We start from the raw sequence: 144179 nt of genomic DNA on the forward strand, positions 1-144179 counted from the left end.
CAAAGTTATTGACATTTTAATCTAACCAGCATATGTTGTAGGATAAAATCATCCCTCAATGAAGCATGAAATACCAGTACACTGGAGAGAATCCCATATTTGAGCCATACACTGCTTAAATTTTATAAGGAGTCACATATATAACAATTTAATTATGTTCTCCTGTTCCAACCACAAAATGGGAAGTAACTTGCAGATGTGTGCTATTAAGTATATATTTAAGAATACATTTTGACCAGAAAAATAATCGGGAAACTTGAGAGGAATTTTGTAAAGCTACTGAGGTTAAGAAGAGTTGTTAAAACTGGTTGTTCTGTACCATTCATCTTAATAAAAAAAATGAGTGATTAATAAAACTTGAGTCAGGACAAACAAGCATTAACCACAGTCTAGTGAGCAAAAATAGAGTGCTTTAGGGTACATTTTACACAGCAGTTCTTCCTGTGATCTGACAAGTCTTGACAGGTTTTATATGCACTGTGTTTTTGGACAAGATTACACCCATTATCAGTTTCTCTTCAGGTTAAATCCTCATGTTAAGTAATTATAACTCTCTTGAAGCAACAACGTCCTGTATAACTTTTTAACATGATATTTATTTAATGCAAAACAACCAAGCAGAATGAAATTATTTCAATATTTTTCTCTTTGAAGTTATCAAGTGATGAATCGCCAGTGTATTAAAATAATTGAGGCAGTTTACAAATGCAAGCTGCCTCTGTGTCAAAGCTGCAACTAGATTTGTATTAAAGGCATTGACCCGAATTGCCACAAAACACAATCCCCAGAGCCAAAAGAGCTGGAACCCTCAAGTTCACCTTGGCAACCAATCACAATGCACAGGATTTTAATCCACATTTGTGATTGGCTCACATACATAGAGCATTTGTTCAGTTGGCAGCAGCAACTGTGTTTCGGATTAAATACAATGAGAGTCATTCAGCAGGGCGAACACAGGTAGGGTTTGCTAACTTCACTCCCAGAATTGTCCTGGACTACTCGTGTGTTAAACGTTAACTCCCCATCACAGTTGTGAGAAAAAAACCCATGGGGGCATTGTGAAAAATTCTGCTCATCATTTTCTTTGAATATACCTTGTTTATTAGTCATAAAAGTTGTTGATATGGGTGAAGTTTCATTGGGTAGCTGGACGAATTGAAAAGAAAAATAGGTGATTTAATTGAAATATATGTGTTTCTGAGGAAGCCTGACAGGGTGGGTGCTGAGAAGATGTTTTCCCTTCCTCGGCTGACTTCTAGAATTTTCAGAATGCTCCATCTCCCATTTAAGATGGAGATGAAGCGCAATTCCATCTCTGAGAGGGTCATTAATGATTGGAATTATCCACCCAGTAGATTTGTGGGATCTAAGTCATGGAATATGTTCTAATTTGAGATAGACATATTCTTGAATTACTACAGTGTCAGAGGTTCTAGACAAAAGGCAAGAGAGAAGATTTGAGTTGACGATCAGATCGCTAGTAATCTTACAAAAGGCATAGCAGGCTTAGGGGGCTGAAGGGCTCCTATTTTACGTTCTTACACAAATTATAACAGCAACTCCACTTAAAACTTTGAACCCACATGCAACTTAAAAGGAGTTAATCCTAGAAGTATCTTTAAATATATATAGCATAATGCATGTTCACGTATTCATATCTGTAATGAGCTGCAGAATCAGCAAGTGGGCATCCCATTATGTATTCCTGATGCTTCCAGCATTTCAATACTGCTTCTCTACTTGGTGTTAAAAGATAACATAGAACAGAGAGCGCAGGAGGATCTTGTAACCTGAAGACTGTGTTTGAAGTGCTGCACTGGAATTAATTGTCTCAAAGTGCATATAAGTTGGGAAAGGTGAAACTGAGGGATTTATATAAGGTCAGAGTAAATACCTCTGCCACATTTCCTTTTATTCTTTGCTCATTCACTCATTGCCTCCCCATCTATAAACATTAAGAACTACACCATATTATATTTATTGCCATGTAAATAATATTTAAAAGATGTGTTACCCATCCAGTAAAAGCTGACACCCTGTCTGTGGACTGGGGCCACCTGGTTGTCGCCCACACTCAGCATGGTGTGAGACAAGCCATATCACCCTCCCTATCAATACCCCCACCCACCTTGTGGGAACATGCAAGTACCTTCCACAGTCACCCCTATCTTCCTTTGCTGGTGTCTGAGTGGCCCTCCATGTACTTCCCCACTTAACTTTCCCTTGGACATTCATTACTGTCTTTTGTCACAGAGCTCTCGCAGTTTCAGCAATAGTTGAAGTGGCGCTACTCCCAGCAACATTGCTGAGTCTGAGGAGCTTCTGGCCTCTAATGGGTCAGCAGCTCTTGGAGTTAGGATTCTTATCCTGAACGTTTCAAGGAACCCCAATAGCAAGTAGCCAAGGTGAATGATTGCAATTTAATTCCATGACGGTTCCTAGAAAAGTAAAGTTACTCATTGCCACGGGACAAGACCATTGCTACAGTTATTCGATTCAATCCATTACATGAATTGCCATTTCATATTGTATAGGTTAGAAAGACTGCTTCAGGGCAGGAGATATGATTTTCAAATACTTTTCACACCAGTCATCCTCAAAGTTACTCTTAGATTTGTCTGCAAAGATAAAGGGTCTCGCTAGTTTGGGACAGTTGTACATATTGCTGATATTGCTTTTGGAAAGTGAGATAGATAAGATTTACTACTATTCCACATAGAGTCATAGAGATATACAGCATGGAAACAGACCCTTCAGTCCTACTCGTCCATGCCGACCAGATGTCCTAACCTAATCTAGTTCCATTTGCCAGCACTTGGCCCATATCTCTTTAAACTCTTCCTATTCATATACCCATCTAGATGCCTTTTAAATGCTGTAATTGTACTAGCCTCCACCATTTCCTCTGGCAGCTCATTCCATACACGCACTATTCTCTGAGTGAAAACGTTGCCCCTCAGGTCCCTTCTTTATCTTTTCCCTTTCACCTTAAACCTATTCCCTCTAGTTTTGGACTAGACCAGGGAAAAGACCTTATCTGTTTATCCTATCCATGTTCCTCATGATTTTAAAAACCTCTATAAAGTCACCCCTCAGCCTCCGACACTCCAGGGAAAACAGCTCCAACCTGTTCAGCCTCTCCCTATAGCTCAATATGTCAAGGAATGTTATAATGAGGAGATCTGGTCCTCTAATTCTGCAATCATAATTTTTTTTGTGGAGTTCAGCACGTACTGCAAATGTTTTCTCTGGATGTATTTTATTTTCCCAAATCAGTTTTCTATTTTAAATGCATTCAGACTAATGTCATCACTGATGTGCAACAGCTTAAACCCTATGCATTTCACATCTTGTACAGTTCCCCTGTGCATGACATTTTCTAACTTAAAGGTGCTATATAGAGCAAAGAGTATTAATATTGCACTTTTGACATGGCAAAAATATCTTTAAGCACCACACAGAAGTGTTATAAAACACAATGTGACACTTGAGCCTCATGAGACCACAATAGGGCAGATGGTCAAACCCATGGTCAAAGAGATAGGTTTTAATGATTGTCTTGCAGGAGAAGAAAGCAATGGAGGGGTAGAGAGTTTTAGAAAGGAAATTTAAGAATTTAAGGTCCTAAATAGCTGGAGACATGGCCGCTAAGGGGATAGAGATTAAAATTGAAAATTCTCAAGAAGAATTAGAGGAGCCTAGATATCTTGTGTGGACTGAAAGGGGCAAGAATGGAAGAAAATAGTGTGAATTATAGAACTCCTTAGATTTTGGCTCCATAACTGGATTTCCAGAAACTTGGGGATATTGTATTATGGATCAGCAGGTCTGATTGGAGATAGGAGGACTTGCCAAAAAATGAAAGTGTGCTGAGAAGCCATTCTAATCTGAAAGATTGCAGCTTTTATTCAGATAGAGCCAGGAGATAGCAGTCAATCCATTCCCAGGAGGTAGGGTGACACTTCAAATAGGTAAATGGTTTTGAAGCCTTGGATTCTTGCTTTGTAGATTGAACTGTGGCTCCCAGCAATGGAAATAAGGCAAGGACAGCACCGGAAATTTCCTCCTGAACCTAAATCTCACCACTGCCATAAATCCCTCCTCATAATAAACCATCTTCGAAGATCCAACAGACTTTCACGTCTAAGAACAGACTGTGCCTCACCCTACGGTCACATGCCCTGCTTGTGGACAGAAAACAGACCACCTTGCTCTAGCTTGTGAGATCAGATTTCAGGGGTTAGGAGTTGACACTCTTCTCTGGAATTCAGGAAATAAGGACTTGGGATAGATTGGGAAGGGGAAGGGGAAGCCAGGGGAGCTGAGGTTAAAGATTGATTCTTTAGCGGGTTGGGCTCTCTTTCCCCCAGGACTGTGTCCCCATTTTGTACTGTAATCCCTGCTTGCCTCCTCTTGCCATGTCAGCCATTGGGGATATTTGCTCCTTCTCCCTTTTTTACAATGGACCCCACCAACCTGGAAACTTCTCAATTATAGAGACTCATAGAGTCATACAACATGGAATCAGAGTCTTCGGTCCAATTCATCAATGCCGACCAGTTATCCAAAACTGAACTACTCCCATTTGCCTGCATTTGGCCCATATTCCTCTCAATCTTTCCTATTCATGTACCTATCCAAATGTCTTTTAAATGTAGTAATTGTACCCACTTCTACCACTTCCTCTGGTATCTCATTCCACACACACACCACCCTTGGGGTGAAAATGTTGCCCCTCAGATCCCTTGTAAATCTTTCTCCTCTCACGTTAAATCTATGCCCTCCAGTGTTGGAATTGCGTACCCTTGGAAGACCTTGGTGATTCACCCTATCCATGCTGCTCATAATTTTATAAACCTCCATAAGGTCACCCCTCAGTCTCCAACATTCCAGGTTAAAAAGTCGCAGCCTGTCCAGCCTCTCCCTATAAACCAAACCCTCCAGTCCCAGCAACATCTTTGTAAATCTGTACCCTTTCTAGTTTATCAACGTTTCCTATAGCAGGGTGACCAGAAATGTATGCAGTATTCCAAAAGTGGCCTCACCAATGTCTTGTATAGCTGCAACATGATGTTTCAATTCCTACACTCAATGCTCTGACCAATGAATACAAGCATGCCAGATGCCTTCTTCACTGCCCACTCCACCACCAATATTAGCGTATCTGCAAACTTATAACCATCCCTCCTTTTTCATCCAAATTGTTGATATAAATGAGAATCAACAGTGGACCCAGAACTGATCCTTAGTACTGTGTATAAGTTCCTGGAATGTGTCCAAAATGTTCTTTTTACATCAGTATATTGAAGAACCAACCTAGAAACAGGGTGTCTTACATTTGGGTTTGTGAAATCAGAAGGGTCTTTTCCCAACCCGTGCCAGGGAAATTTCAGGTCTATCCCTCTATTAAGATCAGTGGAGAAATCCTCCCAAATTTGGAACATTTTCCCAACCAGGGAAGTAATCTCCCATCTAAGGCTGACATTGATGCGGAGATCCAATACTGCTTCCGATCTGCAAGCGCTGCCTTTGGACTTAGGATGAGAGTCGCCGATGACCGCAACATCTGTACTGACACAAAGATCACTGTATATAAGGCAGTCATTGTTCTGATTCTTCTAAATGGCTCCTATACTTGGACTATGTATACATGCTTCCTCAAGGGTCTTGAGAAGTATCATCAACGCTGTCTGAGATGGTTGTTCTACATCAGCTGGGAGGGCAAACATACTAATATCAGCATCCTTGAAGGAGCCAGTAATACCAGCATTGGGGCGATGATCATCCAAAACCAACTGCACTGGGCCAGCCATGTGCTTAGGATGCCTGAGCCTGGATTACCGAAGCGCTACCATGGAAACCAGCTGCCATCTCACGGGTAGTAATGTGAGATACAGGCAGACTTTGAGTGGGGGATCCTGTAAGTGATGTCTGGCACACGTTGTGAGGTTAAAGCTTCACAGCACATAGAGAAAGCCAAGTTTTCTGATTTCTGGGTTTCTCATTACTGAGCCTCAATCGGTCAAAACGTTAAATTCTCCCGATTCAAGTTTAACCGGTATAATGTCCAAGATATGAAATGTGTGGGGACTGAGAATCTCTCAATAATTTTTAAACATTTGTTCATTTGCAGTATATATGTGTCACAGGCTAGTCCAGCATTTATTGCTTATTCTTAATTGGCCTTGAGAAGGTAATAGAGAGGTATCTTCTTGAACTTCTGCATTCTGTATGGTGTATGTGCACCCACAGTGCTATTGGAAAGAAAGTTTCTGGATTTTTACTCAGCAGCAGTGCGAAAATCTTATAATTTGATCAAAAGATTCACATCAAAGGACAATGTTTGGAATTGCTTACTTACTGCCTAGCATTTAGCTATTATGTGCAAACTACCAATTTCACCTATAAAATGAAACATTAAAATAAACTTGGTAAAAACAATGACTGCAGATGCTGGAAACCAGATTCTGGATTAGTGGTGCTGGAAGAGCACAGCAGTTCAGGCAGCATCCAAGGAGCTTCGAAATCGACGTTTTGGGCAAAAGCCCTAAACTTGCTGGGATTTACTAAGTAACACTGGAACTTTGATAATTTTCTTCAGTTTAGCACTAAAAAAGTAAAAGCAATCATGTTTGGTTCCTTAAGCGCAGATTTCATTCCTTCTTGAATTTGAATGATTTATTGTCACTTGCATTTTACAGTGAATAATGCAACAAAATACAATGAAAGCCTTCCACTGTTGTTGCAATCTAGCACCAGTTTGAACAGTAAAAATACATAACTGAAAGAGAGTCTATTATCGTTTCGCTGCCTCCAGGTGAGTCCTGAGCTGGCTCACCAATCACACTTGCGCCAGCACCCTTCCTCCACTGCCTCACTGCCACCTGGGATGGACTCATATTGTATGAGTTGCCAATCTTTAGGTGCCATCTCTTCACTGCTGGCCCACCTTGCCAACAAAGTTGATTCCCATGCTGAACCCTGGCTCACTCTGCAACCAGAAGGCCCTGGCTCCCCTGACAGGCCTGGTTTCCCTCATACCAAGCATCCCACCCTTCTTTGCTGGCATTATCATCTTGAGAGTCCATTGCCTTCAATTGAAGGAGGAGCTGCTGCTGGGAGGCTCTGATCGCTGGGAGGACGTCCTTGCTGCAGCTGCCTCCATTCGCTGGAAGGTGCCATGCCCGCCAACTGCTTCCAACCACCAGGAAACTGTTGCCACTCCGTGTACAGCCTGCTCTCGCTGCCACACAGATGCCGCCAACTAGCCCACCAAAGACAAAGAAACGAAAGAGAAAAAAAATGAAAGACAAAGAGCAGAAGAGAGAAAAAAAGAAAGCAGATGGGAGCAGATGAGCTCTGGGCAAGAGCCCAAATGCAGCTCCAATACCCCACTGCCATCCTGGACAGCCCTTTTCTGATCTGTCTGATTGCTTCACCAGCTGGATTTGTTGGTACACCTTGAAATACTGTTCCACCATAATAAGATCTTTAAACCCGACACCTGGTCTCTCAACAAGGCTCCAGAAGGTCATTTGCAAAATATCATCTGTCTTCATCCTGCTTGTATATTCACCTCCACCGAAGTGTTCATCCATGTCTTCATCAGTTCAAGACTTGGTCTGCCCTCATTAATCTTCTACTCATCCACAACATCAATGATCATTTTGTCTTCACTAAATTCAGCACATCAATCTTTGGAATTACTTCTTCCAAATGATATTATAATCTTGAATTGCAAACTCTACAACCATCTTTCTCCAAACTCCATTTCTGTGCCCCTTCACCCCATTTTCTATTATCTTCTGATTCTTCTCTATGGTATATCCTCCTCTCCCTCCATTATCAATACCAATGTCTCCAGGCACCACCCCACTGCACACTTCTAAACACCCCCACTTTAAAGGCTGCTCAAAATCTATCTTGGCAACCATAAGCTTTATCACTTCCACCATGTCCTCTCCCATTTCCTGCATTGTTTCCCTGATTTCCTGTAAAAATGTCTTGGAACGTTTGTCAGTTGAAGGGTACTACATCATTATAAGTTACTGTTCCTCCTCTAGCATTACAAGTGCATTGGGAATAAACAATTCATGAAGTTGTGATAACATCTTTCCATTTCTAGTACATGTGAGTCCAGCCCAGGTTGTTGAGATAAACTGGTAGCAGGATCAAAGGGGAATATACTTGATCACTCTCAATGTTATTTCTAGTGGATCCTACCTTAGAATATAAACTGATGACAATTCAAGACAAATTGATGTTGAAATGCCATCTCACCCTGAGAAAAATGTGATTATTCCACAAAATCCAGAAGTTTGCCTTAATAAAGGTGATGATTGTCTATGATTGGATCAAATCATTACTGGGGCAAAGTAAACTTTATTCTGTAATCATTTGCATTAGGATGTAACTGGACTTGTTGAATGTTGACACTGAAAACAAAAAAATGTCGTAATGAAAGTTTTGGTAAGGAAAGAAAATGGGTGATTTTGTCATGCAGGGAGTCACTGAGTGACAATGAACAATTGTAGGGTGGTATGCATTTCCAGTCTAAATGTAGCTGGAGCTGTACTGCAGAGTGATTGTGGAAATGAAATGTTGCTTTGCTGCAAATCAAACTGTTATCAGACTGTGTAAAGACAGCCATGAGATGTGCAAGACCTTTTTTAAAAACTAAAATTTCAATTAATCTGTTGCACTTTTTCCGGTATCTATTCCATTCCAAAAATAAATGAATATGAAATCAAACATGAATAATGAGCTGCAGTTTTCAAATACACTACTAAAATACAACAGGAAATGCATCAAAAACTAAAATAATTAAAATCACAAGGAACATATTATTCCCCTTATATTTTCTAAATTTTATTCTTTTATAGAATTGTGTATTTTAAACTGATATAAAAAATGTTGAAAACAGACAAGATAGATTTTCATTTATAGGTTTTGAAAACAATACTGTCTTATCACAACATTCCCAGTAATGTTAATCAACAGCAGTTTGTGAGTACTCAGTGAATTTTTTGTTTCAATTACATTGAATCAATTGACAAAGCTGGCAAGGAATTAATTGCTTCCCAAGGTGCACTCAATTGAATGTTACAGGGGACATTAGATTACCCAGTCACCACCACCCCCAACCCCGTGCACAAATCTGGTTTTTGAACTTGATCCAGTATCTTGACTTAGAAATTCAACCACTGCAAGAAGAAAAGGACAGATGTGCAATACAGTAATTTGGTATGAATCAGAGAATAAATAGCATTTGGGCATGAAGCCAGATTATGTTAGCTTGGACACTTTGGGTTCATAGGCTAACGCCTACGAGCAACTTTGCTAGTACAATGAAATCAACCTTATAGGAGGGGAAAGGGAGCTAGGGTCTCAGGGTTTATTTCTGCAGGTGTTGTGGCACGCACTCAAATCGAGAAGACAGACAAATGGGAGCTGATAATGTGATGTACTACACAGGAGATTAGAAACTAAATTCTTAGCACAGGGGGTGGTTAAAATGTGGAGTTGTCTGGCAGAAACTATCAGAGAAGCAATATTCCTAAATTAAGCTGCTTGAGAAAGAAAATAATATGAAATGAAGCGGGAATGAGCAAATCAGAATTAGACCAGATGACTCCTGTGGAGTAAAATTTGACGGATGGGATGGTACTATTATACTCTTATGATTCTACCATTTCATAATATTACAATATAGTTTAAAATCATATTTCACAAATCTGCATACAGCTAAAAAAGTAAAATCTCACAAAAATACAGAACATGAATTAACATGCAAAGACATTAAGGACAAACAGAAAATTAATATCTTTAAGAATCATTGCAATTTAGAATCTCCAATATTCACTCGCGAGTGAACAGCTAAACAAATCGTTGTGATCATTTGAATGTTGCACAACGCCATTTCATTTTAAAAAGCTATGTGAACAAACAATAATTAAATTATTGTAATGGCGTATATGCAGATGCCATAGTAATTGTATCTACGTAAACTGAATCTGTTTAGAAAGCAAGATAGTGTTGATAAGAATATTTTATAAATTTGTTTTATTGTAAAAATATAAGTAAAAATGCTGGTCGACGAAAGAGTATGGTGTATAATTAAACAGAGAGCCTGTGGCTGTCCCTGACATCGTTATTGTCTATTTATAATCTGAGAGACAAGAAAGATTTAGCGTGTGTGATAACGTGCCACTTCTGCATGCTCACGATATACATCATACATTGCTATTCATTGGCTAGGCAAATATTAAACTTTCATTTCTATCATTTTAAAGGGTGAAACCTCTTGAAAGGATTTTGTTGTAGCAAGCAAGATACATAAATGAATCAGAGCAAACAGGAATGATCCATTGATAGAAACCAGCAATGGCTCTTGTTAAAACATATTTTGGATTGTGGCTTTCCAGACGCCAGTGAGGTTATTGTGCGAGCTTTGCTGCTGCCCATCCCCCACTCAGTCTCCTTTGTAGAAACACTCAGTGGAAGAATGAGGAAATAATCGCTGCTTAATGCATTGCCACGGGCTCAAAATAAAACACGCTCAACATGTCCAAACAGAAACATTGTTATCAACCACACACACACAACAAAAAGAAGCTATTACGAAACACCGACTACGACCTCTGCAGAATGTGTTTATGGCAAAAATGTGAGTGAAGCATGAAGGTTGCTCTTCAGCTAAACACGGGCTGACTTTCGGTTGCAGAGACTTAGGGTGATCGCTGCCAAATGCGACATAATATTTTAACACCCTGCCCCCAAAGAGGCAACATTGATTGTTGGGCATTCGCATTGAAAAGCTTCTTGTTGCATGTTCTGTACTCGGGCAAACGTTTGCTCTGCAAATATTATTTGCCAAGTGTTATCGGTTGGGGGGAGGGGGCTCTAAGGGCAAGGACAAATAGCAATGTGGAATAAACACACAAGCCGTCGTCAGAGAAACACCATTCGCCATACGGTTCACTTGCCACACATGCAGTAAGCACACACCATACCACAGATTATATGCTGCAGACACTACACAACACAGACTGCACAGACCAGGCGCCTATCCATTGATCAAATCTGGGAGTTGCCCAGCCGCATCAAACCAGGATAACTTCAGATCTGACTCTGGTTTGTAAATTTCAGACAGATTAGTCTTTGCGCCAGAGAAGCCTTCCATTTAGATCGAAAGCGAATGGGCACACGTGAACATGCACATTGGTAGAAATACAGAGAAAAAATAAAAACGGAAAGATTCGCATTGATAGACACAATTGACACGTTTTATAATCATGCACGTTTTATAATCGAACTTCAAACGCATCTAAGTGACGTTACAGAGGTCTGCATAAAAATCATGCAAGGCATCCACCAGAGTAAGACACCATGTACTACACTCAAGTCATATGCTACAGAGAGACACACGCCAAGATGCTTAAGTATCCAAATGTAAAATATAACGCATATACACAAGTAGATACAGCTATAACAACCGACATAATGTGCACACAAACAAACAAACACCATCCACAGGTCGTATAAATAATTCCCAGACATAACATACAATAATTCTCTGGACATATACACAAACACAGACACGCACAGGAACATCCACAGATGTAAACAAAATCGCCATATATGGGCACACTATAAAATCTGGCGCGCAAGAAAAAAAGACACGGAAAGCTTTACTTTAAGGAGTGCTGCAAATCGCCTCTTACATCAATGCCACCCTCGGGCGACCGTCTATGTGGAGTTTGCACATTCTCCCCGTGTCGGCTTGGGTTTCCTCCCATAGTCCAAAAATATGCAGGTTAGGTGGATTAGCCATGAGAAATGTACGATTCCAGGGATGGGGTGGATGGGATGCTCTTCGGAAGGGAGATGGGCCGAATGGCCTGCTTCCACACTGTCGGCATTTTATAATCTTTTCACTGCAAAATATCCATTTGCTTGGCCTGAGGTAATAGAACAAGAGTCCGGGTATCTTTAACTTTTTAAAAATGCAATGCCACTGTTCTTCATGGGTTGCCTAAAATAACAGATCAAAGATACCGCTGTTCCATTGTAATTGCTGAACAATTAAAATATATTGGCAGAGCAAAAATTCTTACATGTTTAATTTAGGGACAACACATACGCCACAGAGGGAAACCATTCTATAAAGATTAGAGTGAATGCTTCCAGCTGTCGTGCTTTTAAAATATTCCGGATAAAGGAGATGTTTTGAAAAACGTGCCGCGTACAAGGAAAAGTGATGTCCTTTCTGATTTTAAAATTCAATGTTTGAAAGTGTAATGTTCAGTAAAATGGTGGGCTATCGTTTTGGTTGGGATGCTGCAAAGACTATTAGTCTAAATATTGTCTTCAATCTGTATTTTCTGGATGAACAAGAAAGTAATTTCTGGTTAAGGACAGATCGCTATAACTGTAAATAGGCATGATATAAATTATCTGGATGGTGGTTACATTTTACTGCATATCTAAATCCCATGACCTAAGCGTTCTGGATGAGGGCTGAAGAAAATCTAAATGTGTGCCTTCCGTCGTATAATGTTCTGGATGAAGCAGAAAGTCAATGTAACTATTTGTTTTATGCTCAGTGGGCCCAACGTTCTTGGATCTGGTTCAGCTGGGTGCTTGATTAAGGTACTGCTACCTGATCAGGGCTTTAACGAGACAAGGGTGAAAGTGTCTGATTTTTGCAGGCACTGCTAGCTAAACGCTCAACTGCTGGGAGTTGAATGCTCTAGTGCTGACTCTGTTGGAAGCTCCTTTGACACACAGGGACTGACTTGACTCTTGCGCTGGAAGCTCAGCTCCTCTCTCTCTCACACACACACATACACAGAAATGGGAAAACGCGCAGCCAATGATTGAGCTCAGTTTCATAAAAGCTGCGCTCTGAGTGGCTGCAGGGCGAATGTCTGTGAAACAAAGGAGAGAGCCGGGTCTGGTGCACAGACACTAATGTTCAGCCAGCAAAACACACAGACACTGCGAGGACAAGCCAATCCACCCAGAAAAGCACAGGCAATGTGAGGACAAACCAATCCACACAGACACTGCAAGGACAAGCTAATCCACAAAAAAAAACACAGACACTGCGAGGACAAGCCAATCCACCCAGCGAACACATATCGCCATACAGCCACAGTGGTATAGAACAGGCAGTCACATTAGCACACCACTTGATGTAAAACAAACAAATGCATTTTCATATCACACGAAGACCAGGGCAAAACCGAACCAATACCGATCGTAAGTACATTGTGCAATAACCTGAGTGTGAAGTTTTACCAATCCCACCAGACAACCGTTTCATTTGGCAAGACAAGTAAGCGCTTTTCAAAGTTCTTTTTTTAAAATAAAACTTTACTCCCTGTCCCCAATTTTGAACAAACTCGAGGAGATTACTGAATACGATAAGAGTTTTGATTCATCTTGTTGATTTGAAAATTGTGTCCGGGTGCTGTTTCCTTTTTTTGGTTTTACTTCCACGGTTTTTAAAAGAGGAAACAAATTTGGCTGTTAGTCCCTCGTGACACCTACCGTGCTAACTTGAGCTTGTAAATAGCTGCAAGTTTTTTTTGCTGAAGTTGACTTTAATAAGCATTTACAACTGTCGATCACGAACGCTTCCCCTCCCCTTTTTTATTGCTGATATGAAAAGAACGTGCAGCGTGTTCTGAAGATTTGTGTTTAATCTCACCCAGGCGATAAGAGCTCCCTAAGAGATTTGACCCCCCTCCTTCCCTCGATCAAAATTACAGATTTGAAGTTTTCCCCGATTTTGTTTCTCTCTAAGGCGAGATCAGTTTTCTGATACGCTTGTCACCGATTTTTGTTCTCACGTCAAGCTACAGGGAATCTTGGATTCACGTGATTGAAGCTCGAACAGTAACAAAATAGCTGCTTTTAGATGGTTGGTTGTTGAAACCTCCCCCTTCAAATCCATCAACAATTCATTACAGCTTTTAGCTCTAAACGCCAGCTAATTAAACTGTGTAGCTCCTAATCCGAGTACAAGATGACAAAAAAAATGGTAAGCAGACAATCGTCAACGTTTGCAACAAACCGGTGCTGGTGATATAAGATTTTTTTTCACTCCTTCCTCCTCTCCCCAGCACCCCTCCCACCCCCTTTTCCTTCTCCCCCTGTCCTCGTCTTGTTGTATTTGAAGCTGTCGATTATGAAATTGCCACATGATTGACTGGCGTCGTTTCCTCGCTTAATTTGTATGTTTGACACTGTTTTGAGAGACGATGGTGCCACGTCCGGACAAAATGTGTAATCCAGTCCAGGTTTCTGCTGTTATTTTTTTTTACCCTTCCCTAATTTATCCCAGGGTGAGCACATTCTGTCTTCTTTCAACCGGACGCTTGTAGTTTTCCTTTCTTTTCTCTGTGTGCTATAATCATTTACTGATCACGATGTTTCCAAAAGTGTGCGGTTAAGGCGGAATGTGAAGTTTGGAAACTTTATTTTTTTAAAATTTTTGGACCTGTATATCAAATCTTTTTCTTGAAAAAAAAGAAATCAATGTATATCCCCATGCATGTGGCTATTGTTGCTCGGGACGCGAGTGTGGACTTTAATTTTTTTTCGTGCTGGGAAAAGGCACGGAATCCGGACTGTGTGCCAGGAGAAAGGAGGAGGAGGGGATCGAAGTGAAACATTGACTTGGCGATGAGGTTTATAATGTTTCTTCCATTCTGATATTAACACAAGTTGTGCAGCATGGTGATGTATGGGGAAATGTTGCAATTTTGTTTTGTGTGGGGAGGGGGTTTAATGCGGGGAAGAGATGTTTGAATGATTTGAAGGTAAGAGTTGCAGCTACCCATGATGCATGCTTTTCAGACTTTGAATGGTTACACTGATCTTTGTCAAACAACCTCATTTGCGGTCACTGAGGCCACCTTGGTGCAGAGCTCATGGAGCGCGAACGGGCGGTGATCCATTTCCAGCAATGTTTTTAAACGCGTCTCTTTTGCACCATGATAACTTTCTCAGATGTTCGTGTTTGGCAAAAGAAAAAAATCAAGTGTGTCTTTTTTTTGCCCCCCCCACCGTATGTTCTTTTATGTGTTTTATTTTGGTTATCCTCTCTCATTTGGGTTGGTGTGAAATTACTAAGGTCAACAATGAAACAGGGCGACTGTAAGGACCTATGTACATATTCTTTTAAAGCCATGTAATCGGATTGTCTTTTAATATTGGGAAATTCAAATCAGACTCACTCGCTGAAAAAAAAGTGAGGAAAGAAAGCAAAATGTTGGTCTCACCCAACAACCGATTCATTAGTTTTATCTTTTTGCAGGAAGTAATTTATTCGTGCGTGTGGATCGTGTGAGTCGAAAATAAGGGAAATATCTATCTCTCTGTCTCTTTCTGTATAAAATAAACACATGAGAGGGTTGAAACACGTGGCGGAGAAGCGAATGTCCTCCCACATCCAAAGCAGCGAAGTTCATCCAGTTTTTATCCAAGCGATCCCATCTTCAGGATGTCAGTGAACAGTTCCATTGCTACGAGTAAAGGTGTTGATTCAAACGCGGTTGATACTTACGACAGTGGCGATGACTGGGAGATCGGAGTTGGGAATCTGATCATCGATCTAGACGCGGATCTGGAGAAAGACAGGCAGAAATTGGAGATGAATAACTCGAGTTCGAGCAGCGGCGGCATTGCAGCCCCGGGCAGTGGCAGCAGCAGCAGCAGCAGCAAGGACTGCGGCGGGGCCAGTGTCACAGCAGCTTCAGCCCTTTCTGAGAGCCTCAAATTCACCTCCTCTTCGGTCCAGCCTCCCCCTGGCAATCCCCACAAGGAGACTGGCAAATCCAAAGTGAAAAGAAGCAAAACTTCCAAGGATGCTAATAAATCTCTCTCCTCCGCCGCACTGTATGGGATTCCTGAAATTAGCAGTGCTGGCAAGAGGCAGGAAGTTCAAGGGCGCCCTGGAGAGGTTTCTGGCATGAATTCAGCCCTGGGTCAAACAGTGAGCAGCAGCAGCAGCAGCAACAGCGGCAGCGGTAGCGCTGGTTGCAACAATAATAACAATAACATTAATAATAACACTGCCCTTGGCAATTGCACTAAAAACAAAGAGGAGAAAGCGGGCAAGGGCACGGGCAGGGGAGGCTCGAAGCGGGATAAGGAGGCTGCCAGGTCTCGCAAGGATGGCAATAAGCAGGAGGTGGGGGTGCACCCTGGACAGCACCCGATGTCGGCGCCCGTGACACCCGCTGCCCATCTCTTTAATTTCGGTGCCAAAAGCGGCAGCAGCTCCTTACAGTGCTGCGGGGAGCCCCCAGCCCGTATCCAGGACATTAAAACCACTCTGGAGTCAGGAATACTGAGCAACCCTGTCGTTCTGAAAAAGGATGATGAAGAGCATGACGAGGAGAGTGTCCGACCCATCAAAAAGTTGAAAACTGATAAGGTAATTTGCACTTTTTAAAAAAAAAGTTATTGATGATTTCTTTGTTTTTCTTTAAATGATTGCTTTATTCCATGTGATATGATTTTGCTGCACTAAATGAGAATCTCCCAGGGATAAATATCAGGACAATATTTTTGATGTTTCAATTCGAGCATCTGCCAATTTTAGTGTGGTTGGAGGTATAAAATAATTTGCGGTGGCATTCCTTAACAACTGTCCCAAACACATCAAATTATAATGCATTTTTGCAATAATAATTATGGTGCAGCTTTTTTTGGAAAGCATGATTAAGTGAGAACGTCAACGTTTTCGCTTTTTTTAAGTAACAGGCTGGTGTTATGGTTATACATATACACAAACAACGGAATCACCGCCGCAGCTGGAGAGAAATGAGGTTATTGTAATCACTACTATTTGCCTGAAGGATGGGGGAGGTGCTTTGTAATCAAATACAACAGCAAACGTCTTCATAAAAGCTGGGCTAGCCTTGCCTTCTTGGGATGCAGATCAGATGGTCGATATGATGCCTGACATTTTGCTAACATTTTGTAGATGTAGTGTGAAAAGGAAGTTTGGCCTTCGCTTCCATTGTTAGTATGCAACCTGGCTTTTGATATGTTGGTGATTATCCAAATACTATGGAGTTTCTCAGTATGCTCTGATCCATTGTTTGCTGGATAATTATTGGGGTTGGGAGGGTGTGGTGGTGGTGGGAAGTGTCACTGGAATTGTGCTATTTTAAGATATAAGACACTTAGTGAAGGTAATAGTTTTACAAACTATGCCCTCACTATTTCTGAATAAGTTCTGCAAGTTTCTTATTTTTAATAGGCATGTTTAGATCAAGGCTTTAAAACTGCTTTGCATTGTTATGAACAATGAAGCTTTTGTGATACATGAGTTTAAGTGAAGAAAACATGAAAAGATGAGTGCTTTCAGAATAATTACTTCCTTTTAATATAATTTGTCGGATACCTTGTAGTCCACTTTTCAGCCTTTCCCTTGCCATTAGACTCAATAAATAGATTCCCTGTAATGGGAATTGGTCAGTTGTGTCAGAGAGAATTTTGTTCCTGTGTATAATAAAGTGAATTCCTAGCTTGTAGAGGTGGTGACCTTTGCAATTCTGCTGATACTACTGTTGGAAACTTTAGACAGAAGCAAGATTGGTTGGCTTGAAAAACGGTATTTTATTTGATTAATTTTATTACTGGTGGAACAGTTTCAAGGAGACATTTGAGATGTTAATAAAGATTTAAACAGTAAGGTGCAGAGGCTAATGTTCCATAGTCTATTAGTCATGAGAAGGGTATCTAAACAGATTCAGAATGAAGGAGAGATTGGCAAACTGTTTGACATGCATGACAACTCCCCAATCAAATCGTTTTATTTTGGTCTCCAGCAGACTGCAAATTGGGAGCCGTTTTAATCTGTTTTAAATATCAAGATAACTTGCTCTAATCTGTTCTTCACAATGGCTGTGGTTAAAGTTTCAAGACCATTTGATTGAATTCGCTGGCTGTGTAGAATGCAGAAAGCATTGCTCCCTGCACCCCCAAGCGTTTTTAATCTTTCAGCCAAATGTTCAGATTCAACAGTTTTGTTTAGCAGGCAATCTGTACATTTTCAAATCCTAGAGGCAGGTGTCATGGCAACAGAGATTAGAGCGGTGTGGTTTCACTCCTCTTATTTCTCCCTTATTTATACCTCAAATAGTCTCCTGGGGAAAATGTTTTAGTGTGTCTATTCCTCAAAACAATCAAATCAGTGTTCAAAACCAGTGCCTGCTGATATTCAGTCAGTGGGTCATACACAAAAATGTCCAGTATCGTACTGCCACTTGCTTGTCTTGATTCTTCCCAGATATAATTGACAAGCACATTCTATTCATTCTAGCACAGCCTGTTTTCCTTTTGACTGCTCCAGAGATCATTCAAATTTAAATCTGCAGCATACACAATATATGACTCGAAGGAAATGAAATGGTACTGATACATAACCTGTGCTTTTAAAGTATACATTTGTGTCTTGTACTTGTTATTTATTTGAAAGGTGAAGGCACGTTTTGTTAAACCATGTTGTAACAAGCTGTGAAATATTTGTACGTTTATACGTTCATCTGGTTTAAATGAGGTTGAAGAGAAATGTGTCCAACTAAACTTGTGTGAGTAGCAGGTTGCTAAATGTATAAGCTAAATTCTTATGAGTTATAGTCATTGGTTAATCTCTGCAATGTGTTTGCAGGTTTATTCTTGGTCTGTTTATTCTATTCGTTTTCTGCAGTTAGTCATGTAAAACATGATAAATTGGAACCTATTAAAACTAATTATTTTTGTGACTCTGTTTCTGCATGCCTTTTATGCATAAAACCACAAGTATGTTGTAAAACCTGCCACTCCCTCCAAGTATTGCTCAAGTAAAAAGCAGCCTATAATTTGAGTTGTTTGAGCTATTTCTATGTAGCCCATTTTTGTGGTTTAGCTGTTGCTAACATGTCTGATTTAAGTAGACTTGGCAGGACCAGTAACCACTCCTAGTAGTTGGCAAAATCCTTCTAATATAGGATTAGCTAATAAAGGTTTGCCAATACCCAGTCCTTCACCAGAAGTAAATAAAAGTTTGCACTTTCATTTATCTAATCAATGAAATAGAATTATGTATTTGATTTGCTTGAGGTAGGGCACTAAAGATGTGAACAATCACTCGCTAAATTAATTAATTGTTAAAGTATGTTCCTGGAATATAGAGCACAACTGAAAAACCAAACCAGTTTTAAACACCACATTGTAGTTTTCTAACTGGGACTGACAGTTGACTGTAAAAAACATGCTGCGAGTGCAGGCTTGAGAGTTCTCATAAGGCTTGTTAATATCTCAGGGTGGAATTTGTCACCCTTTGAAAGTGATGCAATGATACATTTCACAGCTGAGAATTGCATTCACAAATGACATGACATACATTAATGCTAGCAACTATTTTTTAGCTGCATTCGACCAATAAATGGAAAGGAATAGTATTGAGAGCAAGTTACAGCCAGAAGCATATTTTCTACTGTGCCTTTTGTGCTAGACTTTGTTCCTGCTGATTAATTGATTGAAACATACATTTACCTTCCTGTTCTTTGTATACTGCTGTTACTTGTCTGTTACAGTCTGTAGCAAAGGACTGTAAATGGTAAGCAGTCGTTAATGAAGAAAACAAAGGACAGATTTGTTGAATGTGAGCGGTTTAAAAGTTGACTCGAAACTCTGCAAGAAGAGATTTGGCTGGTGAATGGTACCATAACTAGCACGAGTCCCTGTAGAACAAAAAAACTCTTCAGTCTACTTAATGCTTTGTAACTTTGAATAGTGTGACCAGAGCTTTTCGGAAGGGGTGAATGAGCTGGTGGCCTTTGACTGCTGAGAACCTTCTAGACGAACTTGTGACCTCCCAAGATCTGTGAGACCAAAGTAGCTATAGATTTTTTTTTGGCTAATAAGCTGTTTTTAGAATTTCATTTGCAAGGTGGTATGCTTTTAAAAATCATACCATTACACATAATTTTGAAAGGAGACCATCAAAATATATTGTAAAGTACAATTTTATGAATTTAATATTTATGCCGTAATAGTTATTTTGATATGTTACGGCAGGGAGTATCGTACATAGGTGGGCTGTGAAATGCCTAAAGATCTCCTGAGATCATAAGAGGCCCTATACAAATGCACACCTTTTCATTAACCAAAATTGAAGCTCCCAAGTATTAGTTACAGGTTTCTGAGGACTGTTAGGGGAAAGTAAGTCACCCAGGTCTTCTGGGAGAAGAAATATTTGTGTATTCTTTAAATGCTATGGACTTTTTGTGGTATAAGGACACAGCTATTCATGTGCGATTGGTGGTACCTGAGCAATGTGGGCTATGGTGAGATGATCGCAGAATCGGGCGAGGTGTTCAGCAAGATCCATCTGGACATTGAGGTCATCTTAGCTCATCTTATATGCTTTTCTCAAGTGGTGTGGTGAGACCTTGTTAGGCTGGGTTGAGTTCTCAATTGATGTTCGTTATTGCTTGTTCAACCCTTTGCTATCAGTCCAACCTGCCATGGGTTGTGATCGTAGCTAATCATACAGGGGAAGGAAGTGGCCTAATGGTATTGTTACTGGGCAATTAATCCATTGACCTAGCTAGTGTTCTCTGGACCCAGGTTCAAATCCTGCCATGGCAGATGCTGGAATTTTCAATGAAAGTTGAAGTCAATAATATCTGGAGTCTCATATTGATCGTGAATCCATTGCCAAAATAACTGCAGATGCTATAAATCAGAAACAAAAACAGAAGTTGCTGGGAAAGCTCAGCAGTTTGAGCAGCATCTGTGAAGAGAAATCAGGGTTAATGCTTTGCTTCTGAGAAATCCCAAAGGTTAACTCTGATTTCTCTTTGCAGATGATGCCAGACCTGCTGCGCTTTTCCAGCAATTTCTGCTTTAATTCATGAATCCACTGCTGATTGTTGGGAAAAGCCCACCTGGTTCACTAATGTCTTTTAGGGAAGGAAATTGCTGCTCTTGCAGCAGGGTGCCACAGAGGGCGGCACGGTGGCACAGTGGTTAGCACTGCTGCCTCACAGCGCCGGAGACCCGGGTTCAATTCCCGCCTCAGGTGACTGACTGTGTGGAGTTTGCACATTCTCCCCGTGTCTGCGTGGGTTTTCTCCGGGTGCTCCGGTTTCCTCCCACAGTCCAAAAATGTGCAGGTCAGGTGAATTGGCTATGCTAAATTGCCCATATTGTTAGTTAAGGGGTAGATGTAGATGTAGGGGTATGGGTGGGTTACGCTTTGGCGGGGCGGTGTGGACTTGTTGGGCCGAAGGGCCTGTTTCCACACTGTAAGTAATCTACTCTTGCCTGGTTCTGGTTGACATGTGGCTCCAGACTCACAGGTGTGTGACTGACTTTTAACTGCCCTCCAAGAAAATTAGGGTTGGGCAGCAAATTCTGGCCTGGCCAGTGACCACCACGTCCTGTGAATGAATGAAAAAAAAACCTCACCGCCATTGAGTCGGAAAATCTTGATGTGGAAACCAGGACAGGTTCTTAGTGGGTTCAGCTTGCCGCTTGTTCCAAAGGCCATCCTTGTTGAACCTGATGCCAACATCTCAGTCATTACCCAGGGGCACCATCCACACATACACAGTGGCGTCCTACATGAGCACCAGCCTCTTTAAACCCTCGTGGCACATCTCTAATCTACCTATAGGACACTTCTCTACTTGAGTGCAACCATCACTGTGATGCTGCAGTAGGGTTACTTTGTGCTCAGGGCCACATGCTAGCTCATGGACTGGGGCTGACTACATCTCTGTCTTTTTGCTTGCTGTTATAGTGCTCTCTTACTCTTGAGTCCATCTGGATGTCCACAATATCCCTGCCATGCATTGTATTGCCTTGCTTTCCTGTGCATTGCCATCTCAGCTACAGATGCCATGCTCATATTGTCACCATTGTGCTGTGTTGCTTAGCGTCAGCATGAAGACAGGAAACGAGCCAAAGTGTCAGTAGGCATCAGGTCCAGGCAAAGGTATAGACTTCGCACATGAGTTCCCTGCGTAGTAAGTTGAGGGCAGGCTCCCAAACTAGTCTAGGCTCTGCTCAGGGAGTCAGAGTCAGAGTCCTTTCCTGATAAGGGGTAATGAGCCAAATGAATAGTGGCATACCACTGGTCTAGAGCTTAAAAACGTGTTGCTGGAAAAGCGCAGCAGGTCAGGCAGCATCAAAGGAACAGGAGAATCGACATTTCGGGCATAAGCCCTTCTTTAGGAAGAAGGGCTTATGCCCAAAACGTCGATTCTCCTGTTCCTTTCATGCTGCCTGACCTGCTGCGCTTTTCCAGCAACACACTTTTAAGCTCTGATCTCCAGCATCTGCAGTCCTCACTTTCTCCTACCACTGGTCTGGACCCTATTGAGGACTGTTTTGGTTCTGAAACAAGAGAGAGGCAGGTACCATGGAAGATGAAAGTGGGTGTATGGTTGTCTAATGGCTGTCACAGCTATTACTGTTGGTGTTTTCCTGAGTGAGTGAGTGTGCAGCACAAAGAGTGAGTGATATTGCACAATGAGGTGAGTGAGGGTGAGTGGCGAAATAATTCAATCCATTAGTGAGTGTTGGGGCATGGGCCTCAGTTGGAGGTGAATCCAAAGCAGAGATAGTGAGGATGAGATATTGGAGCAGTTATGGTGGCAGAGTGAAGAAGGACAGGGAACTTGTTCCTATAGTGCTGGACATTTCTTCAGGCATTTAACCTGGGTGGTAATCTTGGAGCACGCTGGAATGATCTGGTAGGAGAAAGTGAGGACTGTAGATGCTGGAGATCAGAGTTGAGAGTGTTGCTGGAAAAGCACAGCCGGTTAGGCAGTTTCCAAAGAGCAGGAGAATCAATATTTAGGGCATAAGTCCTTCAACATGAAATGATCTGGTGTCATCGTCTCCACTGGTGGTCCTGGGGCAAGAAGAGGCCCCATCTGTGCAGCGCACATCCACTAAGAGTTTCAGGACCATGCCTGCAAAGGGGATGGTGTCCTAATTACCCCTGTGTGTCATGTCAGGGACAAATGTCAGGAACTCCCAGTTGGCAGGGTTTATCCCATGCGCAATGACCTTATAAATATTGTGTGTCGGTACCAGGGATGCCACTGAATGGAGGGTTGTGGGAACAGCGTACGTTGGATATGATGGAAATCGGACATGATACTCACATAAATGGCAAGAAAACTCACTCACCCTCACAGCAAGAATCAATCCACCAAACCCAACACGACTAGTGGTTTGCCAAAAAAATTGTAAGCTTTAGCCCTATGACTATGGAGTCTGAAATGTGAATCGACCTTTTGTCCCCTTCAGCCATTCATTTACATCAAGTCACATACATCATCTTTATTCATTTCACAAACCTTCATTGATCTTTGCCATGGAAATTTGGTTTAATCAAACATTACCGATGCTAAACTCGAAATAGAGCGTAATATCACAGAGCAAATAATGCTGCAAAGGTTGCCATCTGTGGAGAGAACAGCCAAATTAATATTTCAGGTGGGGACTCTTCATCAGAATGCTGACTTTTTTTCCACCAGTGCTGCCTGACTGACTGGACTGTTTCCGACATCTTCTATTCCTGTTTAAAATTAAATTCTGTTGATTGTTAAAATGTTCAAGCCTGGTGTTTTATGTGGTTATCGAAATCATCTACAATAATCAACATTCATTAGGAGAAATCTGCTGCTGGTTGGTGTGTGAGTACTTCATTGCAATGTCTCCACGCCCCCATCCCCCAAAGAAATTAGTTTTTTGGCTGCAGACTCTGAGCAATGGATAGCAATCACTGTTCTTTGTTCGAGGTCTTTTTATTGAGGCTAATGACTGGTCTTGTGCCGCTCCAAGATAAATGACACTATCTCTGAGTGGGCTGACAGGAAACAGACATGTTAATAGTGAAGCTGCAGGGAGGATCTTCCCCGTTCCTTGCAAAAGAAAAGGCAGGACCTCTAGTTGTGATCATTAGCGCATAATGCATTCCTGCTTTTCCCATGTGGGTCAAGGTAATTAGAAGCATAATGGTGTGTTTTCATATGGATGTCAAATCACAGCAATGACATTCTTAATTTCAATTTATCCTGAATCATTTTAGGAAAGATTTTTTTTCTCTGTGGTGGTCTACATCTCTTTGAAAAAGAAAAGATTTCAGGTCATTTTGTTCTGTACAGCTTGATGTGTTTTTCAAAAAGCAAAAATAATATTGTTAAGATGACACCCACTTTGGCGCAATGACTACTATTTGTATCACGCATATATATGAGCTGGGAAGATTTGGACTTTGCAGTTTTTAAAAATAAACATATTCTGATTTTTTTTCAGGGTATCTGATATGTGTAGATCTCATTGTATAAACAATGAGAAATTAGAGTTTTGTGTTTTTCTCATATGTTTTCACTCTCAGTGGAATCTGTTACTTGTCAGTAGCAGAAGATGACCCTGATTGTAGAGTTTTAGTTGAACACAGGATCTAAAATGAAGTAGCATGGAAGTGAGATAGGAAATCCATCTGTGTAATCAAATCTTGCAGCCAGCTAAGCATAAAGCTCGTCCTTGAGCTTAGATAAACCCTGACAAACACAAACTCTCCAATCCTTATTGAAAGCCATAGGCTGAAAGTATCTGTATGTACAGAGATTGACTCCACAAGTAAAATAAAATTGTCAAGTTTTCAAGTACAACAGTGGTAATCTATTAAAATGTCAAATCCAACTTTCACTATCATTTTAAGTTAACATAATACATGATTTACGGAATAGCAGTTTGTCAAATGGACAATTTCTGTGTTTCCCAAAAACGTGATGGAATTGTTTGAGGTTGTTCAAAATGTATACTGTGATAGGTTGTACATTTTCTTTCTCTTCCTTTCTTCCGTACTGCAGCTCCGTCTGGAGAATGAAACCGCAGAATGAAACACTGTGCATGTGTTCTTTTGACCAGCTGAAAGTCATATATCCTACTTTTTGAAAGGAAACTCAATTTACGCATTGTGAAAAATGTGCCCGAAAAGCGTATTCAGCAGGTTAAATAGCTGCTTGAACCAGGATTTTAATTCAGCAGCTTGGAACATTAACTGGGGCGAGATCTTCAAATTGGATAACCTTTGTTAGTGAAGAACAGAAGATCAGGCCAAGTGATAATTTGCCATTAAAGGGTATTAAAGTAGAAGGACAGCAGTAATAACCAAAGGCTGCTTTGTGTCCATGATGGTTTTTAGTGCAGTGTGTCTGTTGCTTTTTTCCCTTTAATCCAAACTAAATGGTCTTGGCAAGTTGAACAAAGCTTTTGCATTTGAATGAAAGGTTGTAAAACTATTCAGACATTAATGCATGGATTAAATGTGGATTGGCTGACAATAGGGCTGTTTGTATCATTTTTTGGGAGCTAAAAGCAGATTCGTGAGGGGAGGGGGTGATGCATTTCTCTGGGGTCACATGTCAGCATTGCTGTTCCATTAGTAGGTTTAGCAGGGGATGTGAATTGTATCTGTTCAAGGTTTTAACTAAATTGTTCAATTTTTCTAACATTGGGCAATGTTTAAATGCTAATTTAGAAAGGAACCTTTATTTTACCACACAAAAGGTATAATAGAAATAATAAAACGTATAAAAATCTGTAGTTTAGGTTACTGGAAAACAGATTGTAGAATACACTCTAGATAGATATTTTGCCATTGTTATACTGTTTCATATGAAGTTAAAGAGCTCTGCTGCTGTTTAACTTTTTAAAAGTTGCTTTGTTAAAGACCAAAATGGTTAGTGGTCCCTTGATAAATGGAGAGATTGAGACTATTATCCTCTGTCTTTTTCTTCTGTGTTTCGAAGTTGAGCTTCACTGCAGATAGAAATACAGTCAAGAACTTAGCATTTGCGTTTAATTTAGAGAGGATGTTTCATGTAAAAAAAAATGGATCTAGGTGTTTCCTCTTCAATTTCTCACATTTCCAGTTCATATTTTACACTTTATAAAATAAACGAGAGACAATTAAGCCATTTGATGTGAAACCTCTTTACAACTGTTTAAACGTATGTTGAACAAGAAGTATGCTTTCAATGAGTAAGAGGCTAAAAAATCCCATTCTTGACTGTACAAGGACATGCTTCCTCAAAGACAGTGGGTAAGCATCTTCATAAATTTGTTTTTTTTTTGCCCTCTCAAATTTGACCCTAATAGAACCAGATGGCTTTGTACTGGTTTAGTTTTATCAAAGGATGTATTTAATTTTCTTCAACTTTCTCCTGAAGTTTTCGCAAGCGGTGCATTTAGCATTGAATATTGTCTCAATGGATTTGCATTGACAGGTGAAGCATTTCATCAAATTTTTATGCAGGCCTCTACTATACCCTCAATAGAAAAGCAGAGGCTAGGGAGAAATAATATGCAGTATTTAAGTCTCCTGTATATTTCTTTGTCATTATTAATTGTTACTGTCCAGACATGACACCCAAACCCGATGGGATATTTTATCTAAATCTACAGCTTTCTAGTAATGTTTCCCAGTACTCAGAAGTCAAGCTTGACTGGAATCTGTTTTCTCATTATTTCAATCTGAGTTTCTAAAAAGTTGACCCATTCTCTCCTTGCCCATTCTGCATCCTGCTGTTTGGCTAGTTGTCTGAATTTACATTTGCTGTCGAAATTCTAAACCAACCTTTCCCATGATGCTGTAGCAGATGCCAGACAGCGGAATATAAAGCAAGCAGCTGTTTCCATTACACCATCGCTATATTATCCTATACAATCTGTTTCCTCTGTAAGAACTCTCCTTGCTGACATTAGCATTCTCTGCAAGCTCTTTCAGTCTTTGTATCTTGGAGAATGCCTGTGTACTTTTAATTCTGGCAGCAACCCTTATTAGATTAATTTTCTTCATACATTCATTGTGAATAAATAAATCTGGTCGCCTTTCCTTACTTGCAACGTTGATTCTTTCTTTGTCTTGTGCGCGTTGATTTTGGACAATCTTGCCTTTGTAAGGCAATGTCAAAAGGGCTTCAAAAGACCCATCCCTCTCTTCCATTTTCATCTTCAGCCTTGATCTTTCACTGCCCAATCTCCTGTTGTAAAATAATATATTACTAATCCACAAAGGGAGCTGTTCAACTTCCTGGTGAATAAAGTTACGGCATACCATTGTTGCAAACGATTAGTTGCAAAGACCACGAATGTCAGGAGACAATTTCAATGTTAGCACGGAAGTCCTTTACTAAAGAAATGAATTGTTCTGGATAATATTTTGCTGTATTCAGAGGGCCTATATCCAGCTTTGATTTAGGAAACAACACAGTTGTACAAACCAAATAAGATAAATGAAGAATCGGAAATAATTGTAGACAAACTAGTGTGAAACAATAGTACAGAGACACCTGATAGACTAGAAAAGGTGGAATGGCTATTACTGCGGTTGTACAAACATTTGTGAAATTAGTGGTTTTGTTTTGAAAATTGAAAATCAGCCGATGAGTGTGCAAGCAGCAATTTCTTTGTGGAATTAAGTATTTCTCACTTCTCTCTGTAACAATTCTGTTTCCATCTTAATTCTTGGAAATTAAGCTTTAAAGATCAGGATTCTTAACATTAAATAGAATCTTGTCAAAAGGTAAAAGGGAACTTGGTACGTAGCAAAAATAGAAGGCATAAATGCAGATGAACATTGTAATTAGGCAGTTTCACTTGTAAAATGTTGGTTGCATTTAAAAGCCAAGGGAGACCTGTTTTGATAAATTTAAAGCTAACAATGTTCCAAAGATGAGATCGTATTCTTAAAATTAGAGGTTAGCTTGTGAAAGATTACTTTGTTTTATCAGGAGTTAAATGGATGGCATATTTCATTTTACGAAAATACCGAAAGCAAAATAAACTGAGTTATTATTATTCTGTAATGGGAGAAGTCATGTGTGATTAGTGTAACATTTTTAATTCCAGTCCCTGGGCACTTAAATTGCCTCTGGCTTTTTAAAGCTGTCAGTTTTTTGCTTCCCACTGCCATCTTCTTTACTGTCATTGGCTTTGCTGTTTACAGCTTCTGCCGAAGACATTCATAAATTATGAGCAGTGCAAACATTCAAGGGTCCAGGGCAGCACAACGTATAATGAACCTCAGGGGTGTTCCCTTGGATCAAAAAATGTGGTGTACAAGATTATCACAACACTGAAGTTTATTTTAATTTTTGTTCTTAGTACAATGCTTGCAGCACTGATACAATGACCATATCAATGAATTGGGATGTGTATTAGTTAGGGAGAAAGGTCCTGAGCATGGATTCAAAGCATGGCCCCCAATACTAGGGCAAATGGAGGTGATGGGGACATATGTGGAGAACGTAAATGAACAGAGAATTTAGAGGAAGTTTTGCTGAAGAAGGATATAGAGCTGGCTGGGTTGGGGTGGACGCAATGGTGTGGTTGAAATGCAAAGTTGCTCATCTTTAATTTGATGCCTTAGATTGATTATAGAACTGCAAGATTAGGGGTTTTCGCATGAATTGGGCTTAGTTATGAGCAGCAACAGTTTGGATTAGTAAAGCGTATGGAGGATCAGAGATCAATCAGAATAAGACTCTGATGAAGAATCATTTACACTCGAAATGTTAGCTATCTCTCTCTCTCCATTTATGCTGCTTGACCTGCTGTGGGTTTTTTTTGTTTCCAGTACCAATCAGAATAATACTGGAATGGTCATGTCTGAAGGTTGCAGAGATACAGAGCTGAACATTAAACAGCCTTACTGGGCGTCATTTCAAGGAGGGTGGGTTTGCATGTAAAATAGGGCGGGTGCACCAAGCCACTACATTCCTGCCCATCCCTCAAAATGGAAGATGGTCAGGTGTGGAATGAGCAGCTCACCCACCATATGTAAGTGAGTAATGAAGGGGAAATCGAACTTGTTAAAAGACAGGAGTAGGCAGCCCATTTTTAAACACCACAAAGGCAGAAAGGAAGTGGGTCATCACACTCCGGGAGGAGACAGGAAAACTGTGTGCACCAGGGTCACTATCAAGATACCACCCTGCTCTTCATTCCAGTCTGCCAGCCTGACAGAACCTGGCACCTACTTGCCATGACCTGTCCTTCCCTGGAGTCTAGAAATGCCTACCACTGTAAACCGTGGTAGACATGCTCCTCTTCCTACAATCCTGGCAGTGTCTGTTATTGAGCTCTGGTACTACCAGGAGTGATGGAGTGATAGGGTGCCAGCTGCCAAGAGTGAGACTCCTCCCACCATCTCCCACTCCCAAGCGAGAGGTGCATGTCCTTCAGTTAGCCAGTTCAGCCTGGCCACCACAGGTTATGGCTGCGAAGGAAACCAATGTTTGTTCCAGGGACCAAGCATTCCCCCCCCCCCCCAACACACACACACCCAATGAATTTGTGTCTGTTGTTGTCAGTTTCAGTGGTAAATGGGCTGAGATGGGGCAGAGTTGAGTCATGACTTGGGGGTTAAATGAGGCATTCTTGATGATGGTGAGATTGGGTGTTCGGTGCAAGTTCAGATAGAATGCCAAGCTGATCCCACATCTGCAGAGATGTCATCAAAGTAGGGAGAGGGTGCCGATTTCAGAGATAGATTTTTGATGCAAATCTGGACGTGGACAGGCCAAATAAACTCATCATTTCGAAGTGCAAAATAATTAAAGGCAGGATCCTTATGTAAATTCTTTTACTGTAGGTATAATTCTTACGTTGTACGCATATACCTAAAGCTTAAATTTATGTTTTAAATATGCAGCAACATCGAGATTTCACTTTGCTAATAAATAATCTAGGAGCAAAACCTGCTGTTGATAATGGATGGTAACCCGCATATTAGTTAACTAACAGGCTAGAACGTTTGTACTGATAAACAATAGATATTTAATAAGATAGGTGCCTCAGAATTTTATTGTCAGGGAAATGATCGTCTTTGTCAAAAAAGAGTTTGGAAGGCAAAGGGTTAAGTAATCAAGACAATCACAGTCATTACTCTGTCAGCTTGATGATGCTGTCCTTATCATATACAGTCATATGAAGCTAAAATTTGCTTTATTGCCTTTTTAACCACACTAAATTATAACAGAGCCAATGAGCTTGCAGTTGGATGAGGGCCAACTGAAGAGAAGTGTATGAATGGCTTAATTGTAGAGCAAGATCACTTGTTTATAGAGAGAAGGTCCAATTTGTTAGCCAAATGTTGTTTGAAATGAGGCTGAGGAGGAGATAGAATTGGATGCAGTTGGGCTGGAAATGCAATAGCATTCCTAATTTCTGTTCAGGTGTCTCTAGTCTGTGCCTCTTCACCCCGTACTCTAGTCAAAACAGAAGACAAAATACATTCTTAATGGGTAAAGGCAATTCTTCATTGCACAGTAAGTGCTTTCAGGAGAACAAAGAGTGGGGGATGGGCAATGACAGAGTACCTTCAGAAGCTGACGAAAACTTGTCAAGCCAAGCTGCTTCTAGCTGTTGGGCACCAGTTATTGGCAAAGTGAGTTTACAAGCACAGTGGAGAGAGTAGGGCAGGTGGAGGCGGATGGAAAAAATTGTTCCATTAAATTAAAGTAAATCCTCGAGTTTTAATTTGAACTTTTTTTTGGAGAAAACGTTATGTGCTGTAAATCTGCCATTGTTCCAGCACCCTAATTAATTAGTGACCTGTATTAATGGGTAGCTAGGATCTGAAGCGATTAATTTGCTGTGCTTGACATTTTGTGAATAGCTGTTGGACCAAGGCTATGCTTATGTGGTGTGATCATTCTTTTTTTGTCATATGGACAGTTGCTGAGGTTGGCAATGATGTATAAAAATTTGAAATGGACTGTAAATTTTGAAACCAAACGATTGTGTATCAAACGCTTAAATTTACAGTCACATTGAATACTTGAGCCTTATGTAATTCTTTTTCCGTTACTGAAGAAGGTATGGAATTCAAAGGCTTTTCAATAACTGAAATGCAGTAATGCATTTCTTGCTAGTGATAACTAACATAATTCCTTGCTGTAAGTTTTCTCCTGAATTAGTAGCGCCTCTGCAGCTTTGCATTTTGTAATTGGTTGCACTTACCATGCACCACCATAAATCAGTGGCCTAATTACCATATGCGAGCATTAATTTGTATTGTGAATCACTGCTGAGCTTTTTGCACTGCTGCACTGCTCTCTCTTTGATGCTTTTACGGTTAATTGGAATGAAATGTTTCTTTCCAGAGGTAAAACTCATCACTATTACACTGCACTGTTATTGGTGTTGCAAATGAATGTGGTGTCTATCTAAGCTGCATTGAACAATTTGAATGCTACATGTGTAAACAATACTTCTTTTGACATGCCCTTCAATATTGTGTGAGGTTTTTTTTAGCAGTTCTGTTTTATGTTTGCACCAAGACTGTTGTCAATTCGGCAGAATGATGCCAAATTAAACTGTGCAGATGACACTTCATTGTGAGTCCTGTTTCTAACGTTAGATAGAACGGAGGAGGTGAATATGCAATGAGGTTCAGTGTTTTGTGTTCAGAAATACAAGCTCCCCCATTGTTTTGTTGACTACTCGTCGAAAGATCAGGACCAGGATTATTGGGATGGTTTCCTGGCCCAATACCTGAACAGCTGGTTGAGGATGTATTACTGCCAATACTGGACAACACTTGGGAGTGTTATTACATGGAGATGGATGTTTTGCCCTTCACTACTGAGGAAGTCCCACCTCATCTGCTGCGAGCACTCAATGTTGATGGAGGCCGCCGATGGAGCAACCCTACCCCAATTCCTACCTCGCCTGGACCTGAGTAAGGTCACTTTTCAAGCTTCCCGTCTACCCCGATCTCTTCCTGCAAATTGAGGCTAGGTTGCAAATGGCCCACGTGGTCATGAATTGCCCACTCAAGAGCCTTAGTTGGGACAAGAGTGAGAAGGCCAGGCGAAACCTTCCCCATCCCTCTGAAAAATTGCGGAGAGGCCTGAGCGAGTGCAGGAAACTTGATTCTCACACGGGAAAGAGCCAGAATTTTTGGGTGGAACCAGACCATAATCAGGTTCTGACCCATTTGCCATGGCCTGTTGGATTATAGTGATGAGAATTATAGTGATGAGATTTTGGGTTGTACACACAGAAGTTCTAAATCTACCTCTGGAATAATGCTGTTTACTTGCAACAGCTGAGAACTAGCATTTGTCCTGATGAGATATTCAAATTGATCCCAATACTTTGCTCAAATAAGGTGATTCATCCTGAAGATGATCAATTATCCTATTCTGAAAGGGCAGACTCTCTATTGAGAGCAAAGATGTTTCCTTTTTGGTGATTTATTTGGCACAGAAGGATCTGGGAGCTATCTGGTGGTGCATCTATGACGAGCTTCACTTTTAGGAGATGTATTGGGGCCAAAAAGACCATTCCAGTTAAAGTTGACGCTATACTAGGGAGATGGATGGAGCCTTCAATTTGGATTTGGGAGAATAGGGGTTTTCTAATGCCAGATTTGCATCAATGACATGGATCCTCAAGAATTGAGACCTTGTCCCACCTCTGCAAAATATACCTGTCCACCCTAAATTTTACACAAACTTTGTTTTCTGTGTCTGTGCAGGTGGTATAGAAAAGTTGACACCATTCCCATTTACTCAAACAGCTAAGATGACTCCACGTTTCGAGAATAACTTTCTTGAAAGTTTCATTGGTTATAGCAAAGACTGATTTAGGTCTTAAAAGAATGAATTTATCTTGATAAATCCTGTCATTTCTATCCAGAAACCTTCATTTTGAATATTTTAGTCCGCACAGTAATTAGATTAGATTAGATTAGATTACTTACAGTGTGGAAACAGGCCCTTTGGCCCAACAAGTCCACATCAGAATCTGTGGCAGATTGAGTGAAATCGCTTTCATTATAACATCTATTACACACACTAACTGAATGTACCGTTTTGTAAACAAAAGTATGGCTCTTTAACTTATTTTTATCAACTTGCACACACCTCCTACAACCCCACCACAAATGCCCATTGGGTGGAACTGCATAGAATGGGAGCAATTATGTGTAAAGTTACTTTTTGTATTTTTATTGGACCTTCACTGTTCACTACAAACAGACCTAGAATATTATTAAATCATCAGGAAGAGTGGGCTTGATAATTTCCTCAACTTTTGAAGCTGAAACAGAATGGCAGCATTTTCTTTAACTAAAATTCCATTGGAAGAGTATGATTCAATTCTGAGCAATACTAATCCTCCAACTCCCCATCCCCCATCACACCAAATAATGTACTGACTCAGCAACGATTAAGAGCATTATTAAGAGCTATTAGTCACAAAATGGACCATGTGATTGTTGTAAGACCTGTCCTGGCAGGCTGCCACATCAAAAATGGTTAATTGAACATTACACTGCACTTAAAGTTTCCTCAAGCTACAGACAATTGATGTTGAGGAATATTTAGCCAAAATTGGGAACAGACACAAAGGTGCAACTTATCATAAATTTCAATATTTTGTTGTTCAAAGGTAGTGGTGCTATGAGAGGCCTTGTTATTGCAATACAAAGAGTAGGGGCTTGTCTGTTACTATTATGTTAAAAAGATTTGCCTGCTTAGGTGCAAGAATGCTTGTGGAATCAGGAAGTTTGCAGATCTGAAGAGGAACTCTCTTTGGCCTTAGTGGATTAATAGAAGCCTTGTTTTACTGAGTTGTGCAGATTAGGAAAATTTCAGATTTTGTTGCACTTCTGTGCTAAATTACCTGATCTCAGTGGGATAATATTTCAGGGAGAATGCTTGTTGTCACAGTTTCCCTCCGTGCTCTGGTTCTGATTATAATACAATCTACCGGTGAGGGTGCACTTGTGGTCAATAGGTGAGAAGCAGGTTTAGCAGTGATGCCTTTCTTTTGAAATAGCCTGCTGTTGCTAAGAATCTGCAGTTGCAAATGAAGAATGAGTACTTGAGAAGCATCGAACAGAAGGTTCCATGGAGGGGAGAGAAACTTAGTGTGGGGTGTGGGATTTTCCATTTTCCGTGAACCATCTTTCAGAAGAACCACTTTGTTTTCTTTATCCAGAATAAGTTATATTTACAATGGGTGGTTTTTAAACATGTACTTTTATCCTTTCCTCCAGTGTTGGGTGACATTTATATTAGTTCTTTTTGTGGGCATGAGTGAATCATTTGCTTTGCTGCATCTCCATAGCTTAAAGGAAACATAAAACTGGTTGGACTAATTGTGCTGAGTACAGTTGCTATGAAAGGCATTATTGTTCTGAATTAATTCCTTTCTCTGACAGAGAATATTGCTTAAAGATTTTGTGCAGAACCCGTGTCAGTTAGGAGACGGAGGAGGGAGAAAAAAATGGTTTGCACTTACTGGCTGTGCATGCATAATGGGAAGAATTGAGCTTATTGTGTGGTGCTTGTGGCTGTAAATCCTTGTGATGAGCAGCATTTGCTTTCTCAGCTTACCCACAACGTCTGTGACTAATTGAGTGAATGTGAAGATTGCATCCATATGTTAATTACAGATACCAGAACAATCTACTAAGCAAGGACTAAACAGCACTGCCGATCACATTTTTACCACTGTTTGAATATTTGTTTGTTAGAAGACGAATTTAACGCCTATTCATGATGAGCATACTGAATCTATACATCATTTCTCTCTATGAAGGGAACAGGGAGCCATTAAAGCTAACCTTTTAATGAAAATTGTTTATGTTTTTCCATAATTAATTACCTGATAGTGAAACTTGGTACTGCACTATTTTGAGATGTGTATTTTTTCGAGATTGTCACCGTTAATTAGGGAGGAAAATTGTATTGTTTTCCTTTTGAAAAGGGAATTAAAAATCACACCTTAATATGTAAAATGTGAGGGCCTGTTTTTGGAAACAATTATGTAACTGCATGCTATGAAGAATAATGCATTCAATTTTTTTCGTTCTTTTCTTCAATCCTCCCCCTTTGGTTACAGTTGATGCTTTTCTGTGCTCAACATTCCAAGTCTCTCAAAATCTCTACATGTTTAATGCTGACTGACGCTATTGACCTTGTAAATCTGTTGCAATGAATTCAAATCAGGAGGTAACTGTGCGGAGCAAGTGTTGCAGTCCAGGTCATTAGAGCTGTATTAGCGATAGGGTTTAAGGGAGGGTGAAATACTCACAATTATTTGTCCTGCTGGGAGTTACCAATGGTATACTAGCTGAAAGTAATAGATTTACACAAATTTTGGTGATACTGCATTTGGTAGTTTATATTGGACGCTGAGAGTGGGCTGAAAGAACACTGAAGATTATAAATTTTAAAAATCCATCTGTGTTCAAAACTATTATTCACAGCCTAAAGATGGGGCAAACATGTAATTTAAGTCAACTTATTGTCTGCTTAAGACTTACAACATTCAATTTATTCGATATTATGGATACACAACTGAGATAAAATTATCCCTCATGTATTAAATAATAAAACTCTGGAACTGTCTGAATTTCAGGACACTCATTACAGATTCTACCTTATCAGTGCATGACATCAGTACATGAAGAATTTGCACCTTGATATGACTACAGTTGTTTTGTCATGTTTTGAGTCAGCATCCTTAACTGCTATTATCTGAATGCATACTTCTGGTTTCTTTATGTTTTCAGAAAACTGGGCGCTGTCATGAAAAAGGAATGATAATGGGATGAAACAAAACAAATGCTTTTAAAAGTACCCAGCCTGTAAATGCTTGTTAGAATATAAGGACAAAAGTAACTCCGGAGTCTTACGATTTTAAATGTTACAGTGATCGCAACAGTGCTTTTGAAAAGGTGGAAGCTATAGACTTTGTAGTCAGTGCCAGTTTCTTTCATGGGATAGTTTCGTGGAAAAGGCTGGAGGAAATGCTTTACATCCATGACTGAATCAGCCTGACAAGCACTCACACCGCCCCCTCCTCTTATTAATATTCCTTTTGATGTGCGCTTGTAAAACAGAGGATTGCCTGTTAATCTGCTGGATCTCCGGAGCTTTTGGCACTTACCATAATTGATGTGTTCACATGACTACTGTCGGAGTACTAATGATTAGATTGGTGGTGGGACTGTAATATCTTATCGTTAAATTAATGTCACCTTTTTAAGAAAATATTGTGTAGAAGCTTTGCTATTAGATTGAGGTAATTACAAAATGCCCAAACACTTTTCTGATGCTTGGAACAAAGAAAATAATGTAAGTTACTCAAATCAAGAATGATATTGGAGAATGATGTCCATTTCTTAACAGTATCACTAAAGCATGCATAAAAGATTTAGTTGTAAATAGTTAGTATAATTATTTTTGGACTGTTTCTTCAGCATTGCATCACTTAAAACTGTATAGTTTTAAACAGGTTGGTGGTCATCAAAATATTTTGTAGCACAATGCAGCATAAATTGAAAAGAAAATGCAGTTTGTATTATGAGTATTAATATATGATGAGTAAGGCTTGCACTCTAAGTAGTAGTAGTGTGTGTGTGTGTGTGTGTGTGTGTACGCGCTGGAGAGAGAGATCACCTAACATGTTGTCCCTCTCTCTTCATCTCTCCACTGTGGCTTTTGTGATGAATTGCCAGAATTTTGGTCGTTATAACAATAACACCTGGGAATAATCACATTAGAGTAACACAGTGGAAAGCAGTGTCTGATTCTAACATTCTTTCCCTGTTTTAACAGACTGTCGCATTCAGTGGTTTGAGATTTGTACACCTAATGTTTTATATTTGGCTGATTCCCACCCCACTTTCAGTTCCCCCTGCAACCACCATGAAGAAAATGGCAGTGTGCATTTAATTGCCTTCACAGTAGGATTGGATATGAAAACAGCATATGGGAGTAGGGAGAGGGAGCACTGTAAAATCAACTTTTCAAAAGTAGATGCATTTAAAAATAAAATTAGGCTATTTTTGCTTATTTTTGGTGTGCTATATTAATTAATGTGGGAATTTAAAAGAACTTAATTTGCTCTGTGGAACAGATGGTATCAGAGTGCTGCCTCATGGAAATTGCCTCATCAGTGGCACGTTGTTGGTGTTTTTACACTGAATGACGTTTGTCTCTTGTTTTTTATTCTCATTCAGTTTGAATTTTGCCGACGCGCATGGAAAAAATATGTCTTATAATATGCTCCGCAGGGCTACATTTGATTACAGTCTTTTCCTTGCAGTAAGATTTGAAATGGGTTTTCAATAAACAGCAAGGAAGGTTTCATCAAAGAATGTGTCTTTCAGTATTAACATGATGACTGTCTTTCCCTGGAGCTTTATGTGTTCCAGCAAATCTTGCTTTGTTGGGGAAGGAGAGATTCGATCCTGATATCAGAGCCTTTTAAAAGTATTAAGTTACAAAGTACTGGGTTGGTATATTGAGAATGTAATACCATTGCCAATCGACAGTTTTATTACTGTGATCCGCGTGAATTGGATTGTAAGTATATGCCTGCGCTTACATTGAGCTGTTACCAACTGCAGTCCTGACTCTTAGAAGCCTCCTAATCTGAGTGGACAAGTTGCAGACATAATGGCTGATACATTAAATAGGATGTCACATGCTCTTCATTATGTGGTATTTCATGACATGTCAAACCCATAATAATCGTATGGGCTTCATTTTTCTCCCTTGATGTAAAATACAATGAATGTGACAGATCAGTGCAAGTAGAACAGAAGGGCTACAGTGTGATTTTTCCAGCAAATGTAATAATCTTTGTCCAGGTGCAGACATTCCTTGTGCCTAATGGTAGGGTTAAAATTATGCTGGAGAGTAGTTATTAATGCACTCTGAGGCTGCCATAGGGTCGTAGAGTCATAGAGATATACAGCACAGAAACGGACCCTTTGGTCCAACTCATCCATGCTGACCAGATTTAAATAAATCTAGTCCTATTTGCCAGTATTTGACCCTTCCTATTTATGTACCCATCCAGATGCCTTATAAATATTGTAATTGGATCAGCCTCCACCACCTCCTCTGGCAGCTCATTCTATTCGTGCACCACCCTTTGCCCTTTCTTGCAAGTCATTTTAAGTCATCAGAATGGATTGGAGGTGCTTAATAATTTATGCCTTTTTTGTAGCTGATGCCATCACTTGACCAGGGCTTGACAGAGTGAACCTGAGAGGATAGTATCTCCCACAAGGAGATAGCAGAACTAAATGTCAGAGTTGCAAAAAGCTTGGGTCTCCTGTTTATAAGGCTGAGATAAGGAGGATTTTGTTTCTCTCAGAGGGTCATGAGTCTTAGGGACTGATGGTTTCTTGACTAACGAGGGAGTCATTGGTTTTCTGGGGAAGTTTGAATGTGAAGTTGAGGCCTCAATCAGCGTAGGCCTGATATAAAGAAGCTGAAGGCCCTACTCCTATTACTTATTTATATGCGTGTAATAACAGTAAATTGGTGACCATGTATGCAAGAAGTTTCCAACTGCAGCTAAATTTCAAAGTAAATTCACTGTCGTGCATCTGTGCTGCTGGGTAACGCGTTCGGGGGTGGGGGGGGGGTGGTGGGGGGGGGGGGGGGGGGGCGTCTTCACGTGATGACTGAACAGACAGAGTAGAGGAAATGCCCGTAGCTACCCCACTCTCTCATGGATACATTCATGGAAACTGTTGAGGAAGATGACTGTGCAGGGGAGAACACTGGGAGCAACCTTCATGGTACCATGAGAGGATCTGCTGCACAAAAGGAACAGTAGGGCTGTAGAGTTGGAGACTCAATTGTAAGGGGAACAGATAAGTGTTTCTGTGGCCACAAAGGAAACTCCAGGATGGCATGTTGCCCCCCTCTTGCCAGGGTCAGGGTGTTTCAGAGTAGCTGGATGGGGAGATGTGGGCAAACAAACGGTGATGGTAGTACATGTTGGTACAATGATGTAGGTAGGAAAAGGGATGAGGTCTTGCAAGCAGAATTTGGGAAGCTTAGTAGTACAAGGTTGAGGTGTGTAAAATTGTGAGGGCCACAGACAGGAAGTAATATTTCCCTTTGGTGGAGGGATCAATGACCAGGAGACATAGGTTTAAGGTAAGGGGCAGGAGGTTTGTAGGGGATGTGAGGAAGAATTACTTATCACCCAGAGGGTGTGGGAATCTGGAGTTCACTGCTTGAAAGGGTAACAGAGACAGACACCCTCATGACATTTAAGAAGTATTTAGAAACACATATGCAATGCCAAGACATAGAAGACTATGGACCAAGTGCTAAAATATGAGATTAGAATAGTGAGGAGGTTGTTTTTGACCAGCGCAGAAGGGTTTTTTTTCTGTGACTTAAACCTCTATGACTCTGTAGTCGCCATGCACTCATCCCAATAGCTGTTGGACGTGTATATAGAGAAATAAATTGACAATCTCACTGACTTTCCTTTCAAATGATCAAAGGTCAGAACTATCCCATACTTTCGGGATCATTGTCAAAATTTGAAGAAATTTTAGTACAGATCTCCAGAAGGAGGAGGCTTGCAATCCCTCCAAAAAGGAAGTTGCAGCTAGGTAGTGCAGAATAATTTTGTTTATAATTGTTCAGTGACTTTGTTCCCTTTGCATGCAATGGCATGAGCAAGGATTGAACTCACTGAAGACCCATCACTTCAATTCATTGGGTTTTCCCTAAAAGAGGTGCTGCAGGGCTCTCATTCGTAGGCAAGACTCCAGACATCTCATTAAAATCCACACAGTATGAACTTTCACAAATGCAACTTCCTGTGGGCTCATTGATATTTTGCACATTCTAATTGTGACTTTTTATACAGTACGATTTTCTTTGCTGAGGGATAAGAGGATAAGATTGATTATTTCTGATGGTTCTTATCATTCCTTAATGTTGCAGACTTCAACATGCTTTCCAGAGGCAACTAACTATATTTATGATGACATGATTAACATTTTTAAAACAACAGAATGTGTGAATAAGTATATTAATTGGCAATGAATGTTGAGTGACACTTTCCATTGCGTATGAGTATGAAAAAATGTTTGTTTATGGCAAAGTTGTTGGGATGTGCTAAAGTTTACTTGAAGCAAGAAAAAAAACTGATGAACTAAGTCCTAAGTTCTGTATATTAAGTTGTTATTCTGTCGATGCACATGGGTAACGTTTTTCTAATTTTTTCCAGGTTGATCCCTTGTTCACTGTGCCTGCACCTCCACCACCAATCTCTGTGAGCATGCCACCTCAGATTCTGCCTTCTTACTTTCCTTCTTCATCTAGCATAGCTGCACCAGTTGAGCAGCTTTTAGTAAGGACTCGTTCAATGGGTATAAATACGTGCGAGGTTGGAGTAGTGACTGAGCCGGAATGCCTTGGACCTTGTGAGCCGGGAACTAGTGTAAACCTGGAAGGGATTGTGTGGCATGAAACTGAGGAAGGTAAGAGGTTTTAAATCATTTATGTATTTTGTGATAACATCTGAGGCAGCATGTTTAAGTAACCAGGTGAAGTTTGTGTCAGCTTATAAGGTTTGGATTGAAGGGAAAGTTAAGCACACATAGGGCTGGAAACTTGCACAGATAGAATTGGACAAGAGCTTGTCCACCATTCAGTACTGCATGAGCAAACATCTTTACCCCTAAGCACTGGGAAAAATTAAGACATTATCTTGAGTTCCCCCTTACAAATTCTATTCTGTAACTACTGAGTCTACCACTGTCTAGCAACTGTCTGAAGTTGAATTGAACTGTCCAGCACCTCGGTGATTTATTTTGACTGTGAAATGAGCTTCTGACCACAGGTCAGTGTCATTGCTAAGACCACCTATGTGTTTCACCTCTGTGAAACTATCTGAATCATCTAACCTCAGATGTTAGATGTGTTCCATCTAAACCCCATTATCCCAGCGTGTCTCCAGCCTCCTTATACTAAAATGCTGCTATCATATCCCAGCTTGTACTGTTCACCTACCATCCTGTATTCTGAGACCCACTTCAGACTCCCATTTTAGTGACCTCTTCATTTTAACATTCTTATCTTTTTTAAATGCTTCCTTAAGATTACTCCTCCCCAACCTTCTCAATTCCTACAGCCCTCTGAGATATTTGTGACCCTCCATTCTGCACTCTCTGGAGTCTTTGATTTTTGTCACTGCACCAATCCTGGCTTTGGCCTTAGCGAAGAAGGACATTCGCTCTGGAAATCCCCCACGAAACCCACCCAACTCTCTTCTACCTCTCTTTTCATGATACATTCTTTAAAACCTCCGTTGACAAAACTTAAAGTCATTTGCCCTAAAATTTCCTTGTTTGCTTTGGTGTCAAAGTTTTGTTTGGTATCTCTTCTGCCAAGTATCTTGAGATATTTTACCATGTTATTGGTGCTCTGTAAATGTCAGTTGATGCTGAAGGGAGTTGGGAGGACAGTGAATCAACATGAATCAAATGGACAGAGTTGGTTGTTTCTGTGCTGTTTCGGTTATAGTTCAAGGAATTGCTTTGAGGTAAGTTACAGGCAACCAGGAATAGATTTTGTTCTTCCAGTTTTTTGTCCCCCTTATTTCCTGACAATTTTTAATGACACTAATTTTTACAGGAATACAATTTCCCAGTTGCAAGTCATCTTTTCAAAACAGGGAATTCCTTTAAGTGTGACTCTCAGCAGTGTGTTTTGGAAAGCTGTTTGAACTTAGAGGGCATCATATCTAAGCTCAATCCTCCCTTACCTAATATCAACCAGTGTACTTTCTGACTGATGACTACTGCGGGTCAGGAACCTGAACTTTATTATTTCTCCCCACTCACCTAATGTTCATTTGCAGCAACGACAGCCCTAACTGAAATCATTTAACTCAGTCCTAGCTGTGAGCTGATGGACCTTGGTATTCGCATGATTTCAGATTCAATATTTGAGTCCAGTTTTCAAGATGTTTTTGTGAGATCATGTGAGTGGTAGAGACACCGCGAATGTATTACAGAAAGTTGCCCTTTGTGAATTCCAACAAGTTTACAATTTGCTAGCTGTGCTACTAGCTCAGGACTCTGTGCCATGTAGAAGCAGATTTAACACTCAAAGCTTGCATCAGTTGAAGTCCCTTACCCCCGCTTAAAGGCAGTACTGAGATACCGGCTGTTAACTGTATGTTTGGCAGTTTCGAGTTGTGAATTTCAGCACCTGGGGCTGGGGGTGGGTGGGGGGAGGGGTCATGCAGAAAGTTTAAAAAAATCAGTTTGTCTGGAGAAACTTGTACTTCCCCTTCTGCACTTGTGGTTGTGGATTTGTAACCTTTCGGTGCTTTTCTGCGGCGTTGTACCTGACTGTGCAGCATTGTTCAGTAGGCTTTCTTTTTTGGTTTACTGTGAAATATTGTAATATTTTTCATTATGTTTCCTGAAATTGGAGAACTGAATAATCCAGGTTTTCCTCAGTATATTCAGGGATGATACAGTGCTGGGGGCAAAGGAGCCATCATTACAAAAGATGTGTCATGTGTTCTGTTCTCATCATGCAGAAGAAAATTGGAATTTAGCGCCTGAACAGTTAATATTTAGAAAGTTAGAGTTAAAGTTAGAACATGTTTGTGGTTAGCAGCTCTGGTTTAGTGTCTGCACTTTATACAACACTTATTCTTTGTGTTAAGTAATAGAAAGAAGCTTTTTTTCACATGGTCAGTGACTAATGTTAAAAATAGCTGGGGGCTTTTCTAAATTCAATGCAAAATGTGACGCTAGTGTGTTCAAAATAACTTGGCTCCTGGAAACGATTTCCTCCTGCACCAGAATGTGTGGCTGTTTGTGGCGCAATAAGAAAGCCTGTGGTGACCTTAATGGAGTTATTCATGGTGAATCAAATACCCTTGTGACCCACTGAATATTTTATGCTTGATTAGAATTAATAGTTGAGGAGAAAGCGATCCCTGCACCCCAGTGTCGATGTAATTTTCTCTTACATTTTTTTCTTAAGTCTGAAGGTTTTTTTCCCCTGTGTAGTTGAAGTAGTAATCCTCTATCTAAATCTGTTCGATAACAGTGAAATTACACACAAAAGCTTTTCCCTCCCTCACTGACCAAACAGTAACAAACAAGATATAATTGAATCATGTAAATTAGTAGCCTCAGTGGATGAACAGTAATAATCAAGAATATGCTCCCCATGTTTATCAAAGGATTAAATTACATACTGAGCTAATTAAATGTTGCAAGAGTGAGGTCTTTTCTGCTGTCCTTCAAATAGAAATAATGGCAGAAATGTATAAAAAGATGTGCTTTGGATTCAGATGCAAAACTAGGTTTGCTTTTGTTGTGAAAAATGGTTCGGGGATTAATGACAAATATTTCATTTATAAAACTATTCTTAAATTGGTGCAATGCTCTTGTAAGGCTGTTTTTCTCTTTACATCTTTTTAAAATAGGTTGGGATTGCTCAGTATGGTTGTCTGGGATGTTGCAAACCATCTTGAATGCTTGCCTGTGGCCATTCTGACTCCTTTGTGTTACTGGGTCTAGGGTACTTTGCTAATAAATATGAAAGTGTAGCGTAGGCAGAAGAGAAAGGTGCCAAGGTTTAGCCTGTTGGCAGTAGAAAACAAATGAGTCCTGCATTCTTAGTGAAAAGACGATCAGTTCTTTACTAATGCCAGCGAAGCAGAGGATATTATTATGCAAAAGTTCCAATCATCAGGAGTGATAATTTGAAGGTTGGAGAGGGCTATTGCCTAAGGCTTGAATTGCTAAGCGAACCAGTACAATGGACTTGTAGAAACAGCTCAGATGTCAAACCGAATGAAAGGCAATTCTTTCTCCAGCTCTGTCTGTTAAACCATTTGCACACAGCAAAAAGGAAACAAATGGGCTACTAAGCTCCAGAAGATGGCTAATACCTGGCATGACAAATTGCCTCAGGAGACCATTACATAAACTGTCAGACCTTCTTCTGGCTCCGATTATCTAGTGTGAATGGAGAGGAAAGGCAAGATTTTTCAAAAGCATTTTTCTTAAACAAAAAAGGTCAGGCTTTAATAGTGTTTGCGTATTGTAGCAATGATGTGAATATTTGTGAAGATCTCTGCAGCATAGGGATATGTAACCACAGAAAAGAGTCTTTCATACTGAGCTAAATTTTGCGATACATTAATGGATTTAATTGCATGAGCAGTGAGCTTCAATGTATTCATGAAACTAGAAGCTAATATATGTTTTACTATATGTAATGCAATTTTAAGCGAATACGATGATAGTGCTTTTCCATGTCATTTTGTTCATTATATTTAAGCTGTTTGCTAAAGTCAAATGTATAACATTAGAAAAAGATTTGAATTGTTAATTCAGGGAAAGACAAGTTGAATTTTTCCTACGTGCCTTTTGCATTGAATTAACATATTTAATTTTCCTCACTCTAATTGCAAAAGAGTAGATCTGCTTTAGTGTTTATTGGTACCTAGGATTATCTCCAATATTTAAACGTAGCTCAGAAACAAGCATCCCCACAGCTTGGTGTGATGCCCAGTTGTGACTGGATGGATTGTGAACAACATCTTGTGGATTTGTATGAAATATGTAGCTGGCCCACATTAGCTGCCACCTGCCAGACACAGAAGCTCAATGCTAGGTCCCTTGTGCCTCTTGTACATACACAACAAAAATATTTCATCACTCAGAAAATGCTAAAGGAATAAAGGGGGAGAGAAGCAGAGAGTCTGCCAGACAAGACAGTCTGACCGTCTCAATCTGCAAACCCGTAGGTGTGCTGTAGCTTGAAAAGGATAATGAGGCCCAGTTGTTATGGGGGAGGGGATTTGCTTGGAGACTTGAGTATGTTAGTCTGGTAAAGGGACTGATTCAGAATCATAAATAAAAAAAATTAGTGAGTTTGAAGGTGTTAAGTGATGACAGATGAAACTGCTAGCCTATTGTGAAGAATGGTGAGTGGTAGAGAATAGGTTAGTAAATAGAGAGGAAATTGTGTTACTGAAATTACAGAGAACATTACAGCACAGGATTTCTCACTGCTAGTTGAACAAACAGATCTGCCATTGAATAATTTATGACTGATGTCTGAATTGCTTTATTGTGATACTGTTGTAGTCTCCAACTCAGGTAGTGTCAGATGGCTGATGGCACAGGAAGTGAAAATATAAAAAGATAGGGGTCAAGAATGGAAAATCCAGTGACTTTATGGGCATTATTTTTACCTCCCTAGAGAAGGCAAGAAGGGGGAATAATGGAAGGAGTTGACTTTAGAGAGAAACATATCTCTTTACGCCACCACACCTGGATAGGAGGTTTAAAGACAACCCTCTCCACCAATAACTAATTCAGGCCCTTAGGTAGTCAAGAATGGCCACTTTATGGCCTCAACCAGCCAACTTGCCGATCACGTGCCTTTGTGGTGGGCGAGAAAGATAGTTAGTTGCCTGAGTTGGAAGCCGGGTGACCTGTCTGCTGGGCTTGAAGGGGAGGGGGTGGCCCCAATTACCTCAGTCCAGGGCATTTATGGCAGGCAAGAGGGTTGCCTTTGAAAACCATCATTTTGCCATTGCCTTTGACCTCCCCCGCACAGTCCCAACAACATACCCTCCCCATCTCCCCTTTTGACAAGAAGATAAAGACAACTCACCTTCTCACCATGGAATCCCCCAAGAAACAAGCTTCAACTAGCAGCCTGTAGGACCCAGAAGTTGTCTGTATGTGAGGATGGCAATCTGAGACATCAGTGCTGGGGTTGTGAGATTCAGCTGGAAACTTGCCCAATCTCCCCCGTCAGCTCTTCAAGGAGCAGGCGGTATTGGCAAGTTTTCATGGTGATGGGGGTGATGTGTTGGTCATCACTGAATACTGTCACCCTCACACTTTAAAACAAAAGTAGAAAAAAAACATCTTGCAGCCTGTCTCTCTTTACAGGCACACGAAACTCTCCTGGGAAGGAAATCCAGCCAAATTTGCTTTGAAGTATAGATAAAATAACAGGCCGTTAATGGCCTCTGCCTGGGGAAGGCCAGTTAGGAAGTGACAACACGAGGTCACTGAGAAAATCCCAGTGCCGTTTGCCAGTTTTCCTTTTGAAGGAGAATTCTGATTGCCTGTTCTTGCTGTTGGGTGGGTTGGTGTTTCAGTTCTAGATAAGGATCAGAACTGTTCATTGTCACCATCTTGTATTTTTAATTGTTGCTGTCTAATTTTATTTTAAAAAATTTGAAATATGGATGACAGCCAATTTTCAGTTCAATAAGTTTGAATACTGAAATTGTGCTATTAATCATTGGTAATCCTTTGTTTAAAAAAACGCAGACAAGGCACATCCAGGATTGTTAATGGCTCAGGAAATGTGCATATCTCAAATTACTTCGTTCCTTACTTTTTGGTAAATGGTTTGGTTAATCATAAAATGCATGGTGAGTGACTATGCAAGTGGTCCACAAAACAATGTTTATTTTAATATTTCTTTGCATCCTATAAAAATACTTAGTTAGCTTTTGGCTGACCACTTCTTCTATTTATTCTCAACTTGTGACTTGCTAGCAAAGCCAGCATTTATTTCCTTCCCTCAATTGTCCACCACCTTCTTAAACTGCTGAAAATTCTGACACATATTTTGTTCTGAAGGAAGTTCCAGGACTTTGATCCAGTGGCAATGATAATATCTCCAATAAAGATTTTGTGATTTAGAGAGAACTTGCCAACTTGGAGATGTTGATGTTTCTATGTGTCATCTGTCCTTGTCTTTGCAGGAGGTAGAACACAACAAGTTTGAAAAGTACAGTTGATGGAGCCTGAGCTAGTTTTGCACTGTGTCTGCATCAATACTGGAGGGAATGAATGTTTAAGCTGCCAGTCAAGTGGCCTGTTGCATCCTAGGTAATGTTGAGGTTATTGGAGCTGCTCTCATCCAGGCAAGTGGAGTGTATTCCATCGCATTGGGCCTTGCATATGATAGACAGGCTTTGGGGAATTAGAAGCTGAGTTGTTCTCTGCAGCTTCTGACCTGCTATTGTAGGTTTCTGGTCAATAGTGACCCTTATTGATGGTTGAGGGATGGTAGTGTCATTGAGAAATGGTTAGATTCTCTCTTGTTGGAATTGGTCATTGCTTGCTATTTGTGTGGTACATATCTTACTCCCAATTTAGCAGCTTAAGCTTGTATGTTATTTCAGTTTTGTTGCACATGGACACAAGCTGCTTTGTTATCTGAAGAGTTGTAAATAGAAATGAACATCAGTCGTCAGTGAGCATCACCACTTGAATGGAAGAGGTTATTGATAACATTGTTGAAGATCCTTGGACAAAAGGGCAGTAGGAACTGAGGACCTCGAGTGGCGATGTCCATGGACTAAGATCTTTGGCTTCCAACAACTATACCAGTAACTTTCTTTGGATAGCAAATCCTCTAGTCAGTGGACAATTTCCTCCCTGGTTCCAATTGACTTCAGTTTAGAAATTTCTAGGACTTATTGCTGCCACAGTATGTCAAATGGTACTTCAGTGAGAATGGCAGCTACATGCAGATCACCTCTGGAATTCAGCTCTTTTTGCTGTGTGGAGTTGAATCCAGACTTGAGCATCAATGAGTAAGTACTGATTCGTCACACTGTTGACTACGCCTTCTATCATTGGGGGATTGGTGATGGGGAATCGTCTGATTGAGTATGTTCACCATATCTGGTCATTTTTCTGTTTAGTTGGACAGTTGCAGCTGCTGTAGCTGCACCAGGCTGACTGAGGAGTATTTTGTTCTGCAGCTGGATGCTTTTAGGCCCATTGCCTTTAAAACACACAATGCACTCAGTTGTTTCATCACAAAAGGGCTGATTTGACTGAAGATTAGTTTCCATGATGATGAGGATCAGATGTGGTTGAGATGATCCTGACTGAAGATGGTTGTAAAGGCTTCAACCTTGTCTTTTATACTGATGTGCTGGATGCCCCTGTTATAGAAGATGGGAAGGCTACTCCTCCAGTCAGTTGTTTAATTGTTCAGCACCTTCCCAACTAGAGAGCTTTGAACTGTTTTGTTGGATGTGAGATAACTATGGCATATTGCTTCTGTGCATTCGCAAGTTCAGCATTGTAGCATCACTAGGTTGGTACCTCATTTTCACATACCTGGCATTGTTCTTGGCATGCTCTCCGAAACTCCTCAATGAACTACAGTTGGTTTTCTAGCCTGATGGTTATGGTAAACTGAGGGGTTTTCTGGGCCATGTTATGATTGGGGATAATATTGCTGCTGAAGATGGTCCACATTGCCTCATGCATGCCTGTTTTCAGTTGCTGGATTTGCCAGATCTGTCCGTGCATAGTGGTAGACCTTCTCAGCATAGTACAGTGTGTCTTCATCTCAACAACTTCATCTGCATATTAACTGTGCAGTGATCACTCCCACCAAGTAAAGGTAAAATCCGAGTCTCTGAGTACTGCTTAGTCATAGACAGAGATGACTGGCATTGAGTTTAACCTGAGGGTCACCAAATTTGAGGCGAGGGGTGAGGTTGAGATGGCTGGACATTCATGATGACTGCAGCCAGTACTGGACCTGAACCCACAGTGGCATCACTCTTTATCATAAACCGGCCCCAGCCATCATGCAGTAGATAGATGCTTCTACAACAAGTAGATTGGTGAAGACAAGTTTGAGTAGGTTTTCCTCTCCTGTTCATTCTATCAAATTTGTCAAAAGGGCCCTTAGTCCTTCAGGACACAATCTGTTGTGGTGCTACTAAACTAGCCATGGTAATGGGTGTCTAAGTCTTCTCTTAGAATACATTCTGTACCCTTGCAATTTAAAGCAGTAATTCCTGCACAACAGGATTCCTATTGAGTGGTCTCGTGACCTCTGTGTTCCTGAGTTCAGTATGCTACTTAACTTCTTTTAGATGTGGTTTAGTGAGATGTTTGAGCTGGTGGTACTCAATGTGGCAGTCTTGCAATCATGTGTATCTGATAGCTCCAAAGTAAATGTACTGATTTGTAACATAAGTCAGCGGAAAGATCCAATTAGCAAAAAAGACTGGTTTCCTGGCAGCTGGCCATTGCAAATTCATTGGAATTCAGGGCTGATTTTATGTTTCTGTTGAAATTACTTAAGTTTCAAATGCACACAGTACTTTTGAAGATGGTGCTTCAGGAATGTAGTTGGTGCGCTGTCCAAATTAGACATCGTAGCTGTTATCTTTGACAGTGGGCTTGTGTTAAGAGTGGAAGTAAGTGAGTCTTACAGAAATTATGAGGCATCATTTATTTTGGCTTGTGGCTTATACAAATCAGTTTAGACAGGAAAAGCACTGAGCAATGCTGATTGAATTAGCTTGTAATGTTACTAAACTTCTCAGAGGAGAAAGCAGTTTTTCACAACTTCTTCAGTTGATCTACGGCTGTTAATAAACCATTTATTAAAATTTATGTTCAATAATTATTCAAACTAATAGCTTTTGTATGATTGGTCCTGTTATATAGTGAAAGCCAGTTCTATGAAAAATAAAATACAAAACAAGTTGTTTTTGTTAATCACTAACTTATAACATAGTCCCGGATTTTAAGAGGACACTGGATGTTGAAGTATAACTGAGCTGAGTAAAATATCATAAAGTAAATCTTACAGCATTTAATCACATAATATTTCTGACAAATGTTTCTTTTGTGCTGTATTTGTTTTCATGCTAAGACTTTTTATTCATCAGTTTTGGCGTTCCAATCTAACTTACTTTACTACCTTAAAATGTGGAGGACGGAATTTTCTCTCACAAAAAATCCTCTTTTTTATGGCTAGGCTAATTATAAAATTACATTTCCTGTCAACTGCCTCATTATGTTTATGCACAACTCACTGGAAGCTTGCATGTAAAACAAATTACGAGAAGGGGATGCTTTGTGAACTGTTGTGATTTTCAAGAACAGTCGTTTAAAAATAGAAATGGAAAAATTTGGAAATCCCCAACAGATCAGCGAGCATCTCTGGAGAGAGAAATAGTGCTCAAATGTTTCAGGAGGATAAGCTGAAGGTGATGCCGGCAAATTATCAATCTTCAGCTTTAATTCAAGCTATCCAGCCCCTACTATCCAAACTGATAACAACTTCAGGATGTACAGCATGTGTACTCCAGCACAGAAATCCTGAAGTTACAATCTTTCCGTCAAATTACTAACACTGACTTTGCTGTGAACCATCTCCAGTGCTGGTAATCACTTAAGTCACTGAGGACAGGACGTTGAACCTTGTCAATCAGATGTAACTGGACTTTTAGCAGCAATGATTTGAATGATATCTGGTGAGCAGTAGAACTGGCCCTGATTTTATATAGTATTCATAAAGTGATGTTAAATGAAGTTCTTAGGGAAGTCAATTTTCATTATTGCTGACATTGTACCTATTGTTAAAGTTCACTTGAGAATGTAACTTTTAAAAAAAGTTTTGGGATTTACATATGAAAGAACTTAAACCAATGTGGTCATTCTAAAAGTTGAGAGGTTTAACAAATAATCCAGATCTTTTTCAATATATAATTTCTGTTACATCATACTGTAAACTTTTGCTATAAATTTTGTATCTTACAATCTTATTTGCCACAATCACCTGATGAAGGAGCAGCGCTCCGAAAGCTAGTGCTTCCAATTAAATCTGTTGGCTATAACCTGGTGATGTCTGATTTTTAACTTTGCATTATTGCTTTGTTTCTTGTTTGCATTTTTTTTAAGATTCCTTGAAATTTGCTACTTAAATGACATCATTCAAACTCCATGCTTTGAAGGCCCAGTAAAGAATTGCTCCAGATGTTACTGCACAATGAGGGAAGTGAAATGCATGTCAAAAAAATGGTAAAATGTATCAGACCGAGAGTAATGTTATTTGCTGTTACACTTGTAAGACCAGTCAACAAAGATAGAGCAACCTTTTCTGGCGTGGATTTCACCTTTTGTGATGTTAGCATGAATCTGGTGCAGGTGTGCAGTGATGTCATCAAGCAAGGTGAGCTGCCAGACACATTGATATAGCTGGAAAGACAACTAATTAAAAAGTGGAAAAGTACTGAATCCTTTTAAATTTAACTTGAAATTTCAGCTGGTGAAATAACTAAATATGATGGAATAAAACTAGAGTTTAAAACAATGTTTTGTTATAGTGGAACAAATTGATGTCTCACAAGTGTAAAATAAAGCTTTTCAGGGTCAGTGAGGGTGTTCATAAGTAATTATGAAGTTAGGATGTTGTTACACGTTAGTTACATCTCATTCAACAAGGTGTAAAGCTTTTCATTAGTTTTTTCAGTGAGTTTAACAGGATGCAAGTCACTGCAAGTTCATGCCAGTTCAAAAATTCCCCAGTGATTGCATTCTGTGAGGTCTACTATTGTACAAACTCTGGAGAAGTATGGCATTACGAATTGCAACTTTTGGATTTCCAAGTTACTCTACGTATGTGCAGAGTTCTGTTTGCTGTTAATTTCAATGTTTCTCTCTCCACGGGTGTTTCCTGACCTACTTTTACAGCTCAGTCTTTTTATTTTTGATTTTCAGCATCTGTGGTATTTTCCAATTGTATAACTTTCTTCATGTTCAGTTACAGATAAAAATGACCAGATGTATATTTTTGTGAAGTCGTTGAAGTAACTTCTTAGGAAACAAGTGATTTTCAGATCTAAGCTCATTGTGTTGTGTGGCCTCTCTTTTCCTGTGGGCCTTCTGGCCCTGTTGCTTTTGTCAAAGATTCTTATAGAAACCAGAGACCCATTTTTTGCTAAGTTAAGTACATTTCCCACAATCTTGCCATCGAACTTTTAATATAATTAGTGTAAAATTTATGCAGTGTTCTTAACAGTAGTCTGAAATGTAAAGAAGATTACCAACGATAACCAATTTCATTGTTAACTAACAGTGGAGCTAACTAAAGGAATATGGTCCCTGGATCCTGTAACACAGTGATGCATGTCATCTCTCTCCCGACGGTTCTGCACCGTTACTCACCTGGGCTGAGTTCTTTTCTCATATTTCTAATTGTAGCCAGAGATTTGTCATCACTGTCTTCTCTTCCCATTATCACCTAGTTACTTCTGGTGTCCTCCAATCCTTCTCCTTCACCTACTTGTTATTTACTTGCTGTGCTGAGAAATTTTTAGGAATTGTTTAAGAGGTCAGGGCCTTTCTTGATTTTATCATTTTCACCTAGGATTCAGGTGTGGAACCAACATTCTCACTGGTGAGTGGTGAGAGGCCTATCGACAGGGATTATTGCGCATTATTACACTCAGTCATAGCTAATTTCACTTCATTAATATGCAGATTCCCATTGTACCAAAGTTGCCATAGTCCTAGAGGACCACGTGGCTGCTGTCTAATTGTAATGAGGTGATGGTTGTGGACTGCTCAGGCAAGGAGAGAGTTTGAGAAAGATGAGACCTTCACAGTAACCTCAACAGGTGCTGGAATTGAACCTGCGCTGTTGGTATCACTCCGCGTTGCAAACCAGCTGTCCAGCCAACAGAGCTAACCAATCCCCTGGATCGAAGCAACACCAAGCATTCCTGATGTGGAAGTCTCTAGCTCTCACTGCCTCTTCACATAGCCAACAGCAGAGAGAAACCTTCCATGAAACTCAACAAAAAAAATGACACTTTTGGCAGTATATGGTCATATGCATCTCAGTGTCATTTTTCACATTAAGCCTGATGACATCCAGCTTCCTCTAACCACTAAAGTCCTTGAACCCTTCACTGACTCTGCATTGAACTTGTCTGACTTCCAGTACTGGCTAAGCAGAAAATTCTACTAATTAAATATGAAGGAGATTGAAACCATTACCTTTGGTTTCCATCACAAATTCTAATCTCTTGCCATCCATGCCGTCCCTCTCCCTGGCAACTCTCTGAGACTGAACCTGACATTTTCAAACCGTGGTGTCAGATTCGATGTCAAGGTGGACTTTCAGTCACATCTATGCTGGCAGTAAGATTATCTGTTTCAACACTGTGCCATCATCCAGCTTCACTCCTGTATAAGCTCTGTCGCTGCTGAAATGCAAAATTGATGCAGCGCATTCCTCATTCATTTCCCACATGCTACCAGCAGTAAACTTAGTCATTCAAAACTCTGCTGTTCATTACCTATTATGCACAAAATCCTGTTCACTGATCATGTCTGTTCTCATTATCTACATTGGTCCTGCTTTAAGAAAAACCTTGAGCTTTAAAATTTTCACCTTTATTTTCAAATCCCTCCATAGTTATGACCCTCATTCTCTAAGTGAACTTCTCCAATCCCACAATTCTTACAATATTGGATTCAAAAATATCTGCACTGCTCTTATTCAAGCTTTTGAAGTATCTTGAATTTTAATCTCCCCCCAGTCACTTTCATAGGCTTTGCAAAGTTTGCAATCCTCCTTTCAAACCCTCCTTAAAATTTGTCTCTGCAACCAGGATTTTGAGCATCTGCCCTGAAATCGCCATATGTCGCTTGCCACATTTTATAGTGTCTGTGTGATATTTCGTTATCCTAAAGGTGTGGAAAATACTTGTTCTATCTTCATTGTTTTGTAACTTTGAGACGTTTCTCTATTCTCAGAGACAGTTCCAGGATTTTGACTTCGCAATACTGCAGAAATGGTAATATATTTCCGAATCAGGGTTGTGAATGGAGGGGAACTTGCAGGTGGTGATGTTCCCATGTATCTGGTGCCCTTGTCCTGCCAGTTGGAAGGGGTATTGGTTTCAGAAGGTGCTGTCTTAGGAGCCTTCATGTGTTTCAGGGTGAGCAAAAATCTTGTATCGGCCATTGTACATCAATGGTGATGGGAACGAATGCTGAAGTGGATAGGGTGCCAACCAATGTGACTATTTTGTCCTGGACGGTGTCAAGCTTTTTCAGTATTGCTGGAGCTGCACTCATCCATACAAGTGGAGAATATTTTATCACACTCCTGACATCTGCCTTGTAAATGGTGAACATGCTCTTGGGAGGCATGAGTTATAGAGGAATCAAGGTTATGGGAATAGGAAAGGAAATGGAGGTAAGGAGTATCAGATCAGCCATGATCCTATTGAAGAGCTGAATGGCTTACTCCTGTTCCTATTTCTTATGGGCTTATGAGTTAGCCACTGTAGAACTCCTAGCATCTACTGTTCTTAAAACCACAATATTTGCATGGCTGTCCAGTTCAGTTAAGTACTTACTCTAGGAATGTTCACAGTGGGGGGGATCTAGCGATGGTATTACCATTGATTGTCAATTAGATTCTGCATGGCTATTGCCTGGCACTTGTATGACATGAATATCACTTGCAGGGTTATCAGCCTAAACTTGGATATTGTCCAGGTCTTGCTGCATTTGAACATGGACTGCTTCAATATCTGAGGATTTGCACAAGCCGCTGAACATTTTGCAATCACCAGCGAACACATCCAATTCTGACCTTCTGATGAATGGAAGGTTGTAATTGGATGTGTTCATTGATGGAAATTAAAATAGTTATAATTGTTAAGAAAAGGATACTGAGAAAACGATCAGTGCGAAAGGCTGAGCCTGATTGTGACTTCCTTCTGCAATCTTGAAAGAATTGCTGCCAAGATAGTGGATACATCAGTTATAATTTTTCTAAAATTTCCTACAGTCTGGAAAGGTAATCTCAGATTGGAAAATAACAGTAGTAACTTGCTACTCAAAAAGGGAGCAAGTCACAAAGTAGAAAACCACAGATCAGTTAGCCTGACAGCCATCATAGGGCAAATATGAGCCCAAGAATTAGGTACTCGAGTAAGCAATTCAGTTCATTGAGTGTGCTCCACCATTCATTGAGAATAAGGCTGATTTAATAATTCTCAACTCCAGTTTCCTGCCTTTTCCCATAACTCTTAAGTCTCATACTGATTAAAAATCTGTCCAGACTCAACATCCCTCTGCAGTAAAGATTCACAACCCTCTGAAAGAAAAAATTACTCTTCATCTCTATCTTAAAAATGCAACCCCTCATTCTGAAATTTTACCCTCTGGTCCTCGACTCTTCTTAAAGGGAAAGCAACCCTTCTGTATCTATGCTGTCAAGTTCCTCCTACAGTCTCAATGTAGTCAATTCTTCTCATAAGACAACTCCTAAACCTAAATCCTACCCAGTATATCTTTCCTTAGACAGAATCCCTGCAGTGTGGAAGCAGGCCATTTTGCCCATCAAGTCTGCACTAACCTTCTGAAGAGCATCCCATCCAGATGCAAACCACCCCACCCTATCTTTGCAACCCTGCGTTTCCCATAGCTAACCCATCTGGCCTACACATGGCTGGATATGGGCAGTTTAGCATGAACACTTCACCTAACCTGCACATGGACTGTGAAAGGAAGCTGGAGCACCTGGAGGAAACCCACACAGACACAGGGAGAATGTGCAAACTCCCACACAGACAGTCGCTCAAGGCTAGAATCGAACTTTGGTCCCTGGTGCTATGAGGCAGCAGTGCTAACCACTGAGCCACCGTATCACCCTAAGACAAGAGCTTTAAAATTCTTCACAGCTTTGGCCCGACTGGTGCCTTGTATAACTTTAGCAAAACCTCCTTACTTTTATACTCCACTTCCTTTGACATAAAGCTCAGCATTCTATCTGTTTTCCTTATTTCTCATAGAACTTGGACACTAACCTTTTGTGATTCATTGTCACATTATATTCCATCTTCCAAGTTTTTGCCCATGTTTAACCTGTCCATATCCCTCTACATCCTCACCTCTAGCCTTTTCACCCATTTTTTTATGTTACCCAGTCATGGCTGATCTGATTGTAACCTCAAATCTACAATCCCACCTACTTCTGGTAACCTTTCTTTTACAAGAATCTGCTTCCAACTTTAAAAATATTCAAGGGCTGTGCTTCTCCCATCTTCCCAGTAAGTGAATTCTGAAGACTCTCAACACTCAGAGAGAAAAAGTATTACTTCATGTCAGTCTTAAATGGTGACCCCTGATTTTTAAACAGTGATCCCGGCTCTAGATTCTCTCATAAGAGGCAACAGCATCCCAACATCTACTCTGTCAAGACCCTTCAGTATCTCATCCATTTCAATCAAATCACCTCTCCTAAAATGCAAGGGGTATGAGCCTAGCCTGCCTAACGTTTCCTCATAATGCAACTGCTGCATTCTAAGGATTAGTCCAGTAAGCCTTTCTTAAAATGCTTCCAACAGATTTACATCCTTCCTTAAATAAGGTGACCAATATTGCGCATAACACGCCAGATATAGCCTCACATTGTACTATAGAACTGAAGCATAACTTGACTAACCTTGTATTTAATTCTCCTAATGACAAACAACAACATTTTATCAGCTTTCCTCCTTAGTTGCTATATCTCAGTGCTAACCTTTTGCGATTCATGCATGAGAATGCCCAGATTCCTCTATATTTCAAAGCTCTGCAATTTCTCACCATTTAGAAAATATCTTTTTTATTGTCTCTACTAAAATGGATAATTTTATGTTTCCACACATTATACTTCATTTGGTGGATCTATGCTCGTTTATTTAACCTGTTTATATCTTTCTGTTGCCTCCTCATGTCCTCTTCACGACGTAATTTCCTGTGTATCCTTGGGCCGTGTTATAGATCTATCACTAAGGAAGTTATGGCAAAGTGCTTAGGAAGTCTGAATGCAATCATGCAGAGTCAACATAGTTTTCTGAAAAGGAAATTGTATGTGGCAAATTTTTATGTTCTTTGAGAAAATAAGAAGGAAGATGGATAAAGGGGAATCTGTCGACGTGGTCTCCATGATTTACAAAAGGCACAAGATCGAATATCAAATGTTACTACATAAGGTAAGCGTAAATTGTGTTATGGGTAACATATAATATGGAGAGAGAATTAACTAATTAACACAAAGCAATGAGGAAGGTAATATAGGTCAGTTTTGGATTGGGGTACAACAGTGATTGCATACTATATCAGTAACTTGGATGAAGGGACAGTTGTAAAGTTGCTGATGATCTAAAGATGTGAAGAGAACACTTTAATTCATTCATAGGTTGTGGGTATTGCTGGATTGGCAAGTATTTATTGGCAATCCCTAATTGCCCTTGAGAAGGTGGACGTGAGCTACCTTCTTGAACCACTGCAGTCTGTGTGCTGTAGGTAGACCCAGAAAGCCATTGGACAGGGAGCTCTAGGATTTTGAGCCAGTGACACTGAAGGAACAGGGATATATTTCCCAGTCAGCATGCAGAGTTGCTTGGAGGGGAATTTACAGGTGGTGGTGTTCCCGTGTAGCTGCTTTCCTTGTTCTTCTATATGGGAGTGGCTCTGGGATTGGAAGGTGCTGTCTTTGTTTAATTTCTGCAGTACATCTTGTAAGAATTACGCGCTACTGCTACTGAGCAATGATGGTGGTAAGAGTGGATGTTTGTGGATGTAGTGCTAATCGAGCAGACTGCTATTTCCTGGATGGTATCAAGCTTCTTGAGTGTTGTTTGAGTTCATTCAAGTAACTGGTTTGATTTGAGCCTGATTTTGAGCCATCTAAATGGTGGATGGGCTTTCAGAGTCAGGAGGTGAGCTACACCCCACCTGATTTCTAGCCTCAGACCTACCCTTGCAGCCACATTATTTACTTGGCTAGTACAGTTCAGTTTCTGGTCAGTGGCAACCCCCAGGCTGTTGCTAATTGGAGACTCAGCAATGATAATGCCATTAAAAGTCATGGGGCAAAAAGACTCTACAAAAGGATAGTTTAAGTGAGTGAGGACAAATTTGACAGATGAAGTATTATGCGGCATAGTGTGAAATTGTACGCTTTGGAGGAAGAATGGTTTAAATAGGGAGAGGCAGTGGATTTATACATGAGCATGGGTGTTATCTGCGCTAACAGTGTGTTGGTAAGTGAACCCTAAAAGGTTAGAATACAGGATTAGGAATGCAAATGAAGTTTGCATTAAATGAGGTTTTGTTAAAGTTGTAAAGAAATATGCTGAGATGACATCTGGAGTACAGTTTTTTTTTCCTTAATAAAACATATAATTGCACAAGAAACAGTTCAGAAACAATTCAGTTGAGTGATTCCTGGGATTAAGTGGTCATTTTATGAGGCAAGGTTGGACATGTTGGGCCTGTAATCATGTTTTGAAGAATGATGTATAACTCTGACTGTATGACTCTATAATAGGCAATTGTAATGAAATGTATCAGATCCTGCACATTAATATTTAGTGCCTTAAACATTTCAATATTCAATGGGTATTCTGGTAGCCAGAGCCACTGTCAAAGCTTGTTAAGTGGTGAGGTGCAAAAGGCTTCTGAATGCACTAGGAGGGGTGTATCCTGCAGGATGCTGAGAAGATAGTTCATGATCCTTTACATTTTGGTTCATCTAAGTTTGCTAGGTGCAAATGTGTCCACTAAAGAAAAATGTTGCCTGTATGATTTAGCTTATTGGGCTTTGTCCTGTATTAAAACATCTCAGTGGCACAGGAGAATATATTGTTACTATGGGGGAGGATAACAATGAGGCTTTGAGGCCTCTTTACCAGTCTAGACAAGAAAGTGACAGGAAATGAGCTACAGAAAATGTTTTGGTGTCCCTGAGGCAGATTCTTTGAGAACTGCTGTCTTCTTGCAGTGTAAGGGAAGTCTTTTGTGAAAGCAGGCTCCATCTGCACAGACAGTTTGAAGCTAGCAAAGCTCATAATTTGTTTTCAGTTTTATGGGGGATGTTTAAAAGGCTTTGCATGATTGGGCTTGGTTATCTTGGTGACCATTTTAGAACCCCTTGACCTTGATTCTGTGTGAAATATTTCCAACTGCACGTGAGCTAAGTGTGAGGATTTATTTATGCCCCTTTTCGGCAGCTGATTATCATCTGAATGAGGGTAAATAGGAATTGTTTTCCGTTGTAGGGACATCTCCCTTGTTGGAAAGTGGAATCCCTGATTGACAGAAGTGTGCCTTCTCTTGATCAAATGGAGCATTGTATCACTGAAACCTCTGTGGAAACTATGGAGTAGATTTTGCACTTCCATGTTAGTGCGATGATAGTTCCAATGGGTGGCTTTCCTATCATCCACCACAACCTGTCTGAAATTATGCAGGTGAGTGATGGAGATGCATTGGGTGTCCTTCCTGCCTTTGGGCCTATTGAATCTCTGGGTATGGGTTACATCCCACCACTGCGAGTCTTTTATACAGGCTTGGAGGGACACAGTCAATGTAAGGAGTCTGGCAGTTTTGCCTGTGTGGGCTGGTATTAGACAATGGACTAGGGGACCTCATTCAAAGGTCCCTTAGGTCCATCAGAGGCACCCTAACCAGCTGTCTTTGCACCCAGCCCCTTGAAGCTCACTTTCCTTTCCTGCTACATGTAGTCCGTCACCTTCGCTCCCCATCGCTTCAATCGCAAACCCCAGATGTACCTGGGCTTCTCAGCATAGTGTATCTGCCAGCAATGGGGGAAACAGGAGATTAGTGAAAGGTCAGTTATTCAATAGACTACAAGTTAGATATTTGGTCTCACAAAAGAGGCAGATGCCTCTCAATACAGCAACAAATCATGTGACCAAGGTTGAACTGTCGTGCTGCAGCTGTTAGGATCGAGGACCTCCCCACCTTGGCAGGGGAGGGCAGGCTCAGAGACCATGGTGCACCATAACATACACTCCCTCATCTTCTGATACCTTATGCCAGTTGAAAAAGGGATGTGGGAAGGTGAGAGTCCTTTAGATAAATATGCTGAAATGTGAGAAGAATCATTAAATACAAAACCAAAAGCTGTGTTCACAGCAGGGCTGTTGTGAAGAATAATTCTCTGAAGATTGCGATTGGTTTCTTTCTTCCAGGGATAAAAAGGGCAATTATTTCACTATTAATGAAATGAACGCCTACAAAGGAAGGGCAGGCCTTTTGGAACAACTTGGAATTCTTGCTGTTGTGGCTGGTTTCCCTGAGTGACAGTGACCTATCCTAGATTGTGCCTTTGTGATTTTACTGCATTCTGAGGCCGTAGACATGTATGAATAATCTGTTCTAAGGAATTGCATGCTGGCTATCACTGATCATCTTGATCTTTAGTGCAGTGCAAGGGCGTTTCGTCCCTGGTTTGCTTTTTACAGTCACCGCATTGGCGAAACCTTGTTCACAGAAATAATCGAAATGCTATCAATGCGCTTTTGTAGGCTCTGTGTTAGAATAAAAGATGAGCTTTATTCTCTTACAGTTTCACTTAAGAAACCGCAACAGTAGCTTTTTGACAACATGGGCAGATTAGGCTGGCAATGCATATTCAAATTTGTACATGGAGCAATAATGCATTTCGAGTCATAGAGATGTACAGCACAGAAGCAGACCCTTCAGTCCAACTTGTCCATGCCGACCATATATCCTAAACTAATCCCAACTCATTTGCCAGCATTTAACCCATATCCCTCTAAATCCTTCCTAGTCATGTACCCATAAAGGTGCCTTTTAGATGTTGTAATTGAGTCCGTTTATTGAATAACTTACTGGAGACACTGAAAACACAAGTTTCCTTTCTGTTACCAGTTACAATTCAGGAAGAATTCACTGGTCATTCCTGACTTTAGGAGCTGGTACGTTTGGATGCTATTTAATTTCTGTCATATGACAGAAAACCTTACTATGAATGGAGTAGTATTGGATAATAGTTAATCTTCTAAAAAATGTGGACAGTCTCTTTGCTGTTTATATGAGAGTTGATCTGAGTCTTGTGTGAGCCAAGTCTTATGAGACATGTACAGTGCACTTAGCCTCAGAATTGTCCTCAGGAGTGGCATGCAGTGAATGGTGCTTCAATAATCTTGATTTTAGTAGACATTGTATGAGGTTGAGGACACCAAGATCATTTTTTGGCTTGTGTACTCATCAGATGGATGATTGCTTGCTCCTTGGCTCCAGTAGAGATCCAAGCTATATTAATGAATGTTCTTTACTGTAATGTTTCCGACAAGCTGCCATTGTTCAATGAGAGGTGTCTGACTGCTTGCTGATGGGGGAAGAGAACTGGGTGGGGACAGTGTTGGACAGATCAGGCAGTTCTGCCTCAGAACCAAGCTAGAAATGGGCACTTAAAGGATGAGGAAGGAGGATAAGTGACTGAGGAGATTTACGTGAAGTCAGAATTGGAGGACAATTTAGAGCAGTCTAAAAGAGCATTTTTTAATGATTCACCATTTCACCTGCTAGAAGAACAAAATTACACTGAGATCTTACAATCAGATTAGATTAGATCACCTACAGTGTGGAAAAAGGCCATTTGGCCCAACAAATACACACACTGACCCTTCAAAGAATAACCCACCCAGACCTATTCCCCTACCCTATATTTACCCCTGACTAATGTACCTAACACTACAGGCAGTTGAGCATGACCAATTCACCTGACCTGCACATTGGATTGTGGGAGGAAACCGGAACACCCGGAGGCAGATGCAGGGAGAATGTGCAAACTCCACACAGGCAGTCGCCTGAGGCAGGAATCGTACCCAGGTCCCTGGCGCTGTGAGGCAGCAGTGCTAACCACTCAGCCACTATGCTGCCCAGTGCCACTCAATGTTGGATTCTGATTAAAATATTACAAATAGCCAACATTCCTTTCAAACAGCAGCTGTTGCTTGAAAATCAAGTCAACCAGACTTTGAACAGCCACTGAGTGCTAGCTTCTTTAAAGAAAAATCGCCAACCTCTTGCTTTTTTTTTGCAATGTAAGCAGACAAAAATCCCTCTCACAAAGTATCTGACATAATATTGCCCATGGGATCAGTTTATTCTAAACCTTTATCAGCTGTAAAATGTGATGCAGCATCTTACTTATCAATCAAGTTGTGAGTTAAACTCTTTTGATAAATGATACAACTTTCAATAGGCAGCTGTGATTGGCGGAAATGTTATTTCTAATCATGTTTCCTGCATGTTTGCTTCTTAAGAAACAAAACAGGATATAATGCTGTATTTCAATAAACAACAGTAAATGCACAATAACCTGATGAGAGATTTTTAAAAAATATTCTGAATAATAAAGTATACAGCTTCAGGCAATTACATGAGGACGTGGGCTTTTTGTACTGGTTGCTAGCAAATCTGCCACTGTCTTACCCTTGTGAGTCAGTGGAATCACTATCTATGACAATCTGGATAACATAAGAGTCACTCAGCAAATGAACACATTTCATTCCTTTCTTATTGTTGCTATGGGATCAAATTCCATAACTTGTGAATGACCTTTAGTTTCAATATATTTGTTTCTGTGTGTATTTCATTATCATTAATGTATCATTTTAAAGCTGAGAATATTCAAGTTTGGAGTTAGAAAACAATATTTAACAATACTGGGTTGGATAAGTGGGCTTTGCTAAAGCAGATGTCGTCTTCATTTTGCCAACGGGGTGTTACAGTTTTGAGAAGGATCTGGGGGCAGAGAAAAGAGTGATTTCTGTACAAGGGGAACATGACATTGGACAGACGATGGTTGGAAGTGAATGCTAGTGTGTGGAATTCTGAGAATTGCTTCCTGTGATAATTCTACAAGGAGAATGGGGGATCCCTGGAGACCTGATGATGTCTTTAGAGTTCAATGACAGATTGGTAGAAGCCCCAAAGAATTTTGAGACCCACTGTACCTTGTTAGCAATGAGGCGAGGAATAGCCATAAATCTGACAGTACTCCTCACCCATACCTTTTTCAGGGGCAATTAGGGATGGGCAACAGGCTTTGCTGCTAATGCTCAGTGATATTTGAACATAAAGAATGAGGATGAAGATGTCTTAAGATTGTTTGTGTCAGTTTATGATCTTTTATTTATGATTATTATATTTGATATTTTGTGGAAGTGTATGTATCCAAGTTTGTTCTGCTCTCTCTCTTTCTTGCATTCCTCAGTAAATAGAGCATTTATATTTTCTAACAACCAAAAAATGCCCCGATAATAATCTGGCAGCATTCAAGGCTTTAGTTATTGTTCAGTTCTTGGTTTTGGACGTAAGGTTGGCACATAGTACCCCACAACATTTTGGAAGTGGTGGAGGGTTATCTTTTTGAACAGCTGTATCTCTGCGGTGGGGAATTTTTTAGCTATTCACTACTTCAACCCATATATTGCCTACAGATGTTAGCAGGAATAGTATTGTGAAAAATTGTGCTGCCAAACATTGTACAAATATTGAAAAACAGGTAGCTCAATATATTGTAAACTTGTCTTTTTATAAAGACCTTTTGAGAAACTTTTTTTTATTGTACGTGCATAATTAAAAGTAAGTGCACTGGAAGCCTACACATGAATTTGGTTTGATCATGACCATTCAATTTAATGGATTTTTCTGAATATCCTGTTTCTTGTCAATATTCAGTTATTTTGCTGCTACTTACCTCCTTTCCAATAGAACAACAGGACTTACATTGAACAGACTTGAGGAATCCATCAGACTCAAGATTGTTTGAGTGGTGAAAGGTGAACTTTTATTTCTTGGTAAAGCCAGTCCACTCTTAACATGTGTCAGCATGCTCAGGCACTAGATTTTACACTTCACTGTATTCACCCACCTCTGACCTGTGAAATTTTAATGGGAAGCAGGAGAGCTGCCAGTGTCTCCTATCCTTGGGCCTACTGAGGGATAGGAGCACCAGTATTTTACCCACAACAGGTGGAGGCCTGTGTTGTATTGGTGGAAGTTGGTGTTGGACAAGGGGGTAGAGGAATCTCCTTCGCTGGTCCGCTATGCCCATTGAAAGCCCCCACCCTTCAAACTCCCATCCTGACCTTGATGAAATTCATTACATTGGTGTCTTGACTGCAGGGCCAGGGACCCAGGTTTGATTCTAGCCTTGGGTAACTCCTGTGTGCAGTTTGCGCGTTCTCCCTGTCTCTGTGTGGGTTTCCTCCAGGTGCTCCGGTTTTCTCCTACAATCCAAAACTGTGCAGGTCAGGTGGATTTGCTGTGCTTAATTTCCCCGGTGTTTGCAGGCTAGGTGGGTTAACAAAAGTAAATGTGGGCTTACGAGGATAGGGTGATATGCTCTTTGGTGCATCAGTGTAGTCTTGATGGGTTGAATGGCCTCTATCTGCACTGTTGGGATTCTGAACTTGTATGAATCCTCATGGGGACTGCCCAAAGGGTCAGCAGTGACCACTCTGCTCATCTGAAATTGCTGGGAGCACAGAGCTGCTGACCATCCATTTGGCTGGCAATTTTCTGAAGCAAGATCTGCAACTGAGACAGAGGCAGAATTCATGCCTCAAGCAAATTAATGGCCAGTTGATCATGAAATGATAGGAGGGTTGGGAGCTTCTGTGGGCTGGATCCTCATCAGCCCTTTTGGCGAGGGGAGATTGGGAGATGGGTCATTGGCATAGAATTCCATCTTGGGTTCCCTGGCAAACTGTTAGAATAGTGACAATTGTGTAAAATGGAAATCTTTTTGGAAGGGTTTTCTTGCAGACTGCCTCACTATACATTTCACAAATTCTTTTTTTTTCATGTGTCCAGCTTCTAGTATACCTGGCACAGAGCTCATCCAAGCACAGCTCATACAAAATGTTCTTTTGGACTCAGAATCTATGGCACAGCAGTGCTGCACCTGGCTCGCCATGAGTTTTCTTTTACTGTTTACATTGCCTTTTGGAATCCCGAAGTTGCTCTTCCTGTATAGACAGAGTATTCAAAGTATTTGACATGATTATTGCCAACAGACTTGCCTTAGTAACTGTTTTTTGTGTTGTATGAGGTATGTGGTGCTGCGTTGATGGCATTTTTGCTGGAATTTGAGTTGCCTTTTAAAGTCACTCGTACAAATGAGATCTTCCCTAGCTGTGTAAGTGGTAGGAGGATCCATAAAACATACATTTTGTTGTGTTTACTCAAAGAAAACTAAACAAGAGTAAACACCAGTGGAGTGGGTGGTCTTGTGGTTTAGAGGATCTCTTAATGGGAATGCTCAAGCTGGGAAAATGACAGATAAAGAATGCGGGAAGACCCTGATTAGATTAACTGAAGCGTGAGATATCCTGATGTCTCAGCAAATTTATTTGGCCCCTAGCAGTCCATGAAGAATAGGAAGATGTCTGGTTTGAATAGACAGTAGAGACACTCTACAGAATACCTCATGATTCTGCTTTTAACAGCCTGCTACATTTCTTGCTCCTGATGACAATGCAACAACAATTGCTGACAGTCAAAATGCATGAATATTAGCAAGCATAAGCTCAACAGTACAATTTCATCCTTGCCTGAGCGATTATCTCACTGGATCGCTGCTCGGTTTTCTTTATTCTCATTTCAATGGAGTGAAGGTCAGATGGGATTCCACAATGAGTTGGAAACCTGCTGTGCTGCGGTCTAGCTCGTGAAGACAGAAATTTACCCGAAAATTGAAATGCTTGTCAAATTCTCTATTAGGACTTAAGTATGAGCCATGACTACCTGGAGAAAGTGTGAAGAATTTAAAAGATATTCTTGTCACTGTAAGTCTTCACTGGAAGAATTGTGCATTAATTGGTTGATCTGTTTTTGATTTTGAGCATGCTGTGTTTTGATGTAGATTTCTATGAATAGCACTGAAATAAGAGCATGAGCAGGGAGTGGTTGATATTTATAAGATCGGCTGCAGCAGACAATAACTTCAGGTGCAAGCCTGGTGGACTATGTACAGGAACGTGTTGAATAACAAAGTGACTTCACTTTAGCTCCTTGTATAACACTAATGTTCTGTTCTATTGATGTTTGGGTCCATTACAGTTGCTGATTCCAGTATTGCAATTGCTGGTGTTGTGTTGTCATGGTAGCGTAATGAACATTGATTTGTCAAATTGTGGTACTGCACTTAGTTGCATATTCAAATACCGCTTTTCATTGATAGCATTGAATACCTTAGCCTGGGGAGATGACAACATTAGCCTGTGCAGATATATGAAGTCACTATTCTGATCATTGTAAGCCATCATAATCATTGCTTTCCTGTTAAATCAGCAGGAGGCAGTTAAAGATATTTTCTGACTGGAATTGTTATTAGATCATTAGTTAAAGTTAAAAGTTTGGAACAAGGATCACTTTTAGCAATGTGAATCTCTCAAGCTCTTCTCTGAGTGACCCACTAAGAGGCGGGGAGAGATTTAGGTATTGCTCCTTTGAGAATACTTCCTATAACAATTGTTTTAAAAACGAGGTACTGGATACTGTGTAAAGAGAAGAGTACTGCAGATGTTGGAAATTGAAACATAAACGGAAAATGTTGGAAACAAATACAGCATGTCAGCAGCTGTGGGAGAACAGACATTAGCATCTTTAGAACTGAAAAATGAGCGGTGAATAGGCATTTGGCCCAATCAGAAAACATGGGGAATCGAATAAATGACAACATGGTGAAAAGGGCAGTATACTGAACACACCAAATATAGTATTCAGTAACAGAAAAAAGGCCTTTTTTTCATTTATAAAACAGCATTGCAGTATTCAAAACGAATTTGCATTGTGTAAGTGGAAAATTGATGAAAATTTTGAATGTAATTAGTCCCAATTTTGTAGAAATGATGAAGTAAGTTAGACTCCATCCAACGTGCAGATGCAGACGCCAATGCTAGTGAGTCCTCTCGACAAAAAAAACTGCAGTTCATACCATGCACATTTATGCAAACGCTGACAGAAAGAAACAAGCACTTTCACATCAACATAAGAACATGCACTTTTTTTTTAACAAATTGAAAACTTGCAAAGCTTGGACATCTAGAATTTTTTCTGCTTCAGACTGGAACACAATGTGTAATTTGGCAGCATGTCGCTCTCATAGACAGGTGAAGATTAGCTGCTGTGGTTGATATGTGTCAACATACTTCTCTCCCCCCAACATTGTATAAAAGCTGTCAGCTAATCAGGTCAGTAACGTTTCTTTAAAAACTGCATCCTGCCACCCAATCGGCCTCAATAATAAATTATCAATGCAAATTATGTATTTCAGGTTCAGTTGAACTGATTTTAATTAGTATGGTATAAAGTCCATGACATCCACTTGCCTCTAAACAGCTTGTGCAGAAGCAGACTATATCCACACACCACTTGCTGATGGCGTCCAATAAATGCTTAGCACTTCATTAATCTGCAGAGATTTAAACATGTGGACAAAGTCAGGCTATTTATATAATATTGTATTAACTATACATTTGCCTCAAGAATTTCCAAAGGAGGATTTTTATTTCAAGTTCTACATTTTTCATACTGCTGTATGAAAAAGGAACTGAGAGACCACAGTAGCCAGTGCAGATGGCAGAGTCAAGCTGTATTGTGTTAAAGCTGGGTGCTTGAGAACAATTTTATTGTTCAGTACGTACTGTTATTTGTGACCTTTTATTGTAACAAATGATGTTGTTACATCTTCTTGCCTCCAGTACAAAGGCACATGCACTTAATTCTGGACAATTTATCAGAATGTCAAATTGTTTCATATTTAACAAAAACACACACACAGGAGTGGTATTTACTGGAGGGTGACAGGCTGCCAGCTGGAAGAGCTAGCAAGAATCTCCCCCACCATTTCTCCATCATATTTTATTGCGCCCTGCATTGTGTGCCACTGAAACACTTAAGTAGGCAGAAGTGGGCCATTCCTGGGATCAAGGATCTGCAGACAGAAATCCCTCCACTTCAGAGCTTCGATTGGGACCAAAGCCAGCAGCTCTTTGTTGGTCAACTGTGCCACTGGGGAGGTGGTACTAAGGCTTGGGCTCACCATTGACCTGAGTATAGGGAACTCATGGTGGGAGAAGGTCTGAGAGTCAGTGTCATGGGAGATCATCATAGAATCTCTACAGTGCAGATAGAGACTATTCGTCCAGTTGACTCTGCACCAACCCTCTGAAGAGCATCCCATCCAAACCCATCACCCCACTATGACTTCATGCAGGGAGAGACCTCATCTCCCACTATAGGTGAATGCCAGTGCTGGCAGAATGTTAGCCTTAAGTGGCATTTATAGTCCACGTAAACACCATAATTATCTTTGGAAAGGCTGTCCTGATTTAATTGGGTCAGTGGCAGTAAGGCAGTTTCCACCCACCAGCCCCCCACCCAATTAAATTCTCCCTGCCACCAAACTCAACACAGGGGAGGGAGGGCATTAAATTCCTCCCATAATGGACTCTATTTTGATGTCCTGTATTTTAACTCCTTAATCAGGTACCTTTGTGTCCAAGTGTGCATAAGTAATCCAATTACATCATTCACGGTAGTTTCCACGGTCAACATTTACCAGTCCATTAACAACAATACCAATTACTTAATCGTTTCATTTCATTGCTATTTATGAGATCTTGCTCTGTGTAAAATTGATTGTGATATTTGTCTAAGTAACCATGATGACACTTAGGTCAATAAGTTACTTGTTGGGATGTTTTGAAGACACCCAGGCTTTCCAGTTCCATTCCTGTTGCAATAAAAATACTCAGCAGCACTGTTTAATATTATATACACCCCATCAGGTGAACACTGAGCTGTGTCCCACCTGTTTGTAACATAGCCTTGCATGACTCTTGATTTTATCCCATATTTAATCATGGTTGTTTCCACTGTAAAAGTTGCACCTTAAAAGCTAATTTGATGTCTTGGCTGACTTAGTTAGATATTAGCTTGAAGAGTCAAATCAAATGGTACAGTATGAGCAAATCGTGAAGACAATCTGAGATCCACATCCCGTCAATTATGTCTGATTTGGATGGGAAGGTCGGAACAATAATTTTTTTTCCCTCGCTTATAGCATCATGGAGGAATGCAGAATAGAAACAGGCCCAGCAGCTCAAATTGCCCACGCTGCCCAGTTCTCACAATTTAAACTAGTCCCATTTGCCTGTGTTTGTTTCATACCCCTCCATACCTATTACATCCATGTGTCGATCTAAATATTCCTTAAATGATGAAATTGTACTTACTTCCAACACTACCACTGGCAGCCCATTCCGGACACTCACCACCCTCTGTGTGAAAACATTGCCCCTCTAGACCCTTTTAAATCTTTCCCCTCTCTAGTTTTGCTCTCTTTGCTCTCTAGTTTTAGACATACGTACCATAGGGAAAGCTGGCAGCTATCTACCTTATCTATGTCTCTCATGATTTTATAGACCTGTATAAGGTCACCCCTCAGTCTCCTACACACCAGGGAAAAAGGTCCCATCCTATCTAGCCTCTCCTTATAACTCAAACCCTCCAGTCCAAGTACAGTCATAGAGGCATAGAGATGTATAGCACGGAAACAGACCCTTCAGTCCAACTCGTCCATGCCGACCAGATATCCTAACCTAATCTAGTCCCGTTGTTCAGCAATTGGCCCATATCTCTCTAAACCCTCTAAACCTATTCATATATCCATCTAGATGCCTTTTAAATCTGTAATTGTACCAGCCTCCACCATTTCCTCTGGCAGCTCATTCCATACATACACTATCATAGTAAATCTTTTCTGCACTGTTTCTAGTTTAATAATAATCCTTTCTATATAGGGTGAGCAAAACTGCATGCAGCCCTCCTAAGTGTGGCTTCACCACTGTCTTTTACAGCTGCGACAAGATGTCCCAACTCCTATACTCAATAATGAAGGAGTATTTGATTTGGTACGAGCTTTATCAACACAGATACAAAGCTCTGGGCCTCAAATGCTTTGTTTTCTGAAAAACTACTGCTTCCAGCAAAAGTAGTGTTGAACGTGTATGTATGGAAGAAGCATTATTCTGGCAAAATCTTAATTTATTGAGGAGTGTTGGAAGCAGATAGTGAAAGCTGGTGTATTTGCATGGGGGTGGGAAGGAGCTCCCCCTTATTCAACGACACTTGGTGATCGAGTGACCGTGCATGGGGGCTGCTGAGAGCCACCTGCGTCCTTGATCCCAATACCCCTCCCCCTCTGTTTAGATGGCAGGAGGCAGTATCTCTGCCCCAGGGTGAGGGTCGGGGTGGGGGATGGCCTGCCTGTTGAATGCCTGAATGGCACAAGATGGGACGGTGCTTCTCGAGGTGGAGCAGATACTGCGCTCTCACTGGCTCTGCAGCTGGTAGCTAAGATCGCTGTCGCCATCACAAGATTCCAGCCATAGGTTTGTGTGCATAATATGTTGTCTGGAATATGTGAGCACAGGATTCAGGAATAAATTAAACAGACATTAATCAATGCCTGATTTGTTGTCCAAATAAAGAAAGTTCAGGATTCAAAGGATTTTAACAAGTCACTCTTGTTCGTAATTGGAGGAGTGTTGTGTGGCATTGAAATGAAATGCATTCAGTTTTATAATGTTGGCATTAAAGATACAGTATGAAAATGTGCAATCACTTTTGAGCGAAATTGCCTCAGGGCTGCCACAGTTTTACACCCATTATGGTATAATAGCTTTCTGCTCTGTTGGCTTTGTTTTAAGAAGCTCCTTTTTATAGCTGTTTCTGTAGAACATCTGCAGATTTATTTAAGAAAAAGTGACAACTCTGTACCAAAGCTCAGCATCTGAATAGAACTCACGCGCTACTGATGTCAGCCTGCTCTTACAAACAGCGTTGAACCTAGCTGTTCATTAAATTCACAGCATACGCAGACAGAATGAACTGTCTGAAACTTGCTGATGTGACAGAAAATCATAAGTTTCATTCAGTGTGGATCAATCTTGTTTTGTTTTTGGCTTACTGATTGTTGCAGCATTTACCTCAGCCTCATCGGCACCCAACGCAATTGGAGCACACTTGGCGACAGGTCTTCTTCCATCCCATTACCCCCACCTTCTCTTTGAACTATTGGTTCAAATGTGAGTGACAGTTCAAAAGACAGGCTGCTCTCTATCTGGGGGATTTAACAGATGGAAGCTCTTGTTCTCTAGGCCAGCTGAATTCCACTAATCTGTTTAAATACCCCATCAGACTTGTCCATTCTTCAGGAAGGATATTATAGAGTACTGGCAGAAAACAGAAATTATTTCTTTTTTTAACAGCGCATGCACACTTCAGTAAGTGCTTGAAAAATGAATCAACAAATAAAAATTGTGGATCACTGAAAGTCTTCTGATAATACAATGGAGAAATTCCATTTCAGTTTATTTTAAAGTAATTGCAACTAAGGTACTAGATCTTTGAGACTTTGTCCACTCGCTTTCTAGCAAAAAAAATTCATGTGTGACATTGCTGGAGAGGCCAGTATTTATCGCCCACCCGTAATTGCCCTCACGTGAGTGTTGATGAGCCATCTTTTTGAACCACTGCAGTTCTTGTGGTTGTTGGTACACCCCACCATGCTAATAGGCAAATAGGGAGGGATTTCCATGGTTTTGGATCAGTAACATGATACAGTGCCAAGTTGTCATGTCGAATGGCTTGAACTTGCAAATGCTAAATGTTGTTCCTGTGCATCTGGGCCATCGTTCTTCTAGATAGTAGAACTTCTGGTGTTTGTGAAGTCTTTGAAACGTTGCTGTAAATGAAGCCAACTATTTTATAGCACTGTGAATATAATGGTGGTTTCTACTTCTGTCTTGATATTTGAGACATTCTACTTATTCAGTCGCTTTGTTCACAGGGCACAGCGTTTTAGATTTGTGTGCCAAGATAAACAAAAGTTTGTTTCAGTTGAGCAGGAATTGGTACGCCATGTTTAGTGGATGGCCATGGGTGTAGTCAGTTAATGTTGAACAGAGTGAATGCTGGATCAAGTTGGCATGCAGAGTCCCTCCTTTGCCTTCCAGTGATTGCATAGATTCAGTGGCTGACAGGTTTGCTGAAATGAGCTGTCATGTCTTATCGGAGGACTCGGTCACAACAAATGAAGCAGGTGTGACAGGCACTGAAACAAGGCAGGATATATATTATCAGCTGCCTTCACTTTATTGTAGGCAGCATCTGTGTCCTATTCAAATCCTGATTGCTGCTTCAAACCTGGACAGTTAAATATTAAGCTTGCCTTTGCTTTAGTATATAGCTCCATGAATGGACTTTTTCCTGTATTAAGTTGGAGTGGAATGAATTAAATAAATATTTGATCTATTTATTATGTGATTGAATTAAAAGTGTTCATTGACACGCATGCTACCCCACCCCACTTTATTGAAGGTGCTGACTCCTTCTCAGGTTCATAGTTTCACAGGTGTCCCTTGGACTCTGGTCAAGACAACCACTATTCATGTATGTACCTTGACAGTGAATGTTGGCAGGCTGTCTGACAGCTGAGCATGATCCTATCTTCATTTGCTCACTGGATGGTATTGCAATCAGGAGCAGGAACAGTGGTTGATGTTCCCTTCAATTGTGGAAGTGCTGTGACCAATTTTACTGCCTCAAGTCAACTAAAGATCAACTAATTCAACACAGGCTTGAGATTGAACAAAAAAACATTCCTAATATTTTCCTCTGATCTATTGTGACAGCCACATTCAGGAGTACTTTTATCCTGTTCCTCTGCAAGCAAATATGTTTTACTGTCAGAACCTGATCTGCTCAGTTGACCTCTCCTGGTTGCTGCACTTCATTCCAGCCTCATTTGGTACAATTTTGTGTCTACAAGGGTACAAACTGGATTGGATTTCCTATTTTGATTACAATTTATTGAAAATTTTTAAGGTTTCCCTGTTAATCAGTACTGTTGGGGATTGATGCTTGATTGTGACATTGCAGTATTGTTCAAATGTTTGTTTCACTCTCAGACTTCAAACCTTTGGGCTTAATGTTAAACCAGACATATTGCATTGCAAGTGTTTTTTTTCAAATTACTTGTCCTTTGTTTATGCAAAAGGAGCTGGAGAGGGAAAAAAAGGCATTTCACAGTGATTTTTACTATTTCATGACAACATTAAATTTTAAAATAGTATTTAATTTTGCAGCTTGCAAGTTTGCTATTATCATTTTGAATTTAATCTTTATACTAATGCTCATAACAAAAAAAAGATTTATTCTATTTTCAATGATGTTGTATCTCTGCAAATGTAAGGTAAATCTTTGAGGAAAAGAAAGAGACAAGCGAACAAAAGAATCTTGCAGGCCAAATTGGGCTGCGTAAAGAGGCTGTAAAAGCTGTCACAAGCCTGATTGATTGGCTCTCACACTGCTGTCCCTCGTGCAAGGCAATAATGTTCTTGCCTGTTCTGTAAGGGCTTGATGTGCCATCAGGGTTTAGCTTATCAGCTGCAGGGCCAGTGTTTGAGATGAGGGCAAAGTGTAATCAATAATTTATACAGAAATCTTGCTTTGGTCTTGGATGTTCTTCACTTGGTTTGAGTTATGTGTACAAATTAGTGTTGCCAATAGGAATGCAATCTGCCTACCAGCTAAGTGTTCATTTAAACAAAACTATGAATTCTGTGAAACCCCAGTGAGATGATTTTGCTTTCTGGTTACCAGTATTGGGGAACATCAGGCAAATAGGGACATTCAAGCGACTGCTAGGCAAGCACACAGACGGCAGTAAATTGAGGGGTGTGTAGGTTAGATTAAGATAAACGCTTGGCACAACATCGTGGGCCGAAGGGCCTGTACTGTGCTGTACTGTTCTGTGTTTTAAGTAGAAAATATATTAACTCCTGTGGTCAATGCATAGTGCAGGGAGTGATTTTTGTAGCAGTTTGTTCTGTTACCATTGTCCAGGCCAAAGAGGAGGCAGTGAAACTACTGAATACAAAGCAATCGACTGTGGGAGTTGGTATCTTCTTGTCTGACCCTATTCAGCTCTTCCATATCATCATGGTGAGTATCCACTGTGTGCGCCCATTTCCAGCCTTCAAAAGGGCTCTTAAAAGAAAGCTTTTTGAAAGGTGCAAGCACACAATGGGAATCTTTTTAAAAATTTTACAAATTAAGCAAAGCATTTTCCTTAGTAAATGATATCTTACATCAATGAATATTATGGCTGCTTGACTTGAAATATTTGCTGAAAATACTTTTTGTGACGGGCCCATGTTCAGGTTTGCCAATACGACTTCACCAGTTTACCACTCTAAAATATACCAGCTGTGTAAAAAAAATTTTAAAATTTGTTCCTGAAAGACATTATACTCGGTGAAATGCAGATAAGCTTAAATATTGAATTAAGCACAAGGAATCACTTTTGGAAACCAATGCAACTCTGGTGTGTTATTTGCACCGAGATTGCAAGTTGCATCCAAAATGAAAATTCTTGCCCAGTGTTTCTGGCTTAGTTGTTTAATAACCTTCTAATGACCACTGGCAATATGGTCATAATTCGCTCTTAGGATTTTAATGAACTGCCCATATGATTTTTATTGGATCTATAACAGAAGTAGGATTTTAGAGTTTGGAAGTTTTAGACTTATAGAGTCATACAGCACGGAAATAGACCATTCGGTCTAACTCGTCCATGCTGACCAAGTTTCCCAAAATTAACTAGTCTCACTTGCCTGCATTTGGACAAGATCCTTCTAAACCTTTCCTATTCATGTACCTGTCTAAATGTCGTTTAGATATTGTAACTGTACCTGCATATATCACTTCCTCTGGTAATATATTCCACATACAAACCACCCCAGTGTGAAAAGGTTGCCCCTCAGGTCCCTTTTAAATCTTTCTCCTCTCACCTTAAAAATATGTCTCCTACAGAGAGTGGTAAGGGTGTGGAATGCCCTGCCTGCCAACGTAGTTAACTCAGCCACATTAGGGAGATTTAAACAATCCTTGGATAAGCACACGGATGCTGGTAGGAGGATGGGCTTAGATTCGTTCACAGGTTGGCGCAACATCGAGGGCCAAAGGACCTGTTCTGCGCTGTATTTTTCTATGTTCTACGTACCCAAGGGGACAGACCTTTGCTATTCATCTTATCTATGCCCCTCATGATTTTATAAATGTCTATCACGTCACCTCTCACCCTCCTATGCTGCAATGAACCAGTCTATCCAGCCTGTCCTTATAACTCAAGCCCTCTAGTCCTAAGGTAGAAAATGAACCCAAGCCTCCTGGCTCAGAGATAGGTACATTATAACTACTCCAAAAGAGACCTGCTACAAATATTTTAATTTTTTGATGTGGATTTGGCAGATAAAGAGTCAAAACATTCAACAGAGGTCATGAAACCCATAACTGTCTGCCCAGGTTAGTCTTTGTTGGTCATAGTGTATGTCGACAGTGAGGATCCACAAGGTCCAACTACTTTCATTTTAATAGCAGTACTCTTGAACAGGCAGAAAATGTTACTTGCCGTAGAAATTAGCATTGCTGGACTTTGGAACTAATCTGGACTGCAGGTAAGAAGACTAAATAAGTCTCACTGAAACTAGAGGGCAGAGGTTTGAGGTGAAAGGGAAAGATTTAAAAGGGACCTAAGGGGCAACTTTTTCACGCAGAGGATGGTGCGTGTGTGGAATGAGCTGCCAGAGGAAGTGGTGGAGGCTGGTACAATTATAACATTTAAAAGGCATCTGGATGGGTATATGAACAGGAAGGATTTAGATGGACATGGGCCAAGTGCTGGCAAATGTGATTAGATGAATTTAGGATATCTGTTCGGCATGGAAGAGTTGGATCAAAGGGTCTGTTTCTATACTATGCATCTCTAAGATACTGTGACAAATACAGAGACTACGCAGTGTAAGGGAATATGGATATTTAATTACACATTTTATAGAAATCCAGCTTGTTTCATGAATACATCAAAAATAGCACAGGATCCTTGGCCCACAATATGCAAGACCAGAGACCTTCCAACATCTATGCTGATGGTAAATTCAAATTGAAAACCAAGAAAAATATGACTTAGAGATCTGAATCTGCTGGAAGATTTAGCCAGAATTCAGCATTTTCTGAACAATTAGCTGAGGGTTGGATATCAATTAACATGGAAAGCTTAGCTCAAGATATTGCTGCAGTGGGCACCTTCCAAGCAATGTATAGAGCTCTTTGATAAGACTTATCCAGCTGGGCAGGAAGCATTTGGCACACAACAAATAATATAAAAGATCTTGGAGCAGCCAAATATAGTAAGAAATAGCAGGCTATTGGGTGTAATGGTAGTGTCCTTACCACCCAGCCAGGAAAGTGTAGAATAATATCTGTGAACAAGTTGATTAGTAAATATCTACCCTGAGAAACATGATACTGATCAAGCTTGCTCATCCCACCATTTCCAAACCTTATTTGATTCCCTGCATTGTTACTGCTAGGATCGGGTTTAAGTGACTGGTTGTTCTACAAAACAAAATGTGCCCGATTGCATTGTATGAGATAAATGGTCAATTAACACTATAGTATTAAATTGTACTGCCTATGAACTTGGGGGAGACTGTGGTAAATAGAGCTGAGTTTTTGAATTGTACATGTGTTCTATGACGAAGATAAGGTCTTGATTGTATAATGCTGACATATATTCAGGCTCTGATCTCCAGCATCTGCAGTCTTCACTTTCTCCTCAAATATATTCAGGCAAGTCAATCTGTAACCAACAAACTGAAGGCTTTTCTGGGAATAGTGCTTTTTCTACTATCCAAGCAAAAGGCGACTTTGCATCAGTGACTGCTGACAAAGACTCTGTTAACTAACCACGCTCCTGGAGAAGTCTATTAGTTGCACTCCATTAGTCTTGTTTACAGAAAAGCTCTGGTCTCTAAGCACATGATTGAAGCACTTGTAGTTCAATTTTATGCTGAGGATGAAGAACTTTGGAATGCAAGGCATAAGGGACTGTGGCATGGTAAAGCACTGTCCATTGCATACCTAATATTGACTTTTATTTAAACAAATGCATACAGGAAAAGACACAGCATTTGAATGAATTTTTCTTGGCATTGATGTGCAATCCAGACCATTGTTGAAAGCAAAATAAAGCATGCACAGTAGCTGTTTTCACTTTAAACTCTTGTTGAAATGGTAAATACAGCTGTTTGGCGACTTTCATCTGAGAGTGTAATTATGACTTAAAACTGTGGATTTAGGGGAGATTAGTGAACAAAATGTACTTGATAATCTTTCCTTACCATTTCAGTAATGTCCATAACCTTGCAATATGAGCCCATTCAAATCTACTGATTTATCTGTCATTACCCTCTCTTCTCCTGGGCAAAATCTTGATAATTAGCAGCATCATAAGTCACTTTTATGTTTTCTGAACATTTTTCACGAGTAATGGGAGAGATTAGACTGTTCAAAAGAGGGAAAAGCAGAAGTTGTTTGTAGAAATACTCGAATGATTGGAAGAAAGAGGTTGAATTTTTATGCTACCTCTCACAGTTTGATGTGATCCCAAAGCGTTACACAACCAATTAACTACTTTGGAAGTGAAAATGTAACTTAGGCAACTGCAGCAGATAAGTTGTACAGCAGGTCCCACAAAATTTAGGAGATAAATAACCAGTTAATCTGCATCCTGTTGAACTTTTAATTTGTTTTTCTACCAATGGTTTTGTACCTAGGTACCTTTATACATAAGATGGTGCTGGGAGTGGCGACTTTTTACACTTTTGTATCCCTGTACCTGAGTACACATGACAATAAAATCTAATGCTAATTCTTCTGGTGGTTGAGGGATAAACGTTGGCGAGGGTCAGAGGGAAATTCCGCTGCTAGGATCTGTTGCATCTACCTGAACAACCAGGCAGGACCTTTCTTTAAAAGTTGCAACATGGTGAGGTTTGCAGTTTAATAGCACGTAAGAAAGTTTTCTGAAATATAAAAGGACTAGATTGGGTTGGGATATCTGGTCTGCATGGATGAGTTGGACTGAAAGGTCTGTTTCCATGCTGTACATCTTTATGACTCTATGACTCTATAAAAGGCTTTTTTTTTGTATTTGGTTTTGTAGTATTAAAGATAAATATGATTTGAAGTCTGTGGTCAGCAAGGCATTGCATTTTAAAGAAGTTATTTCTATGGCAATGTTAATAAAGAGCTGGTTAAGAGAGTGCTGATTTAGGAAGACAGCAGCTGGGTGCCAAGAGGAATTATGAATGCTTTTTGTTTCATTTGGAACTGATTGAAAAAGAGCCTGGGGCTGGCACAAATTGTACAGCATTTTAAAAAAGACATTAATGGGCTTTCAGGCATGTTGGAATCTATGAACCCTTGTAGCTCTGGAACTATAAACAGTGTCATGTTCCAGAATTTATTTTCGTAAAACAAGGCTTTCAAAAGAAGTTTTATTTAAAAAAAAACAAGTGTCAAAATATTAAGATTGTTGAAACAATTTGTCCAACTTATTGATTTTTGTATGTTTCCTGTGAAGATGCACAAGGGGAAGGCATTTAGATAGCTTGTTGTATTCTGATAAATGACTTAACATCACTGCAAAAAGTCACATTCACCAGATAGTGACATGCAGGATGTAAGAGTCTTTAAGTCTTAAGGGTCAGATTGACAAGTTAAGAAATAGTTAAGGAGCACAGTTAGAAAACATGACTTGTTTTTGTCTATTTGGAACAATAACACTTCAATCACGGGGTAGACATTTTACTTTAAAAACTTAAAATACTTAAATCTCCTTCCCCGCATTGTAAACGATCTGTTAAGGCTTGATATGTATTTAGGTATATGTCTGTTTGGAAGACATTTGTAACAGCAGTACTGAATTTGGTTGTGAGGGAGAGAAAAGATTCAGCTCCTGGAAGCATTGGTTTGACGGATAATGGCACAAAATCTCTTACAATAAACAGTTGCAGTGATCCTATAATTAATGAAGCTGCAGGAAGCAACCATGACAGAGGCGATGAAAGCCCTGCATGTGAGTGTTCATGATAATTGATGTGCAGCCTTGTAGAAGTAAGGAAAGGCTGTAAGAAAGGGCGGTTGTGGCTTTTATATTGCAGTGGGAATAGAGGAGGGGCAGCGTCAGCCATGGTACCAGTTCCCACTCATCCATGGAGCACAAAAGGCTTATTAATATGGATAGGATATTGATATTTAATTGTGTGTGATTTACAGAGAGTGGAAGACCTTCAAGAAAAAGTTTAAAGGTCAGCTCTTGGGATTAATCAAAAGGCTTGAAATGAAAGAATACAACTGATGGTGAAAGGCCTTGAACTGTATAGGGGACAAGCCAAAACTCTTGTAGCAGGTTTCATTTCGGAGTGGCATTTAGCACAAGTTTTGAGAAACACAAAACTACCATTGTGCTTTGCTGTTGCAATGTGACTTTTTTTAAGAAGCACTTTTGTAGTTTAACTTCTCTTTGAATTTACAAGGCTACCTCCCTGAAGACATGCATTGTCTAAATTCTTGTTCCAGAACCCCATGTTTTGGGTGTGTGTGTGTCCTTGTCAAGGATGTACCAAATTCTGGACAATGTGTAATTTGAACAATATTTTCCGGTTTAGTTTGCCAAAAGAGGATGTAAAATAAACCAAAATTACTGTCATCCAAGCAGATGTAATGGTATTCTTAATTTGCAGTTTTATTTTTTGTTTGCTCTTTTACGCTGTATTACGATTGAACGCATTTGCTAAATTAAGACTCACAATCTGTGACAGGACTGTTTAAATAATGATTTATATAAAGGTCTTTGTAAATTTGCACAATGCAGCTGCAACGTCAGATTTGAAGTTAAAATCCATCTACCTATTAACATGCGTGTTTCGCACGAGTCCAGAACTGGCAGTTTTTGATGTCCACCAGAAATTGTCCACCAGGGCAACTGGTCATTTCTCTCATTTGGTATTTCTGGGGCCTCTCAGTGTGAAAATGGATGGCTATGCCAGTGAAGAAAAATACTGTGATTGCTGCACAGAAAATGTCATCCATTGCGCACAACACACTTGAGAATATCTTAAAAAGATGTGATACTTGTAGAATAAAAGCAAGCTTTCGATATATATTAATGCAATTTTTAATGATATGATATGGATTATTAACCATAGATCTTGCTCATCAATTTTATAGGTTTCTCTCGAGCACACTTGTAATATACTTAGCAAGAATCTGAATTTAATCCAGAATACTGAGACACAAACAAATCGTACTTTCCAGTTGTAAGTTGGCGCTGTGATTGTGGGTTTATCTCGATATGGCAACCAAGTGATTAGGGAATGTTGATCTTGTAGCAGAAAAGGGATAATTTAACTTGATAATTACATCCACATTCAAAAGTTTCCATGTCTTCTTTACAGTTTTCAATCTCTTGCCACAAAATAAGTGGCTGCAAATGGATATGAATTGGGAGAGTGTTAAGGCATATCTCTTTCTTTAAAGTCAGACGTTAGTGAACCACTGAGAGATGTCTCTATGCTTTAAGCAATGAATAATCTTGAGTATAGTTTTCGTAGCATTGCAATGATTTTTTTTGATCAATATTACACATCAAGCTGCACAACAAAGGCTGCAAAGATATGACAGTGGCGAAAATCTCACTGCATTGGAACACAAAGTCCCCAGAGGCAAATATTCTCCTTGTTTTATGTTTTGGAGTTTTGTTTCAGTGGATACAGTATTCTCTGCAGCTGAGAACAAGTTTCACTTGAAAATAACAGACAAGGGTGGGGGAGGGGACTGTGCTGAAATTTAACAAATGTTGCTTTGGTGGCTGGTGGCAATTCTTCATTTGTTCACATGATACAGGCTGAGATGGTTGGACGCATCCTTTGTCAAATAGATATGACCCTCATTGTCCTCGGGGGCTGAAAATAGAGTCCTGTTTCATAATTTAAAGATAATAGGAAATATATTCACCAGAAGCAGGTGGAGGTTACTTTGCATTTTTGAGTGTTTATTAAGACTGGAACTTTGTCACTTGCTGATTTTCCTTGAAATTGGATATTCTCTGAGATATAACTGAGTTCAGATCTTTAGCAAAAGTAAATGTTATTCAATCATGCTTTTGCACAATTTGGTAGCTGCTGATGCTGCACTGTATGTCCATGCATAGTCGTGAGATGATTGGCTGTGCATGTCGATTGAAAAGCCTGGCTAAATAAAATTTCCCTCTCTAAAAGTCAAAGATGGCAATTTTAGGAAGGAAATTTAGGAATTCACCTGGGAACTTGCAAGTAGCGCTCGCTTGAGGAATATGCTGAGATTTTTGGAAGCTGTTTCCTATTGTGAAATTCTGCCTTGATGTACAATGTGTGCCTTCTACTGTTAGAACTGCAAGAGTTTTCCTATTAAAATTCACTCTTTCCCTAAATGTCAATATGCAGTCCAATTCTTAAGCTTTAAGTGACAGAAACTTCTGTCATTAGATATGTTTTTATCAAACCAGAAACTCACTTCACAGTTTTCAAAGCCCAAAAAACAGTGAAAGTAAATGTAATTTTTTTCTAAACATTAGTGTGTGTACCCCTTGTAAGTAAAACATCTACTGTGTCAGATTATTCTCAAAAATTCCCCTTCTGTTTTTGGTACATGAACAGATGTAGTCATGAGCCGATCAGTAATAATCTAGTAGTGTTCATCCATCCTTTCACAAAAGACAAATGACAGAGTCAGCCCTACAATTTATAGCATGATGTGTACCAGAGCATAAAGTGTTTCGTTCTATTTCTCCTTGTGCTGTTGCCCTCCACTATACTGCAACACATTATTTGTTCAGATAAGCTTTGTCCTCAGCATTACAAGGGGTTACTAATCACCACTTTGTACTCAAGATAGTTTGACTCTGAGCAATAATTGACATTTTTCTGACCTAAAGGTTCAGATCTGTGCAGCACAATTATATTTAAGAGTGTTGTACTTTTATAAGGAACTCCTGCAGTTCTTAAAGAACCATTAGTCATACAAGACATGAGGCATCCACATGTACCAATGCTAGCCTTTCACAATTGCAACGAGCTGTATGGCATTCATTTTCCATTTGAACATTTGGGCAGGTGTGCTTCATTCCAGACGTCTGATCTTCATGTTAGATGTGTTCTGCCCAGACAATTATTTAGCACCTAAGTGTATAAGAGCAATATCTGCAATGTTCTTCGAGGGCTTACATAGTATATTGGTAGAAATATAAAATAATATAAATACACTTATTTATGCTTTTTTTAATGTGATATTTTACATTTGTCAAATCAAATTGCTCCTGCTACTACCTTTAGTTTACGCAGACCTATAATCTTCAATACTGCATCTTTAGTCTGGTTGATACAAAATGCAGGCTCCTAAAATCCATAGCAATTCTACAATGTCACTTTAACAAGAATGGCCAGGAACCAGGCTGCGTCCTCGGGACAGGGGTCCGAGCCTAACAATGGAGTTTTCTTGACATTCTGTTAAGAGTACATTGAACAGAGTAGAGATTCGTGACTTCACTAGTTCCCATCCCCAAGCTGTTCCCAGGCTGTAGTGAAGGTTAGCAAGGAAATGCAGCTAAAGATATGCTCAACACAGATGACTTCCAAGAAGTTTCCAGTCTCTTGTCTTGCAGTGATTGCATTATACCTGCACTCTTACATGCTCTGAAAGATATTACACTTGCATCCATGAGGTAATCCTAAAATATATTCAAATGAGACTGCATTTGCTAATTCCCTTTATTAATTCCCCTTTTCCTCCTCCTTGCCATGAATTTACCTGCTCAGTACTGTCTATTGCTTCCTTTACCTCTCTGTCCTGATCTGTACTCTAGCCCAAACTGTTCACTACTTTCTTCATCACCCACTCTCTTCACCAGTTCCTGCTGCTCCATTGCACACTCTGCTTTGACCTCCAAACCTCAACTCCTTCCTAGTGGCTCTTTCTTCTGGCTGTCCATTTCCTGAAAAACACAAGTAGCAGGGAGTGGGAAGGAGTAGTGTAGCAGGTGGGAGGTGGGCGGGGAGGAGCAGGGGTTCAATAGTGCCATTGATGCCAGCGGTCGGAACTGATGCTATGTTCCTGTTCCTGTTGGTGGCAACAATCACAATGCTGAAATTAATACTTGTGAAACTCTTGACAAACCTAGTCCGTGCTGGGGACAAATTCAGATGTCTGCATCTTCTGAAGCAAATTTACTGTAACATACTTTTGAGCAGTAGGAAATGTGTTGCTCATTTGTTCAAATTCTTCTGTAGTCCAACAGGCCACCAGGCTAAATGTATGAGATATTGCTGCTTCCAAGTTACCTTTTGCTGTACCTTGTTCCACCATCAGAAAAAAAGTAAGATCCTACACTCTGTTAATTCCCTTGCTTTTACACAGCATTTAACTAGGAGTATTTATCATGCCCACCCACTACCAGTTTACATTTAGAAACTTAGTCCTTTGCAATGGGACACAGGCCTATTGTTCATCCAGTGCATAGAACTGTCAGCCAAAAGTAACTTTGATGTCAGTGAAGTTGGTGCTTTGTTTCCACATCTGAAAAACATCGTAAACTCTCCACACCTTGTGCAGCCTGTCACTAAAGAAAAACATGTTTTTGGTAGTCGGTTCTTATTTGCCTTTTGGAAAGCCGAACAGGCTTGGCAGCCTGCACTTTTCCATGAAGCTTTATTTGTCTTGACATTATCTAAATACTGAGAGGCATTTACAGTTGTTTGGTTTGTGAGCTACGAAAGGATTCTTTACTGCACTCCGCTGCTAAATTTGTCATAGCAAACAGATTGAAAGTGTTCAGTGGAGCTCTGACAGGGCCTCAGTGTACGGTGTTCATGGCTGTAATTTAACAGTGTAATTTTTATGAGTCCTGTGGTTAAAAAGCCATGGCGGCATGCGGCATGCTTCAGTAACCTAGCAGTTAAAAAGAGAAGGTCAGAGGCTGTTTACGTGAGGATATTTGGAATTCCGGACCTGGCACAGCTCCTCCAACAATAAGCTGCAGGCTTGCTGGTTTCTGTGGAAAATCTCCGATTTGGATAAGGTGCTGGTTTGTGGAGTGTTGATTTATCGTTAGCCGTATCCATGTGAGGAAAGGTTAATTTGATGCATGAGTTTTGGCAGCAGGCTCCAATTGATCAAGCCGATTTTTTTTATATGCCTTCTTTGGTCGATTGAACTATCAGCCATTATATTCATGTTTGATGTGATTCCAAAAGCGACAGGGCAGCCTTTAAGTCAGGGATGAAGGAAAAGTAAATTTCTTTGCAGGTTCTCATTTGGGTTTTTTTTTGAAACCCTGGAAACAGTATTGTTCAGCTTATGGTGCTGCAGTGTTTTCTCCAAGGTACCCATCTCTTTGCTAAAGCTTCTCTCTTTGTGTTCTGTGCTGCAAAGCTGAGGAGGAACCAATCAGCTTGTAGCGCTCGCAACAGGAGCAAGCCAATGAAGTGGCTCCTTTGGTTTGGCAACACAAAACCCTGAAGGGAAATGCTTAAACAAAGACTTTCACTGCAGACAAATGTTAAGTGTCTTCACTGGTCTTTCGTCTTCCACGGTTTTATTGCCGCAGCTCTGAAAGGACTTGCTTGTCCCTTTCTCTTCAAAATTCTAAAGCTTTTTTTTTGAGGGGGGGTGGGGGAGTGGTGGGTATTTTAATTATATGTTTGTATTCTGAGTTTTTCCCCTCTCTGTTGCCACAGCTGCGCTGCTGCAGTCAGTAGTGACTGGAACTAGCAATCTCTGGGATGGGTCCAGGGAGAGAGAGAGAGACAAAAAAAACCCTCTGGCGATACAAATGCATTAGTGTTGTAAATATTGTTGACATGTTCAAGAATTTAACACAGCTGAGAGTTCTGCGATACCATAGCTAGTATTGTGAAAGGAGGAAAAAAGGCCAAGTAGTCTGAGAATGCCCTTATTTCATAGAATTTCCAGATGGGAGGTTTTTCTTTATTTGGGGATAGACAGTAGTAGAAAAGTTGATTGCAGCGACAATACTGTTTTACTGTAATACAGTATATAGTGGATGTGTTTTCTCACCTAGTAAGATGCATCAGTGTCACGTAGGGATAAGAATACTGGTATGTTTAGGTTCTTCCCCACAGTAGCATTTTGTCAGTCCTTTGGGGAATTAAATTGTAGGATTGTTCTGCTTACAGGCCTTTGGAAACCCAGCTGGGAAATCTGTTTTGTTCCACGTGACTGCAGTGTAAGATAGATGTTTTGTGGTTTTATTCAGTACAGATTAAACTCTCAATAACTGAAGGCTATAAAGGTAGTTTTGATGTCTTCTAACAAAATGCATACTTTTAAAATAAAATTTAAAATATTTGTTTGTAATTGAATGTGAAAAAGGTAAAACCTAATGGTAGGAGTGAAATATAAATTAGTTTACATTCCATACTGTATAAGGAGAAATGTGTTGTCAGTGCTGAGATTATTTTGAAAAATTTATCCTGTACATGTACAGGTAAGGAAAAACTGACGAGAAATCATTTGGTCCTTGACTTTTCTCTTCACTTTTGAAGGGCTTCACTTGTTTGCAAGAAACCCACAGAGTGGTAAAGGGGATATGAAAAATAAATCATATCAAGTGATGATATGTAGTTCTAATTGAGTAGATAAATAAAAACCCAGAGTCCATGTTACTGCATGATGACAATCATATTATACACCACAATTAAAAATGGCAGAAGGAGGATATGGGATTTATGTAAATTTAAACACCAGCAAACCAACATTGCATATCGTTTAGGCAATGAAGGAAAGTTAATTCATAGAAAAATAGTTCCAGTGATGGGTCTTACGTTGGGTGCCATTTATTTACTCTCCCAGAATTTGTGTATAATAGTGTTCACAGCATTCGACTTTAAATTCATAATTTGAAATGAACATTTTTGCATTGAGTAGTGGGTAGTTGTAATTTGTGCAGGGGTCAATTTAAAATCATTTGGCAACTGAGTTACTTGCATGGATTTTGTTTGAGAAGAAAAATAACCTTTTTTCTGGCAAGAATTCAGACGTCGAAGGAAGGAAATGTGAATTAAAGCTTTGAGGAGGTGTCTGATTGATTGATGCACATCTTTCTGTTGGGGAAAGATTAAATTTACATAAATCCCATATCCTCCTCCTGCCATTTTTAATTGTGCTGCATTATACAATCATCATCACATAGCAACATTGACTGGGTTTTTAATTCATAACCCCCTTTCTCCAAACACCCCCCTCCCCCACTCACCCATCTCTTCATTCACCAAGAACCCAAGAAGGAAAAGTTCACAGATTGCTTATGGTCAACTCAGAGAGCTTTTTAGTTCTGCAGCATGACTCAGTGTGTGCTGGCAGCTTGCCAAGCAAAAGCAATTACGTGTAATAACAGCAAAAATTAAGAGGTGAGTGTTGCCGTTTTACAGCAGGACGTGGCAAGAACCATTTCCTTCTGTCAGCCGTATCTCGATTACACACTTAAAAAAAACAATTTCCTGTCGGTCTTGACTTGAGGTCAGCAAAGCCAGAAAGAGGAAGAAAGCAAAACCACAGCCACAGAAACAAATGTGCATTAAGTGCATGACTGGAAACGGTAAAATGGACTTCCATTGTAAAGATGTTGGATTTTTTTTTAAAAACTTCTCTTTTTCTCATATCTCCTGCAGGTGTTCTAGTGGTAAATGTGACTTGGCGAAATAAAACATATGTTGGGACACTTCTGGACTGCACTAAACATGACTGGGCACCTCCCAGGTAAGCCTGCTTTCAAGGTATTTGAAATCCTAATGCAAATTGGAGAAGGATTTTAGACTTCAACATGGCACAACCTGAAATTGTCCCAACTTTGAAGAAGGTTAAAAATTGCACAACACCAGGTTATAGTCCAACAGGTTTATTTGAATGCCTGTTAGACTGTAACCTGGTGTTGTGCAGTTTTTAACTTTGTCCACCCCAGTCCAACATCGGCTCCTCCAAATCACAACTTTGAAGAGTTTTACTAGTGCTAATGCAGTTGTTTTAATCAAACTGTTCAGAAATTAACCTGGGCCTTCTGCCCCAATTGGTTCTAATATCCTACATGGAGAAAGCGTATCCCGAGCTCCTAGTTGCTGGTAACTTTTGTGTCGTCAATAGAGCATGGTACCAAGCATGTGAGGGCATCATAGTAGTGGGCCACAAGGTTCAAGTCCCACCTCTGCAGTAAGTGTCTCACAACATTTCTGAACAGATTGATTAAAACTTCATACCGAATATGTATTCGAGAGATAAAAGAGACCATTCAACCCATCTAGCTTGTTCTTACATGGAAAACTGTTAGAGGTTGAATAAACAGCTAGTGAAAAATAGGGCATTGGTGTCTGATCTTTTAAATAAAACCCTCTAAGTGAATACAGGGACACACATTTCACATCGTACCCCTTTCATATATTAAAAACACAGGAGTGTTTCCAATTAATGTCTCTCACTTGAATACAATTAACACTCAATTGATATTCATTAACACCTAAACCACCCTATCACTCTGATTTAATGGATTTTTGAATGATGCACGGGTTTTGACCTTACTGCCCTACTTGGAAGAACTTTGGACTGAGAAGTGCTTCCTGACCTCAATTTTGAATTTGCATTTCCCTCGTTTGTGCCTTTGTTTCCCTGCTCTGCAATTTTGATTTTCACTTTCAATTGTGTTCATTGCTTACCTTTTTCATCAATTTGGAAATGTAAATAGCCTGTATTTTTCAACTGAAGGTTGAATTCAAGCTTTTCTAAATTGCCTACATACTTTATCCTCTGGGATTAGCTTTGTGATTCTTCTGTTAATGACAAACCTGAGTGCCATACTCAAGGCACAGTCTGACCATAATAAAGTCAAAGTTTTGCATAACAGCCTCAGAATTATAACTCTACTAATCTTAGACATAAAGCTAAACATTTTATTTGTATTGTTATTTGTCAGTAATTAATCCAAGGTTTCTTTCCTTCTTTTCCTTATCTGGTTCAGCTCCATTAATTCAGCATGTGTGGCTGCCATTTATAAAGCAATAATGTTTCTATTGTAAGGCAGTCCCAGTGTTGAAATTAGCCAGACTCATTCAATGTAAGAACCTAACAGACAAAAGTGGGATCATTCGTCTTTTTAGCCAAAATTGACTTTGTACATGATTCCCAGATTAAAAGAGCTAGCCTGTACCCCATGACTATTCAGATTTCCTATCAGGATTTGATAGAAATTGATGAGTCTTCAGGGAGCCCTTTATATTTAAAAAAAGCGTATTATTGCAAACATCTTCTTTTGACCATTCATTTGCAACCTGATATAAAATCATTATCCGAAACATATGGGGCACCTTGATGGCATTTCTCTTCTGAACTTCTAAATTTTAACATCCTGGAAGTTACCAGAGACTGACCTGAATCAGTCATGAAACCAGTGTGAGTACACGAATATGTCAAAGGTTGGACATTCTGTGTTGAGTAACTCACCTTCTGATTCCCCAGAGTCTGTGCACCATCTACAAGGCAGCATTTTGATTGAATACTCCCCAACTTACCTGGATGAATGCAGTTGCAACAACACTCAAAGCAGGACAAAGCAGCCCTTTGGACTGGCACCCTGTTTAACACCTTTAACATTTGCTCCCACTACCAGCGATGCACAGCAGCAGCAGTGTCTACCATCGACAACTTGCACTGCACCAAGGCTCCTTAGGCAGCACTTCTAAACCCATGACCTCTAACACCTAGTAAGACATAGGTAACATATACATGCGAACACCATCACTTGCAATTTCTCCTCCAAACCACACACTATCCTTATATGGAACTGTATCACAGTTCCTTCAAAGTTAGCAGATCAAATTCCTGAAACCCGCTTGCTAACAGCACTGTGAGTATGCCGACACCACTGCAGCGGCTCAAGAAGGCAGTTCACCACCATCTTCTCAGAGGATATTAGGAACAGCTGCTCAGGTCAGCAACACCCTCACCCTGTGAATGATTGAAAAGGAAGTTGTGTTAACGGTCACTTTTCTGTTTCTTATTGGTCTTCATTTACTTTTGACTGAGCTACAAACGTTCACGATTCTGGCTAATACTAACCTGAAGTGTACTTTGTGTTCCACAGGTTTTGTGAATCGCCCACGAGTGACTTTGAAATGCGAGCCAGCCGAGGCCGAGGGAAAAGGGCGCGGTCTGTGGCTAGCGCTCCGATGAATGAAGCCAGTTTTACGGAGTCCAGGGGCATGCAAAGCAAGAACCGAGGCGGGGCGAATGGGAAAGGTCGGCGGGGGAGTCTTAACACGAGCGGACGGAGGACACCCCCCAACTGCACCATGGAGGATGTGAAAACCAGCCCTTCCCCCATTACCAAAAGGAAGAACAAGCCGCCCATGGAGTTGGACCTGAACTCCAGCTCCGAGGATACCAAGTCCGGGAAGAGGGTCCGTACAAATTCAAGAAGCACTCCAACCACCCCACAGGGGAAGCCCGAGACTACTTTTGTGGATCAAGGTTGCTCTTCTCCAGTATTAATTGACTGTCCCCATCCAAACTGTAGTAAGAAGTACAAGCACATCAATGGTTTGCGATACCACCAGGCTCATGCACATTTAGATCCTGAGAATAAATTGGAATTTGAGCCGGACATTGAAGACAAAATGTCAGACTGTGAAGAGGCTTTGAGTAATGTGGCAATTGGTGTTGAATCTGCTGAGCCAGGAAATGGCAGCTTGCTTTCTGCCAGTGGATTGAGTTACGATCCAATGAAAGCTCCTCCGTCACCGATCACTAGTACCCCAGGGACACCAAAGGGCCGCAAAGACTTGGCTAACGCTGCCCAGAGCCCAATAGTCAACTCTAAATCTGGGAAGAATGCTAGTAAAAGGAAAGGACTGCATAACGACCTGAATAATCTTCCTGTGATTTCCAACATGACTGCAGCTTTGGAAAGCTGCTCAGTTCCTGATGGTGGGTCTGCTTCAGAAATGCCTAAACTTGAAGTGGAAGGGGTCATAGATAAGAAAAATATGGGTGACAAAGAAAAAGGGAAAAAGAGCAACAATGGCAAAGTGGATAAAACGTTATCAAAGCCAAAAACAACAAGGCCAATTGCTCCGGCCCCTCCCCCACCGCAGCTGATTGCTATTCCCACAGCAACATTCACAACCACCACTGCAGGAACAATACCAGGGCTACCCTCTCTGACTACAACAGTTGTCCAGGCAACACCAAAGAGTCCACCGCTGAAACCTATTCAACCAAAGCCTACAATTATGGGAGAACCTAGCGTGGTAAACCCAGCTCTGTCCTCCCTCAAGGATAAAAAGAAGAAAGAGAAGCGAAAGCTGAAAGACAAAGAAGGTAAAGAGACAGTCAGCCCCAAGATGGACTCGAAGCTCGGGAAACCTGAGGATTTAAAGGCTTCTGCAAAAGAGCTGACTGCACATTTTTTAAAAGAGCATCTCAATAAAAATGAAGTGCTTGTGAATGGTTTATGTGACTCTCAGGAGAGCAGAATGGCCAGCATAAAAGCCGAGGCTGATAAGGTTTACACATTCACAGACAATGCACCCAGCCCTTCTATTGGGAGTGCCTGTAGGCTGGAATGCAGCAGTCTGGTTAATGGACAATCTCCCATGACACCATTGCATGTTTTAACACAAAATGGTGGTGATGGGACCGCTACCAAAACAAACAGCCCGGCTTACTCGGATATTTCTGATGCTGCTGATGATGGTGGCTCTGACAGCAGGTCAGAGGGCGCAAGGTCAAAGACTAATTCTCCTGCAGATACAATTTCCTCCAAGGAGACTATTGTAAAAACTCATTCCTCAGCCTCTTCTCAGCCAGCACAAAGTAAAGAGACTCATTCACCTTTTTACCATGGTTACGAGCCTTACTATTCTCCTAATTACATGCACCCTAGTCAGGTCAGTAATGCCACGACTGGAAATCTTTCTTCAGCCCAGAGCATCAAAGTGAAAAAAGAGGCAGATGAAGATGCTGAGAAAAAGGAGAAGGTGGAGGTTTTGGATGTTAAAAAAAGTGACACAAGTGCAGTAAATGTCCAGGCTCAGCACCAATCTGTTATTACTCAAAGACATCCAGCACTTGCTCAGTCACTGTATTATGGACAATATGCATATGGCTTATGTTACGTTGACCAGAAATCAATAATGACAAACCCTTCTTACAGGCAACAATATGAAAAATTTTATGAGGAGCAGCGGTTTGCAGAGCAGAAACTGCAGCAGTTGAGTAGAGATAACGAAAGAAAAGGTGAAGGGCAGCAGAAGGATCTGGGAAAAGATGAATTAAAACAGAAAAATATTCCAACCGCTACAATCTCAAAAGCCCCTTCTACCCCTGAGCCAAACAAAAGTAGCACAAAAGCTAAGGATCCCTTCTTGCTGTCGGATTCCTCAAAACCTGGTATCGCTAACAAAGCAGATGAGCTTGGGAAATCACACGTTCAGCCTCTGCAGCAGCAGCAACAACTGACAATGGACGGGTTTAAAGCCAAGCAAATGGAGAATCACCAGCTCATCAAGGAGGCGGTGGAAATGAAATCTGTGATGGATTCGATGAAGCAGACAGGAGTGGACCCCACCATCCGCTTTAAACAGGTAAACTTAAGTTTTTGTTGCTTGAAGTTGAGGTCAGGGTGAATAAAATTAAAGCAAGCTTTGTTTTAATCGGCACTTTATGAACAGGCAATCTCGATAAACCAGCCAAAATTATATACTTAAGTACCACAAAGTTTACTGTATTATCACGATGCCTGAGTAGTCAGTTCGGGGTGAGAGTGAAAGGCTCTGTGCTGGAAAGTTTTACTTAAGTGACATATCCTGAAATTAAATGATGTGTATATCCCCTGCATTACATTTCTATTTTTTAATGTGTGTTTTTACATTGATTATGTTGACCACTTGACCAAATAGCACATCCCATAAGGTGCTGGTTAATAAAAAAAAGTTTGCCGTACATTTTACAATGTTTGTAAAATCCCTTCAGTGTAGAATTGCTACACAACACATTACAGTACAATAAGTGAAAATAGATGAAGGAATTGATGCCACGCCACAATGCCTGGGTTAAAGGTTTGTAACAACAGTTTATAAATGTGGACAGTTATGTGAAGAGATGGAGACATTTAAGGAGGGAATTCTGCAGTTTAGGATGAAGAAATCTGAAAGCTTTGGTCCCAAAGAGAAGATGGGATGAAGGGAAGGAAATAAGATTACAATTTCAAATCCCGTTCACTGAGTTCACTTTTGATCATAATGGAATGATTACCACTGGGATCACACTTGTCAGTGTAGGGAAAACCTCTTGTCCTGATTTCTGTGCTGCAGTCTCTGCTGAAAAACATCCTTTTGACTAGTGGCTGAAATGAGTTTGATGCTAGTCTCTGATGCTTCCCTGCTGTGGACTAAATTGTCAGCATTGAAGGCTGTTAGTGTTTGATTTTTTTTTTTGGAAAAGAATTCTGCCATCTAAGTAAGGAAACCAGTTTCAGCTATGCAGAGAGCTTGTAAGTTAGTCTCTTGTAACTTAAATTACCCAAGTACTGAATGAGTGATTCCACCTTCACAATGACAGAGAGATAAGTGACTTTGTAACCATGGTTGCTAGAAGTGGACAGAGATATCAATAAATTGAAGTGGGCAGAGATGTGGCAAATGGATTTCAAAATAAGCAAATGTGGGATTTTCCACACCCACTGGAATGGATTGAAAAGCTAAAAAACAGTTGAGGTTCAAAGAAACTTTGGGGTCCATGTACATAGTTCATTAAAATGTCAGAACATTTACAGAATGTAATCATACAGGTTAATGAATGATGATCGATATATCTAGACTAAGAAAAAATGGGGTGTTGGTTATGCCACAGCTTTGCAGTGTTGCCTTAGACCAAATCTGAAATGCTGTGACCAGTCTTGTGTCTCTCCTCAGGGGAGGATTTAATGTAGTTTGTCGAAAGACCCAGTCAGGCACTTAACAGAGGCCCTTCATGGCGATCAAAGCTCGAGAATCAGAAGTCCTGCCCACTGAGATAATCTTCAGTGATCAGCAGCACACTGTGGGGAACTGGCTACTGCCAGTAATGCACTCACCCACAGTCAGTGAGAAACCAAAACTACAGGGGAGTGACGGCAGGAAGGGCATTACAGCATGGTGACAGTGGGGGATAGGGTTTTGCTGCAAAGATGGAGGGCTGGTTCTCAGCAATCTCTCTCTTCCCAATACTAGGTCCTTTGATCAGGCCTTTGAGTGTCTTTGAAGGATGATCCTGCTCCTGAATCTTGCACAGGTGTCTCCTATGATGAGGCCCCTCCTGCTACTGGGTGACTACCAGTTGTAGTGAGGTGAGGCCTGTAAGTGAGCACTATGAGAAGGTTAATTCATGATTTCACCAAGTGTTCAAGGTATTAAGGGGGGAAAAGGATGGGATAGATTGAAAGTATTTCCATTGATTAGGAAGGTCTAGGATTGGTGGGTATCATGTAAAAGTTAGCCATATCTTTCAGGAATGAACATATGACCGCAAGCTATAGGAGCAGGAGGAGGCCATTCAACCCCTGAAGCCTATCCCACAATCTATAAAATCATGGCTGGTATTCTCTGGTCTTCAACTCCTCAATATTTCAAAAATCTACCTACTTTCTTTTTAAATATTTTCAGTGATCTAGCTTCAACACTGTCTATGGTAGAGAATTCTAGACATTCTTTACTTCTGGCAAGGAAATTCCTTTGCATTAAAGGTAGCTAATGCTTCTACACAGATTTTCTTCTGAAAATACTAATTACTAACTGATAGGTTTCTGTTATATTTAGCGATACGGATACATGGGTATTTGGATTGAGGTTTGCTGTAAGATATACAGCCTGTTTTCCTCCACTGTATCCTAAAATTAGAATGTTGATTTGAGAATGGCACAATGGCTAGTACTACTACGTCATAGCACCAGAGACCCAGGTTCAATTCCACCCTTGGGTGACTGTCTGTGTGGAGTTTGCACATTTTCCCTGTGTTTGTGTGGTGGATTGTCCATGCTAAATTGCCCATAGTGTTCAAGGATATATAGGTGAGGTGGATTAGTCATAGGAAATGCAGAACTACAGGGATGGAGTGGGTCTGGGTGGAATGCTGTTCAGAAGGTTGGTGTGGACTTGATGGGCTGTATGGCCTGCTTCCACACTGTAGGAATTCTATTCTATGAAATCTTTGATAGTTAACTTATTTGAATTATTAGTGTCAAATAACTTTGTTCTATGTTTACAGCATTCCAGTTACACACTACCATTCAGTTTCTAGTGAAAATCAACCTAGCTTAAATTGATTACTGATAGTAATTGAATCACCTTTTAGGTGTAAAAGGACATATCCAAATCTTTCAGTTGCACTTTTATGGAATGTGTTTCAAGATATCTGCAGAAAGTTTATAGGTTGTTCATATAAAATTGTGCCCAAAGGACCTTTAAGTATTGATTGAGCAGATGAGCTAGTTATTATGACTGTAATTGGATTCTCCTTGATTCTAATCTGCATAGAAGAAAGAAACATAATTGGAAAAATATTTCTTCGATTCCATACTTCATGGAGAGCTTTAAGAAATTAGTTTTAAGTCCATTCCAGGTAATTCCTATGAGGTGAGCAGAATCCTTTATGCACAATGGATGAAGCTTGATTGCTATATATTTAGCAATAAATGTGAACATGGCATATTAGCAAGACAGTTATATTTCTATATTCAGTTTAATATAGAAATGTGTATGAGTTTGTGTGCGAGTGTGTAAGGTAACTGCAGAGTTTTATTGCACGGATTTAGATGAGGCAATGGAATGTGAAATCTCGGTGACATGTTCTCTGATTATACACAGGAGCCAGATAGCCGACCATGGCCCCATTATGTTTACCAGCCAAAGTACATGGAACAGCAAAAAATGGATGATTTTGAGCGAGAGAAAAAGCAGAAAGAAGACAGTCCAATTAAGGCATCCAGCAAAGAGGGAAATGTATCTAATATTCCTATGGGAGTAACTAACATAAAAGAGGAGCCAAAAGATGCCAAACGGGCTGAATCGCAGTCTCTCTCGCTGGAGGAACATAAAAATAAAACTGATGATCGTAAGACTCCTGTCATTGCAAAGGAGTCTCGAGGAGCTCGTGTTGCTGTCTCATCACCAATGAATCAGCATCAATCTTACATTCAATACCTGCACGCTTATAATCCTTATTCACAAATGTATGACCCAGCCTACAGAGCAGTGTCTCCAGTGCTAATGCATAGCTACCCAGGTAGGTCATTCTCGTGTGTGCTTGCGGGTGCATGTGTCTCTCTGTCTGTCAATGTGTCATTTATATGTCTGCATATATGTGTGTGAAGAATCAAAAGGTTATGGAAAGTTTTGGTTCATAATAGTTGAGGTCATAAGAGATTTTGAAAGTGAAAAAAAAATTAGAGATAAAGAATAGAAAGAAAATCTCAGTATTTGCCGGGTGTAACTACGAATAACAAACCAAGAGGATCCTGTGTTGGCTCCCATTCAGTACAATCATACTGTACATGTGAACACATTAATTAGGACCAGAATAGGCCATTTAGCCCCTCTAGCCTGCACTGCTCTTCAGTAAGTTTGTGGCTGATCTGACTGTGACTCTTTTTTCCTATGTTTGACAGCCTTTGACTCGCAGTACAGAGCTGGGCAGATCTCAGCCAGGTAAACATAAGGGCTTTTACAACAAGCCTTACTTTTCCTGGGCTTCCAAGAGGTAAACATAGTGATGACTAATGCTATTGGATTCTGATTCCCAAAGTCTGCAGATTTGCACTGTGCTTCAGTGCATGCACTTTGAACAACCAGCTGATGTTTGCTGTCCAGGCTCTTTCGGTGGCCATTTGTCTCAGACGTTGCTGGGCTGACAGAACCTGGCATTATACAGCCCAAATTAAGCCAGTGATTTCAGCATGGATTGAGTGAAAAAGCCATTGAATAGAAATGTGAGAGTGAGGCATGCAAAGGGAAACCATATTTAGTCAATTTATTGGACTTCATTGAATGAGTAATGTGCACTGTGGATAGGAGGCAACCTGTAGATGTATTGTGCTTAGATTTTCAGAATACATTTGATAAGATGTCACATCAAAGATTATTGCAGAAAATAAAAGCTCATAATGTAGGGGTAACATATTAAGACGAAAAGAAGTACAGCTGTCTGGCAGGAAGCTGAATATGTGTAAGTGGGTCTTTCTCTAAATGTAATGAGTGGAGACCTGCAGGGCTTTGAGATGGGATTTCAACTTTTTACAACTTAAGTTAATGACTTAGATGAGGGGAACTAAGACATGGTAGCTAAATTTCAGACAAGACCAAGATAGGTAGGAAGGCAAGTATGCTGTGAAGAAGAAATAATGAGGACACAGATACAGATAGGCTGAGTGACAGGGAAAGTAGGTGGGAAGGCATGGGTGACACAAAGTCTATAGAGGGATACAGGCCAGTTAATGAGTGGGCAAAAACTACACCTGTGGAATATAATATGGGAAAATGTGAGTTCATGCACTTGGCAGGACGAATAAAGGAGCTGAATCACAGGATCCCTAAAGTGCAGCTAGAGGCCTTTTGGCCCACTGAGACTGCACCGACCTCCAAGGAGAATCTTGCTCTATCTTCATAACCCCATGTCTATACCTAGCCTGCAAACTAATGAGAAATCTAGGTATTACTTAAATGGACAAAGATGCAGACAGCTACAATATAGAGCGATAACTCCTTGTGTATAAATCACAAAAAGCCACTGTACAAGTTCATCAGGTAGTATGGAAGTCAGGTGAAATGTTGACATTTATCTCTTAGAGAATGGAGTATAAAGATTAGGAAATCTTGCTAAAACTATGCAGACCACAACGTCACATACTTTGAACATTTTGAGCCTCTTATTAAGGATAGATATACTGATATTGGAGGCAGTTCAAAAAAGACACTAGGCTGATGCCGGTTATGGAGAGGCTATATAATGAATAGAGGTTGAGTTGATTGCGCTTGTCTGTACTCAGTGGAGTTCAGGAAAATGAGAGGCAACCGTACTAAAACATAGAAGATTCTCTGAGAACTTGACAGGGTGGATGTGGAAACATTGTTTCCCCTTGTGAAGCCAGTGGGCATTACCTCTCGAGTAAGGGAGCCACCATTTTAAGACAGAGATGAGATGGAATTTCCTCTCTCGGAGTGCAGTGAATTTGTGGAGTTCTTTTATCACAGAGGCTGGGACATTAATTATGTTAAAGCTGAGATTGACAGATTTTTAACCAGTGAGAAAATCAATGGGTCTGGGGGGGGTGTGGGGGGAGAGCAAGAGAAGGAAAGTGGTTTTGAGGATTGCCAGATTAACCATGAGCACACTGCCTGGGGGGACTGATTCAGTGGGCTAAATGACTTACTTCTGAGTTTAAATTTGGTGGTTGTATGGCAAAAGTCTGACAGATGGAGTATAATATGGGTAAGTGTGAAGATGTTCACTTTGGCAGGAAGAATGAGAAATCAGAATGTTTCTTACATGGAGAATGACTGCAGAATTCCAAGATGCAGAGAGGTTTAGGAGTTCAAATGCATGAGTCAGCTGACTCCAGTGATATCTGGAATGAGTGGGTTGTCTTCTGAGGATATGTTGGATAGGTTGGGCTTGTTTTCAGTGGAGTTGAGAAGACTGGGAGGGGGTGACTTGATTGAAGTTTTTAAGATCTTGAATGGACTTTACCCAGTGGTTGTGGAAAGGGTGAGTCAGAAGGGGTCACTGATGTAAGATTAGGGGTTTTCTCTTCTGGAATATAATGAGGCAAAATATATTCTCAGAGCTATGTGGCACTGGAATTCTCCCTCAGAAGGCAATGGAGATATGGGTCATTGGGTATTTTTTTCAGGTAAAGGTGGATAGATTCTTGTCAGACAAGGGAATAAAAAAGTTATGACGAGTCAATAGGAATGTGAAATTGAAGCAGAAAAATCAGCCATGAAGTGAAGGCAAAATACCACAGATGCTGAAAATCTGAAAGTACAAGCTCGAGAAACTCAGCAGGTCAAACAGCATCTGTGGAGAGAGAAGCAGAGCTAATCCATGGACTCGTTTCCATCTCCACTGATGCTGCCAGACCTTGCTGGAACAGCAATTATCTCAGTAACATGGCGGAGCTGACCCAGGGGCCAAATGGTTGACTTCTGCCTCTGTTTTGAATGCTCGCAAACCCGATTTATGACAAGAAATCTTGATGTCGGTGGCATTCAAACAGGGCATTCTTTGAAACTCTGGGAAGACTTCACCTATTTGTGTGTATCGAACAGGGGCATACCTCTCTCCTGGGTTTCACTACCCTGTCTATGGGAAGATGTCCAGCCGTGAGGAAACAGAGAAATCAAGCACAAGTCCCAACGTGAACGCTAAACCAGCGGCTGAATCCAAGGCACTCGACCTGCTTCAGCAGCATGCCAACCAGTATCGCAGCAAATCTCCTGGGGTGAGTAGGGTGACCGAACGTCGGCCAAAATTGTTCAAGCATGACAATCTGCACAGGGAAAACCACCATAAAAACTGCTGTGGTGCAATAAACTCAGATATAAAACTCATAATTTATGACTTTCTTTGACAACATGTCCTGCTTGATGTACATTTGTAAAAACGTGCAGACAAAGGGATCCATAGAGAACATGTGAAATAAAGTCTCAAATAGTCACAATCAATTCTCAGCATATGGTTGATCTTCATGCCTTTAACTTGTTTTAGGAATATTTTCCAAAGTCACAACCTTTACATGTTGATTGAGTATATTTTCAAGCAATATAGAAATGTCCATATTTGGCATACAACTGAGCTCCAGATTGATTGATTGGTTTTCCTGGAGTAATTTCTGATTCAGGTTTTAGCATTGTTAAAAGACTTTGAAATATCAGGATCTCTTTCCTTCATCAATCTTTACTCAGTAAATCACAACCACATTTTTATAGATCGATGCCTCCCTTTATCTTTTCATGACTTTGGTAACAGAGAAAAAATGGCTTTCTGGTTCCCTTTCAAGTTTGTTCCTGCTTTATTAGCATGCGTGTAGAATGTTAAGTAGTGTGACTTAATTAATATGTACGAGCTAAATATTTGGTGCGATGAGTCGGAGATGGTAATTTATATTGTAATTAGCCTGACTCTGCAGAACTGTTTTTTTTTGTGAAACGTTGCAATTTTTTTCTTCTGTAGCCTGCCGAAAAGGCTGCACCTGAACGCGAAAGAGAAGCTGAGCGAGAGAGAGAGCGTCATTCACCTTTTGCACAGCGACATGTACACACCCATCACCACACGCATGTTGGAATGGGCTATCCTCTAATACCAGGCCAATATGACCCATATCAAGGTACTAACCTGACTGAGCCATTGGGTTTTTCATTTTGTTAAAGCTGACTATTACATTGTAATGCTTGAACTGTTATTTTATAAATGTGTTTTTTTAGTTTCCCCTATTGGTTTATCTGTTACATTGATGATAAAAAATCATTAACATCTATTTTTCCAATAAATAGCTTTGGAGACAGATGTGCATTTTGGTCCTTAAATGCTCCAAGTTTCTGATCTCAGTTGTCCTTTTATTCTGAGGCATGAAGGAGGTGGGGGGTGGGGCATTGCATCACAGAGCTCTTAGCAAACATCCAAATTACATTTTTTTTTATCTGTGGGATATTCAATAGTTTAAACTTCAGGTGAGCCAAACTGTGAGTTAAAAGAAACTTACTCCACATGAAATTTGGCTGTGACTTCAAAATAATTCAAAAGGTGTCATTGTCGCTGGCTATTTAGACTGTTTCTGCACCTTGTAGCTGAGCCACATGGATGTGGGCCCAGATTGGATTCCTAATCTGTGCTGAGTTAGCAGTATGTAGCTAATGTAACAGTTAACATGACACAATTAGACTTAAAGTCCCCTGGTTTATAGAGAGAGAACTCAACCCTGTCCTCTATAATGCAACCGATGCTTGATTGAAACATGCTGAAGAGCAAACTGGAATGTGACCTGGACATCTCCTGCAGCTAAATGAGTTGCTGACTTTCACTGCCTAAGCTAATAATAGTGGCATGGTACAAGGGAACAAGCCAGTGGCAATGATAAAGTACTCCAGAAAGGAGTCACCCTGTTCAGGAGACAAGGGATAGGGGAGAAACTGTTGTGATAACACATGAAAAATGAGCAACAATATAACTTGGTATTGGTGTAACATAAACACTGGAGCAGTGACACTATAATCTGAAGCATGCCAGCTGAAGGTATATTTTCCCAATGCATGCAGCTGATCTGAAGCCTCATTTGCCACGAACTCATGGCGTGAAATTTTGTGTGCTCACGGTATTTTTATGCTGGAAAAGTGAAAATGTATCCCTCAGAGAACGCAAGCTCAGAGCTGCCCTGCTTCCTAACATTCAGACAGTGTAACTAAAGGTAGTAGTTTAACCTAGCAAATCCTCAGTCAGACTCAATATTTTATGCTGTCAGTGTTACAGTTCTTGTCTGTTCCAGCTGCAGTATTTAGTATGTGTTTGCTACATGTTCCACTAACTCTAAATGTTGGCTCTGCTTGCATTAATTCCTTTAGGGCTGGCATCCGCTGCCATCGTTGCCGGTCAGCAGGTGGCTGCGCAGGCTTCTGCATCCGCCATTTTCCCTGCTCAGAGAAGGTGAGGTGTATATATTTAAAAAAAAACGTCTATTTCTGTGAAATGCTGGCTTTTGAAGTGTGTTGATGCAGTAGATATTGGTGTCAGTGTCCATGTTCTCCCATCACCTTCCCGACAGCTGTCAGCTGAAGTTTGTGGGCACATGGCCCTGTACTTGAAACACATGTTTGCACGTTCAAATATCCAATTAGGGTCCAGCGACTATTTCAGGCTTCCTTAAGGATATCATATTTACTTGTGACCTGACAAACATTCCTCAAAAGGACTGAGGGACAGCCAACAACAAAACAACCCCGAGGAAAAAAAATTGCTGACCTGATTCTAAATTTTCTACATTTCCACACATTTGTTCCTGAGAAGCGGAGCTGTTCCAAAAATATCACTAGCTCCTGGATAATTCTTTCTTTCTTCTCTTCCTCAATCCTGTTATGTAGCACTACCAACCCCTGCATCTACAATTTACACGAGACTTAGCATTTTATCACAAATTTAAAGATCCAAAGACCAAAGTGCCTTAAGCATGCATTTTTCAATGCAGTTCCTTCTGCTAGTTAGTTATATGTTGGTGGGCTGGTTCTATCTAATTTCATGACAGCCACATTAGAGGTCAGTGGAAGGCTTAAAATTTAATGGAGTATTATTTCAGCCTTGCTCAAATGCACACGTTTTTTGGCACTCAGCTACTTGGAATAAAATAATTCACGGTCAAGTATGGAAAAGGATATGGAAGATATAGACTGTAGGAAAATAGATGGCGAAATCTTGCAAAATGTCCAGATTACAGAGGAGGAAGTGCTGGATGTCTTGAAACGGTTAAAGGGGGATAAATCCCCAGGACCTGATCAGGTGTACCCTCGAACTCTGTGGGAAGCTAGAGAAGTGATTGCTGGGCTTTTTGCTGAGATATTTGTATCATCGATAGTCACAGGTGAGGTGCTGGAAGACTGGAGGTTGGCAAACATGGTGCCACTGTGTAAGAAGGGTGGTAAGGACAAGCCAGGGAACTATAGACTGGTGAGCCTGACCTCGGTGGTGGGCAAGTTGTTGGAGGGAATCCTAACGGACTGGATGTACATGTAGTTGGAAAGGCAAGGACTGATTAGGGATAGTCAACATGGCTTTGTGCTTGGGAAATCATGTCTCACAAACTTGATTGAGTTTTTTGAAGAAATAACAAAGAGGATTGATGAGGGCAGAGCAGTAGATGTGATCTATATGGACTTCAGTAAGGCGTTCGACAAGGTTCCCCGTGGGAGACATTGGCAAGGTTAGATCTCATGGAATACAGAGAGAACTAGCCATTTGGATACAGAACTGGCTCAAAGGTAGAAGACAGAGGGTAGTGGTGGAGGGTTGTTTTTCACACTGGAGGCCTGTGACCAGTGGAGTGCCACAAGGATCGGTGCTGGATCCTCTACTTTTTGTCATTTACATAAATGATTTGGATGCGAGCATAACAGTTTGCAGATGACACCAAAATTGGAGGTGTAATGGACAGCCAAGAGGGTTACGCCAGACTACAAAAGGATCTTGACCAGATGGGACAATGGGCTGAGAATTGGAAGATGAAGTTTAATTCGGATAAATGGGAGGGGCTGCATTTTGGGAAAGCAAATCTTGACAGGACTTATACACTTAATGGTAAGGTCCAAGAGAGTGTTGCTGAACAAAGAGACCTTGGAGTGCAGGTTCATAGCTTATTGAAAGTGGAGTCGCAGGTAGATAGGATAGTGAAGAAGTTGTTTGGTATGCTTTCCTTTATTGGTCAGAGTATTGAGTACAGGAGTTGGGAGGTCATGTTGCGGCTATAGAGGACATTGGTTAGGCCACTGTTGGAATATTGCGCAATTCTGGTCTCCTTCCTATCGGAAAGATGTTGTGAAACTTGAAAGGGTTCAGAAAAGATTTACAAGGATGTTGCCAGGGTTGGAGGATTTGAGCTACAGGGAGAAGCTGAACAGGCTGGGGCTGTTTTCCCTGGAGCATCGGAGGCTGAGGGGTGACCTTATAGAGGTTTACAAAATTATGAGAGGCATGGATAGGATAAATAAGCAAAATCTTTTCCTTTGGGGTGGGGGAGTCCAGAACTAGAGGACATAGGTTTAGAGTGAAAGGAGAAAAATACAAAAGAGACCTACGGGGCAACATTTTCACGCAGAGGGTGGTACAGGTATGGAATAAGCTGCCAGAGGAAGTGGTGGAGGCTGGTACAATTGCAACATTTAAGAGGCATTTTGATGGGTATACGAATAGGAAGGGTTTGGAGGGATATGGCCGGATGCTGGCAGGTGGGACTAGATTGGGTTGGGATAGCTGGTCGGCATGGATGGGTTGGACCGAATGGTCTATTTCCATGCTGTACATCTCTAGGGACTTTAGGCCATGGAGTAGTGAACGTGCTCCACTTGCACCTAATATCCTTTACTTATGAAAGGAATGATGCCACCCAAATCCTGTTTCTCACACAATGACCAATCCTGGAAAATGGGGATTGATGCACATTGATTGAGGTTGAATTGCTCTTGGATGGCATGGTTGCTCAGTGGTTAGCATTACCACTTCACAGTGCCAGGGACCCGAGTTCAACTCCAGCCTCAGGCAACTGTGTGGAGTTTGCATGTTCTCCCTGTGTCTGCGTTGGTTTCCTCTGGGTGCTCTGGTTTCCTCCCACAATCTAAAGATGTGCAGGTTAGGTGAATTGATCTTGCTAAATTGACCATAGTGTTCAGGTATGTTTAGGTTAGGTGCATTAGTCAGGGGTAAATGTGGAATATTGGGTTTGGATGGGATACTCTTTGGAGGGTCGACGTGGACTTGTTGGGCCCAAGGGCTAGTTTTCACACTGTAGGGATTCTAAGATTTCTGATTTATTCCACTATCCTTTCCAAGTGGCCATTATTCACTTGAGAACATGGTTTGGGCAACTAGACCAAAGCTGTACCTCACCCCAGCGACATGCAATGTCCACAAGTCATTTTGGCAAAGTTCACTCAGGACCAGCAATCCTGGTTGACCCTTCCCTTCTTAACCCAGAGTAGTGAGGCTGAACGTAGCACCTCTGTGGCTACTTTGGTCAAGAACGGCTAATAGCTGGAAATCAAATTGCACATCAGACCTGGGATTCTCGTACTTTGTGTAGATGCATTACTTAGCAAATTAACAGGCTGACCTATTCCTAGAATCCTTTCTGACATTTTGTCTTGCTTTTTCTTCTGCAGGGAATGATGACCTCATGAGTGTATATTGAATCATAATCATGTGACTGGATCACATGAAGAAAAGGTTTATACAGACATCAGTTCCATGGTGTTGATTTGAAATGCCTTGATGTCAGGCGAAACCAGTCATTTCATATTTGTAAATTGCAAATTTTATAACTGAGTTACAAATGTTGCTGTAATTAAACTTTTGTTTAAATATATTCTTTTTGGTTTTTTTTTGTATTGGTAACCAGGCTCACAAATGCAGGGTCGATTATTGGTGGCAGTTGTCACAGTACTTTGCCGTTTCCTGAAAATGTTAGCAACAAAAAGATGACAATTGCTTGGTTTTGTAGAGCATACTGTTCTGGGTAGGTGTTCCTTTGAACTGGTTGTGGCATTTAGACCCTCAGAGAGGCTAATTGTGACAGTAACACTTTGGTACAGTGTTTACGTGTACTTGGTGACCCCTTGAAAACACTTAGACACTATTTAAATGCGTCTGTGTGCTAACTGTATTCACATGTCCACTGCATTGTTGTTTATTGTGAAGATTATACATTCAGAGGGCTCTGAGGGTTATAAGAATGCCCATTGTGATTGTGTGTGCGCGTGTGTGTGTGTGTGAGTGTATATAATGTACAGGTTTGAAATGGAAAATAATGAGCATCTGTGAATATAAAATGTCTTTATGATATTGAATGGCTGATTACCCCATAGCCTACATAATCTCTTCCACCCACCCATACAAGAAGACATCTGTGATTGTTTATTACTTGAACTAGTTCAGCAGTTTTAAATGTTTACAATTATCCCGATTTAGGAAGAACTTGCGCAGTTGCCTGGTTACTTGTTTTATGCTGTAATCTAGTTTATTTTATGTAAAGTGTATATTGAATGCTTTCATTTTTTATACTTGCCTTAAATAATTCGGCAATCAGAATAAAAAAAAAATGTTTTTGTATATGTGTTGTTGAGTCTTTATTTTCCTATGCTGTATCGTTGCAGCTGCTGTTCTCTTCTCGATAGGAGCTGCTCTTGTTGTTGGCTTTTGCTATCACCCTTACACAGTAGCAAAATGATGCCTGCTCCTTCTCTCTCCACCTGCAGCTGTACTAACCCAGTGGTAGGTGCTCAGTTTCAAGTGCACAGCTTGCAGCATTCATTCAGCACTGTTATAAGGCAACTGGCTGTAGACTTCCAGTGTCAGAAATTTGACACCTGGCTGGTCAGCAGCATCATGACATTGTCCTGTAATGTCACTGTCTCCTTGACATCTAGAAGTGGAACCCTAGGCTTCACTTGCACAACCTGAGGTGAATATCATACTTGTGGGTGAAGGGATGAGAACTGGATGAAATCAAGACACATATGAGGGGGTTGTCAGCTCTATGCCGTAGAAACAGGCAACGCCGAGCAAGCTAGTCTCATCTCTGATGTCATTACAAAAAAATAAGTTATAGGGCAGGATTTTTCTCTCCCTGAAACAATATGAGCAATGGGAAGCAATGTAGAAAATATGACAAAAATAAAAATAGCAAGAGTCTCAATGTTGAGAAAAAAACATTCCCAATATTACCTTTTAAGGTGAAAATGACAAGTTCAGAATCTCGCGAATGAATGGCAACAACCTTAGTTCCATGCATCATCATCTCATTGTTGGCTAAACCCACCTCATTTCCACGCAAATTCCAATTCTCTCCTCTCCAAAGAGATGGAGCCAGTTCACAACATGAAAGTCAGAGTTGGCAGTACCTCATTACATGTTTCTCCAGGCCTTCATCCAACCCCATCTTCACCACAAGATCCCGGTACGCTTCATGGACACAGTCTTCCTCTGTCTTTTGTCTGCACTAGTCAACATCAAGTCACCAGCTTCACCACATCATCATCAGAGTGTTACACACTACTTCAGAACTTTACTTTGGAGATCATTGACATCTGTGAGTCACATGCTGCTGTCAGGTTGCTTCACATGTAGGGGGACACATATTCATTTCACATATCTCACTCAGTTTGCATTTCCTCGGAGGCTGCCAGCCCCTGTGGCTTGCATGAGAAGATGGCAACACACTGCGTGTGCTTCAACGAAATGACCATATCAGAACATCAAAAGGGTGTGGTCCTTTTGTGGTGTTAAAGGGGGATCTTCAAAGAGTTAGAGGTTACTGCCCCAGTCAGACACGGAGCTCATCAAATTCCAATCATAGAGTTCAGGCATTTGGTCCATGTTCTTGCAGTGATGAAGCCATAATTAACCTTTCAGGTCAACTGCAACCAGTCCAGTGAAGGGTGCGTGTGGGCAGCCAGAAGTAAGTACCATACTTCCCTGGAAATGTGGTATTAACCTGGTGCAGCTACGAGGCAGGACTACTTGCATGCCACACAGCGTAGACAGAGCACAACTTGCACAACCAATGGATCAGATTTAAGCCTGTCACATCCTATCATGAATTGTGGTGTAGTGGACAATTAAGTCACTGGAAGCGGAGGATACACACAAATATCCCCATCTTCAATAATGGGGAGCCCAGCACATCAATGCAAAAAATAAGGCTGAAGCATTTGAAACAATCTTCAGCCAGAAGTACTGAGTGGATGATACATTACTGCCTCCTCCAAAGATCCTCAATGTCATGGATGTTAGTCTTCAGCCAATTCAATTTACTCAATGTGATATCAGGCAATGGTTGAAAGTACTGGATACTGTAATGGCCACGGTCCCTGACAACATTCTGGCTGTAGTATTGATGACTTATGCTCTAGAACGTCTTGTACCCCTACAGAAAGTACAGCAGGTCAGGCAGCAACTGAGGAGCAAGAGAGTTGACGTTTTGGGCATAATCTTCAGTCAACTCTCTTGCTCCTCTATGCTGCCTGACCTGCTGTGCTTTCTCTAGTGCCAGGCTTTTTCAACTCAGTCTCTCTGGCATCTGCGGCCCTCATTTTCTCCTTGGCCAAGCTGTTCCAGTACCGCTATAACACTAGTATATACCCAGCAGTATGGAAAATTGTGTTGCCGTGTCCTGTGTATAAAAAAAGCAGGACAGGTCCAACGTAACCAATTATTGCTCTATCAGTCTATCTTGATCGTAAGGAAAGTGATGGAAGGTATCACCGATAGTGCTATCAAGCCATATAACGTGCTAACTGGCATTCAGTTTGGGTTCTACCAGGGTCACTCAGCTCCTGATCTTATTATATTTTTAATTCAAATATGAGCAAAGAGCTAAGTTCCAGAGGTGAGGTGAGAGTGAGTGCCCTTGAAGTCAAGGAGACCTTTGATGGAGTGAAGCATCAAGGAGCCCTAGCAAAACTGAAGTCAATGAAAATCAGAGGGTAAGTTCTCCATTGTTACAAAGTAAGATTATTGGAGGTCAGTCATCTCAACTCTAGGATATCCCAGCAGGAGTTCCTCAGGGTACTTATGCTCAGCCCAACCATGTTCAGCTGCTTCATCAATGACCCTCCCTCCATCATCAAGTCAGAAGTAAAGATGACCGTGAATGATTGCACAGTGTTCCACATCATTAGCGATTCCTCAGGTGCTGAAGCAGACCATGTTCAAATGCAGCAAGATCTGGACAATATTTAAGCTTAGGCTGAAAGGTAGCAAGTAACATTCATGCCAAACAAGTGCCAGGCAATGACCACATCCAACAAGGGAGAATCAAAGCATTTAATAATGTTACTATCACTGAATCCAATCAATCCATTGACCAGAAGCTGAACGAGACAAGCCAGTAAATACTATGTCTCCAAGAGCAGGTTAGAGGAGAGGAATCCTGCAGGGAGTAACTCACTTCGTGTTCCCCAAAGCCTGTTCATAGCCTCCAAGGTTCAAATCCTGAGTGTGATGGTTTACTCTCCACTTGTCTGTATGGGTGCAGCTACAATAACACTCAAGAAGCTTGACACCATCTAGGACAAAGCAGCCTGCTTGAATCCCATCACACTCACCAGGATCCATCCTCTCCACCATTGACACTCAGTCACAGCAGTGTGTACTCTCTACAAGATGCACTGCAGAAATGCACCAAGGCTCCTTATAAAGCACATTTGAAACCCATGACCAATACTATCCGCAAGGACAAGAGCAGCAGAGCCAAGGGAAACACTACAAGTTCCCCTTCAAACCACTCACCATCTTGAACTGGAAATATTTTGCGCTTCATTCAGTCAAAATCCTGGAACAGCCTCCCTAACTATTATTGAACTACTTAAACAAAATGGTATGTAGCAGTTCAGGAAGGCAGCTCATCACAACCCATAAAGGAATAAAGAAATAGGCTGCGTTAGCTGACACCAATGCCTGTGTGCTATGAGTTGGTTTAAATGCGCCTATTTTGGGGGCAGAGGTCAGGGAGTGGAGATTAGAGATCCAAGACTGGAAGGTGTAGGGGGCGTAAGAGATCGAGATGGTTGGGATGAAACGATCAGGACCAGGCTGGGAGGATGGAGGGGTTGGGTAGGGCGAAAAATCAGGAGGACACGGGAAGAGAGAGAGGTGGAGATTGGGATCCAGGAGCAAACTGGAGGGGAATGAGGAACTGGAGAGAGCTGAGGTAAGCATTTTTTTCTTCATACATTCACAGGATGAAGGGTCAATGGCTAGGCAGCATTTATAGCCCTTCTCTAATTGCCCGGAGTGCGGTTAAGAGTCAACCACATTGCTGTGGGTCTGGAGTCACATGTAGACCAGACCAGATAAGCATTAGAGACAAAAAAAAAACTGCAGATGCTGGAATTCCAAGTAGACAGGCAGGAGGCTGGAAGAATTCAACAAACCAGGCAGCATTAGGAGGTGGAGAAGTTGACGTTTTGGATGTAACCCTTCTTCAGGACTGCTGGTGGGTGTAAGGGGAGTTGCAGATAAAATGGGTGATGGGGGCAGGATGGTGAAGGGATAGATGAAGACAGGCAGAGGGTACGACCTGGTTGGTCAATGGGAGGAATGAATCCGGTTGGTGGAAAGGAAGGGCAAGGGATGGGAAGGAAGTCGAGGGATGGGAAGGGAGATTATTTGAAATTGGAAAACTCAATGTTGATCCGGGCTGTAGGCGATTGGGGTGTTGTTCCTCCAATTTGCAATTTGGTTCATTATGGCAATGGGGAACGCCAAGGATGGTCATGTTGGAAAGGGAGTGGGAAGGTGAATTAAAATGGGTGGTGACTGGGATGTCCTGTCAGCCCCTGCGGGCCCAGCTGAGACGCAAGGCAAACTGTTGGCTAAGTTTACATTCAGTCTCCCTGATGTAGTAAGGATCACATCGGAAGCACCTGATGGAAGAGAGGCAGATGAACCTCAGTCTCACCTGGAAGGACTGTTTGGGGATCTAGATCAGGTAAGGATGGCAGTTTCCTTCCCTAAATGACATTAATGAACTGACAATTGGCTCATGGTCATCAATAGATTCTTAATACTAAATGGATATTTGTTGAATTCAGATTCTACCAGCTGCTGTGGTGGGATTTGAATCCAGCCGCCAAGACTGTTATCTGGATCAACAGTCCAGTGATAATACCATGAGGCCATTGTCTCCCTAATGCATGGTCAATAGACAGAGGGGAAGACGGCCTCCTGGCTCCTGGACTCACCTTGTCACCCCCCAACCTTCCTGTTTCTGAGCCCTGTTCCATTCTCACTTTGGAGGTGCATTCCCTCCAACCCTTGTCCAGAAACCCAATCCTCACCACTGAAGCCCAGTTCAAAATAATGCACTCATCCGTGTGCAGTGGTGTCAGTGTACATGCACTCCAGAATGAACGTGTATGCGTAGTTGCCTGCAGTTCTAAGTGTCAGCAAACACTGCTAAAGAAGAAAGTCCTAGGATTACACATAGATCAGTCAGAAGGTTGTGGAGTCTGGGCATGGACCAATTTTTCCTGCAGTGAACAAAGGGAGGGACTGAGTATGATGGAAATAGATTCAAGAGCACTTTGTGTTGAACCTGGAGCAAGCAAGGAAGGGGGTGGGGGCGATTACCTCGTGGCATTATCACTGGACTGTTAATCTAGAGACCCAGATAATGTTCTGGGGTCTTGGGTTCAAATCTCACCACTGAAGATGGTGGAATTTGAATTCATTGAAAGAAAATCTGGAATTAAGAGTCTAACGACCATGAATCCATTGTCAATGGTAAGGAAAAACCCGTCTGGTTCACTAATACCCTTTAGGGTCTGGCCTACATGTGACTCCCAAATCACAGCAGTGTGGTTGACTCTTAACCACCCTCAGGATAATTAGGGATGGGTAGTTAAATTGCCCTCATCCAATGAATAGAAAAAAGAGGGATGGTGAAGTGCCCCACCCAATTAATTGGAAATGCAAAGGGTATGAAGGGTTAATAGTTTGGGAGGACACAGTGGATGAGAGCCATTGTGTGGACATGATGCATGTAATAGCAAATTGTAATCCATAAGCCTAGGTGAGAGGCGTGTGTTGTGGCAGAGTTAGAGAGGGTGATGGCCCAAGAGTATGAGGTAGTGGAAGGAAGACACTGATTCTTGCAGGCTGCAGAAGAACTTCAACCTGCACTCATAGAGTCACAGAATTATACAGTACGGAAACAGACCCTTCGATCCAACTCGTCCATGCCAACCAGATATCCGAAATAAATTTAGTCCCATTTGCCAGCATTTGGCCCATAGCCCTCTAAACCCTTCCTACTCATATGCCCATCCAGAAGCCTTTTAAATGTTGTCATTGTACCAGCCTCCATCACCTCCTCTGGCAGTTCATCCCTTGCACATTCTGTGTGAAAAAGTTGCCCCTTACATCACTTTTAAACCTTTCCCCTCTCACCTTAAACTTATGCCCTTTAGATTTGGACTCCCCCACCCTGGGGAAAAGACCTTGGCTGTTCACCCTATCCATGCCTTTCATGATTTTATGAACTTCTATACGCTCATCCCTCAGTCTCCAAAGCTCCAGGGAAAATAGCCCCAGCCTAATCAGCCTCTCCCTACAACTCAAAGCCTCCAACCCTGGCATTATTATTGTAAATCTTCCTGGATTGCAGAGGCTGGTTGCATAATTAATAAGGTGAAGATTGCATGTGAAAATTTGGCAAGGGTCATAGTGGGCCAGTGCCATCAATCTCATTCAAAAAACAGTGTGTGTAAAAATGGGAGAATTCAGCCTATTGTCTTGAGTTAATGTGAGGTCAAAGAATTTTAAATTGATTGTATTTAGCATTCAGTGTTTTCTAAAGCTTACATGTGTTCTGATACGTAGTGCCATTCTGACGTATCATGCACATTGGGAAAAAAAACTGTGACAAGTGTCCACAGTATTGATTTTTGTTAATTATCTTTGCTAGGTTAAATTTTGAGTTGCTGTATTACTTATATGTGCAGAATTGAAGTCACTGTTAAATACATCATCAGTTATCCTTGACTGGAACTGCTGACAATAACAATACTGTTCATTTTAAATTAAGACTTTGGTGAAGCTTTCAGCATTCCATCAAGTCGACACCTAATTCTTCATGTAAGACATACAGGCAGATTAAATTAACTGAACAATGGCCACAGCCTCAATGATGTTCATGTGCCAGAAAAGCCATACTTTATAGCCTGATATTTCTGAATATTAAAAGTATATCTAATTGCTCATTGTTGAAATAGATTTGAACATTATTTTGCCACTGATGCATACCATATAGGTAACTTGTTCTTGCTGCATATCTTTAGCAATTTAAAATCAAACTAAGAACACATATAGGCCATTCAGCCCCTCAAACGTGCTCCACCATTCAATCAGATATTGGCTGATGTGTTTGTATTTCAGAATCCACAGTCCCACCTATCCTTGATAACCAGAAGCATGTTTACGAGCGGGCTAATTGAGAACATAGAAAGGAATTTGATCCAGTCCATTGCAATGCAAAATATGGTGTCAGGGTCCATTTAATCACAGGGGAAGCCGTGGTTAAATTGTTGGAAACTGGAGAACGTCCTGTGACTAAGTTGAGGTTGGGAACAGGCCAAAGCAAGATACTCATCCACTTATTGGGGGCGGGGGGATGTAAATTAGACTCATTAATAAACCGAATGGCACCATTTATTCTTGAGCCCATTGGAACTTAGTGGGAACCACATAGTCTTCCATGCCTTCCAATGGTCACTTAGTAAACTCAACTCCATTCAACCTTTGTGATTCAAAGATTGGTTTGGGAGAAATGGGTTTCAGTTCCGGAACTTTGGCAACAGCACTGGTGGAAGTGGCATCTGTGTGGTTGAGGCAGTATTTGACTGAACCATTTTGAGATCATTTCTGTCAAGTCATATTACTAGGGCAATAGAGAGGACTTTAAACTTAAGGTTGGAGTTGAGGGATAGCATTTGGGAAGATTCTGTAAATTAAATACACAAGACAAAGCAAGATAGCAAGGTAATCTCAGGACTGAGAAGAGAAGAATTTCTTCATTGAGAGAGTTGTGAAGCTGTGGTATTCTCTACCACAGAAAACTGTTGGGGTCAGTTTGCTCAATATATTCAAGAGGGAGCTGGACATGGCTCCTGCAGCTAAAGGGATCAAGGGGTATGGAGAGATAGTGGCGTGGGATGCTGAGATTTCATGACCAGCCATGATCTTATTGAGAGGTGATGTAGGCTTAAAGGACCAAATGGTCTACTCCTGCACCTATTCTCTATGTTTCTTTGATTTTTTAACCATACAGGAAGTGATCATCAGAACTAGATAGGAACACACAAGTGTACAAACGTCAGAGTGCAGTTAATGGGGATAGAGTTCAGAAAAAAGTGAAAAGATGGAACAAAAGGCTCTGTATTTAAATGCACCTAGTTTTTAATCATAAAATAAATGAATTGACAGTGCCAATTACAATAAAAAGAATTAATTGATAGTCATTACAGAGACATAGTTACAAGATAGATAAGACTGGGACCTGAATATTCAAGGGAACATGACATTTAAGATGCTAGTAAAGGTAAGCTATCGCTTGTGGGAGTGGTTTATCAGCCACCTAACAGCAATCATATTGTAAGGAAAGGTGTACAAAAAGAAATGTGAGAAAGGAAATCTGATCACCATGGGTGCTTTTAATATGCACGTATATCGGATAAATAAGATTGGAAGTGTAGACTAGATCTTGTGATGTACAATGAAATTGGCTTAATTAATATCCACATAGTGAAGGCACCCCAAGGTCACAATGATCATAGCATGATGGAACGTTGCAGTCAGTTTGAGGGAAAGAAGAGTGGATCTAAGACTAGAGTTTTAATCTTTAATAACGGCAATTCTAAGGGTATGATAACATAACTGGCTAAAGTGAACGTGTGCCTCCAACTGAGAAGCCAGGTTAAGGGATGGGGTCATGCAAACATGGAGGCACACGTTTGAGGCAACATTTTAGAATACTCAAGACGTATATATTTCAAAGAAAAAGATTACAGAGGAACCTCGATTATCCGGCATTCGATTATCCAAATATCGGATTATCCTGCAAGATTGCAAGGTCCGGATGGTTGGTTAAACTATGTTATCTGGCATTCAAATATCCGGAATTCAATCAACCAAACAAAATACTCCCCGCCTGTGTCCTTTGGGTACTTGAGGTTCCTTTGCATAGAGTAGGATGTACCTTTTGTGACAAAGGAAGTTAAAGATAATGTCAAATTGAAAAAAAATTAACATAATTCCACAAAGAGGAATGGTAAGTCAGATGTTTGAATAGAATATAAAGAGCATAAAAGAGTAACAAAATGATTAATGGGAAAAGTGAAATTTGAGTATTGTGGAAAGCTAACAAGAAATATAAAAACAGATAGTAAGTGCTTCAACGGGTATTGCAAAATTGAAAAGAGCAACAAAAGTTGATGCTGCTCCTCCGGAGAGTGAGTCTGAGAAATTACTATTGGAAAATCGGAGAATTGCAAATGCATTTAACAAATATTGTATGTCTACTTCATTATAGAGGACATAAATAACACCAGAAATAAATGTGAATCAGAATGTGAAAGGTAATGAAGAATGCAAAATAACTACAATCAGCAAAGAAAAACTTCAGAAGAAGTTGTTTAAATCTAACAAGTCCACTTGCTGTGATAGACTTCATCCTCGCACCTTAAAAGAAATGGCTGCTGATGTTGTAATTGACTGGTTTTACAGTTCCAAAGCTCCCTTGATTCTGGAATGGTCCCATCAGATTGGAAAATAGCAACTGGGATTCTTCTATTTACAAACAAGGCAAATGCGGTGTGAAAAAGTCTATTACACACAAGTAGTGTCTGTAGTACACTGCCAAAAGGTGTGTGAAGGTAGAGTCAATTGAAGCATTCAGATGAGTATTTAAATAGATACATGTATCTATTTAACAGACAGAAGAATGGCACTAAGTCATAGTGCTCAGTGGACAACCAGAGTAGACACAATGCACCAATATCTGTGATTCAAGAAAAAGCGAGAGGAAGCAGCGATCAACAGGGCAGTTGACCTAGTATCTGCTGGAATTTTTACACCAAGCCACTTTGAAAATCTTAAGGCAATCAGGCAGAGTTGTGGTTTTGTGAAATTAATTTATTTAGAGTTCTTTGAAGATGAAGTGGAACCAAGGATATATTATATTTAGTTTCCCAGAAGGCATTTAATAAGGTGCCGCATCTAAGCTTACAACACAGTGTAAGAGTCATGATGTAGGGGTAACATACTAACCTGTTTACAGATTTCATTGACTAATAAGGAGCAGAGTGTGGGTATATAAAAAAGTGTTCTCACATTCGCAGGATGTGACAGGTGGTGTACCACAGGGATCAGTGTTGGAGTGTCAATTACTTACACTCAATTGTTCTGACTTAGCTGGGAACAGTGTGCTAATGTACTTTCCCAAAATGTACAAAATACCATTCAGGATATGAAGATGACCAATTTGCCTAACAGACCACTATTCAGGGCAAAAATAATTCACACCAGGTTTTGTCATGAACAGAATATAATTTGATATATTGTAACACACTTAAAAAGTAGGGAAAAGATAGGATTTCTAATCTACTACTATGCAACGTAAACTGTTCTCCTTTAAAAAAACCCAAATATACATGCACACACATTCATGTTTAAGACATATAAAAGACAGGCACCTTTGACCCACAAACAATGAGTTGAAAAACAATATAGGCGGGGTAAGCAAGTTTTAAAGAATAAATGTCTAGATTTCAAGAGTGAGTTGTCTTCCATAGACATTTTAATTTTTAGCAATAGCAACATGCTTCTGTCTGTAGGGTTTTCACGATTCCCTAATCTTGATTGTGAGGACCTAGGTTTTTTTTAATGAGAATTCTTCCTCTTAAGCTTCCTTGATACTTTGTCTTTTTCCTATACATAAAGAGAGAGAGAGAGAGAGGTGGATGTTTTCAGTTCACAGCCTCTGGATGTTTCTCTCTCTGCTACCCTGACACTTACAGCTTTCAACCAGTCAGCAGGCTGACATCAGGCAGAATCTCCTTCACTCAGAAAACATGTGGTGCCACTTAGTCTCAAATTCGTTGCCTTGCTGCTTCAAAAAGCAAGGTTATTGAACACAACTAAAGATCGGCATTGTTTGATCTTCAAGATGCAAAACTCTCGGTATTTAGAGTCATAGAGTCATAGAGACAGCTATGGATTTCAGCTGTCCACAGACTGGGTGACCGCTTTACGGAAAGCCCACATTCTGTCTGCAAAAGTGACCCTGAGCTTTCTGTTGCCTGCCATTTCAACACACCACCATATTCCCTCACCAACAGCTCAGTCTCGGGCCTGCTGCAGTGCTCCAGCAAAAGTCAGTGCAAGCTGGAAGAACAGCTTCTTATTTTCTACTTGGGGACCCTGCAGCCTTCAGGATCCAATATCAAGCTCAATATTTTGAGGGCCTGAGCACCTTCTCCCATGTCTCTACACGCACACACCAGGCCTTGTCATCACAGTCTGTTACCACAACCAACCCATTGTCAGCCACTAATATTCCCCCAGTTATTCAATCTCCCAGGCTGGCGTTTACCCAGTCCTTTGTCTACCCAACTATGGTTTTCTCTCTGGGCTGCATCTCCACCTATTGTCAACTTCTCCCCATTTCCTTACCCCACCTTTAGCATATATACCAACATTTACCCAGCTAGAATCACTTCTGAAGAAAGGTCACTGCACCTGAAATGTTAACTCTGCTTTTTCTCTACAGGTGCTGTCAGAACTGCTGTGCATTTCTGGTAATTTCTGTTTTTGTTGCAATCAAGTCTATTGTCCCCAACAAATAGAAATATATAGGGTCGAACCTTTCATGTCCTTGAGCGATGCAGCCATAGACAAGAAAGTTAGGAAATTCATGAGAGATGGCCAGTGAGCAACTTCTTAATGTCAAGAGTAAAACATTCTATTTACCAATGGTGTAATGAATGATATGTACTTGCAAGTGAGTGGTGAGAGGCCTATTTGCATGCATTGACCTCTCGTTATTACTTTGTGTCACCTCCCTAATATGCAGTTTCTCATTCTCCTACCTGTCCATAAAATGCTAGATGGTGACTATTCCGAATCAGTTATCTGCCAACTTCAGTTTGCTATTTGCTCTTATGGAACTCTATCTTTGACACCAGGTACCAACATTTCTGGGCACACTCCTTGGGCAGGAACTGCACCCCACCACTGTCCACGAATGTTGGTATCTGACACATGGCGGCCTTGCCATTATCTCATGACACATCTCTGATTCACTTGCAAGATAATTCTGTGCTTCAGTGCTCTAATGTGGAGCACACTAACACCTTTCATTGGAATGCTGCTTTACACAAAGGGCTGGCAGCCTTTTCATGCATGCACCAGGGTATATCTCAGAGCTGCTTGCTCATGACTTTGCACTTCACCTTCTACAACTTTGTGCCATTTTTGCACTTTGCCTCCTTAGCCAGAGCTTAAAGGCTCACAGTATTTCTATGTTGGCTTGCTGCTTAGCGCAGACACAAAACCAGGCAGCTGTGACATGTGATTAGTCAAGGGAGTCGGTATGTTACTGAATGATACAGTGCCAGGTCAATCTCACATTGACAGCATGTGGCAAGTATACACCATGGACTTTAAACAAATGGTTATTTCTCAAAGTTTAAAGGGAGTCGTTCTCAATCAAGTCAAGGGGAACTGGCATTAGTCAGGTGCTCCTGGTGCAGTAAGTCAATGTCATCAATTGATCTTGGTCTGGAGGCTTGGATACATTCTGTGACATTGAGTGGACATGTTTGGGGTCCATATTGCTATCATTTGGCGTGTGGGCTGCAATCAGTCCTGCAGGTCCCATACAACCATTCAGGGGATTTAGGGTGAGTCAGTTGAGGAAAGTATGTCACCTATTAATGAGACTAGTTCCTCAAATTTGGTCCATTGACAGGCTGAGCCACAGTCAGTCCTGAATTTCGCCTCAATAGAAAGCAAAGGAGAGTTCTGGACCATTGCTGTTTTAGGGAAATTGGGGGATTCAGTTCTGTGTTTTGAAGGCAGTAAGCGATGATTAGATTACTTATTTAGATTAGATTACTTACTTACAGTGTGGAAACAGGCCCTTCGGCCCAACAAGTCCACACCGACCCACCGAAGCGCAACCCACCCAGACCCATTCCCCTATATTTTACCCCTTCACCTAAGACTACGGGCAATTTAGCATGGCCAATTCACCTAACCTGCACATTTTTGGACTGTGGGAGGAAATCGGAGCACCTGGAGGAAACCCATGCAGACACGGGGAGAATGTGCAAACACCTCACAGTCAGTCGCCTGAGGCGGGAATTGAACCCGGGTCTCTGGCGCTGTGAGGCAACAGTGCTTATAAAGGGTTCAAGTATTATGAAGGGAGCAAACTTGACATCTCATTGGGGGTGGGGTATTTGAAGCACTTTGGAGAATAACAGATATTGAGGGAGGCATGTTATCATATCACCAATGTGACCTTGCTGTGCAATATGATGATAGGCATGACTAAAATTTAAGGCTGGGGTTCAGGGTCAATGTTGAGAGTGAAAGACACAATTCCATGTGGTGTGTGGAAACATTTGGAGGATCAATATTCAGGACCTGACCCAGGAAGGCTGGAAAGAAATGGACGTGGAGGTTCAGAGACACCTCTTGATTACCAGGCTGAGTGTCACTATGTCATACATGAGATGTATGGCCTTCCATGTTCATATGAGTTATTAATATGCACTGCAAATGAAAAGTAACTGCAGCCTCACCTGGAGTGGGCAGAGTCAGTGTTTTATATTTGTCAGAGAAAGCTGGGCTTTACTTATGAACAACATGAAGGTTTTCAACAGGCATCCACAATAAAAGTTTAAATCAACATCAATCATAGCATCCGACATGTTGTTTCGACGTGGAGATAGCAGAACCAAATCAACCAATAATGCAGTAAAATTAAAACCTTCAAAAACCCTCAAAATTAACCCCAATGGTTCCTAACCAGACTTTCCAATAACCAATCCTAGATTATGTGAATAAATACATCCAGTCACCGGTTTGTGTCTTGAACAACAGACTTAGCAATTTATTTCACAATAGCAGTGCAAGAATTAAATAACAAATTAATCTAATTGTTACCTATGCTATAAACCCATGCAGGTCCATCCACACAAAGGACAGACAGTTAAGGCATAAATAAAAGATGATACCAAAACAAACCAGATTAATTAAGTGGAAGAAAGTGAGGACTGCAGATGCTAGAGATAAGAGTTGAGAGTGTGGTGCTGGAAAACACAGCAGGTCAGGCAGCATCCTGGATGAAGGGCTTATGACCAAAATGTTGATTCTCCTGCTCCTCAGATACTGCCTAACCTGCTGTGCTTTTCCAGCAGATTACTTAAGTGGTTTTCACAATGCATTTCACGAACCACAGGCATAGATGTTTGATTTTCTGAAGATGTCGATCAGGATCAACCTTTTAGTTCAACCAGTCTAACTCCAGTTTGGGATACAGACAGACTCTAACCTTACACTTTTAATGCATCGTCTGAGCTGAGATGTGACTTTTTTTATCCACTGATAAAATCTTAACTTATCTCGGGGCTGTGACTTGAAAGAAATTCTGGGATTTACATATTAATCAATCAAAACCTGCATCCCCATTCTAAATGATTAAAGACTTAACAGCCATCTAGGTTTGTCTAATACATTGTATCATTGTATAACACTTTGATCTTTTGCTATAAATTCTGTATCTTATGTACCTGCCCCACTAGCGACCTGACAAAAAGCTTATAAATTCAAATAAACCTGTTGGACTATAACCTGGTGTTGTGTGATTTTAATTTCATTCAGATAAAGGCAGTTTTACTTACAATGTAATTTTCTACTCTCTAGGCTCCTACAAGCTGTTCATGGGAGGTTAGGCAGGGAGCCTCAATGCCGGGCCTCACGAATTAACAAAAGTTTGTTTAGTTTGTTTTCCTTTTAACACAAGCTGTTATCTATAGTCTATAAATTGTCTTTAGCTTATATCTCCCAACTCACTGCTCCAAACCAAAATTGATAAAATAACAAATCAAAAATAATGAAGAATCAGTAATGGCTCTAACAATATGAAATGCATACATTGTAGAACTGTGTTCAGCGGCACGGTGGCTCAGTGGTTAGCACTGCTGCCTCACAGCACCAGGGTCCCAGGTTCAATTCCAGCTTTGGGTGACTGTCTGTGTGGAGTTTGCACATTCTCCCCCTGTCTGTGCGGGTTTCCTCCCACTGTCCAAAGATGTGCAGATAAGGTGAATTGGCCATGCTAAAATTGCCCTTAGTGTTAGGTGTGTTAGTCAGAGGGAAATGGGTGTGGGTGGGTTACTCTTCAGAGGATCGGTGTGGACTGGTTGGGCCAAGGGCCTGTTTCCAGACTATAGGGAATCTAATTGCTTGATCCTGTCATGGATCATTGCAGTTTCAAGGCAGCCATTTCTGTGAAGACAAGGCAGTGCTTATGGATGTTAGTTATATGGACTTCCAGAAGGCATTTGATTAAGTCCAACATAAGAAACTGTTTACTAAGGTAGAAGACCATGGAATCGAGGGCAAATTCTAACGTGATTGAGAAATTGCTTGAATGGCAGATGTCAGAATGTTGTAAGTAGGCGTAATTGACAAAATCCGACAAGAATTCTGTGATAGGGCCTCACTTATTCACGTTATTTGCTAACAACTTGGGTAATGGCATGGAAATGCACATATCCAAATTTGCTGATGATACAAAATTAGGTAGCCTGTGTACAGTATAGATGATAGCATAAAATTACAAAGCAATCTTATAGTCTAGGTGAGTAGGCAGTGACAGATGGAGTTCAATATAAAACAGTGTACGGTTATCCATTTTTCACCGAAAAGAGATAGATCACAGCACTTTCTAGATGGTATGAAGTTAAATACAGTCGTTGCCCAAAGAGATTTGTGGGTTAAGGTGCATAGATTTTTAAAATCTCTCTGACAGGTGCATAAAATAATCAAGAAAGCTAATCGAATGCTGGTCTTTATATTCACAGGTTTGGAGTGTAAGGATGTAGGAACCATGCTGCATTTATGCAAAGCTCTGGTTGGACCTCTTTTGGAATACTGTGAGCAGATCTGGGCACTATACCTTAGGAAGGATATATTGGGCTTGGAGTGAGGACAAAGTAAGTTTACAGGATTGATACCTGGACTTCAGGGGTTAAGGTATGAGGAGAGATTACCCAAATTAGGCCTGTTTTCTTAAGAATTTAGATGGTTAAGTGGTGACCTGATCAAAGTCTTTAAGCAATTAATAGGAAAGGATAAGGTAAATAGAGAAAAACTATTGTCATTGGTTGGCAAGTTTATAACTAGTGAGTATACTGTGAGAATTAGGACCAGAACATTCAGGAGAGATGTTGGGAAGCAATTCTTCACAAAAAAGTAGTAGGTGTTTGGAACTCTTTTCCTCAAACAGCATTGACTGCAGGATCAGGTTTTAAATCTGAGAAAAATAATGTTTTTGTTAAGCAAAGGTAATAAGGCATATGGACCAAGGCATAAGGCATATGGAATTATGCCACAGATGAGCCATGGTATTATTGAATGGTGGAACAGGCTGGAGGGGTTGAATAGCCTGCTCCTGTTCCTATGATCCTAGAAATAATCACAACCTACTTTATAAGTCTCACGCATGGGCCAAAATTCTCAGAGGTACTGCAAAATCTCATAGGCTGCACAAGGCACATAAATGATTCCCTCTCACCTTGACCTGTTAAAGTCAGAAGTCACACAACACCAGGTTATAGTCCAACAGGTTTATTTGAAATCACAAGCTTTTGGAGTGCTCAGGTGAACGTCACCTGATGAAGAAAGCGTGTGATTTCAACTAAGCCTGGTGTCATGTGACTTGTGACTTGGTCCACCAGTCCAATGCCAGCACCTCCACATCTTGGCCTGTTAACCATTCAACAATTTACTCTTATATGCAGCGATGCTGCTTTTTTACATAAGAGGTTAAGAGCAGAAGATGTTAGTACGAACACAGCACTTTCAATATCTTGTCTGTTCCTGAACTGATGGTGCTTCATTCCTTGGAAGATTGTGCTATGTCAATGTTGCTTGTGGAGTCATTCCCTGACCCTCCTTGTCAGATGTTAAGTGGCTCAATAGAGGGCTCATGTGATACAGTGGTAATGTTCCTGCCTCTGTGCCAGGCAATCTACATTCAATCCCATCTAGAGGAGTATAAGACATAGGGGTAGAAATTAGGCCATCAGCCTATCAAAGTGCTCCACCATTCAATCATGGCTGATAAGTTTCTCATCCTCATTTTCCCCATAATCCTTGATCCCCTTGATACTCAAAAACCTATCTATCTCAGTCTTACATATACTCAATGACCTGGCCTCCACAGTTTTCTGTGGCAATGAATTCCATAGATTCACCACCCTGTGGCTGAAGAAATTTCAGATCTTTCCTTTCTGATGAGGCTGTGCCCTCGGGTCCTCATCTCTCCTACCAATGGAAACATCTTTCCAACATTTACTCTGTCCAGGCCAATCAGTATTCTGTATGTTTTGATTGGATCCCCCCTCATCCTTCTCAACTCCATTGAGGACTTTGGGTCTGTACTCAAATGTTCCTCATACATTAAGCTCTTCATTCCTGGGACCATTTTCATGAACATCCTCCAAGGCCAATACCTCCTTACTGAGATATGGGGCCTGAAACTGCAATACTCCAAAAGTAGTCTGACCAGAGTATATCCCTGCTTTTATATTCAAGTTCTCCCAAAATAAGTACTTAATTGGCATTCACTATTGTCTTAACCTGCAAATTTATCTTGAGAGAATCCTGGACTAGAACCCCCAAGTTTTTTTGCACTTCAGACTTCTGAATTTTCTCCCCATTTAGAAAATAGTCTGTGCCTCTATTCTTCCTCCTAAAGTGTGTGGCCTCATACTTTCCCACGTTGTACTCCATCTGCCACTACTTTGCCCATTTTGCTAACCTGTACAAATCTTCTGCCACCTCCCTACCTCCTCAATGCTACATGTCCCTCTATCTATCTTTGTATCACCTGCAGACTCAGCCAGAATGCCCTCATTTCCTTCATCTAGATCATTAATGTATGAAGTGAAACTTTGTGGTTCCAAACACTGAGCCTTGCGGAACACCACTTTCACCAGCTGCCATCCTGAGAAGGTCCCTTTTATCCCCACTCTCTGCTTTCTGCCAGACAGCCAAGCTTCTATCCATTCTAGCACCATGGGCTCTTATCGTACTCAGTAGCCTCCTGTGCATTACCTTGTCAAAGGCCTTCTTGAAATCCCGGTAAATGACATCTGTTGGCTCTCCTTGGTTTCACCTGCTCGTTACTTCCTCAAAGAATTCTAGAAGGTTTGTCAGGTGTGATAAAACCATGCTGACTTTGCCCTATTTTACCATACACTTCCAAGTATTCAGGAATCTCATCCTTCACATTGGATTCCAAGATCTTACCCATGACCAAGGTTAGGTGAATCGGTCCGTAATTTTCCATCTTTTGCCTTATTCTCTTTTTAAACTGGGTGTCACATTAGCGATTTTCCAGTCCTCTGGGACCCTTCCTGATTCTAATTATTCCTGAAAGATCACCACTAGTGCTACCACTATCTCTTCAGTTATCTCCCCTCGAACTCTGGGGTGAAGTCCATCTGGTCCAGATTATTTATCCACCTTCAAGCCATTCAGTTCTCCTAGCACCTTCTCCTTGGTTATGGCTGCTATACTCAGCACTAGTCTCTCCCTCTTTTTGGATATTACTCTTTTTGGAATTTTTGGGATATTACTTGTTAGTCACTGTTAAAATTAACACAAAGTAATTATTCAGTTCACCAGCCATTTTCTTGTTCCCCACCACTATCTTTCCAGTGTCATTTTGCAGCCCAATGTCCACTTTTGCCTCTCTTTTCTCCTTTATATATCTAAACAAACTCTTACTATCTTCCTTGATGTTACTAGCAAGCTTACCCTCCTAGTTAATATTCTCCCTCGTTAATTCTTTGCTGCCGTCTGTTGGTCTTTGTAAGCTTCCCAATCCTCTGTTTTTCCATGCCCTTTGCCACATTACATCCTTTCTCTTTTGCATTTATGCTATCCCTGACTTCCTTAGTCAGCCATGGTTGCCTCATCCTCCTTGGACCATGCTTCTTTTTCCCTCGGGATAAATCACTACTGCGTCTCCTGAATTACTTCAGAAACACCAGTCATTGCTGTTGTACTGTCTTTCCTGCTAGGCTCCTTTCCCAGTCAGTTCTACCCAGCGCCTCCCTCATGTTTCTGTAGTTACCTTTATTCAGCTGTAGTACCATTACCTCTGATTCTATCTTCTCTCCCTCAAATTGCAGAGTAAGTTCAATCATAATGTAATCACTGCCTCCTAAGGATTCCTTCACCTTCAGCTCCCTTATCAAGTCTGCCTTGTTGCACAACACTAAATCCAGGATTGTCTTTTCCCTAGAGGGCTCCACCACAAGCTGCTCCAAAAAGCCATCTTGTAGCCATTCCACAAATTCCTTTTCTTGCAATCCCCTACCAACCTGATTTTCCCAGTCCATCTACATATTGAAATCCCTCATGATCACTGTAATGTTGCCTTTCCTACACATCTTTTCTATTTCTTGGTGTACTTTGCACCCCATCTCCTGGCTACTGTTTGAAGGCCTGTACATAACTCCAACTGTGGTTGTTTTTACCTTAGTGGTTCCTCAATTCAATAATAACATGACTGAACTAGTTGATCTTTTAAGAAAAAGCATAAAACACTATTTGGATTTTGGGCCCAAAAACCCATTTCTGTGCTGTACAGTATTAAGTTATTTTATTACAGAGGAGGTTTACCAGGATGTTGCCTGGGCTGGGGAGTTGTAATTATAAAGTGAGATTGGACAGACTGGGGTTGCTTTCCTTGGAGCAGTAGAGACTGAGGGGTGCTTGACTGAGATGTGAAAATTACAAGGAGCATAGATAGTAAACATGCATCAATCTTTCCCCTTGGTGGAAGGATCTATGACAAGGGGGCGGTGTTTGAAGGTAAGAGGCAGGAGATTGAGAGGAGATGTGAGGCAAACCTTTCTCACCCAGCCAGTGGTGTCAATCTGGAACTCGTACCTGTACGGGTGGTGGAGGCAGAAACGCTCATAACATTTAAGAGTTAGTTAGATGTGTGCTTCCGATGCCAAGGTCTATGGCCCAAGTGCTGGAAAATGGAATTAGAATAGTTAGACATTATCTTTGACTCACATGGACTCGATGGGCTGGAAAGGATCTTTTTCTGTGCTGCAGACCTCAATTATTCTCATCCAGGAACAGGGGGAATGCTACAATTGGACTCAATAATTAGGGATGTGAAACAGAATTCACCCTCATGTTCCCTATCCAACTTGTGGTCTTGGATAGTGCATTTGACATTGAATGAAGAACAGAAGAGTTGAGTTACAGTGTCTGGCACTTTATACTCAACAGGTTCTGACTGCTACCAGATGAATCACCACCTTCAGGAAGAAAAAAGAAATACCAAATTATTTGTTTTTCTAAGTCATCATTCAGTTGTGTTGATTATTTAAATCCGTAATCCCCATACCAACCTCAGGTAACTTCAAGGAAATGCATAAATATACAACTCATGAAACCTCATAAACTAGTACAAATGGCTTTTCTTTTATGCTAATTCATCAATATTAATTCATGAAGTTTCCAGGAACTGAATTAAAGTTTGGCACTTTATAAAAAGGCTTAAAAATGTGTTGCTGGAAAAGCGCAGCAGATCAGGCAGCATCAAAGGAGGGCTTTTCCAGCAACACATTTTTAAGCTCTGACCTCCAGCATTTGCAGTCCTCACTTTCTCCTAGCTGACTTTATAAAAAGGGTATTTGTTGCCCAACTCTATTGAATGCTGATATCAACATGGGTTACTCCATTTCATGGACTAATTTACATATGGGACAGAAGGAGTTGTTACCATGAACAACACTTTGCAACCACTACACATTAATTGCTGAGAAATAAAATATTTTAAATATCCTGATTGTTTTTCTCTTGCCAAGATATGATTTGCAGTTTTAGTGAACACATTAAAATATTACATCTCCTCTTGATGCAAGAGGAGCGTGGATCTTTTGCATTTGCTAGGGCCATTACCCATCAGTCTTAGCTGCCTCAAAGTGTTACAAAATGAATGGAAACCTTCTTCTGGTATTTCTCCATCTAATTTTTATCTTTACTCTGTGAAGAGAGGCCAGACCTTTGCTTTGCGCTTGCCTCCCTCAGCACATGCCCCAACAGCATGGCTGAATGAGTCAACACTCGAATTGAGGAAGAAGTTTATACTCCTCTTGTATCATGACCCTTACAGTACATTTCTCAACCTCTTAACTATGCATTGACTGTCCAAACCTTGCAGCACATTTTTTTTGACCACATGAAACCTGAAAAGCATAGAGAATTTTTTGTTTGAGTTCCATACTTGCATTCTTTCCTTGATGCGATCTCTTAAATGTGCGGTATAAATAGAATTTGTTGTGGCCAGCACATGGTGATAAATATCTTGAGGTTGGCCATGACTCACTCAAATTATCCGGTCAACTTCACTTCTAAAGATACTTTGAACTCTCTGGTGGTCATGACACAATATCTATAAATTGTGCACTCATGGTGTTGAAGTAGAGCTTTCCTTGCTGTCCAGTTCTACAGACATTGATTATATTTTTTCTTATCCTCAAAGAGCTATTTTTGGCAATCATGAGGGGAGTGAAAAATCGTACCTATGAATGTCTTTTTTCCCTCGTAATTAATGGCCCACTGACTAAACCACGTTCTCACAAATCACACGCTCCCATAATTTCCTTACAGGGTCAGTAATTATATGAAGGAATGAGGCACTCTCCTCTGCATTAGAAGGATTTTCAAAGATAATGGAATCAGTTTTGAAATGTGCATATGCTGGAGGAATTAAAGTTGTATACTTTCACGTTCGTAGGACATTCTTCAGGCATAAATATCTGTATAATCAATTACCTCCTTTACAAAGATATTCCAGATGCAAACAATATTGGTCATCTGCACAGACTGTTTTATCATGATAAAACAATCTGGCTAGTGAGATTTTGAGAGTTGGTCAGAAGCCAGGGAAGTTGTAGTAGGGTATAAAGAAATGCCAGAAGAATTGGACTTCAGTTCTCACAAAAAACTGTACAAATATTGTCCCCAAGACGTTACGGAACCAAGGGTCTGGTGAAAAGGTGGAATTCAAAGAAGTCAGCATTAGTAACAAAGCAGAGCTGGGGAAATTAATGGGGTTAATACTTACCACAGTGGGAGTGCAGCAGTGGTTCACGAAGCAGATACTGTGGATGGCTGGAATGTCATATGGGGAGAGATTGGTTTGACTGTGCCTGTATTCACTAGAGTTTAAAAGAATGAGAAGGGACCTGATGGAAAAGGTTAAATTTCTAACGGGGCAGGACAGACTAGATGTACGGGGGGATATTTTCCCTGTGTGGGGAGTCTACAACCAGTGGACATAGTCTCAGGATAGAGAGCAGACCATTTTAGACTGAGGTGAGGAATAATGTCTTTGCTCAATGTGTAGTGAATCTGAGAATCCTCTACCATGGAAGTGTGTGGAGGCTAAGTCAATGAATAGATTAAAGATATTTTAGATTTTAAAGGCATCCTGGGATTTGGGGGGAAAGCAAAAAATCTTGGATTCAGATAGAGCAGTAACCATGAACAGAATGAATGGTGGATCAAGCTGGAAGTGTTAAAGGGTCACTCCTGCTCCCCCTTGCTATGTTTAGTGAGATACTACTATTCACTCCAAGGATAAATACATGTATGGCATCATACTGCACCATCAGCCAAAGGGATTGGTTGAGATCAGTCCCTTCACTCCATATAAACCTGGATATCAATGTGAAACCTTCCTGGACTTATTAGCTCTGTAATGTGGCACTGCATATATCCACAAAGGCCTCGATGCTGAACTGTCATTGACAATCTTCATGTTCACAACACACCTTATAAATACTAAAAAAATTCATGTTAACAAAAATATGAATAAGTCATAATAATGGATTTTAATACTTGAAGACAATGTTGTTTGGCTGTGAGATTTTAGGGTTCTTCTAATAAAATGTTATCAAGAAAGCTGGACTATATTGGTATTTTATAACTGGCATTAACAAATTTCCCCAATTACAGACTCCATTCTGTAAGCAATGAATGTGTAGCTACCAATTAATCTCTTGCACCTCCAGGCAAAGGTCTAAATCAGCTGGATAGAGCTAAAGCAATTTGTGCACAGCTAAAATCAAATTGGCGAATAAGTGTTCCGTGCGACTGCCTAGATTTCTGAAGCTAATATGCAATTGGTATTCCAGCGATGGATTCAAGCTACATTATTTGCAACTATCAATTCTAATTATGCCAATTATTGATTACTTTGAAAAATCTAACATTCACACTTGCCTAATCAACTTCTCGATTGAAGTTGCATGTTAGCCAATTCTCAGGATTAGATGAGTTCTGAGATCAGGCTTTATATTGTTAGCTAAATTGTTGCTTTATTTATAAACAAATTTAGTTTTAACTCATGATAGTTTAGTTTTTTTGTGAATTTACCTGCTTTAAAATAAATATTCCAACTTTTGCAGTAGCTGAGTAGAGTCTGGGTGTTGTAATTTTATTTGTGTAGCAATACATATCAGACATTCATTATCTTTTAATCTACGGTATATATTCCATAGTCATTCTTATTCTCATCATCTCTAAGACTCTATGCAGTCAGAGATATGATAAATATCCAGGCCTAATATTTTGCACTGACTTTTAATATATTACTTTTCGGGAGTTGTAGAAGCAGATATAATAGCAACATTTAGACAGACACTTGAACAGGCAGGGAATAGAGGGATACGGACCATGTGCAAAAATGGGATTTTTAAAAATGTAATCCGTTTCCTAATCAACATGTCCTGAGATGTTATTAACTCTGGAGCAGGTGGGACTTGAATCCAGGCCTCCCAGTACAAGGATACAGACACTAACACTGTGCTGCAAGGAGGCAAAATGAAAAATACAGATGTCAAAATCTAAGAAAGGAATTTTTCTGCCAAAACCATCAAGTCAAATACCAGTACAAAATTCCTATACAACCCAAAGTATTGCTCAGGTAAATATACTACAGTAATTACAAATAATTACAATTACAAACTTTCAGTATAAATGTCATCAGTTATTCTTAACCTTGATGCAGATGGAATTAACTCATTGGATGCGATTGGCTTTGATAACATTAACAACTGGACAATGCCACAAGTTAACTGCAATTCTGAATCATGATCAGTTGTTTTGGAAGGAGCATTAACTTCTGAACATACAATGAGCTAAGTGCCTATCAGTGTGCTGGAAATTAGATCATCTTTCTGCTGTTCTGCTGTGTACAGTAAATAGCAGGGGAGTGTTCTTGAATTGTCTCTGACCTTGCAGCTCTGCATATCTCAGGAGACTGAAAGACCGAATAAAGAGGTAAGAAAGACTGGGAAACCCAGCAGTATGTTAAAGAAATCTATGCCGGAGGCCCAGGGTGTGATAGTGAGACTGGGCACTATACAAAAGGAAGATATGAAAGCATGGTGGCAGCATCTGGTGGAAAAGGACAGAAACTGATCATCTCCACATTCAACATTGGTAACAACTGGCCACGTGGGTGTTTGTAAGTTTCAGTCAAATCAAAAAGGACTCTTGTTGGTTTAATGAACTAATGAATTCAACTTTGCATTTAACTGTTTTTCTTGTACGCATTTTGTTCTTTTAAGGCCAGAGTCCAAGAATTACTGTAAAGAGAAAGGGACTGGATCTCCTACAGATCTTTTCAATCGCAGCAGGACTCAAAGGATTAGAGGTAAATGATGGACAAGATCAAGACACACACAATGGAGGATGGGATATTCTCATATGTGTGTAGCAAAGTAGATATTTCTGAATCAAAGGTGCAAGGAAATCTGCAGGAGAAGGCAATATATTGGACAATAGATGTGACTATAAATGAATGAGAAGAAAAGCATTTTGGTTACCATGGCTACAAAAACAAAACCGACTCCTTGTGGCGAATGTAGTTAGAGGAGATAAAATGAATTGGAAAGTTTGATGAGCAACAGAAAGGCCATTGGTGAATCAGGAAGCAAAATACTGAGGTAATAAAAGATAGCAGAGGACAGTGCAGGAAGAAACTGAACAACCAGTTCATTGAACTTGAAACATTAAATCTGCTTTCTCCCCACAGATGCTGCCAGGCCTGCTAAGTTTCTCCAATGGGGAGTTACCAAACTACAATGTGGATTGATAGCAGGATGCCAGTGATGGGTCAGTCACAACAACCAGGTGGAACATATTTCTGTCCTTCAAAATCGTGTATATGTAAAGCATCATTCGCTTTTCCGCATGTGGTTAGCTATGAAGGAACTCTACGACCAACACTAATATAGAAGGAATAAAAACAGAACGTGCTGGAGAAACTCTGCACTGGGATATTGAGCTCAATATTGAGGTTCCTCCTTGGAGTTGAATTGTGTCGTATGTATTAGTGATTCTACAATTGATTATTGTATTTGTATGTTATGATATGTAAATTGTTGTGCCTCTGGGATGGTGCACCGAAAATCAAGCACTGCTATTATAGGAGTTGTAACAAAATTGAAGATTTTTTAAAGTATGCAGAATCCCCAATACAAGAGGAACCTTGATGATCTGAACAAGATGGGTGGGCACTATTTCGTTCGGATAATTGATTATTTGGTTAATCGATTCAATGCCTTTCCTCTGGGGTTCGGGAGCTTACTATTAAAGTCTGCTCCCCGTTCAGGAGACATGCAGCAGCATAGCGCGCGCGCGCTCACGCAAGTGTTGGACAGTGTTGGACGAGGTTTGGAGGGCAGGCGGGGGCAGTGTTGGACGGGATTGGGGGCAGGCAGGGTAGTAGTGTTGGGGGCTGACAGGGAGGCGGCCGGGGAGGAGTGTTGGGGCCCGCCTGCACCCCATCTGCCCCAACACCTTTCCCCTCCCAATCTTGTCCAACACCGCCCCTGCCTGCCCCAAACCCCATTCAACACCACCCTGAACACTGCCCACCACCTGCCCCCAACCCTGTCCAACACCACCCTCCCGCCCGCACCCCCAGACCCCCGTGGACCACCCCCGTCCGCCTCCGCCCTTTCTCCGGGGCAGTCAGATTGAACACCAACAACAAGATTGCTACCGTTGCTCTGCGTTTTGGGAGGATGTGGTGAGTTTCTAAATAGCGCACACACACTCAACTTTTTGCTGCAACTTTTTGATAGGTTCCACCTTTGCCCTGTATAGGACAATGTTAGAGAGATTATCTGGGGAAGGGGGGGTGGGATTTAGGGTACACGTCTGGGTAGAACTCCAGGGAAAGTGTGGGGAGAGAGAGAGAGAGAGAGAGAGAGAGAGAGAGAGAGAGAGAGAGAGAGAGGGTGGAAGGCCAATCATTTAGAGACGGTGCCTGCGCTCCCATCAGTCCAGGACTGTTCTCGGCAGCACTGAGTTCACTTTTAATCACTGTAAACAAAAGACGCGATCAGTGTTGGACACACATCTTTGATATAATGTTTCTGTCATGACCACGAGATATCCTTCGGATAATCCAATTTTGAGATAATTGATGTTCAGATAATCAAGGGTCCCCTGTAGACCTGGCCTTTAGAGGCAACTCGGTAGAAAGCACAGACCAAGGTTTGGTACTTGGACAAGAATTACTTTTTACTGCAAAGAGAAATATTTTAACTAGAGATAAATAATTAAGAACCATTGGTTCTATAACTCTATAAATTAAAATTATAATTCACTTATTAACCTGTCTGTCTACACATGCTTACAGAGGTAAAAGAAATGGGTATTATGTGTGTGGGGGAAGACAAGGAAGGCAATTCAGTGGTCTCTGTCAACAGGTTTTGCTGACACAATCCTTCAGCTGAACACGATCTTCCTTCTCCTGGTGCTTTCTCTTGTTTGCAGGAGGCACAGGATAACTGGTTCACAGTTATAAAGGTCACTGGCTTGATAATTAAAAGTAGGTTAAAAACAATGACTGCAGATGCTGGAAACCAGATTCTGGATTTGAGTGGTGCTGGAAAAGCACAGCAGTTCAGGCCGCATCCGAGGAGCAGGGAAATCTGCTCCTCGGATGCTGCCTGAACTGCTGTGCTTTTCCAGCACCACTCAAATCCAGAATGTTAATTAAAAATGCCAACTTTCAGCATCTGATGAGGAAAAATAGACTGGCTATTTTCTGACTTGATACATTTACTGCAGAACAAAGACAGCTCCTTTCCTTCCAGAGATCCAAAAGCTTCTGACCTGAATGTTCACATCACCAAAAAAAAATCACAGAAATTCACGGGAAAGCTCAGCAGCTCTTGTAGCATTCATGGAGTGAAAGCAGAGTTAACTTTTCGAGTCCAGTGACCCTTCCTCAGAACTGTTGTGTGGAAGGGTTACTGGACCTGCAATGTTAACTTTGATTTCTCCATGCAGGTGCTGCCAGATCTGCTGAGCTTTTCCAGCAATTTGTGCTTTTGTTTCTGATTTCCAGCAGCTGCAGTTCTTATGGGTTTTATTCACATTAGCCACCTGGGACTCAACCAGCACCACTAATCCAGAATCTGGTTTCCAGCATATAGAATATAGAAGCATAGACGTCTTGTTACATCTTTACAAACCCTTGGTTAGGTCACAGGTGAAATATTGTGCAAAGTTCTGGTCACCACAATATCGGAGGGAGATGATTGCACTAAAGGACATTGACCAGAGCCAGGAGCAGGCAGGTTAGACTAGTTAAATTTTGGATAATGTTCAGCATGGACTGGTTGGTCATTGTTTTTACCACATAGTTGTTGGCAAGTGTAAGGCCTTTGTCCTTGATAACTGGTCACCATTTCACTTTTATTGCTGGCCGAATATTCATTTGTACACAATGCACTGGTTCCAGCTCAACTGTAGCTAGGCTTCCCTGCTGTTTTGAACAAACAGAGTGTAAACTACACTTAAAATGAGTGGCAGGTAATTTTTTTTTAAAAAGTGCAGTTTTCCCTTTTAAAATCTTTGGCTTTTAAACAGTCCCTTTCCCTTTCCAGTCTAGAATGAAAAGTACAGCAATTTTAAAAAGATACCATCTTTATAAAGCTAAAAAGAAAAACTAAAAGGGAGACACTTGAGGGTTTAGTAAGAAAGGGATTCCAAGTGATGGAACTTAATGGGAGGCAATGGCCTAGTGGTATTATCACTAGACTGTTAATGCTGAGACCCACATTTGAATCCTACTGTGGCAGATAGTGAAGCTTGAATTCAATAAAATCTGGAATTAAGAGTGTAATGATGACCACGAATCAATTGTCAATTGTGGGAAAAGCTCATCTGGTTCATTAATGTCTTTCAGGGAAGGAAACTGCCATCCTTACCTGGTCCGGCCTGCATGTGACTCCAAACCCACAGCAATGTGGTTGATTCTTAACTTCCCTCGAGGCAATTAGGAAAAGGCAATAAATGCTGTCCAGCTGGCGATACCCTCATCCTATGAATGAATATATAAAAAAAAACTGAATGTATTAACTGATTAAAGAATTGTTTTTTATGACTGGAAGTTTGTGATCAGTACTGTGCCACAAGGATCAGTGCTGGCACCTTTGTTGTTGCTATGTTCACTAGCAACTTGGATGTGAATGTAGGAACTTGATGTTTTGATCGTGAGGAGATTGGTCTCAAACTACAGTCTGATGTCGATCATTTGGTAAATTGGGCAGTGCAGTGGCAGATGGAATTTTAATCCATATAAGTGTGAATGATTGTGGCAAGTCTACTAAGGGAAGGGTTTACGCAATGAATCATCAGTCCCTAGGGAGTACTGAGGAACAAAAGCACCTTGTTATATAAAGCTATCATCCCTGAAGGTGTGAGCATAGGTAGGCAGGGGGTTAAAGGCAGTATGCAGGATGCTTCCCATCGTTAGCCAGGGTAGAGAATATAGAAGCATAGACGTCTTGTTACATCTTTACAAACCCTTGGTTAGGTCACAGGTGAAATATTGTGCAAAGTTCTGGTCACCACAATATCGGAGGGAGATGATTGCACTAAAGGACATTGACCAGAGCCAGGAGCAGGCAGGTTAGACTAGTTAAATTTTGGATAATGTTCAGCATGGACTGGTTGGTCTGAAGGATCTGTTTCCATGCTGGATGACTCTATGATTCTGTGTTGCCTGGAATGGATAGTCTCAACTATGAGGAAAGAATGGATGGGTTAGGTTTGTTTTCCTTGGAGCAGAGGAGGCTGACTGGGATGGAGAAATCTGTATGAAGTCTCCAAATTTAAGAAGGGTGTAAAGACGGTAGACATGAGAATCTTTTCCCTGTGACAGACATGCTAAGCCCAGAGGGAATATGACTAAAGTAAGGAACAAGTAATTTCGAGGAGATTTGAGGGGAAAAAGTGTGCTGCCTGAGAGGGTGGTGGATGCAGCTACTCTTGCAACATTTTAGAAGCATCTAGAAGCACATTTTAAAATGTGAGGGCATAGTAGGTTATGGATCGAGTGCAGGTAAATGGGGTTAGTGTGGATCGCTACAAAAACAGAAATTGCTGGCAAAACTCAGCAGGTCTGACAGCACCTGTGAGTAGGAAGTAAAGTTTTGAGTTCAATGATTATGCATCAGAAAACCCTTGTGTAGCTTGGTGTTTGATTGTTAGCACAGATATGATAGACTGAAGGGCTTCTTCCTATGCTCCATGACCCTTTCTATCAATGACTCTCTAAGATTTGGCTGAGATGAGCAATCCACTCAAAGTGGCAGGTGGATCATCAGAAGTAATATCTCGGGTGTTAAAGAAATAATAAAGAGAGAACTGAGCAACATGAAACAGTTAATCTCAATGCACAGAGGAATGTACTAAATAAAATCCTGACTCCTGATCAATCATTAACAACAGGACAATGCCACAAGTTAACTGCAATGATCAGTTCTGTCAAGAATGGAGTTAAAAATCACACAACACCAGGTTATAATCCAACAGGTTTAATTGGAAGCACACTGGCTTTCGGAGCGACGCTCCTTCATCAGGTGACAGTGGAGCCCTCCATTATTATCTGATGAAGGAGCGTCGCTCCGAAAGCTAGTGTGCTTCCAATTAAACCTGTTGGACTATAACCTGGTGTTGTGTGATTTTTAACTTTGTACACCCCAGTCCAACACTGGCATCTCCAAGTCCAGAATGGAAGAAGCATTATCACCTGAACAGGTTATGAGCTAAGCACCCATCATTGTATTGGAAATCACATATCTTTCTGCTGTGCAAACAGCAGGAGAGTAGATAAGGAACAGCAGGAGAGTAGATAAGTAGATTTTGCAGTTCTGCATAGCTCAAGATAAAGAGGTGTGAAAGGCCAAGAAATTCAATTGGCTGTTAACCAAACCTACCGTGAACCCTAAATAGAAACATCGCAAATGAGCAGGAGTAGACCATAGAGCCTGTTCTATCACTTAACATGATCAGAGCTGATCTTCTATCTCAATGACATATTCCTCCTTTCTTCTCACACCCATTGAGGCCCTTCATGTCGAGAAATCCAGAAAAGTATTCAGTGACATAACCTACGCAGCCTTAGAGAATTTCTCTTTTATTGAGCCGTACTGATTTTTCGATGGCCAGACATTATTTCAGTATAGATGAATTTTGAAGGAATCCTCCAGGAAATTGAATGTTCCTGGTCATTTTTCTATGCTTTGAACGCTCTGAAAGTATCCAATTTCATTGGAGAATTTGGAGGATTCTGAAGAAATTAAGTAAAGAGTTACTTCTAACACATGAGTAACTATTCAATTGACTCCTTACTTGCCTCACTCAAACCTAACTGCACTCCATAAGCCAATTACACCACCCAGATCCTGAAATGATACCCACCTCTTTTACTTGGGACCCAACATCTTGCCGTTCTATAAACCAGACAGTCCCCTTATCCTCTCACCACTTGCATTGTGTCCACTCTCCTCCATATCCTTCTTGATGTGATAGCTCCATCCACTCCAAACTGCCATATGCACTACATCACTTATCTGCTTTGCCTATTACCTTGCACCCTAAACCCTTGTCCTTCTAGCACCTTACTACCTGACATCTTACCAACTTGCATCCTGCACACCTGTCATCCAACCCTCTGGAAACCAACTCTCAATCCAACTGATATCCTTTACATTGGCACATTAACCACTTAAAATTCTACACACCTAGAATCCTATTCCACATGGCATCCTACTTACCTGGCACCCTGCCCTCGCTTACCCATCCTGCACCCTATCCTTCCAGCACTCTAACCTCATTCTTATCGTAAGTACTAACCATTTAAAAACATCATCCAGAAGAAGGGTGTTACTTTTCACATATGAATGTGAATGTAAGTTGTGCAGTTAGTAAGTTAGCAGATGACACCAAGAAAGTTACCTCAGAGTACAATGAGACATTGATCAGATGGGCTGATAGGCCGAGAAGTGTTTAATTTAGATAAATGTGAGGTGCTGCATTTTGGTAGGAAAAACCAGGGCAGGACATATAATGGTAAAGTCCTGGGCAGTGTTGCTGAACAAAGAGACTTTGGAGTGTAGGTTCACAGTTCCTTGAAAGTAGACTCGCAAGTTCTCAGGGTAGTGAAGAAGGTGCTTGGTATGCTTGCCTGTATTGGTCAGTGCATTGTGTACATGAGTTGGGAAGTCATTCTGCGACACTGGTTAGGCCATTAGTAGAATTCTGCATTCAGTTCTGGTCTCCCTCTTATAGGAAGGTCGTTGTGAAATTTGAAAGGATTCAGAAAAGATTTACAAGGATTTTGCCAGGGTTGGAGAGCTTGAGCTTTTGGGAGAGGCTGAATAAACTGAGGCTATTTTTCCTGGAGCGTTGGAAGCTGAGGGGTGACCTTACAGAAGTTTATAAAATCATGAAGGGCATGGATAGGATAAATAGATGAGGTCTTCCCCAGCATAGGGGAGTCCAAAACTCGAGGGCATAGATTTAAGGTGAGAGGGGAAAGATTTAAAAGAGACCTGCAGTGCATGCTTTTCATGCAGAGGGTGGTGCATGTATGGAATGAGAGGAGATGGTTGAGGTGGGTACAATTATAATATTTAAATGGCATCTGGATGAGTACATGAATAGGAAGGATTTAGAGGGATATGGGCCAAATACTGGCAAATGGGACTAGATTAATTTAGGATACCTGGTCAGCATGGATTGAAGGGTCTATTTCTGTGCTGTACATCTCTATGACTCTTATGTTCAACAATCAACTAAAATTAAAGTAGCAGGATAGAATTACTTGATTTTAAAATTTTGAAACATGCATTAAGTAGGGTTCAGCTGTATATTACTTTCATTAAGTATAAAAGAAGAAAGCCAAATATTTTAATGTGACAGAATAGTTTTTTGAAAAAGTAACAAAGAGGATTGATGAGAACAGAGCGGTAGACATGATCTATATGGACTTCAGTAAGGCGTTCAACAATGTTCTCCATGGGAGACTGGTTAGCAAGATTAGATCTCATGGAATACAAGGAGAACTAGCCATTTGAGTACAGAACTAACTCAAAGGTAGAAGACAGACGTTGGTGGTGGAAGTTTATTTTTCAGACTGGAGGCCTGTGACCAGTGGAGTGCCACAAGAACCGGTGCTGGGTCCTCTACTTTTTGTCATTGATATAAATGATTTGGATGTGAGTAGAGGTATAATGAGTAAGAGGTATACACGTAATAAGTACGTTTTCAGATGACACCAAAATTGGAGGTGTGGAGGACAGCGAAGAAGGTCACTTCAGGTTACAATGGGATCTTAATCACATGGGTCAATGGGCTTAAGAATGGCAGATGGAGTTTAACTTAGATAAATGCGAGATGCTGCACTTTGGAAAGGCAAATCATGGCAAGACTTACACACTGAATGGTAAGGTCCTGGGGAGTGTTGCTGAACAAAGAGACCTGAGAGTGCAGGTTCATAGCTCCTTGAAAGTAGAGTCGCAGGTGGATATGATAGTGAAGAAGGCGTTTGGTATGTATTCCTTTACTGGACGGAGCATTGAGTATAGGAGTTGGGAGGTCATGTTGAGGCTGTACAGGACATTGGTTAAGCCACTTTTGCAATATTGTGTGCAATTCTGGTCTCCTTTCTATCAGAAGAATGCTGTGAAACTTGAAAGGGTTCAGAAAAGATTTACAATGATGTTGCCAGGGTTGGAGGATTTGAGCTATAGGGAGAGGTTGAATAGGCTGGAGCTGTTTTCCCTGGAGTGTCAGAGGCTGAGAGGTGACTTTATACAGGTTTATAAAATCATGAGGGGCATAGATAGGGTAAATAGACAAGGTCTTTTCCCTGGGTCCAGAACTGGAGGGCACAGGTTTAGGGTGAGAGTGGTAAGATATATAAGAGACCTAAGGAGTAACTTCACACAAAGGGTGGTGTGTGTATGGAATGAGCTGCCAGATGAAGTGGTGGAGGCTGGTACAATTGTAACATTTAAAAGGCATTTGGGTGGGTATCTGAATAGGAAGGATTTGGAGGGATATGGGCCGGGTGCTGGCAGGTGGGACTAGATTGGGTTGGGATATCTGGTCAGCATGGACAGGTTGGACTGAAGGATCTGTTTCCATGCTGTACAACTCTATGACTCTAATAGTTATTAAAAATCTAATTTATTTTAACATTAAAACATAATGCCTCTTGACAATGAAATCTGTGTTTATCTCTTATGTGTAAGCAATGAAATAATTTTTTTTTAATCTTCAGTGGCTGAGAAGTAAACCAGTAGAATTAATCATCTGAATTGATCCTGTTTCCAAACAATGGGTTGAAAATGATACACAGCTTATGAGCTGGATGTTTTATGACAGTATAAGTTGTAACTTCCTGCAATGCAGCCACATCTCTTTGGTAACTCTTTCTGCATCAGCATAGAATACCTACAGTGTAGTAAGAGGCCATTTGGCCCAACAAATCCACACCAATCCTCCAAAGAGTAACCCACACAGATCGATTCCCCTTCCTATTATTCTACATTTACCCCTGACTAATAAACTAACCTACACATCCCTGAACACTATGGGCAATTTAGCACGGTCAATTCTCCTAACCTGCACATCTTTCGATTTTGTGAGGAAACCAGAGCACCTGGAGGAAACCCACGCTGACATAAGTTGTTCAAACTCCACACAGTCGCCCGAGACTGGAATTGAATTCGGGTCCCTGATGCTGTCAAGCAACAGTGCTATCCACGGTGCCATCATTGTCATTATCCCACAACTTAGCAGAATTGTCCCAGCCCCTGGATGGCATGGACAATGTCATGTCAGTTGGGAAAATATGACCAGAATGGAAAATTGAGTTTCTCGTGTTGAGAAAAAAAGTCCAATATTGCTACGAAGACATAGAGTCATAGAGATGTACAACACGGGAACAATATCTTCGGTCCAAATCATCCATGCCAACCAGAAAGCCTAAATAAGTCTAGTCCCATTTGTCCATATTGGGCCCATATCCCTCTAAACTTTTCCTATTCATGTTCCCATATAGCTGCCTTTTAGATAATTGTACCAGCCTCCATCACTTCCTCTGACAGCTCGTTCCATACATGTACCATCTCTGCATGAAAATGTTTGCCCCTTAGGTCCCATTTAAATGTTTCCCCTGTCACCCTAAACCTATGCACTCTAGATTTGGGCACCCCACTCCAGAGAAAACACCTTGTCTAATTAGCCTATCCATGCCCCTCATGATTTTGTAAGCCTCTGTAAGGTCACCTCTCAGCCTCCAATACTCCAGGGAAAACAACCCCAGCCTATTCAGCCTCTCCCTTTTGCTCACACCCTCTAACCCTGGCAACATCCTTATAAATCTTTTCTGAACTCTTTCAAATTTCACAACATAGCAGAGAGACTAGAATTGAACGTAGTATTCCAAAAGTGGCCTAAGGAATATCCTGTACAGCCACAACATGATTTCCCAAGTCTTATACTCAAGGCACTGACCAATAAAGGCAAGCATTCCAAATGCCTTCTTCAGTATCCTATCTACCTGCAACTCCACTTTCAAGGAACTATGAACCCACACTCCAAAGTCTCTTTGTTCAGCAACACTCTCCCAGATCTTACCATTAATTGTATAAGTCCTGCCCTGATTTGCCTTTCCAAAATGCAGCACCTCACATTTTCCAAATTAAACTCCATCTGCTACCAGCCTCCATCACTTCCTTGGCCCATTGGCCCATCTGATCAAGATCCCGTTGTAATCTGAGGTAACTTTCTTCACTGCCCACTACACCTTCAATTTTGATGTCATTGCAAACTTACTAATTATACCTCCTGTGTTCACATTCAAATCATTTATATAAGTGATGGACAGCAGTTGGCTCACTGCCAATCCTTGTGGCACATTACTGGTCACAGGGCTCCAGTCTGAAAAACAACCCTCAAACACCACAGAGGGCTGGGTCTGGGTGGAATGTTCTTCAGAGGATTGGTGTGGAGTTAATGCGAGGGCCAAGTGGCCTTTTTCCACACTGTAAGGATTCTATGATTCTAATGGGGAAATGATAGTTGGGGTCCTACATTTCAATTAGGTAGCCCTCAATCTCTTTGAGTTGGCAATTTTCTGGTCTATCTTAAATTTCTTTGAGCCAGGCCCTTGGGGATAATTGGAGTGGCTGAGATGCGACCTCAAATTATTTTCAACTGCTGACCAGCTATGTCTTACACTAAAAACATCAGCTGTCAGCTGTAAACCACTCTCCTGCTGGAATTGTAATCCAACAAGGAATCAATGTCTTCAGGAGAGCTGGGGAGGAAAATGCTGGCTTTGCAACATTGGATAGGCAGAGGGACATCAAAATCAACTGGGAATGAACACTCGGTTTTAATTGCTACGTGCTGCACAGCAGGAAGGGTCCTGTTGGAGCAAATTAATAGCTAATAACTAAGCAGATTAATGAAAACAAATAACAAATGTGACAACAATACACTTTAAAAATAATTAAATATTATGAGCAACTTACTGCGAAGCAGTCAATTCAGTCAGCATTATATAATGTTCTGTAGAATTTACTCTGTCCCCTGTTGCCTCTGTCAATTAGATAGATAAATGTTTACATTTAAATATGACTCCAAATCATTTAATAATTTATTGCACTGATCCTTTCCTTTCAGCCTCATAAGATCATAAAACCACAAGGTACAGGAGGTAAAGTAGGCCTTTCAGCCGATCGAGTCTGCTCTGCCATTCAGAGAAATCATGGTTGACCTGATAATCCTCAACGTTTCCTGCTAATTCTTGATTCTCTCACTGATTGCCAATCTGACTACCTCAGCCCTGGATATACTTCACAATCCAGCCTCCACAGTCTCTTGTGCTAAATAATTCTGCAGATTGACTGCCCTCTGAGAGAAAAAAATCCTCCTCATCTCTGTCTTGAATTGTATTTATAGTTATAGAGTAGATGTACAGCACGGAAACAGACCCTTCAGTCCAACTCATCCATGTCAATCAGATATCCGAAATAAATACAGTCCCATTTGCCAGCATTTGTCCCATATCCTTGTAAACCTTTCCAATTCATATATCCATCCAAATGCCTTTTAAATGTTGTAATTGTATCAGCCTCCACCACTTCATCTGGCAGCTCATTCTGTACATGCACCCCACTCTGTGTGAAAAAATATATTTAAATTCTTACGCTATAACTTTTGCTGTCCAAAGCACCACAAAACTCAAGTAGCAAATGGTCATAGAACATAATTGCAATCAGATTGAGAGAGGCAAGATGGTGATCTCTAAATTTGAAGGTAATCCCTAAATTTGAGATCATGCCCTCCAATCCTAGATTCTACCAGAAGGGGAAACAATCTCTCTGCATTTATCCTGTTAGGTCCCCTCAATGTTAGCTGATTTTTTTTTTCTTGATTTTCTTTATCAATGTGTAGTTTCCTTTTACAGCATCTATTAATAATGACGAAGATAAAGCAAACGATCCAGTTCAGAAGGGGCATCTTCATATTGTGCATCTTAGCTGATGGCTGAAGAGGTTAAACCCTTAAGAGGTAGGTTCTGCCACTGTGAAGCACATGAAGTAACCTAGAACTATTTTGATGGAAGTTTTCGACATTGATGTCTGTTGCCAAGCTGTTGTTCTGGCTATCATAGAGGTGCATGACAGCCTACAGGTCTCCAATTTCCTCTGTCTTCACCTAAACACTTCAAAGTGCCATAGTTAGCATTTAGGACCTTCACAGCACATCTGCAAGCATCCTCGAAATGGAGTATTGGGCATCCCACTGGTGATCTGGCTTCACCATGGAGGGAGTCCTTCTGTGTGTGACTATCTTCCACCTTGAAGGTGTGCCAAAGTCAATGAAGAGCTCTCTGTTTGTTAGTGCTTTTTAACCTGGGAGTTCTATATTTCAGGGAGCTCTGGATTTCAGGGGATTATTGCTTTTCTGACTATGCTCTGCCATGATGTGCCTATACTGCACCACACATGGCAATTATTGAAGTTTTGTTTTGATATTGTACATCATCCATGTTCAAAACCATGCAGCAAGTATCTGAAAATGAGGATATTTTGTCATCAGCTTGGTCAAAGCTTAAACTTGATGGTTCCCATGCATGTTATGTGAGTTGACGAAAGTGGATCGCTTCATTCACTGGGTGTGAATCAAGTCAAGATACAAAAATAAAGTCAGTGGCATATTTGCACAGAGTTGATCCTCATGCAACCCTATGGGCTCATATTTACCAGGTCTATATGACATGAATATTCATTAATGTGAAGCTATTCTTAATTAAAACTTACCTTTGGGGTAAAAGTAATGGTACATTATAATGTCGAGGCACCCAGTTCATGATTGTTTAAGAGCAGCACATACCAGTCAGTTTTATGCCCTTGCAACTAAAGAAAGTAATGTTTCATATTGAACTCTAACATAGAGTACTGGGTGTTGAAAGTGCTGGATATGTGTGGACAGAGGTGGAAGAGAGAAGGCAGAGTGGACAGAGCATGGTGTTGGGTGCAGGATGGTGTAATACAGGGATGGGAGGGAGAACAGAGCCCTGCTGTTTGGCTGAGGGAAGGTGTGATGAAGGGAATGATTTTGTGGGTTGGGTGTGATGGCTCAGCAAGGGGCGGGTGCATGAGGGTCAAGGCAGGGATTGAAATATGGACAATGGGTCTGAAGGATGATGTTGATGAAATCAATGACACTCTTGAGGGTAGTGGGTGGTGAAGAATCAGTTACATTAAAGAGCGGAGTGGTACTCAGTATGGGAGCAGGTCCAGAGTCAAGGTCACATATTGGAAGTTCTTGTGGAGTGGATCACAGGAGGGAACAAATGCATGGATGAAGATAATGAAATGATTCACAGTCAGAATGTGGATTGGGAAGGTCATGGATGTAGGAAAAAAGGCCAGAGTTGATACATACTGGGAACAAATAATTGGACCTGGGCAACTATGAGGAGGTTCAAAAGTAATAAAGGGAAGAGGGAATGTTATGTTGGATGGATCAAAGGTGTTGGGGCAAGCATGAGAGTGATAGGAGAAAGGTGGAATATACCAGAACAGGTTTTCAATGTAAGTCAATCCATCATTTTAGTGGCTTGCTTTTCTGAATATAAGTCTAGATCAGAGTGGTGCTGGAAAAGCACAGCAGGTCAGGTAGCATCTGAGGAGCAGGAAAATCGATGTTTCAGGCAAAAGCCCTTCATCAGGAATAGAGGCAGGGTGCCTGCAGAGTGGAGAGATAAATGAGAGGGTGGTGGGGGTGAGGAGAAAGTAGCATAGAGTACAATAGGTGAATGGGGGTGGGGAAGAGGTGACAGGTCAGAGAGGAGGGTGGGAGAAGGTAGCAAAGAGTACAATGGGTGAATGGGGGGTGGGACATGTCATGGGGACAGTGCTGAGCTGGAAAGTTGGAAATGGGGTGAGGTGGGGGAAGGGGAAATGAGGAAACTGGTGAAGTTCACATTGATGCCCTAGGGTTGAAGTGTTCTGAGGCGGAAGATGAGGCATTCTTCCTCCAGGCATCGGGTGGTGAGGGAGTGGCGGTGGAGGAGGCCCAGGACCTCCATGTCCTCGGCAGAGTGGGAGGGGGATTTAAAATGTTGGGTCACAGGGCAGTGGGGTTGATTGGTGCGGGTGTCCCGGAGATGTTCCCTAAAACGCTCTGCTAGGAGGTGTCCAGTCTCCCCAGTGGGAGATGTTGCTCTGTGGCCCAACATTTCAACTCCCCCTCCCACTCTGCCGAGGACATGCAGGTCTTGGGCCTCCTCCACCGCCGCTCCCTCAGTACCCGACGCCTGGAGGAAGAACGCCTCATCTTCCGCCTTGGAATACTTCAACGCAGACAATAAATGACATTGGTGGATGTGCAGGTAAAATGTTGATGGATGTGGAAGGCTCCTTTAGGGCCTTGGATGGAGGTGAGGGAGGAGGTGTGGGCACAGGTTTTGCAATTCCTGCGGTGGCAGGGGAGGGTGCCAGGAAGGGAGGGTGGGTTGTTGGGGGGCGTGGACCTGACCAGGTAGTCACGGAGGGAACAGTCTTTGTGGAAGGCGGAAAGGGGTGGGGAGGGAAATATATCCCTGGTGGTGGGGTCTGTTTGGAGGTGGCGGAAATGTCGGCGGAGACTGGACGCCTCCTAGTAGAGTGCTTTAGGGAACATCTCTGGGACACCCGCACCAATCAACCTCACTGCTCTGTGGCCCAACATTTCAACTCCCCCTCCCACTCTGCCGAGGACATGCAGGTCTTGGGCCTCCTCCACCGCCGCTCCCTCAGTACCCGACGCCTGGAGGAAGAACGCCTCATCTTCCGCCTTGGAATACTTCAACCCCGGGCATCAATATGGACTTCACCAGTTTCCTCACTTCCCCTTCCCCCACCTCACCCCAGTTCCAACCTTTCAGCTCAGCACCATCCTCATGACCTGTCCTACCTGCCTATCTTCCTTTCCACCTATCCACGCCACCCTCCTCTCTGACCTATCACCTTCATCCCCATCCCCATTCACCCATTGTACTCTTTGCTAACTTCCCCCACCTTCCTCTTTGACCTATCACCTCCATTCTCACCCCCATTCACCTATTGTACTCTATACTACTTTCTCCCCACCCCCACCCCCCTCTCATTGATCTCTCCAC

At 40.9% G+C, this 144179-nt stretch overlaps 1 protein-coding gene and 1 long non-coding RNA gene across 7 annotated transcripts; both read left to right on the plus strand.

Annotated features, from left to right (window-relative positions):
- Positions 1-13710: 13710 nt before the first annotated feature.
- On the plus strand, positions 13711-104403 carry znf608 (zinc finger protein 608). 6 transcript variants are annotated; one of them, XM_072584654.1, is made up of 10 exons: positions 13711-14047; positions 15326-16447; positions 40105-40357; positions 86197-86284; positions 88656-91155; positions 94414-94831; positions 97873-98045; positions 98777-98930; positions 100162-100243; positions 103462-104403. In XM_072584654.1, the coding sequence occupies exons 2-10, from the start codon at positions 15512-15514 to the stop codon at positions 103466-103468; spliced, it is 4611 nt and encodes a 1536-aa protein (XP_072440755.1). In that variant the 5' UTR covers positions 13711-14047; positions 15326-15511; the 3' UTR covers positions 103469-104403. The 6 variants fall into 6 exon arrangements, with proteins under 6 accessions (XP_072440755.1, XP_072440774.1, XP_072440747.1 ...); XM_072584673.1 differs by lacking the exon at positions 13711-14047 and adding an exon at positions 14184-14306; XM_072584646.1 differs by lacking the exon at positions 13711-14047 and adding an exon at positions 14344-14696.
- Positions 104404-128551: 24148 nt separating this feature from the next.
- On the plus strand, positions 128552-129347 carry LOC140493339 (uncharacterized). Its single transcript, XR_011963645.1, has 3 exons — positions 128552-128654; positions 128758-128843; positions 129225-129347. It is a non-coding gene; the product is annotated as an uncharacterized lncRNA (long non-coding RNA).
- The last annotated feature ends 14832 nt before the right edge of the window (positions 129348-144179 follow it).

Source organism: Chiloscyllium punctatum, chromosome 2 (genome assembly GCF_047496795.1).
Source record: "Chiloscyllium punctatum isolate Juve2018m chromosome 2, sChiPun1.3, whole genome shotgun sequence".
Lineage (NCBI taxonomy): Eukaryota > Metazoa > Chordata > Chondrichthyes > Orectolobiformes > Hemiscylliidae > Chiloscyllium > Chiloscyllium punctatum.

Excerpts from the sequence above, each read along its gene's own strand:
- znf608 (XM_072584654.1), top strand. The coding sequence starts at position 15,512 with ATGTCAGTGAACAGTTCCATTGCTACGAGTAAAGGTGTTGATTCAAAC. Across the intron at positions 16,448-40,104 it reads AAAAGTTGAAAACTGATAAG|GTTGATCCCTTGTTCACTGT; the intron begins GTAATTTGCACT and ends AATTTTTTCCAG. Across the intron at positions 91,156-94,413 it reads CCACCATCCGCTTTAAACAG|GAGCCAGATAGCCGACCATG; the intron begins GTAAACTTAAGT and ends GATTATACACAG.